This window comes from Cryptomeria japonica, chromosome 4 (genome assembly GCF_030272615.1).
Source record: "Cryptomeria japonica chromosome 4, Sugi_1.0, whole genome shotgun sequence".
NCBI classification, from domain to species: Eukaryota; Viridiplantae; Streptophyta; class Pinopsida; order Cupressales; family Cupressaceae; genus Cryptomeria; species Cryptomeria japonica.
The window spans coordinates 374474202-374618380 of NC_081408.1; positions in this window are offsets into that span (position 1 = coordinate 374474202).

Below are 144179 nucleotides of genomic sequence, written 5' to 3' on the forward strand. Positions count from 1 at the left end.
TCCAAAATCTCCAAAGATGGAGAGTGGGTGATTAGCTCACTAAGCTTCAATCTCTAGCCTAAGAAGGCTTCTCTCACTCCTTCCAACCCCTTGGATAGAGTGAGGGACTCCCATTGGTTGGTCTTCCCTAGGTCTTACACACTCCCTAACCAAGGCACCTCAAGAAGAGGAATGAAATGGGGAAGAGGAATTACACATATCAAGAAATTTATCTAACCAAGGATGGCACTCCTATAGATGGATTTCGTCCATCTTGGGAAAACCACTTTTTTGGGTGGTTAAACAAGCCCTAGGGGAAGGACACATGGCCAAATTTGGCCTTCACCCATAGGTACCCCCATGAGGCCTAATAAAAATGCTCTAAAACTAACTCTAGGAGTTGATTTAACCCTTAGAAAGTCCACCTAAAGTTAACCTACGGGTCAACTCTGAGTTGACCGTCCTTGTGGCTCACTATCCTAGATTTCTTGGTTCCTTCAAGGATAATAAGGTAATATAACAATTAAATAAAAATAAATCTCTCCAAAAAGGTGACATGACAATTGCCAACACCACATACAACATAGGTGTCAAGTGACACTACAAAATAATTCCACATCACAAATACACACATGGCAATTGTCCCATGAATGATTTAAACAATTTAATAAATACAATTTATACTCATGCAAACATTTTACGTTTGCGAATAAAATACAATACATACGGGGTGTTCTCTCTCCAAATAGACAACCCCTAGTTTTACAAACGTACATAGGCCTAGGCTTGATTCTCCATAATATTTCCATGGTCATATGGATAATTTCCTACGCATCTCAATTTAAACATTAGTACTTTCTAATATCCTCATATAATATTAAAACACGTAATCAAAAATACAATTCAATCACTCTGCATAGAATTGACATTATACAATACAATTTGCCACATATCAAAGCAATTCACATAAGCAATTCATCATAATCCTCATAATTTAATCCATTTATAAGATATGAAAACTGTAGACGTCTAAAAATGATCAACGCTTGTGGAGTCATACTTTAACATTTGCACATTGCCTTATTTTAGGGTTTTTGCGTCGCATTAATGTTTCTTCTATGTTGCACACTTGGTCTTTATCATTTGTGAGCATCGAGTCCTTCTTCTGCATTCTTCATTTGTCTCACTTTCGAATTTGGTCTTGTTGATAACAATCTTTAGTCATGATTTTGGTCGATCTTATCCTGTCGCATCAATGTGCGTGCTCATTTGGCATATTTTGACATCGTCAATTCGATTTCATTTTGGACATCATCAATCCTAATTGATGATAGAATTAGGGTTTTGTCCTCTTTTCAATCTTGTCAATTTTGTGATCGATTTGTCATTGATCGTTGTCCTCTTTCCAATCTCGTCGATTTTGCAATCAATCTCTCATTGATCGTTGTCATTTTCAATCTTGTCATTTTGCAATCGATTTGTCATCGATCGTTGTCATTTTCAATCTTGTCATTTTGTGATTGATTTGTCATTGATCATCATCCTTCTCAATCATGTCAATTTGGATCAATTTGTCATTGTTCCTCGTCAATTGAAGCATTTATCAATCAAATCATTTATCAGCATTGGTCCTTTGTTAATCAGAATCATGATCAAATCAACATCAATTATCTTTTGTCAAGATCTAATTGTCATCCTTGCATTTCTAATTCATCTTCTAAGGTTTTATGATTTATTCATTTAATCTTGTTTGTCATTTTCCCTTTAGGTTAAATAATTTATTTATTTATCCTAAGTCTTCTTGTCACAATTAAATATTTATTTAATTGGTTAACTAATTCCTCCCTCCTTTTATGAATTAATTAATGAATGAAAAATTATTAATTAATTTACCTAATTTTCCAATTTCCTAATTTCCAATTCATCTAATTTTCTATTTTCTCCTATTTTTCTAATATTCCTCCTAATTTCATGGGAATGACATAGCAATTTTGTCATAATTTGTCATAATTTGTCATAATTTGTCATAATTTGTCAATCAATCAATTTTGCATAGCAATTTTGTCATAATTTGTCATATTTGTCATTGATTTGAAATTTCCTTTCAAATCTCTTCATGCTAATCTTGTCTTTTCTCCAATTTATCTATAAATTGGATGAATTTCTTCAATCAGGCCCCCCCCCGACCGATCAATCAATCACGCTTCTAGTATCCTTATGCTGTCTTGTCAATCTTCCTTTCATCTCATGCTTATGCACTTGTAGGTGAGATCCACAAACAAAACAATTTGAAGGAGAAAGAAGGACAATGGAGAATTATGGAGGAGATATCTACATTTGGTTTGCTTTAATTTCATTTTGAATATCTTGTCTTCATGTTTTCTATTGAATTTTTTTTGGATTGTTATCATTGCAATCTGGTTTTGTGATTGAGCTAGGCTAATGTTTATATTGCTTTGATGATTTCCAAATTCCCATCTACATTAATTGGTAGAACTAAAAAAATTACTAGATGTGGGCTTTATCAGACCCATTGATTATGCAGACTGGATTTCAAATTTGGTACCAGTTAGCAAGGTAACTAGGGGCATCAGAATCTATACGAACTTTAGGGATCTCAATAAAGCATGCCCTAAAGATGACTTTCCACTGCCAAATATTAACATCATAGTTGACATGACTGTTGGATATGAGATGCTATCATTGATGGATGGTTTCTCCGGATATAACCAAATTCACATTGCTCCTAAAGATCAACATAAGACTACATTCACATGTGATTGGGGTACTTACTGCTGGAATGTGATGCCCTTTGCTCTTAAAAATATTGGAGCAACATATCAAAGAGCTATGATGACAATTTTCCATGATTTTATGCATACTTTGATGGAAGACTATGTTGATGACCTATTATGCAAATCTGTCACAAGAGATAGTCATTTAGCCATCCTTGACCCAATCTTTGACCGAATGGAAACCTACAAGCTCAGACTCAATCCAAAGAAGTTAGTCTTTGGTGTCACAGCTGGCAAATTATTAGGGTACATTGTTTCTCACAGAGGTATTGAAGTCGACCCTGCCAAGGTTAAAGCAATAATGGATATGCCTCCTCCTTCCAATCTTCATCAACTAAGAAGTCTGCAAGGAAAACTATAGTCAATCCGCCGGTTTATAGCTCAATTATTAGACAAATGTCATCCCTTCCAGCATTTATTGCATAAAGGAGTCACTTTTAAATGGACTGAGCAATGTCAATCAGCATTTCAAACTCTTAAGGATTATTTGTTGTCGCCACCTATTCTAATGCCTCCTATAGAAGGGAAGCCATTCATATCATATATTTCTACAACTAAAATGGCACTAGGAGTCCTCTTGGCCCAACAAGATGAGAAAGGCAAAGAGCGAGCTATTTATTATATCAGTTAGACACTAGTGGGCTATGAGCTGAATTATTCAACTATTGAACGGGCATGTTTAGCAGTGGTCTTTGCAACACAGAAGCTTCGACACTATATGTTAAATCATCAGACATTGTTAGTTGCAAAAATTGATCCCTTGAAATACTTGCTTAGTAGGGCAGCTTTGATAGGTCACCTAGCAAAGTGGGTTATGATCCTCAGTGAGTTTGATATTGAGTACATGGAGCGAAAGGCAATAAAAGGACAAATCATAGTGGATCAACTTGTCGAGGCTCCTATTTATGATGATCATCCCATCTTGACCAATTTTCCAGATGAATCAGTCTTTTCTCTCACGTCTTCTAATGAATGGAAGTTATATTTCGATGGATCCCATACCAAATTCAAGTCCGGAGCAGGTATATTGTTTGTCACCCCTCAAGGTGATACTATTCCCAAATCCTACAGAATAACTTTCCATTGTTACATTGCAGAATATGAAGCTCTGGTCACAGGACTCCGAGTAGCGATCCACTAGAATATCACACATTTGTAGGTCTATGTAGATTCTCAGTTAGTCATCTGTCAGGTGAATGATGACTACAAAACAAAAGATGAAAAGCTTATTCCCTACAAGCATATGGTAGATTTCTTCAAGACAAAATTTATGGCTATCTATTTCAGTCAAGTTCCAAGAATTCAAAACAAATCAGCAGATGCTATGGCAATGATTTCTTCCATGTTAAATATGCCCCACAATATGGACAGATGTGAATTTTTGGTCGAACAGTTGCTTGTCCCTTCTTTTGAAATTCCAACAACAGATGTGATGTGTGTTCTTGTTGGTCCTAATTCCCCGTGGTACAATGACATCTATCAATATTTAAAATTCCAAACCTTACCACCTAATCTTTCCTCTAACCAATGCTGAGCCTTCATCCGATAGGTAGCCAAATATGTCATCATTGCCGACACCCTTTACCGTCATTCCTTTGACCATACCCTCCTCAGGTGTTTGGATTCTGACGAAGCACAAATGACTTTACACGAGGTTCATGATGGTATATGTGGGGGCCATTTCAATGGTTTGAGCTTAGCCAAAAAGTTGGTTCATGCTGGGTATTATTGGCCCACTCTGGAAAAGGATGTTCATGATTTTGTCAAGAAGTGCTACAAATGCCAAATCCATGGAAATTACCTTCATGCGCCAGCCCAAGAACTTCATTCTATCATATCTTCGTGGCCCTTTTCTCAATGGGGATTGGATCTTATTGGCAAGATTCACCCGACATTGGAAAATGGACACAAGTTTATCATTACAGCCACAAAGTACTTTACAAAATGGATCGAGGCTATTCCTATGACCTATATCACTGGTGTGCAAATTTCAAAATTCCTATTGAATTATATCATCTGCAAATATGGAGTTCCCCTTGCAATTGTCATAGATAATGGCCATCCATTCAAGAACAAAGATGTCAAGGAACTTTGTGAAAAGTTTCACATCCAACATCGTTTCTCCAGTCCATACTATCCACAGGGTAATGGTCAAGCCAAAGCATCAAATAAAACCATTATCAAGATCCTGAAAAAGGTTGTCAATGACACTGGTCGAGATTGGCATGTATAGTTGAATCCAACACTATGGGCTTATCGCACTTCTATCCACACACCTACTAGCGCAACACCTTATTCCTTGGTGTATGGTGCGAAAGCCATTTTACCCTTGGAAGTGGAGATTCCTTCTTTGCATGTTTCCTTGCAACATTTGATTGATGATGAAATGCATAGTCTCTCGGTTAAATTAGCTTGAGATGTTAGATGAGAAACGTCAAACAGCCCTGACACATTTGCAAGGATATCAAAACCGTCTTCATTGCTCTTATAATAAGAAGGTCAAAGGGTGACACTTCGAAGTGGGAGATCTGGTCCTAAAAGCAAACCCCAAGAATGCACAATCTACTGACATCATCAAAGGAAAGTTTGAACCTAATTGGGTTGGGCCTTTCATAGTTATTGCAGCCTATGGCTTGGGGGCATATCAGCTTGCCACCCCAGAAGGTGAACCTTGTTAAGACCCAGTCAATAGTATGCACCTTCGCAAGTACTGGGCATAGTTTTCTATCAACAGTTCTTCAAATATGATCCTGAAAAAATACAAAAAAATTGAAAAGACAAACAAAAGTAAAGAAAAATTCGCCCTCTAGTGAAAACCTAGCAAACAGGTGCTTTGGGCAAGTACCATGGTGAAAACTTGGCAAACAGGCACCATGTGTAAAATATTATTGCTCTATCATCTATCATGACCCCTAGCTATATTTTTCCCTCGCAAGTTTATCATGCTTGCTCTGACCCAATGTTTTGTTTTAGGCCTGTGATTGGTCAACATCATTGTCTTGCATACTCAGGTTTCCAGTCCTTGTGCATATGTTTCGGTCCTGGTCGCTGTATGTCTTTCAAAATTTCATTGGGTGCATGCCCCTTATCATGATCATTTATTGGAGCTTTCAAAATTGAAATAATGTCCTGAAAAAAAATCATAAAAATTGAAATAATGTCCTGAAAAAATCCCTAAAAATCAAATAATGTCCTGAAAAAAAATCATAAAAATTGAAATAATGTCCTAAAAAAATCCAAAAAAATCAAATAAAGTCCTGAAAAAATCCCTTAAATTGCAAAATGTCCTAAAAAAAATCCAAAAAAATCAAATAAGGTCCTGAAAAAATCCCTAAAAAGTCAAATAAAGTCCTGAAAAAATGAACAAAAAAATTGTAAAAACTCGAAAAAACAAATACAAAAAAATTTCAAAACATCAAAATCCAAAAACTATTCCTTTGGCATTTTGCATTTTGTTAATAAATGGTACACTCTGTGCATAGATAGATCATTGAGCATACATCCAATGACAAATCGATCAAACATTTGTGTAGACAACAAACAAATAACATGTTACAACATTGTGCTTTAACTGAAATCGCGCATTAATAGATGAACTGTTCGACCAAGAAAGCATTCAACCTGATCATAGTTTTCACATCAATCCAAATAGCATCAACATTACCATTGGTCCTTGCCAGTACTATCATGGGTCTTATACAGGGTGTGGTATGCTCGAAACCAGACTGTGTCCTGTCTTAGACGGGGTACCGCATTCCCTGAAACCAGACAGCATGATCATCCCATCAACACTTTCAACTTTTGACAATGAAGATCAAGATGTTTGTTTGACTTGTTGGAATTAGTGAGTCTTATTATTTATTGATTTATCTTCGATCATGTTCCTATGTTGCTCGATGATGTCACTGAGTGATTTAGAGTGACCGGGATGGTTCATGGTCCCTTTTTTTGTGGTGTTTGCTATTTGTGGAATGTTTGTCACAAACTAGGGTAACTATATCATTGGGTGTCTGTGATAAGTACATTCGCTTTGTGAATGCCGCACATACCTCGACCCTTGATGTATGCACCCTAGGATGTTTCCCTCATTCCTTGTGTGCGATGTGTCTGTCTTTTGCAAAAAGGGTTGTGTTTCAGCTCTGGCCTTCAATGCCATGATGCTCTGCATCCGCTTTGCTACAATAAATAAAGGTTCTCACCTACTTATGTATAATTTGTGAAAGCAAGTTTTCCTTCATCTCTAACTGTCCTCTGTCTAATTTCTTCTTACTAACATTTCTTCCTTCAGTCTTGGTAGTCTGTTCGAACCTATCATCTTCTGTCATTCTTATCGATCACTTGGCCTCTTTTTTGGATTTTTCCAACCAATTCCTCAAGGGGGCATGCATATGTTATTGTTATCGTCTGGGGCATTTTCATCATTGATCTTTGAAACAATGCTTAGAATCGCATTGTCTCAAAGAGGGGCAAAATGTAGATGTCTAAAAATGGTCAACGCTTGTGGAGTCATACTTTAACATTGGTGCATTGCCTTATTTTAGGGTTCTTGCGTCGCATTAACATTTCTTCTATGTTGCGCACTTGGTCTTTATCATTTGCGAGCATCTAGTCCTTCTTCTGCATTCTTCATTTGTCTCATTTTCAAATTTGGTCTTGTCAATAACAATATTCAGTCATGATTTTGGTCGATCTTATCCTGTTGCATCAATGTGCGTGCTCATTTGGCATATTTTGACATCATGAATTTGATTTCATTTTGGACATCGTCAATCCTAATTGATGATAGAATTAGGGTTTTGTCCTCTTTTTAATCTCGCCAATTTTGTGATTGATTTGTCATCGATCGTTGTCCTCTTTCCAATCTCGTCGATTTTGCGATCAATCTCTCATCGATCGTTGTCATTTTCAATCTTGTCATTTTGCGATCGATTTGTCATCGATCATTGTCATTTTCAATCTTTTCATTTTGTGATCAATTTGTCATCAATCATCATCCTTCTCAATCATGTCAATTTGGATCAATTAGTCATTTTTCCTCGTCAATTGGCGCATTTATCAATCAAATCATTTATCAGCATTGGTCCTTTGTTAATTAGAATCATGATCGAATCGACATCAATTATCTTTTGTTAAGACCTAATTGTCATCCTTGCATTTCTAATTCATCTTCTAAGGTTTTATGATTTATTCATTTAATCTTGTTTGTCATTTTCCCTTTAGGTTAAATAATTTATTTATTTATCCTAAGTCTTCTTGTCACAATTAAATATTTATTTAATTGGCTAACTAATTCCTCCCTCTTTTTGTGAATTAATTAATGAATGAAAAATTATTAATTAATTTACCTAATTTTCCAATTTCCTAATTTCTAATTCATCTAATTTTCTATTTTCTCCTATTTTTCTAATATTTCTCCTAATTTCATGGGAATGACATAGCAATTTTGTCATAATTTGTCAATCAATCAATTTTGCATAGCAATTTTGTCATAATTTGTCAATCAATCAATCTTGCATAGAAAGTGTCAATTTTGTCATAATTTGTCATATTTGTCATTCTTGATTTGAAATTTGCTTTCAAATCTCTTCATGCTAATCTTGTCTTTTCTCCAATTTATCTATAAATTGGATGAATTTCTTCAATCAGGCCCCCCCCGCCCCCCCCCCCCCGACCGATCAATCAATCATGCTTCTAGTATCCTTATGCTGTCTTGTCAATCTTGCTTTCATCTCATGCTTATGCACTTGTAGGTGAGATCCACAAACAAAACAATTTTAAGGAGAAAGAAGGACAATGGAGAATTATGGAGGAGATATCTACATTTGGTTTTCTTTAATTTCATTTTGAATATCTTGTCTTCATGTTTTCTATTGAATGTTTTTTAGGATTGTTATCATTGCAATCTGGTTTTGTGATTGAGCTAGGCTAATGTTTATATTGCTTTGATGATTTCCAAATTCCTATCTACACAAATATATTTCTAGGATCATAATAAAGTCCTACAAATCAAATAATGGCACACATTAGTCTCAATGTTACCCTATTCTAGGATCATATAAAATTCTATATCCACAAAGCATAGAAATGAATCATCCATATATCAATGTTATCAAATTCATGGGATCATATAAAGTTCTATATCCATAATGCATAAAATAAAGCATCCATGATAGTTCCAACATGAAAATCACTGAAAAGCTACGATGGGTCAGGGTAGGGCCTCACACCCTCCCCCTCTAGGCATGAATGTCGTCCTAGAGTTCATCAAAAAGATGAGGGTATTGTGATCTCATACATGCTGCATCCTCCCATGAAGCTATAACCTCATCATAGCAATCCCACTGGACCCTAACCTGGTCTAGCTCTTGACCTCGAAGGGCCAACATCCGATGAGCCAAAATGTGAATGGGCTCCAAAGCTAGCTGCCTGTCCGACTCCACCTGTAAGGCATCCCAATCTAAAATATGAGACTCATCATAGATATACTTCCTCAAAACTGATACATGAAACACATCGTGAATACATGACAGGCTAGGTGGCAAAGCTAGGCGATAAACAACTGGTCTTATACTCTCAAGGATCTCAAATGGTCCGACAAAGCGAGGTGCGAGCATAATGAATCAGACTCTTATGCGGCCACACTCTCAGGAAAAATTTGTCCCCAACCATGTAACTCTGCTCTATCCTCTTTGCATCTGCATACTTCTTTTGCCTATCCTATGCCTCTCTAAGGCACTATCTGTGTGTGTGAAAAGTGGACTTGTATCTGTAAGCACAACACAACACTTCAATCAAGTCATTACATGCATAGTTAGATAGATATAAACATGAATATGAAAACCATAACAAATCGACCCATTGCCTTCTAAAAGATGCAAATATAAGATTGCTCTTAGATTTGTATAAGCAATCTAGTGACTAGACAACACCAAGACGAAGGATTTTAATCTATATGAGCATGATATTAATGCTAGATGGATGCAAGATTAATCTAACAAGATTTAAGCAATAAATGAGATAAATGATCTAAATATGTATGCAATATTCTCAATGAACCTAGAGCAAAAACAGTATAATAACAATATATTCTCCAACCTCTAGGATTTTTTTTGAATGAGAGATGAGCCTGAATTTATAGAAAATTCAGAAAGAAACCAATAGCTAAGATCAAATGATGATGAGCGGTCAAGATTTTCCAAGAGGAAGCACAATCCAGACGAATTGATGTGATTGGATGCTTTTCTCAGTTTGAAAGGAAATTGAACTAAAATTAAGATTAAATCAAGAAAAAACTGATTTATTCTCTATTTCATTCAATTTTAATATTTAATTGTTTTAATTTCTTTCTTTGAGATCATCCATCAATTTTTAATTTGTTTTTTTCAAGATTATCTCCAATTGATTTATTAAATTAAATTAATTCCTCTTTCTTGATTTGATGGCAAATTGATTTATTTAATTAAATATGCTAGGATTTTTAATAAAATAAATAAGATAATTGTTTAAAATGATTTTGTTGGAATGATCAATTAATTAAATATAAATATTTAATTAATATTGATTGATTAATTTTCCATGTGACATTTAATGTTTAAAGAATTAATTGTGTGCTCAAGATTTATTTAATTGGCTTTGGTTAGTACCTTGGTGATGTTGTCGAGATTAGGGGCCCATGGTTTAGATGACCATTTTTAGGGTATTACATTTGCCCCTCTTTGAATTAATGTGCGAGCAACGCGTTGGTTCAAAGAAAATTTGATGTCTAGGAGATGCTAGTTCTGAACTTGATTGATCATGAACTAGATGAAAAGTGAGGTGTTAAGCTTGATTCGAAGTGACAAAGCTGAATGAAGTCTGATTAAAGCGATACCATTCCCAAACTTGATTGAACTTAGGAATGATAGAAAACAAAAGATACCAAAGTTGAACTTGATTGATCAAGAAGTGGATCTTACTGATCTAGACACAGCAAGTGATGATAAAAATCAATCTTGAACTTGATTGATCAAGATACGATAAAGATAAACTGTTCAGCTTGATCAAGAAATGAATATTGAGCACCTGCTTAGATTTAGTGTGATTAAAGAAACTCCTTAACGTTAAGAGATTGATTCAGATAAAAGACAAATATCATCTTGATTTGAAGCATTGAAACTGATATGCCCCTAGAGATTGATTTGATTCAGAAATCTCAACTTGATATAAAGTGATGAAGTTGAGATACCCCTAGCGATGAGGTCTTATTTGATTGATTTTAGTTGAAAAAGATTTTTGCTCAACTTTTGATAAAGATTTGAAAATTTTCTTGACATTGAAGATGTGAGGTCATAAGGTCACGAGTATACCCCCTCAGGAGTGAAATCGGAAGATAGCGAGGGTACATGATGATAGGTAATTTCTTTAGCAATGATAAGTTGTTTGAGCACAAATTGAATCAGAGGAATTTAAAAAAAAAAATTAGCGAGAAATTGAGTGCAAAGTTGATTTGTAGAAATTAAATTGAGATTCAGTGTTGATTAACGAGAAATTGAGCGCATTTAGAAGAGAGAATGAGCTTTTGATGAAAAGCGCTAAGTGGTCCAAATTTTGTGAAATTTCGATGAGAGAGTTGACATCAGATTTCGATTTTGATCCCCAAAATGGACTCAGGACAGCCAATTTACAAGCTCTTAATTTGATTTCATCATACTTGTATTGATTGATTATGAGATGTTGTTCTATATGCTTTATTCTATATGTATGCATTTTTGATTTAGCATGAATGTATGTAAGGCAAATGAATATGAATGTCTTTTTGTTTCTTTTCATATGCAAGCAAATGATAATGCAAATGAGTAATGCAAATTTTTCATTTTTTATATGCAATAAGATGAATGCAAATAAGTGATAATGAATGTATGAATCTATAGAAGATGCTCATGTATGCAACTAACATCTCAATACACAAGCACTCGATCGGAGAAATGATGAAAAGAAACCACTTAGCTTAGAAATGATGACGCTCCAACTCTCATTCAGAAAATAAAGAAAGCATTGTTACCATATCAAAATCACTCTAAATGTATGAGATGTAGAATAAAATGCAAAATGAGATGCAACCTAAACCTAGTCACTAGATTTAGAAAAGCTTAATTTTCATCATTGAGTGCTTTACAACCAAAACAGGTAGATTAGAGTTCCTTTCTTTTCATATGCAATATTAATTATCTTGTCCACAATGACCCTTTTTTCTCATTCATATCCTTGGACAGATTACGCATGGACGCGAATTGCACAATGAAGAAATTCCCTCAAAATAGACAAAGAAATGATATGTAGCCTCCCTATAGCATTCAAATAAGTGAAGTCGAGGTATGTGAGGTGATTTCACCTTGATGTGAAGGCTCTTATCACAGACACCCAGCTAATTTAGATGTTTCCAGATCATTGGAATCATTCCTACAAGCACAAAACAAAGAACATATTATGCCCCCAATCCTTGCTCCTCTTAGTCAAGATAGACTTCCTCAAGTTACTCAGAGGGATAATAATCGAAACCAATATATAAGACAGCACACAAAGAAAATTTTCATGCATAGCTCAAACTATTCAGTGATTTGTTTTCATTTTTGTTGTTTTGCTTGTTTACTTAGTGATAAAAACTTTTCAGTAGTTAGGAGATAGGTAACTGACTCGAAGTGGATGACCAGGTTTCACTAACGTAAGGTTGACTTGGTTGATACTTCTTAAGACATGTAAATTGATCAGTTGATTACCCTAAGACTAGGACATTGATCGGTTTCAAGCCATGAGGGTTCCAATAAACCAGGATGTCACCAAAGTGACTGAAAGATATGTACAAGAGAAAGCAAAGATGCATGAAAGCGGGAATGCCAATGTTGCATTGATAGATGTAGTGCTTGAGTACAAGAGGTGCTTGTTTGCCAGGTTTTCACCTGCTTGGCAGAGATGCATATATATTTTTTTTACCAAGGTGCCTGTTTACCAGGTTTTCACCAGGGCATTTTCCCTCTCTTTTTTTCTTTTTTTTTTTTTCTTTTTTTGAATTTCTTCAGGACATTTTCTGATTTTTATGATTTCTTCAGGACATTTTCCACTGTAAAAGCTGTTGGAGTAGAGAATATTTAGGTGAAGAATTTCTTTAGATGGATGGTGTTAATCGGTTCGTGGAGCTGTTCTCCTTCCGATGTTGAAAGTTGATAAGCACCAGAGCCAAAAGTTGCAGTAACGATATAGGGACCCAGCCAGTTGGGTTCAAACTTCCCTTTGTTATCTCAAAACTGTTAATTTTTAGGATTCTCTCTTAGAACTAAGTCACCAACTTGAAATTCTTGGTGTCGAACTTTCTTGTTATATCCTCTAGACATTCTCTTTTGATACACTCTAAGATGATCAAATCCCACTTGCCAATGCTCATCCAACAATTCGAGCTCTTGCAATCTAGATATTTTATAGTTTTCATTAGTAACAAGACCTTGCAAGGAAACTCTTAGAGATGGTATTTCTACTTCAATGGGTAATACTGCTTCAGACCAATACACCAAAGAAAAAGGTGTAGCCCTAGTAGGTGTTCTGATACTTGTTCTATAAGCCCACAGTGCAGGATTGAGTTGTAGATGCCAATCCTTCCCAAATTTGTTCACTATTTTGTGCAAGATAGTCAATAGGTTTTTGTTAGATGCCTCTGCTTGTCCATTACCTTGAGGGTAATATACTGAAGGCTAGTGTTGTTTGATTTTAAATTTCTCACAGAGGTCATCCAGATCTTTGTTCTTGAATTGTCCTCCATTGTCTGTTATAAATGATGAAGGTATACCATATCTATAGATGATATAGTTAAGAATAAACAAAGCTACTTTTTTTCTGGTTGCTTTGATGAGCAGAATCTCTTCTACCCACTTAGTGAAGTATTCAGTGGCATTGATAATGAATTTGTGGCCATTAGATGATGCAGGATATATTTGACCAATTAGATCAAACGCTCACTGCTGAAAGGGCCAATGTGTCACAAAGGGTATGAGATCCCTTGCTAGAGCATGAATAAGGTGCCCATGTAGTTGGCACTTTTCATAGGTTTTAGCAAATTTTATAGCATTTTTCTCCATATCTGGCCAGTAGTAGCCAACCTTTAGTAGTTTGCGTGCTAAATTCAGACCGTTCGAATGAGATCCGCAAACACCTTCATGAACTTCAGATAATGCGCGTTGAGACTCCTCAATTTCTAGACATCTAAGCAAAGTATTATCTAAACCTTGCCTAAATAGGTCATTAGAAATGATGATGTACCGTGATGCATTTCTGATTAGGTTCCTTTTTTCATTTCAGGAAAGATTAGCAGGGACAACTTGGTCATGCAGGTAAGAGAAAATGTGGCTATAACGAGATGAGTCATGTCCAATAATAGAATAGACTACCTGGGACTTGAGAGAATCATAGGCAGGGTAATGTAACACTTCCACCATGAATTCAAAGCAAAAATTAGACTCCTGTAGTTGTGGTATAGATGCCAGAGTGGCCATTGCATCCATTGCTCTATTTGTTGTTCTGGGGATCTACTGAAATGATACAGAAGTAAAGTATTTCTTGAGATCATTCACCATCCTCTTGTAAGGCATCAGTTTCTCATCTTTCATCTGATATAGGTGATTAATCTGGTTGATAATGAGTTGAGAATCTCCATAGATGTGTAATTCCATGATCTTCCACTCGATGGCCAGCTTGATCCCATTTACCAAAGCTTCATATTCGGCAATGCTATTTGTGCAAGGGAAGAGAAGTTTGTAAGCTTTTGGAATTGAGTATTTCTGGGGAATAATGAATAGTATCCCGACACCAGAACCATGCTGAGAGAAATACCCATCAAAGAACATCTTCCATGATTGTTCAATAAGGTGCATGATTGATTCATTTGGGAATTCTATATGCAGAGGTTGATCATCTTCAAGTGGAGCTTTAGCAAGTTGGTCTACAATAACCTATCCTTTAATGGCTGTACGTTCCACATATTCAATGTCAAATTCTGTAAGGACCATGACCCATTTGGCCAGTCTTCATGTAAGCATTGCTTTACTAAGAAGATACTTGAGTGGATCAATCTTGGCTACTAGCTTAATAGAGTGTGCCAACATATAATGCCTTAATTTTTGTGTTGTAAAGACCAAAGCTAAGCATGCTTTCTCTATTATAGTATAATTCATTTCATATGACACCAATGTTCTATTGATGTAATAGATAGCTCATTCCTTTTTGTCGTCATCCTGTTGTGCCAGAAGCGCCCCCAATGAAGTATCTGTAGCTAATATGTACAGGATCAGTGGCTTACCTTGAATCGGTGGCATTAATATGGGTGGACTAGAGAGATATTATTTGATCTATTGTAAGTGTCATTCACAATCTTTATCCCAATTGTATTGAATCCCTTTCCTTAATACCTTCGTGAATGGTTGAGCCTTGTCAACTAGCTGAGATATAAAATGCCTTATGGACTGAAGATGGCCTTGTAGACTTCTCATCTAGTTGATATTCTTGGGTGGAGGCATTTCCATTATAGCTTGGACCTTTTCAGGGTCAACCTCAATTCCTTTTTTGGATATTATGTACCCAAGCAATTTTCCTGATGTTACCCCAAATGCACATTTCTTTGGATTTAAGCGGAGCTTGAATCTTTCCATTCGATCTAATATGAGGTCTAGCTCTTGAATGTGTGTAGATCTCTTCATAGTATTTACCAAGGTGTCATCAACATAATCTTCCATGTTTTTATGCATCATATCATGGAAAATAGTGATTACCGCTCTTTGGTAAGTTGATCCTATGTTCTTTAGACCAAACGGCATAACATTCTAGCAGAAGGTTCCCCATGCACATGTGAAAGTTGTCTTCTCTTGATCTTCAGGTGCTATATTGATCTAATTGTAACTAGAGAATCCATCCATTAATGAATACATCTCATATCTAGTAGTCATATCTACTATCATGTCAATGTTGGGCAATGGAAAATCATCTTTTCAACATGCCTTGTTGAGATCCCTGAAATCTGTGCAAACTCTAATAGATTTGTCTTCTTTTGATACATGTACTATGTTGGATATCCATTCTGCATAGTCCATAGCTTTGATAAATCCAGCTTTTAGCAATTTCTGTAGTTCAGCCTTGACTAGCAGTGCCACATGGGGATGCATCTTTTGGAGTTTTTTCTTGACTGGTTTAACTCCCATTGTGATAGAGAGATGATACATGATGAGATCAGGATCGAGTCCTAGCATATCTGAGTATGTCCATGCAAAGTTGATCTTCTTTTATAAAAAAAGGTTGCTGAAATATTTTAATTCTTCTGCCGAGAGTGATTGGGCCAAATGAATGATATGTGGTGTCTCTTGACTCTCAATGTTCACTGGCTAAGTTGGTTCGATCAATATGGAAGATCTCTCCTAGAAGTGAATTGGTAGTATATCAAGTATCTCACCTTCAAGTGCCTCAGAGAGGTTTTCACCTTTAGGTACATCCTTCATTTTCTCATTTTTAGAGTCTGACACCGCCACAATGTGGTTTTTGCCATCAAATCTTTTATTCTTATTTTTCTTGTTTTTGCGACTAAGATACTTGATATCCACTTCAGTCATGTTCTCATTCTGTTCGCTGGTAGAAGAGCACATGGGTTCAACTCCATTGAGATAGTAGGCTAATGTATAGTCATTGGCAAAGGTAGGGACATTCAAGAGTTGGTTATAAAGAGTACAATCAATCAGTTCCGAATGTATTAAAGATAAGGTTGGAACAGGCTCAAGGGAGTGCATGGTACTATCATCATGACTTCGGACTGACTAGTCGAGTTCTAGAAGACTACTTTGCGTATGTGTCTCGAGACCAGGAAGAGTTACGACATGATTATCAAAATTCCTGTTAGTATTTATTGGACCTAACCCAACCAACCTACTTCTAGCATTGTCATCTACTTCAGACTGGACTACATATCATGGTTTGACAGTAGACAGTATCTCATCATTCATGACAGAGTATTCATAATGCGTTGTTGAATAGTTGTTGTTATAAATATAGCTCTTGTCTGAGTCATTAGAGTCATAGGATGAAGTTGCTGACTCATCTTCAATTGACTTAGTAAAGGTATATATAGTATCAACACCCACATATTTGATGTTGCAAGTCCCTTCGTGATTTGGTTCGTTGATTGCTTGTATTTGACACACTTCTGAACATAGCTTTGATGGTTCTATTAATCCCTGTCGTTTATTCCATTTAGCTTCTTTTAGACTGATGACTGGTTCTATTGCTGTAGCCTCTAGTTCTTCTTGTGTAGTTCCATACCTGACCTGTCTTATTTCATTAGAAGGGTTGGTAGGTGAAGGAATTGCTTGTGTCTGATCTTTCTCTAGCTATCGCTTATAGTCTTCTTGTCTCTTTAGTCTGATTTCTTCTATCTCCTTTTGCATTCTTAGGCATATCAGCTCTTGTGCATCATCTGTGATATCATTAGATTATTCAAGGGTTTCTGTAGTAGATGTATCTGAAATATGATTTGGACCCCACTCATAGTCATTTGAATTAGTTTCTAAATCCTCTGTTAGTTGTCTACCAGTATATGTGACTGGAACTTTTAGTGGTGCAAACAAATCTCTGATCCTATATACTTCATCTCTCATATCCTCTGGGATTTCTACCTCTTGTGGTATTATAGCCGATACAAGTGGATCTTGACTATCATTTGTTTCCTCTTTCTGAGTGGGCAATCCTCTCTATTCATCGTCACACTCTTCCTGAGTTTGTTGAGTATTGATCTCTTGTATTATTAAAGGTAGTACATTTTTCTTCCACTTACGCTGATGGTGAGGTGTGTGCTTCTGATCTGATTGCCTTCTTGGATCATATCCCAGTCCAACTTTATCATTGAGAGACTTAGTTTGTAACTTACGGGTTTAACAATACCTTGTTGATGCTTGCCTAGAGGACCAGTACCTGAATATCCCATGCATTGAAGCATCTTGTATCCTGGACCATATTGTGTCGGAGAAATCTCACAATGTCGTATTTCTTTGCTTGCACTGTCTTCTTTGAAGAGTGATTTGAGAACATCATCCTCTTCTATTTCACCTACAAGAGAAGTAGAGGACTATATAAAGGTGCCATCATAAATGAATTTTGGAGCTGAATTTTGTGGCTTCATAACCTCTGATGGTTTTCCCGACTGTCTTGGTGATGGAGGAAGAGACGCTAGTGAGAGTATAGGCTCTATCTTGTAGCCATCCATGCCAGTGTTTGTGATTTTTAACTTCTTTTCTAAATCTCTCAGCAAAGATTCTGAACTTTCAGCTGCAGAAGCTGCTCTATTGTTAGGAACAAAAGCATCAGCACCCTGCGTTGACACATTGTAGGTATAGCTTGCATCGGCCAAAATACTGACTTCAACTCCATTATGAGGAAATTTTAGGCATTGATGATACGTAGATGGTACTGCTTTCATGTCATGAATCCATGGCCTACCTAGTAAGATGTTGTATGAAAGAGGAAGATCTAAGACCTAAAAAATGACATCTCTTTCCACAGGTCCTACTTTGATTGGTAATAGTACCAGACCCTTAGAAGTTCTTTCTTCTTCATCATAAGCCTTGATTGTTATCTTCTTTGTTGGATCAATAACATTTTTAGAGAATCCTAGTTGTGTCAATAGATTGTAGGTACAAATATTCAACCTAGCGCCTCCATCTATCAAAACATGTTTAACGCGGTGCTTATGGATCATGGCTTCAATGTGTAATGGCTGGTTATGTGAATGACTCAGTGAGTTATCATCTTCTTCAGAGAATGTGAGATAATGGGGTGAGGTCAGGTGACCCACAATAGATTGAAACTGATCTACGTCTAAATCTTTGGGGACACTGGTGGTAAGTAGAGCCTTCTCCAGGACCTCTTTATGAGCAGAAGAGATCTTAAGCAGTTCTAAAATAGAGGTTTGAGCATTGGTTCTCTTCAATTATTTGACAATACTATAACCAAGGAAGACGATGAAGCTGTTTGTGTCGATTCAGCCATGATTGTGTCTGTTTATCTATTTGGCAGTTTTGATGTTGTTTGATCGAACATTGAGGAATTAGCTCTTGGGAGAGAAATCTTCCTTTGAGCGCGAGTCATAGTATTAGCGGTTTGTGCTTGATTTTGGTGATCTGGGACTATGATCACATTGCAATATTTAGTGTGAACAGATTCAATCATGTTGATCACGTTATCGTTGCTATTGTAGGTGTAATTGACTCTAGCTCCTCCTTTGGATTTTGAGGAATCTCCTTGCTCATACATTGGTAAGGGATCTTTAAAGGCCTTATGATCAGCATTTGTCATGTGATTTCCAACAACAATCTTGCCTGCATCAATGAGATCTTGGATTTCACGTTGGAGTTTCATGCATTGGTTTATGTTATGTCCCTTATTCCGATGGTAGTCACAGTATTCGTTTTCTCTCTGCCATTTGGGTCTAATTTCTGGGTCATATGGTCTAGAATTATTTGGTAGTGTTATCAAATTATTTGCCAATAAAGTTTTAAAAGCCGATTCATATGACTCATCTAGAGGATTAAACTCACACTTAGGCTTTGAGACCCAAGGTTTGTCTTTAAACCACTCTCTTGTTTTCATTGGGAGATTCTCTATTGTAGTTTCAGCTGCCTTGAGTGCTTGTGTGCCACTGACCAAGTTAAATATTGTGGATTTTGTTTTTGCTTGGACAATATCTACCACTCCATCACTAACGATGTTCTTGTTGTTGTCTTTGCCATATTTCCAATATTTACTCTTTTCTTTAGAGCTAGAACCTTGCGATGTTTCTTTCCAAAGTGAGATATCTCCCTTTTTGATAAGAACGTCTTCCATTCTGAGGGCGTTATCTACCATTTTGTTGAATGAGGGGTGTACTTGCATCTGGACACTGTACTTTAGTTTAGGGACTAAGTTGTTGACAAAGATATCCATTTTCTCAAGATCTGGGATAGTCCGTGAATATCTAGAGAACATCTTTCTCCATCGTTGGAGGAAAGTGAGAAAGGGTTCTCCTGTCTTTTGTCTGGTATTGCAAAGCTCTATCATAGTGACTGGCTGATGAATTTTGTACGATTATTGTTGTAAAAATAGTTGGATTAGCTCTTCAAATGTTTTTATTCCTTTGTGTAGGCTTGTGAACCATTCCATTGCTTGACCCCCTAAACTTCTTGGGAAAAGACTCATGAGATAAGTTTGATCATGCATGAACTCCATACAGGTGGCACAAAACTCTCTGACATGATCTTGAGGGTCTGAGGTACCATCATATTTGTCAAATTTTGGGATCTTGACATGTGAAGGAAATGGAGACATGTAAAGGTTTTTGTCAGATGGGAATGGGCATATTGTGTCCAAAGAATATTGTTTTGGTGCTTTGTCTTTGTTTTCTATTCTTGTGACTGTAGTTTGTAATGCTTGCATTTGTTTGCTCATTTTTCCCCATGGTGTCTCTTCCTCTTTAGCAATGAGGACCTCCACATTATAGCTAGTAGGGAGTTTGGCACCTTGTTTTGCTAATTCTAGGAAATAGTCTTCTTTTTCCCTAGCCATGATGACCTTCATCATTTTCCGGAATTCTTTATTATTCTGACATCTATGTACTTCATCTTCAGGAGGTTCAGGAAGCTCAGATTTGGTTGATGAATCATTGTCAGTGGCATGATTGCTAAATTTGTCATGAGTATTTTGTTTATTAGCTTCTCTTTCTTGTCTTTCCCCAGACATGGTGGGAGATAGGGGCTGACCAGAGATTGGTATGTCATAAACTGGTATCTGTGATGAGGACGGTTTATTGTAAAAGAGGTTTTCCACAAAGAATGGATTGTCTTTTGACACAAAGGGTGTTTCTTTTTCTTTGTCCTTTTTATTGCAAGAACTTTTGGTTTGAATAGGCATTTCTAACCGACAGGACCGAGAGCGAGATGTGTTGCAGAAGTCAAGATCAAATTGTAGCTAGAATTTCGTTTAACGTAGTAATTAAGAGAAGTAACTTAAGATCTGGTCTGGTTTCAAGAATGATCTATCCTGTGTAAGACGTTATCCAAGTTGACTTAGGTTTGATAAGATATTTGTTTGAACTAGCTTAAAGATGATCGACAAAATCATGCAACGCAATGACAGAGGTACACTATCAAGGTTGTTTTATGCTTAGGAAGATGATAATCAGTTTTGGGTTCACTGTAAAAACTGTTTTGGATAGGTTTTGACTATTCTTGACTGACAGAATCAGAGACTTGTACGACTATATTTTTGGAACCGTACAATAGTATAATAGGTTCAGGATGACAACAGTTTTGTTTCATACGAGTTGCTGCCTAGTACCATACAACAAATGGGTAGGTCCCAGACGACAAATGATTTTGTTCAGTTCTATCTCATATGACACAGGATATGGCTCCGGACGATAGACTACTGGGTCTCATACGATAGAGGATTGGGCTCAGGATGACAATATAGTATACTCATACGACACAGGATTTGGTGCAGGATGACAATTTAGTAGACTTGTATGACTGTTCACAGATCAAGGACTAGAAATTTTGGGTTTTTCAATGACTAGATAAGGCAACTGAAGATGACCAATTCTGAGGTGGATTGATTTCTAACTAGGATAGACTAGTTTGTGACATGAACAAAGTTTTGCTCACTGAGTTTGTTGATTTGTGTTCTCTAGTTTTAGTATTCTAGTTTCAGTTTGGGGGATGAAAACACAGAAAACATGCAGTATGAATAGTAACTCCAATCACAACATACAAACCCTATGGAAGTTGGCTTAGAGAAGAAAACCTTTGCTTGTTGACTTAGGTACACACCCAATAGCTAATCAAAATACAACTGCTAAGTCTCATGCAATGGATTCTCAACACGGTATTAGCCGACTCCAAACGCTAATGGGGGCACGATATGGCAAGTGTCTTGGGAGAGTTACTATCTCTCTTGCACAAATATTATCAACCTTTCGGGGGTGAATCGGGTAGCTTCTAATTTTTATCGGATCTAGTAAGGGTTCCATTCAGTGCGTCAAGGTATAAACTCAATTAAGAGGTCTCCCAGCCTTGAAAACCAAGGTTTAATATACCTGAAGGTACTGAGGAGAGCTATTCCTGAGCACTACCGTTGACTTGATTTTTATCAAATCACATTTATTTTATAGTGGGTTGGAGTACTTGGCATTTAGCCATTCCCACTTAGGTCGTTCCCCTCTCACCAACCATAAAGGCTATAGAGTTATTAGCTCCTTGAGAGGGAAAGCCTCCTAAAGATGTACAAATCTCAAACAAAGAAAAAGCCTCAAGGGTCTAGATTTTTTATTGTCTTAGAAAGACAAGAGCATACTCTCCTACCTCTCAGAATTTTCCAAAAAGACACAAAAGATAGATTTGTTCATTTACCCAGATAGTAAGTTAAGTGCCTAGAAAAATTAAGAAATACACAATGTTTGATTGATTTTTCCCTTCTGCAACTTGCAAAAACAACGCATCGGTAGTCATGTTGATTTTTTTTCTTTTTTCTTTTTTCTTTGACAGGCGTATGTTTGGTTGATAAATTCTTTGGCAAATGTCCTACAAGAAACTGGTTAGGCTATGAAAATATCAGGCAGACAAAAATTAGTTCAGGGTTAGCATTAGCATAATAAAAATTTAATTAAAAAAAATCCTAAAAGGTAGTCTGTTTTTAATCTGTTAGAAAAATCATATGAAAATCTTCATAAAGCAGAATGACAGAAATCTTTTATCATACGATTTATAAATCAGCATAGAACAACAAAAGATAAAATGAGCAGTATGTCGTACGAGTTAGGAATTAGCACAGAATGACAGAGTATAAAAGAGTCAGTATGTCGTACGAATGACAATCCTAATTTGTATGATAATTTAAAGGATATGATCTTGTTTCATACGATAAACTGCAGGGACCAATATAATGCCATACGATGCAGTGAAATTGCTCGTACGATATTTTGCAGAGGTTGTACGGATGAAACCTGCAAGATAAAAAAAAATGATGATTTTGAGGCTGAAAAAGTAGTTTTCTACCCCACGGTGGGCGCTAGAAATGTGTGTGTGAAAAGTGGACTTATAACTGTAAGCACAACACAACACTTCAATAAAGTCATTACATGCATGGTTAGACAGATATAAACATGAATATGAAAACCATAACAAATCAACCCATCACCTTCTAAAAGATGCGAGTATAAGATTGCTCTTAGATTTGTATAAGCAATCCAGTGACTAGACAACACCAAGATGAAGGATTTTAATCTATATGAGCATGATATTAATGCTAGATGGATGCAAGATTAATCTAACAAGATTTAAGAAATAAATGAGATAAATGATCTAAATATGTATGCAATATTCTCAATGAACCTAGAGCAAAAACAGTATAATAACAATATATTCTCCAGCCTCTAGGATTTTTTTGAGTGAGAGATGAGCCTTAATTTATAGAAAATTTAGAAAGAAACCAACAGCTAAGATCAAATGATGATGAGCAGTCAAGAATTTCCAAGAGGAAGCACAATCTAGATGAATTGATGTGATTGGATGCTTTTCTCAGTTTGAAAGGAAATTGAACTAAAATTAAGATTAAATCAAGAAAAAACTGATTTACTCTCTATTTCATTCAATTTTAATATTTAATTGTTTTAATTTCTTTCTTTGAGATCATCCATCAATTTTTAATTTGTTTTTTTCAAGATTATCTCCAATTGATTTCTTTTCTCAAATTTTTAATTCTTTCTTGGTCAATTAATTCCTTTTCTAATTTATTTCCATTTTTGAAGATTTGTGATAATTGATTTATTAAATTAAAATAATTCCTCTTTCTTGATTTGTTGGCAAATTGATTTATTTAATTAAATATGCTAGGATATTTAATAAAATAAATAAGATAATTGTTTAAAATGATTTTATTGGAATGATCAATAAATTAAATATAAATATTTAATTAATTGATTGATTAATTTGCCATGTGACATTTAATGTTTAAAGAATTAATTGTGTGCTCAAGATTTATTTAATTGTCTTTGGTTAGGACCTTGGTGATGTTGTCGAGATTAGAGGCCCATGGTTTAGATGACCATTTTTAGGGTATTACACTATCTAATCAAAATTACCTACTACTCCATATCACGAACCATCTCAAGACCTATGGCCACTCTATCCTCAATACGGTCCCAACTCAAAGGTGTCCTGCAAGGTCTGCCATACAAAGCTTGAAACAGTGGCATCCAAAGAAGTGTGATGCCCATTATTATAGAAAAAATCTACTAAAGGAAGGTACTCCTCCCATTTGGTCTCATGATCCATGACGTACATGTGGAGCATATCCTCTAACACTTAGTTAATCCTCTCTATATGTCCATCCATTTCCGGATGATAGGTTGTGCTGAAATTGAGCCTGGTGCCCATTGTTGCCTATAATGCCTTCCAAAAGGAAGAAGTGAAGAGGGAATCCTTGTCATAAATAATCTTGCGTGGAATTCCATGAAGCCTGACAATGTCTCACAAGAACACCTGTGCCATTGTTGGTGCTGTGAAGGTAGTCCGAATTGGTGAGAAGTGGGCCACTTTGGTCAACTTGTCAACTATCACCAAGATAGCATCATGGCAATGAAATGACATGGGAAGACCAATGATGAAATCCATGGATATAGTATCCCACTTCCACTCTGGTATAGCATGAGACTAGAGCAACCCACCTGGATGGCGGTGCTCCACCTTGACTCTCTGACACTCAAGGCATCGGGTTACTAACTCAGTAATAAGCTACCGCATACCTGGCCAATGATATAATTGTCTCAATTCTGCATGCATCTTCTTAACCCCGAGGAGCACTGCATAAGAAGCTCTGTGAGCCTCCATGACAATGAACTCTCATAATCCCTTGGGAGAAGGTATATAGATGCACCCTCTATGGCATAATAGTCCATCAAAATCTAAGGAATAATTCACATACTTCCCCTCCAAGGTCTCCTGTGATTGAATCGCCTGATAAACCTCTAGATACCATCCATCCTCTGGTAACTACTACAATATATGATCTCTCAAATCTATGCTCATAGATGTGGAGTATACCTTATGACATCTCCTACTCAAGGCATCTAAAACTACATTCTCTTTCCCCTTGATGTAGTGGACATCAAAATCATACTTGCATAGAAACTCCATCCATCTCCTCTGATGGGTATTAATATTAGGCTGGGTGAAGATGTACTGCAAACTTTGATGGTTTGAATGAAGCTCAAAATGATGACCCAAAATGAAGTGTCTCCACCTCAAAAGTGCATGTACTACTGTTGCAAACTCTAGGTCATGCGTAGGGTAGTTAAGCTTGTGAGTCTTAAGCTTCCTAGACTCATAAGCTATAACTCGACCCTCCTGCATAAGGACTGCTCCTAATCCATCCAAAGAAGCATCTGTGCATACCATGAACTTAGCCATGGGGTCTAGCACAATGAGGATAGGTGCACTAGTGAGTGCCCTTTTCAAGTCTTGAAAAGCCCTCTCACACCTCTTTGTCTACTCAAATTTCTTTCCCTTTCACTGAAGGGATGTAATGGGATGCGCAACACTCGAAAATACCTCAATGAAGAATCTGTAGTACCTTGCTAGACCCATGAAGCTCTTGACCTCTGTCACACTGGTTGGCACTAGCCAATCCATAATAGCTTTGATCTTTGATGGGTCAACTGATATCCCATCATCGAATATAACATGCCCAGGGTACTTGACCTCTGATCTAAAGAAAGCACACTTCGACAAACTGTCGTACAACTAATTGTCCCTCAAACACTACAAAACCTGCCTTAAATGCTCCTCATGCTCCTTCTCATTCCGAGAGTATATCAATATGTCATTGAGGAACACAATCACAAATTGGTCAAGGAAAGTGCGGAATACCCCATTCATGAGACTCATGAATACAACTGGAGCATTCGTAAGACCGAATGGGACCATGGTGAACTCTTAGTGGCCATATCTAGTACAAAACATGGTCTTGTGGATATCACTCTCCACAATCCTCAACTGATGATACGCTGACTTTAGATCTATTTTGGAAAACACTTCAGCACCTTGAGGCTGATCAAAAAAATCATCGATCCTAGGCAAGGGATAATGGTTCTTGATGGTTACTTTGTCCGGCTACATGTAATCCATGCATAACCGAAGGGACCTGTCCTTCTTCTTCACGAAGATGACTGGGGCACCCCAAGGGGAGATGGTAGGACAAATGTGACCCTTCTCTGAGAGTTCCTCAAGTTGCATCTTGAGCTCATTAAGCTAATTTGTAGTCATCCTATAAGGTGCTCTTGAAATTGGCTTGGCTCCTGGTACAAGATCTATGTGGAAGTCAATCTCTCTGCTAGGTGGCATACCAGGTAGCTCGGCTAGAAACACATCTACAAACTCCTCAAGGATGGGATGATCATCTAGGAAAGGCTCCTTCTCATTTTCTTCCTCTCTATCACTTATGGTGATAGCAAACAACAGGCATCCCTTTCACATGCTCCGCTTAAGCTGTATATCAGAAATCATATGAAGAGACACGGGCCTCTGAATCCTAGTGATTACTATGGGAGCACCATGATCATCCTCACACTCAATATTTTTCAAGCAAAAATCCATGCCAAGTACAATGCCATAAGATCTGAGTGGTGTAATTCTAAGGTCTACTAAGGTGGTGGTATTACCAATCTCGAGCAAACATCCCCTAACCTCTGAATCCACTGACACTCTAGCCCTTGAAGCTAACTCCACTTCTCAATTGACACCTTGCCTAACTGCCACTAGCCCGCAACACTCCATAACCAATGGAGATATAAAAGAGTTAGTAGCTCCTGAGTCAAATAATATAGAAATACAGATACCTTTGATCATACCTGCAGCCTCAATAACTGTGGCCTAGTGCTCTGCCTGGCGGTTGTCAACCACTGTGAAGACCCTTTGGGACTTGCCCATATCTCCAACTATAGGCTATGATCCTTCCATCCTCTGACTACCTGCCATCTAACCCTGAGGACACTCTCTTGCCATGTGCTTCATGGCTCCACATGTGAGACAAGAACCGCATGCCTGAAACTGTGTGCCTTGAGGCCTAGAGAAAGGTTGTCCACCTATCCTGCTTGAACCACTGTACCCACCCCTGGAGGACTGTTGAGTTCATGCTAGAGGCGTGTAAGTACCTTGTGCTCTCAGGTTGTGCCTATGACCCTGTGAATGCCACTGCTTGGGCTTGGAGGCTTATTGTCCCTAAGGGAGCCTCTTCCTCTGATTCTGCTGTGACTTTTGTGGAGGAGGGGGTTTAAAGAACCCCGATGAATTTCTGTTGTTGCCTTTCCAATGGGCTTTCTGAAACCCGAAAGACTAGGGTGCGAGGTTTCGATTCTAAAATTGATCCCTAATGTCCTGAGGCCTGACCCGAATTTCCTCTACTATCAAGGCCTTCTCCATGGTAGCTTGAATGCTTCCTGGAGTGGCCATCCTCATCGGTCCTGCTATCCCATCATTCAGTCCCCTAATAAAATGATTGACGAGAAGGTTCTCATCCTTCAAGTAATCCACATATGGTAGGAGCCCAATGATCTTACTCTCATATTGGGTCACTGAGAGACCCTTCTGTTGGAGGTCATGGAACTCATCTATCCTACACTGCCTAGAGTGCTCCTATAGGTATCTCTCCCTGAACCTCTCTGCAAAGATCTCCCATGTGAGGGTGTCTGCAACTAGGCCACACTTGTATTCCTCCTGTCTCCACCATGTGGAGGTCATCGATCTTAGAAGGTGGACTAAAACTCATGCCTTCAAATTTCTTTCATAAGAATACAATGTGAAGCACCGATCTAGGCTCAAAAGCCAAGCCTTGGCTTCTACCTCATCGGTAGATCCCCCAAAAGATGGTGGCTGGAGGCACAAAACCTCTCTGATCAGATCCCCTGGTTCTCGATGTGTCCTCTCAATATAAATAGGTGTGGCTATCGGAGGTGGTCTAGGGAGAGGAGCAGACTTAGGCTCATGCTCACCCTGGCCCTCTAAGGAATTAGGAGGTGGAATCCTACTTCGTTCCCTATTTGCTGATCCAAGGCTCCCTGAGTTCTGGTTTTTTGCATGGCGGTCTATTGTTGGAAGCCTATCCTGCACTATCCTAATCAAATTCTGAAGTGCTAATAAGATGTCTCGGTTTGGGTCAACTGGTGGTTTGGGAGGGGCCTCTAGGTTCCCTTCTGGAACTGGTTCCTCCCTATCAACATCCTTGCATGCCATACATGTATGCTTAGGACCCCTTCCGCACTTGCGAGCTTGTCACATAGTCGAAGGCATCCTTATGAGACAATAAAATAAAAATTAAATAAATAAATAATTTTTGGGGATAATTTTAATTAATTAAATAATTAAAGCAAAACGTAATGGAGAAAGGTTCCTAGTGTTGGAAACCTTGCTCTGATACCAAAATGTTGTGCCCAAACTTTTGGGCTAAAAACGGAACAATATTTTTTTTTTTTTAAAACACCTAAACTCTCAAACAAACTACATTTAAAATGGAATCAAATAAGTCTTGTCTTAACTAGGATGTAAATAGAATTGTTTTCTAAAGTTGGTTTAATTATCCAACTCAAATAAGCGGCCTTAATTAATGGAGATTGATTAATCCCAAGAGGGTTGTCGCAATTATTTAGTTAATTTAATTATCTTAATTAAGTTACCGCTACTTAAAACCGAGGGATAATTAGATATCTGCAATGCATTTAAATCATTCCCGACCAAACAATGATAATGCTAAATTAAATATAAAATTAATTAAATAAAATGTACGCAAATTCATTATTTAAATCTAACCGATAAGGGTTCAAAATTTCACAATGTCATTTGTCAAATAAATCCAATTCTATGCTATAGTCAATTTTAATTTCCCCTAAACCTTTAAATTTGACGATATAATTAATCTGGCCAACATTGGCCTCAAAGGCTAAAAATTCATAAAAATAATTAATAATTTTCAATTATGAATTTTCCCAAAATTTAAATATAACTTAACGTCCATATTTAATCGAATATATCAAATAACTATATAGTTTCCTACCTGAATAAATTAAATCAACTATGCAATTAATGTATCCATATAACATTAATCGTCCATTTTAAATTATATAAAATAAACCATATTTAAAATTAATTTTCTCCCAGATCAAATAAGGAGTTTTAAATTAATAACACATAAGGCTAAAATTATATGGGGGAGAATCATTTCCAAAATTTGGAAAGTATTTCCCCCTCTTCTTATTTTAATTTTAATTTTTTTTTTAAATCTCAAACCCTAACTAGGGTTGAGTAATTTTTCTTATATTTTATTTAAATCCACTTAATAATCTTTTTCTTTTATTGTTATATTATTAGCTAACCCTAATATTCTTTTGCCTTTTATTTGTATGCAAACCCTAATCCGGATTTGGATTAGGGTTGCATATTTTACCCAAAAACAAATCCTAAACTTAATGTATTCCCTTTACCCTAACCCGAACTGGGTTAGGGTTTATCTTTTTTTTTTGTGTTGTGTGTGTGTGTTTTGCAGGGTTCGATCGTGAGGCGGCGGCCATGAAGGCACGACGCCATCCGAAAGGGAGCCACAGAGGAGTGGGGTCGAAGTGGGTGGAGGCATTCATGGGGAAACCACTGTGGATGCCCACACTGGCAGCCTCGTACCGCTCACTGTGGTTATCCATAGTGGCAGCCCCGACGTCGCCCACTATGGACACCCACAGTGGTGGTGCCAACGCTGCCCACTGTGGTTGCCCATAGTGGCGGACTCGGCTCTGCCCACAGTGGCGATGGCAATGCCACCCACTACAGATGCCCGCAGTAGTGGCATGACCCATAGCGTCTCCCATAAGGAGGGGTAGGGTTTCGGCCCCCCCAACAATCATTTTTATTTTTATTTTTTATTTTTATAATATATATATATATTTATATATACACAATTTACACAAATAGGTTTTAAAAATATATCTGTATTTATATTTATATTTGTATTTATAAATATATATATATATATATAGATATCAGTCTCTAAGGGTTAAAAGCTCTCTTGTTTTTTTTGATAGAACATGCAGGAATAATTTAAAATATAGATAGCATAGAAGATCTATATATTTCATTTCTTGCTAAATTAATGTAGAGTTAGATTTTAATTTTCACATAAATACCAATATTCTTTTAGCTAGGTTATCTAGGTTCTAAATATACAGCATTAAATTTATTAGAACTATCAGATTTAACAGTTAAATATATCAAAAAAAGCTTTGTTTCTTTGATTTTCTAGATCTGTGAATGCTCCTATATCCCTTTTTTTTCTACAGCAATGCATTTTTTTTTTTGACAATAATACTAGTAGCGAGCTAAAGACAATAATTAGCTTTTATTTTCATTTCTTTTGTTCATAGATTAATTTTCTGCTATGTATAAATAGAAGTAAAAATGACAGAAATAACAACATTTAAATATTTGCAGGAAAATGCTTAAAAACACATTGCAATTCTTTTTCTGCATCTTTCATTTCTTTACAAAAATTGTAGAAAAAAACAACAATAGTTTTCAGTTTAAGACATAATTAAATAAAGATAACAGCAACAATATTTTACAGAATTTAAATAAAATGCTTTTCATATATGGATGGTTTGAACACAAGTTGTCAATCTTTACAAATGGGTAAAATACCCAAATAGTCTTTCATTCCTAATGAATGAGGACTTAACTAAATAACACATCTCTTTCCTTCCAAATATTTACAATAATTACATTTTTATTTCTTACTTTTTGCAACTAAATAAAACCTGCATCTCCTAGCTTTCCTTTCCAAGCAGCCTGCATTTAAAAATTTAAGGTTGTGACCATGGGATGCTCACCTCCCAGCCTAGGCTTACTAAAAACCACCCCCGAGCTTGGAGAACCAAGTCCTAGACGAGTTACATTCAAGCAAACACAAACAAGCAAAGGGAAAACAAAACACAACAAACACATTTCCTTCCCAAGCTGAAACTTCATCACATAATGTGATGTCTTACTAGGGTGGAAGTGGACCAAGTACCCTAGAGGAGATCTGCTAGATAGTAACTCATAGCCAACTCATGGCATCCAAAAAAACACAACAAAATGCATCTTAACCCCCAAAAGGCATACATGTCATATTTGCTCCCCTTATGAACCCCGAATGCATAAACAGAACTATGTAGCAAGGGTCACATGGACAAACCCTTGAGATCACTCTCATGATGAGAGACTCTCACTCTAAGGCTGTCAAACTTCTACCTCCCCCAAGACCATTTTGCCCTCCCAAGGGTAAGATAGTCTTGGATACTCCCAAGCACAACAAAATGCATAAACAAAAATAGAAAAAGAATCACATAGAACTTTCACAAATACAATGCAAGATACAACATATACATTCAAGCATCCTACATACAAATTTCAATTAACAAGTAAGAAAACACCAACCTTGAATCTACAAAGGGCATTCTAGGGAAAGCTTGAAGAAGAGAAGCCCAATCGACAAGACTTTTCTTTAACACTTAGCCAAATTTTCCTATTCTCAAACTGGTTTTCCTCCAAAAATTGTCCAAATCTCCAAAGATGGAGAGTGGGTGATTATCTCACTAAGCTTCAATCTCTAGCCTAAGAAGGCTTCTCTCACTCCTTCCAAACCCTTGGATAGAGTGAGGGACTCTCATTGGTTGGTCTTCCCTAGGTCTTACACACTCCCTAACCAAGGCACCTCAAGAAGAGGAATGAAATGGGGAAGAGGAATTACACCTATCAAGAAAGTTATCTAGCCAAGGATGGCACTCCTATAGATGGAATTCGTTCATCTTGGGAAAACCACTTTTTGGGGTTGTTAAACAAGCCCTAGGGGAAGGACACATTGCTAAATTTGGCCTTCACCCATAGGTACCCCATGAGGCCTAATAAAAATGCTCTAAAATTGATTCTAAGAATTGATTTAACCCTTGGAAAGTCCACCTAAAGTTAACCTACGGGTCAACTCCGAGTTGACTATCCTTGTGGCTCACTATCCTAGATTTTTTGGTTTCTTCAAGGATAATATGGTAATGTAACAATTAAACAAAAATAAATCTCTCCAAAAAGGTGACATGACAATTGCCAACACCACATACAACATAGGTGTCAAGTGACACTACAAAATAATTCCACATCACAAATACACACATGGCAATTGTCCCTTGAATGATTTAAACAATTTAATAAATACAATTTATACTCATGCAAACATTTTACGTTTACGAATAAAATACAATTCATATGGGGTGTTGTCTCTCGAAATAGACAACCCCTGGTTTTACGAACGTACATAGGCATAGGCTTGATTCTCCTTAATATTTCCATGGTCACATGGATAATTTCCTGCACATCTCAATTTAAACAATAGTACTTTCCAATATCCTCATATAATATTAAAACACATAATCAAGAATACAATTCAATCACTCTGCATAGAATTGACATTATACAATACAATTTGCCACATATCAAAGCAATTCACATAAGAAATTCATCATAATCCTCATAATTTAATCCATTTATAAGATATGCAAACATATTTTTAGCATCATAATAAAGTCCTACAAATCAAATAATGACATACATCATCTCAATGTTACCCTATTCTAGGATCATATAAAATTCTATATCCATAAAGCATAGAAATGAAGCATCAATATATCAATGTTATCAAATTCGTGGGATCATATAAAGTTCTATATCCATAATGGATAAAATAAAGCATCCATGATAGTTCCAACATGAAAATCACTGAAAATCTAGGATGGGTCAAGGTTGGGCCTCACACCCTCCCCCTCTAGGCATGAATGTCCTCCTAGAGTTCATCAAAAAGATGAGGGTACTATGATCTCATATGTGTTGCATCCTCCCATGAAGTTGTAACCTCATCATAGAAATCCCCCTGGATCCTAACCTGGTCCATCTCTTGACCTTGAAGGGCCAACGTCTGGCGAGCCAAAATGTGAATGGGCTCCAAAGCTAGCTGCCCGTCTGACTCCACCTGCAAGGCATCCCAATCTAAAATATGAGACTCATCATAGATATACTTCCTCAAAATTGATACGTGAAACACATCGTGGATACGTTACAGGCTAGCTGGCAAAGCTAGGCGATAAGCAACTGGTCCTATCCTCTCAAGGATCTCAAATGGTCCAACAAAGTGAGGTGCAAGCTTAGAACCCTTTCCACAACGAATTGAACTCTTATGCGACCGCACTCTCAGGAAAAATCTATCCCCGACCTTGTAACTCCGTTCTATCCTCCATATCACGAACCATCTCAGGACCTATGGCCACTCTATCCTCAATACGGTCCCAACTCAAAGGTGTCCTGCAAGGTCTGCCATACAAAGCCTGAAACGGTGGCATCCCCAAAGAAGTGTGATGCCCATTATTATAGGAAAACTCTACTAAAGGAAGGTACTCCTCCCATCTGGTTTGATGATCCTCTCTTTCTGTCCATCCATTTCTAGATGATAGGCTTTGCTGAAATTGAGCTTGGTGCCCATTGCTACCTGTAATGCCTTCCAAAAGGAAGAAGTGAAGAGGGAATCCCTGTCAGGAAGAATCTTGCATGGAATGCTATGAAGCCTGACAATGTCTCACAAGAACACTTGTGCCACTGCTGGTGTTGTGAAGGTAGTCTGAACTGGTGAGAAGTGGGCCACTTTGGTCAACTTTTCAACTGTCACCAAGATAGCATCATGGCGACAAGATGACATGGGAAGACCAATGATGAAATCTATAGATATAGTATCCCACTTCCACTTTGGTATAGCATGAGACCGAAGCAACACACCTAGATGGTGGTGCTCCACCTTGACTCTTTGACACTCAAGGCATCGGGCTACTAACTCAGCAATAAGCTGCCACATACTTGGCCAATGATATAAATGTCTCAATTCTACATGCATCTTCTTAACCCCAGGATGCACTGCATAAGGAGCTCTATGAGCCTATATGACAATGAACTCTCACAATCCCCCAGGAGAAGGTACATAGATGCACCCTTTATGGCATAATAGTCCATCAGAATCTAAGGAATAATTCACATACTTCCACTCCAGGGTCTCCTGTGATCAAATCACCTGACAAACCTCTAGATACCATCCATCCTCTGGTAACTGCTGCAATATACAATCTCTCAAATTTGTGCTCATAGATATGGAGTATACCTTATTACATATCCTACTCAAGGCATCTGCAACTATGTTCTCTTTCCCCTTGATGTAGTAGACATCAAAATCATACTTGCATAGAAACTCCATCCATCTCCTTTGACGAGCATTAAGACTAGGCTGGGTGAAAATGTACTGCAAACTTTGATGGTTTGAATGAAGCTTGAAATGATGGCCCAAAAGGAAGTGTCTCCACCTCACAAGTGCATGTACTACTGCTGCAAGCTCTAGGTCATGCATAGCATAATTAAGCTCATGAATCTTAAGCTTCCTAGACACATAAGCTATAACTCGACCCTCCTGCATAAGGACTACTCCTAATCCATCCAAAGAAGCATCTGTGCATACCATGAACTCAATCATGGGGTTTGGCACAATGAAGATAGGTGCACTAGTGAGTGCCCTTTTCAAGTCCTGAAAAGCCCTCTCACACCTCTCTGTCTACTCAAATTTCTTTCCCTTTCACTGAAGTGATGTAATGGGATGTGCAACTCTGGAAAATCCCTCAATGAAGCATCTGTAGTACCCTGCTAGACCCATGAAGCTCCTGACCTCTGTCACACTAGTTGGCGCTAGCAAATCCATAATAGCTCTGATCTTTGATGGGTCAACTGAGATCCCATCACCGGATATAACATGCCCAAGGTACTTGACCTCTGATATAAAGGAAGAACACTTCGACAAACTGCTGTAGAACTGATTGTCCCTCAAACATTACAAAACCTGCCTCAAATGCTCCTCATGATCCTTCTCATTCCGAGAGTATATCAATATGTCATTGAGGAACACAATCACAAATTGGTCGAGGAAAGTGTGGAATACCCCATTCATGAGACTCATGAATACAGCTGGAGCATTCGTAAGACTGAATGGGACCACGGTGAACTCATAGTGGCCATATCTGGTATGAAATGTGGTCTTGTGGATATCACTCTCCACAATCCTCAACTGATGATACCCTGACTTTAGATCTATTTTGGAAAACACTTTAGCACCCTAAAGTTGATCAAACAAATCATCGATCCTGGGTAAGGGATAATGGTTCTTGATGGTTACTTTGTTCAGCTGCATGTAATCCATGCATAACCGAAGGGACCCATCCTTCTTCTTCACAAAGATGACTGGGATGCCCCAAGGGGAGATGCTAGGACAAATGTGACCCTTCTCTAAGAGTTCCTCAAGCTACATGTTGAGCTCATTAAGTTAATTTGTAGTCATCCTATAAGGTGCTCTTGAAACTAGCTTGGCTCCTGGTACAAGATCTATGTGGAAGTCAATCTCTCTGCTAGGTGGCATACCAAGTAGCTTGGCTAGAAACACATCTACAAACTCCTCAAGGATGGGATGATCATCTAGGGAAGGCTCCTTCTCATTTTCTTCCTCTATATCATTGATGGTGATAGCAAACAATTGGCATTCCTTTCGCATGATCCACTTACGCTGCATAGTGGAAATCATACGAAGAGACACGGGCCTCTAAATCCTAGTGATTACTATGGGAGCACCATGATCATCCTCACACTCAATATTTTTCGGGCAACAATCCATCTTGGCTCTATGGGCGTAAAGCCAATCCATGCCAAGTAGGATACCATAAGATCCGAGTGGTGTAATTCTAAGGTCTACTAAGGTGGTGGTATTACCAATCTGGAGTGGACATCCCCTAACCTCTGAATCCAGTGACACTCTAGCCCCTGAAGCTAACTCCACTTCCCAATGGACACCTTGCCTAACTGCCACTAGCCCACAATGCTCCACAACCAATGGAGATATAAAGGAGTTAGTAGCTCCTAAGTCAAACAATATAGAAATACAGATACTCTAATCATACCTGCAGCCTCAATAATTGTGGCTTGGTGCTCTGCCTGGTAGTTGTCAACCGTTGTAAAGACACTATGGGACTTGCCCATATCTCCAACCGTAGGCTCTAATGTTGCCATCCTCTAACTACCTACCATCTGACACTGCGGACACTCTCTGGCCATGTGCCCCATGGCTCCACATTGGAAACAAGAACCACGTGCCTAAAACTGTGTGCCCTGAGGCCTAGAGAAAGGTTGTCAACCTGTCCTACTTGAGCCACTATACCCACCCCTGGAGGAGTGTCGAGTCCATGTCGGAGGCATGTAAGTACCTTGTGCTCTCTAGTCACGCCTAGGACCCTATGAATGCCACTGCTTGGGCTTGGAGCCCTATTGTCCCTGAGGAGGCCTCTACCTCTGATTCTGTTATGACTAGTGTGGAGGAGGGGGTTTAAAGGACCCTGATGCATTTTTGTGGTTTCCTTTCTAGTGGGGCTTATTAAACCCAAAAGACTGGGGTATGGGGTTTCGATTCTGAAACTGATCCCTCGTGTCCTGAGGCCTGACCTAAATTTCCTCTTTTATCATGCCTTCTCCATGGAAACCTGAAGGCTTCCTGGAGCAGCCATTCTCACCGGTCCTGCTATTAGGCTTAGACACTAGAGGACCTTAAATGCTCTGATATCAATTGATGATATGATTAATCAATAATGATCCAGTCAACTCCTGAGAGGAGGGGTGAATCAGTGTTGGCATTACTGATATTGACAAAATCGGTTAATCCAGTGAACCAATATATTAGCTAAGATTTATCATTGATGACTAACACTGACCGTTGGAGTGATGTATCTCAGTAGAAAAGGTGATGGCTTGCAAACAACATGGAAGCAGTATCAGCGATAGATGATCAAGGTTCAATTGGTTCAAGGGAAGATAGAATAAGCCAACTAGTCTGTCATTCAAGAAGATTGGTGTTAAGGTCAGATCTTCAAGTTGGCTATTCTAATGATGATGTAGTCACAAAAGGTGAGTTAGACAAGAAGGTTTTAGGTCCTATGCAAACAGGAACCTCATTGCAAAATAAAAAAAGAGGCTTGGTGGAAGTACTACAAACCGGTAGCAAAGGATGAACCGGTAGTGAAGAGCGCAGTGGTATACTAGTAGGTCGGTGAAGCAAAAGGAAGATAGGTGGTCATCGTAAATCTAGTAGTGGTGATTGGTAACAAAGTTGTGATGGCAAAAGGTGAGTTGGTTAGTTTGTGATAATGCCAAACTAAAGGTTAGTGAAGTCAACCTCAGTCATCTTGCAGTTAAGCCATGATTTTTATGGATTTTATGGTTCACATTTAAAAGATTGAACTTGACCCAGAAGATGGTATTTTTGGGTGATGCAGTTGCAGATTTGGATGAACAGTTGGCGAGATTGTTGCAGGGCACACAGAGAAAGAGCGAGAAGATTTGAATTTGAAATATACCAAGATTTGTGATTGCATTGATTAAGGAAACATTTGAAGGTGACAATAGAGGGAGTATAAAGTGCTTTGAGTTCATGCAAAACATTTTGATCGAAAAAATTGGTAAAGTGCAAATCCTATAAGAGATGATGCAATGTGTAGAGTGAAGAGTGAGGAAATGCTAAGTGATTTAGCAGAGCAGAGTGTGTGTGAAGTAGACCGGAAGAGTGCAGAGCTGAGGATATGAGCAAAGAAATAGTGTAGTGTAGAGCAGACACAACCAGTGCAAACAGAGTGTGAGATTCATTGTGATCCAGTCAAGCTATCAGTAGCTATTCCATTAGATCAAATTATTGTTTCTTTCTAACCATTGCAACTAAAAATCCTTTAACTAGGTGGACTCTTATAGGTCATGTTGTTTAAATCCCTTAATCGGGTGTCATCTTGATTGATGATTTAAGTCCTTTAATCAAGCTACCTTTAATAGGGTAAAGGCTTTAAAAGGCCTAGATTCAAATCCCTTAACTGAGTGGCACTTAACAATGTCTCTATAAATCTCCTAATAGGGATGGATCCTTATAGGGCGTGCTCCCAAAGAGTACAAATTTTGTGAGCATCAACTCACACTGTGGTTTTCTCCCATTTGGGTTTCCATGAGATAATTCTTGGTGTTATTGTGTATCTTTTCATGCATGTATGTTCTCCTATAATAACTATTTGTATTAATGAATATTAAGTTAGTTCAAACTTGAGTAAAAGAGTTTTAATTCTATAAAACCGATAGGTGACTGATTCACCACCCCCCCCCCCTCTCTCAGTCTTTGGTAGGACCAACAATTGGTAGCAATCTCAGAACTGATGGAAAAGAACAAGAAGTTGATTGAAGAAATCACATATCTAAAAATAGAGCATGAAATTAAAGCCCTGAGAATGACTGAAATACTAGAAGCTAGCATGATAGAAGATGAAAGAAAAAGAGATCTAGAATAAGTTTTGTCAAAAGCTGAAAAAGACAAACGGCTTGTTGAAGAAACCCTAAAGGAAAATTATGCAATTATCACTAAAAAAGATGAAGGAATATGAACTCTCACTCAAGAGAATGAAGCCATGCATGAGCATCTACATGACAAAGAAGAGGAAAAGGATAAGATGATGAAAGAGATTGAACAAATCAAAAATGAGTTGAAAGCTACAAATGAGAGAAATGAAAAGATGAGAAAATTTAATGAAAGCTCTGAGAAGATAGATGAATAATTAAAAGCTTAGAGGAGAACAAAGGAGACAATCGGTCTTGGTTACTCTGGTACATGTTCTATGGAAACTAGAGAGTCATCTAAATCTAAAAGGATGAAGAATGATAAAAGGAACAATTTAGGAATGAAAGGTATGAAGTTTTCTAAATCTTCTTGCAATCATTGTGGTAAACCAGGTCATAAGTCTGATGTTTTTAGAAATTAACCGGTCATTCAAAAGAAGTATTTCACCTTTGATGGTTATTGCTATAATTGTCAAAAGTATGGTCACACTACTAATGAGTGTAGATCTTGATCTAGCAGCATGTCTAATAGAAGAAGCTTTAATGGATATTGCTTTACATGCAATAAATATGGACACAAATTTGAAGAATGCATGTTCAAGACAAATGCATCAAGATCTCCATCCAAACCGGTTAGCCCTAGTAGAAAGAGTAATCAATTCAATGTCACCTATTCCACTTGTGGCAATTTTGGTCATGGTACTGCAAATTGCAGATTGAGAATGGGTCTGAGAAATAATGCAGAGCCATGGAAGACAACTGGTATGGCATGTTTCAATTGTCATAAGATAAGCCACTTAGCTAGAGAATGCAGGAAACAGTTTGGTAAGAAGAAAGGGCCAAATGATTTGAAAGGAAAGAAGACAGTTGAAGAGGTGAGGAATTAAATGAAAAAGACATGGACTAAGAAGAAAGAAAGCAAATAAGGAGAGAATCATTCTGAAACTAATTCATCACCCATCGGTGATGACAGTTCCTCTTCAAACTAAGAATACTGATGCTCAGGGGGAGCACATATGGTAAGATCATTATTGAATCCCCTCAACTGATATGATGTTATGTCTATCTACATACTTTAGATGCATAAAAGTTTGTTTAAAGCTCTTATTTGGTAAATTTTTTGAGGGTTAGTGTAAATGTTGTTCGTGTACTGGTATCGGTAACAAGCAACTGGTAAGAAGTAAATTGGTGTACCTTAAGTTGTTCAAAGTCTTCAAGGATCGAGTGGAGAGAAGAACCGGTAAGAGTCTGAAATGTCTGAGATCAGATAGAGGAGGAGAGTTCACCTCTAAAGAGTTCATAAATTACTATGAAGAACAGGGGATTATGAGATAGATGTCTGCACCCAGAACACCTCAGCAAAATGGGGTTGCTGAAAGAAGGAACAAAACTCTGATTGATTTTGTGAGGACTCTGATGATATAGAAGGATGTTCCACATATCTTCTGGAGAGAAGCAGTAAGCATTGTTGTGTATACCTTGATCTAGATACAAGTGAAGAAAGGGACAAATAAAACTCCATATGAATTATGGTGTGGATACTCACCCAATGTGAGCTATTTCAAAGTATTTGGAAGCGGGTGCTATATCAAGAGGGATGAGTACTCTAGAAAGTTTGATCCCAAGAGTGATGAAGGAACCTTCTAGGGTTACTCCACAAAGACTAAAGCATATCAGTTTTTGAACAAAAGGACCGGTAAGATTGTGGAGAGTGCCAATGTTAGAGTAGAGGAGTTCTCTGAGAAAAATGAACAGGATAGCAAGAGTGAACCAGATGATTATCAAGGACTCAAGTACACTGTACTAGTCAAACCTATTGAAGAGAATCCTATTGTAGTGGCAAATGAGGAAGCATGTGAAGTAGAATGTGCACAACCAGTAGAAGAATCTCCAAGAAACAAACTGGTACTAGAAAGGTATGTTAGAAACAATCACTCTGCTGACAATATCATTGGTGACAAAGATGTTGGAGTATTGACTAGAAGAAGAGAAAGAGACAATACTTGTCTGCTCCCCAAAATTGACCCCAAAATAGAAAAGGAGGCTCTAAAAGATGAAGACTGGATCAAATCCATGGAGAAGGAATTGGAGAAGATTGAGAAAAATGAAACTCGGACTCTTGTGCCCAGACCAGAGAACAAAAATGTGATAGGCACCAAATGGGTGCTTAGAAACAAAATGGATGAAATTAGTCAAGTAGTAAGAAACAAAGCAAGGTTAGTTTGCAAAGGGTAGGCTCAGAAGAATATTTGGATTATGGAGAAACCTTTGCATCAGTGGCCAGGCTGGAAGGGGTTAGAATCTTGCTTGCTTATGCTTCTTACAAGAAGTTCAAAGTTTACCAAATGGATTTCAAATCGGCATTCTTGAATGGTGTTTTAGAGAAGTGTACATATAGCAACCAGAAGGGTTTGTATTAGAAGATGGAATAGATATGATATGTAAGATGAAGAAGGCTATGTATGCACTAAAACAAGTACCAAGAGCTTGGTATGAGAGGCTACACTCATATCTGTTAAGAATAGGGTTCATAAGAACCAGTGACAACTGTAACTTGTACCTAAAAACTGGAGAAGAAGGAAAACATCTGATTGCAGAAATTTTAGTAGATGACATCATCTTTGGAGGAGATGATGAGATGAGTAGAGATTTTGTAGGATAAATGAAGCAAGAGTTTGAAATGGCCATGATCAAAGAAATAAAATTCTTCATCGGTCTGCAAGTATCTCAACTAAAGAATGGTATTTTCATTGGCTAAACCAAGTATATAAGAGAAATATTGAAGACCTTTGGAATGGAAGATTCCAAACCTGATTGGAACTCTAATGGTTATAGGTTGCAAGTTCTCCAAAGATGATAAGGCTAATGAAGTAAATGAAACACTATACCGATCCATGATCGGTAAGTTGTAGTATGTAGTACATAGTAGACCAAGTATAGCACAAGCAGTTGGCTTGGTTGCTAGATTTGTTGAAAATACAAAGGAGACACATATGGTGGCAATCAAGAGGATATTTAGATATCTTCAGGGGACTAATGAGTATGATCTCTGGTATCCACATAAGGGAGGCTTTAACTTAAGTGTCTTCCCTGATGCAGATTGGGCAAGGAATATTGATGACAAAAAGAGCACTAGTGGAGGTGCATTATATCTTGGTGACAAGTTAGTGTCATGGACAAGCAAGAAACATAATTGTATATCTTAGTCCACAATAAAGGCAGAATATGTAGTTGCATCTATCAATTGCACACAAGTGGTCTGGATTAAACAAATTATGGAAGGAATATAGGAAAGAGTATCTGAACTAGTGGTAATTCACTATGACAACACCAATGCTATCAACATATCCAAAAATCCGGTGATGTATTCCAAGACAAAGAATATAGCTATCAAATACCACTACCTTAGGGAACAGGTTCAAGACAAGGAAGTAAGATTGGAGTATATACCAAAAAAAGAACAGGTGGTTGATATCTTCACCAAGCCACTACCAAAGGACACCTTTGAATATCTCAGAGGTAAGCTAGAGGTGATACCCCTACCTGCATCAAATTAAGCAAAGAAGGGCTCTACATCAATATGCTATGCTTTCTTTATGAAGAATTTCTAAGACTAGATTGATAAGTGTGGACTACTCCGGTTAGGGGGAGCAATCTTGTCACTATATTGAAATACATCTTTGGCATTGTTGTCAAAGGGGGAGATTATTATAGTGTTTGAGTATTGTTGAAGAAGAGGGTTGCTAGAAGTGGTTAGAGTGGTCTGATGGAAACAAAGTATTGCTAGTGTTAGGGAGAGATACTCATTACTCAGAGCAGAAGTAATGACTAGTACAGAAATAAAGAAAGAAAAATAAATCAAGAAAGTACATGTAGGAGCAACTGATAAGATAGAGTCTGAAGTGTTGCCATCAATGCAAAAGGGGGAGATTGTTGGCATTACTGATATTGATAAAACCGATTAATCTACTGAACTAGTATATTAGCTGAGATTTATCATTGATGACTAACACTGACCGATGGAGTGATGTATCTCAGTAGAAAAGGTGATGGCTTGCAAACAACATGGAAGCAGTAGTAGAGATAGATGATCAAGGTTCAATTGGTTCAAGAGAAGATAGAATAAGCCAACCGGTCTGTCATTCAAGAAGATTGGTGTTAAGGTCGGATCTTCAAGTTGGCTATTCTGATGATGATGTAGTCACAAAAGGTGACTTAGGCAAGAAGGTTTGAGGTCCTATGCAAACTAGAACCTCATTGGCAAATAGAAAAAAAGGCTTGATGGAAGTACTGCAAACTGGTAGAAAAGGATGAACTGGTAGTGAAGAGTGCAGTGGTATAGTGGTAGGCCGATGAAGCAGAAGAAAGATACGTGGTCACCGTAAATCTAGGAGCAATGATTGGTAACAAAGTTGTGATGACAAGAGTTGAGCTGGTTAGTGAAGTCAACCTCAGTAATCTTGTAGTTAAGCCATGATTTTTGTGGATTTTCTAGTTCACATTTAAAAGAATGAACTCGACCCAGAAGTTATTATTTTTGGGTGATACGGTGGCATATTTGGATGAACAGTTGGTGGAATTATCGCAGGGCACGCAGAGAAAGAGTGGGAAGATTTGAATATGAAATCTACCAAGATTTTTGATTGCATTGATTAAGGAAACATCTGAAGGTGACGACGGAGGGAGTATAAAGTTCTTTGAGTTCATGCAAAATATTTTGATAAAAAAAATTGGCAAATTGCAAATCTTATCAGAGGCAATCCAATGTGCAGAGTAAAGAGTGAGGAAGTGCTAAGTGATTTAGCAGAGCAGAGTGTGTGTGAAGTAGACCGATAGAGTGGAGAGCCGAGGGTATGAGTAGAGAACCGATGTAGTGCAGAGCAAACACAACCGGTGCAGAAAAAGTATGAGATTCATTATGATCTGATCAATCTATCAGTAGCTATTCCAATAGATCAACTTCATGTTTCTTTCTAACCATTGCAACTCAAAATTCCTTAATCGGGTGGACTCTAATAGGTCATGTTGTTTAAATCCCTCAATCGGGTGTCATCTTGATTGATGATTTAAGTCCTATAATCAGGCTACCTTTAATAGGGTAAAGGATTTAAAAGGCCTAGATTCAAATCCGTTAACCGGATGGAACTTAATAGTGTCTCTATAAATCTCCTAATAGGGATGGCTCCTTACAGAGTGTGCTCTAGAAGAGTACAAATTTTGTGAACACCAAATCACACTATGGTTTTCTTGCATTTGGGTTTCCACAAGATAATTATTCGTGTTATTGTGTATCTTTTCATGCATGCATGTTCTCTTTCAATAACTATTTGTATTGATGAATATTAACTTAGTTTAGAATTGAGTAAAAGGATTTTAATTCTGTAAAACCGGTAGGTGACTAATTCACCCCCCCTCTTAGTCTTCGGAAGAGACCAACAACTAGTAGATAGAAACTAAAATAAACTTTCACCAAACTCAAACTTAACTCACAAATCAATCACTGAACTAACCGGTTCAAACACTGAATTATAAACTAGAACTGCACTATCAAGTTTACCAGTTGACTAGCATAACAAAATAATAGTGAAACAAATCTGAAACTCTCAAACCATTTAACCAAAACATCAAACCACTTTACTAACATTAGTAAAATCACTTTTCAGATCACTTCCAGTCATCTTAGCACATCTAAGTGGCTTTACCAGTTAAACAAATTAACCATATCAAAACATAACCACAAAAACCATTCACCACTTGACACAATGATTTTTGACGTGGAAACCCAAATGGGAAAAACTATGGTGGGGATGAATACCCACAAGTATTCTGAAGTCTTCTGAAGTTTTCCCTGTTAGGGGCCAAGTCTTGTTAGAAGCTTTACAAAAATTTCATGTTAGGAACAAATCTGGTTAAGGACCACTCGGTTAAGGGATTGACTACAATACCCTATTAAAGGCAATACCATGTTAGGAGTAACCTCGATAGAGGATTTGAAATCTAGGATAATGGATCACTTGGTTAGAGGATTTAGAAAATACAAAGCCTGTTAAAGCTCACCCAGTTAGGGGATTTAACTATTGGAATTATTAGAGAACAATAGGGTTTTTTTTTATCTGGTAATAGTACTATTCTTCTTGATTGGATCATTTTCATGCTCCTACTCCTTCAAAACATTCTGTAGATACTCCTTCTAGTTCGGTAATTAGTCACACTGACACTTAATCAAAATTGCCAACACTACTACAAAACAACTCATCGACCTTATAAGAAAAGCAATAGGTCGGTAACACATCACAAAACCTAAGATCTCATAGAGATTACAAACAAATTGGTTCAAACATGACCATTGGATTACATAGAAATCATCAACACATTTTTCAAGACAACCTCAACCTCTCCTTGATCACCGCTCATTGAATCCTATAACTCATCACACGATTTCCACTTCATACAATGTACTCACTCATTCCCAAGATAAAACAGTTATCTCTACGTGCCAAAAACCACTTGAAACTCATCACGTGCATCATGCATACATGGCATAATCATCTCTGATCACCATTTGATCATAGATCAACACAACTGATTCACCAAGCTCCATTAGTTAGGGTTTGGCATAGTAATAGGTAGGGTTACCGCTTGATCTCTCAGCTACAATAGTAATATCGGTTTCCTTCACTCCTCAACTACTGATTCCATTACTACATCACTACCAGTTGCAATATAACTCCATTACTGGTTACAATTGACATCAATGACAATACTTATACTACATTAATATAATCTTCATGCAAATGCTAACAAAATAATGAAGGTTCGAAGATCAATAGGGAAAACTACAAAATCTGGAGTGATAGGATGAAGATCTATATCAAGAGCTTAGGAAGTCAATATTGGGAACATGTTGCCACTAAATATAACTTTCCTAGTGGGATTTTATTAGATGATCAAAAGAAAGAGCAATAGGAGAACAATCAAGCATTGGAGGCCATTATCAGTTCCTTGTCTAATTCAGAGTATGTTGATGTCCATAGATTGGAGACTTCTTATGAAGTGTGAAAGAAACTGGAAGATATCTATAACGGTGATGAACATGTTAAGATTGCCAAAGAAGATAGTCTAAGAGGTAAATTTGATGATATATGGATGGCTGAAGGAGAAAACATTCAATAGTATGGTGAGAGGATCAAGGAGGTAGTCAAAGAGATCAAAAGTGTTGTTGGTACATTGGAGGATACCACAGTGGTTAGCAAGGTGCTGAGAACCCTTCTACTGGTCTACGATATCCAAGTTGCAGCCATTCAGGATCTCAAGTCTATTGATAAAACAAAGGTAAGTCTTGACTCCATCATTGGTAAATTAACTACATTTGAATTAAATGGTATTGATGGAAGTGTTCAGAGATTGGAATCTACATTTAGAGCCTCAATTTCAACCCCACTGGTAAGGAAAAATAGAGAAGTGAATCACATTCATGAGTCTAGATCCAGCAGAGAGGTTGATGATGAAGATAGTCTGATTGAGCTTGAAACATTGTTGGCCGAGCGGTTACCCAGAGGTACCGGTAAGTACAGAGGTAAATTACCTTTTAAGTGTTTAACATGTAACCGGATTGGACATATTGCTGCTAATTGTCTTAATGAGCATAATGAGAAAAAGCCTGCAAAGTATAAGAAGTATAAAGGAAAAGGTAAAAGAGATTGTCTCATTCTAGTGGAGGGAGGAACTATAGATGAGGAATTTGAGGAAGATGCAAATGAGGACATTGTCTTTGTTGCTATTAAAGAAGAGACATCAGATCAGAAGGCATTAGTCTCTCGCATGGATAGTTCTGATGACTGGATTATAGACAGAGGTTGTTCACACCACATGACTGGTGATCGGAGTAAGTTTCTTACTTTGAGAGAGTTTAATGGAGGTGTTGTGATATTTGGGAATGACTCACCTTGCATGGTGAAAGGAAAAGGATCCATATCTTTGAATGGAATAAGGAGTGCAGATGATGACTACTGGGTTGAAGGACTGAAACACAATATTTTGAGTGTTACTCAACTCAATGGCAAAGGTTACCCACTAGAATTCAAGAATGGAGTCTACAAGATTTATGGAAGCAAAGGTGAACTGATTGCAATTGGCAAACAGACTGGAGGTAACTTGTTTCATTTAAGTTCTAAAGTCAACAATTGTTCAATTACAAAAGTAGAAGATAGTTGGCTTTGGTATCAGAGATTGTGTCATGTAAATTCTGATAACATTATAAAAGTCAGTAAGTGCAAATCAGTAAGAGGTTTGCCATAGTTGGACAAGCTAGTGAATGCCTTATGCAAGGAATGTCAGTTAGGGAAGATGACATCCTCAACCTTCAAGAGCAACTCTTTTTCATTAGAACATTTGCTAGATTTGGTTCATACTGACCTTTGTGGACCAAGGAGGACTAGGAATATTCAAGGTGATCGGTATTTCATGATTTTTACTGATGATTTATCAAGGATGATGTGGGTCACATTCTTGAAAGGCAAGACATGATCTTTTAGAAAGTTTAAGGCATTCAGAGCCTTAGTTGAAAATGAAAGTGGAGAGAATATAAAGTGCTTAAGAACTGATCAAGGTGGTGAATTTACTTTAGAGGAATTCACTAGATACTGTGAAGACAATGGAATTAAGAGGCCGATTTCTACACCTAGGAAACCACAACAAAATGGTATTGCCGAAAGGAAAAACTGGTCACTTGTTGAAGCTGATAGGACTATGCTAATTCAAGGAGGTTTACCTAAGACATTCTGGAGAGAAGTTGTTAGCACAGCTGTTTACACAATGAATCGAATACTAGTTAAAAGAGGTAGGGATAAAACTCCCTATGAGTACTGGTATGGTAGATCACCTAATGTCAATTACTTTAAGATTTTTGGTAGTAGATGTTTTATCAAGAGAGGTGATTATGTTGGTAAGTTTGATGCCAAGAGTGATGAAGGCATATTTATTGGTTACTCCACCAAGAGCAAAGCTTACAAGTTCTACAAAAACTGGACCAAGAAGATCATTGAAAGTGTTAATGTCTGAGTTGATGAGTGTCCTAAGAAATCAGGAGAAACCAGTAAAAAGAAGGAAGAAGAAGAACCTTACACACTTTTTTTGGAACCAGAACTGGTGAAGCCAGTATTTGAAGAACAGAACAGAGTAGGCCTAGTTCAACCGGAATAGGGAGGTCTAGCAAAAGAAGAAGAAAGTGAAGAAGAAGAACCTGGTAATTAAAATCATGTCATTCCAAGGTATGTTAGACTCAATCATAGCCCCAATCAGATTATTTGAGATATGAATGCAGGTGTGCTAACAAGAACAAGGCTTAGAGAGAACTCTTGTATGATTTCCACCATTGATCCTAGAACTAAAAAGGAAGCATTTACAAATGAAGAATCGATCAAGGCAATGGAAGAAGAATTTGACTGGATAGAGAAGAACAATACATGGTCATTGGTACCCAGATCGGAGAACAAGAATGTAATAGGTACAAAATGGGTATTTAGAAATAAACTGAATGAAGATGGAGTAGTGGTAAAAAATAAAGCCAGACTGGTATGCAAAGGATATGCACAAGAAGAAGGTGAAGACTATGGTGTGACATTTGCACCAGTTGCAAGATTGGAAGGAGTAAGGAATCTACTTGCATTTGTAGCATACAGAGGATTCAAAGTATATTAGATGGATGTTAGGTCAGCATTCCTAAATGGAATATTGGAAGAGGAAATCTACATAGAACAACCAGATGGTTATGCTTTAACTATAGAAAAGGACATGGTGAGCATGGCATGCAAGATTGCACTCTCCCTTAGTGAAGATAGGTTTTCAGAGAACCAGTGAAGACAGTAACATATATCACAAGTCAGAAGGAGATAAAATATTGGTAAGTGAGGTATTTGTGGATGATGTCATTTTTGGAGGAAATGATAATATGTGCCATGACTTTGTTGATGAGATGAAGAATGTGTTTGAGATGTAACTGGTAGGTGAGATAAAAAATTTCATAGGTCTGCAAATCCAACAAATGAAGGAAGGTATTTTCATCACATAGTCCAAGTATGTGAAAGAAGTATTGAAGACTTTTGGAATGGGAGACTATAAACTAGTTGGAACACCAATGGTTACATGTTGTAAATTGTCTAAGGAGGATGATTCTGCATCAGTGGATGAAAATGAGTATAGGTCAATGATAGGTAAACTACATTATGTTGTCCACAATAGACCAAATATTACTCATGCAGTAGGATTGGTTGCCAGATTTCAAAAGAGTCCAAAGGAGACACACATGGTAGCGACCAAAAGAATTTTCAGATATCTGAAAGGCACAATTGATTATGGATTATGGTATCCATATGTAGGAGATTTATTTAAAAGTCTATATAGATGTAGACTGGGTAGGCAATATTGATGATAGGAAGAGTACAACCGGAGGAGAATTCTTTCTTGGAGGAAGACTAGTGTCTTAGAGCAACAAGAAACAAAGTTGTATCTCACAATCAACTGCAGAAGCTGAATATGTTGCAACATATATGAATTGTACCCAAGCAATTTGGATGAAACACATTTTGGGAGGTTTCAAGTTGAAGCTATCAGAACCGGTAAGGATTTTCTATGATAACACCAGTGCAATTAATATTTCTAAGAACTTGGTGTTGCATGCTAGGATAAAGAATATTGAGATGAAGTATCATTTCTTGAGACAGAAAGTGCAAAGTAAAGATGTGTCACTAGAGAATTTATCTACTAAAGAACATCTAGCAGATATCTTTACTAAACCTCTACCTAAGGCTACATTTGAGTATCTTAGAGGTAAGTTAGGGGTTGTACCCCTACATGAAGTCAATTAAGCAGATGTGGAAGCCATCAGTCTCAGAGCATATTGAAAATATTGAAGCAGGATTGGTGTAGAGTGGAGCTACTCCATAGGGGGAGCAACTTGTTGCAGATCGGTGTAGCATGGAATGGGTAACCTTCACTTTGGCATTGTTGTCAAAGGGGGAGAAGAACTGTATATGATTGATAGCCATTTACCAGCTGAAGACATGGAGATACAGTTGAATGAGAGTATTTGGAAAAATGTAAACCAGGATTCCTATACCTTAGTATGTGCATTACTCTCAATCATCACAATCAAAGGGTATTTATATTTGTATTGCCATCAATGCCAAAGGGGGAGATTGTTAGTATTGCATGAAGATTGCATTGATGAAGTATAGTGTTGTCATTGATGTAAATAGTAACCGGTAATGGATTTGTATTGTAACTGGTAGTGATGCAGTAATGCAACTGGTCATAAAGCAGTCGAGACAACGAATATTGGTATTGTTATTGAAGTAGAGTGATCAATCGGTAACCCTAACCAGTTTGGTATGCCAAACCCTAACCGATGGAACTTGGTGAATTGGATGTGATGATCTATGATCAAATGATGATCGGAGATGAAGATGCCACATAAGCATGATGCACTTGATGAGGTTCAAAGTGGATTTTGCATGTGAAGATAACTGCTTTTCTTGGGAATGATCAAATGCATAGCATGAAGTGGAAAATGTGTGATGAGCTACAAGATCCTATGTGTGGTGATCTAGGAGAAGTTGATATTGTCTAGAACAATGTGTAGTTGATTTCTATGTATTCTAACGGTCATGATTGAACCGATATGTTTGTAATCTCTATGAGATTTGTAGGTTTGTGATGTGTTACCAACCTATTATATTTGTATTTAAGGTCGATGAGTTGTTTTGTAATTGTGTTGGCAATTTGGTTAAGTGTGGTAGTGAGACTGTTGCCGAACCAAAGGGAGTGTTAGCAGAATGTTGTGAAGGTAGATAGAAGTAGAAAAGGATATAACTAAGCAAGATAGTTCTATTACCAGATCATCAAAGACCCTGTTGTTCTCTAACCATTACAATAGTTAAATCCCTTAAGCGGGTAAGATTTAACAGACTTGGTGTTGTATAAATCCTCTAACTAGGTGATCCATTAGATTGGATTTGAAATCCTCTACCGAGGTTACTCCTAATAGGGTATTGCCTTTAATAGGGTATTGTAGTCAATCCCTTAACTGGGTGGTCCCTAACCAAATATTTTCTTAACAGGACATTATTGTATAAGCTTCTAACAAGGCTTAGCTCTTAACAGGGCGAACTTCAGAAGAGTTCAAAATACTTGTGGGTATTCATCTCCATCGTGTTTTTTTCCATTTGGGTTTCCATGTGAAAAATCATTGTGTCAAGTGATGAATGATTTTGTGGATATGTTTTGATATGGTTGATTTGATTAACTGGTAAAGCCACTTAGATATGTTTAGATGACTGGAAGTGATCTGAAATGAGCTATTACTAATGATAGTAAAGTGGTTTAATGTTTTGGTTAAATGGTATGTGAGTTTCAAATCTGTTGCATTGTATCATTGTTGTTTTGGTCAACCGATAAAGTTTGATAGTGCAGTTGCAGTTTTTGATACAGTGACTAAACCAGTTAGTTTAGCAAGTTGTTTCTGAGTTGGGATTAAGTTTGGTGAAATTTTAGTTTGTTTTCTATCTACTGATTCACCCCCCCCCCCTCTCAGTAGTTGACCAGATCCTTATTGTTTCATCATATTATTAGTACGACCCACACTTTTTGACACAAATAAAAAAAAAATTTCAAACCGTCTTGGGAAATGATTTGTAACACATTCAAGATTGATGAGCATTTTTTTAGTTTATTTTTAAGTATTTTATTTTTTATTTATTTTTTATTGGCCCTAATTATTGTTTTAAAAACTCATTGTGTACTATCCACATAATTTGACCTAAACTTATCATTTATCTATTTATTTTTAAATAGAAACAAATTTTGTGTAGATTGATGAAATATAATTTTTTTTCAAAAAACATTAAAACAAAAGTTATTAAATAAACAAAATCAATTAATATTTCAAGTTTATGGACTAGATTCAATATAAATTAATTCAAAAATAGAGAAAATAATCAAAATTTAAAAAAAAATTACATATTCAGAATCTACACAGTATAATTTGAAATGGGTTTTAATTTCATGAAAAAATTCTCTTATAATAGACATGAAAAATATTGTAGAAGTTCGTATTTGAGGATGTCATTGATACAAGTTTGAATTTGCAGGTCCAAGCCAAAGGTCTGGGCATTCCATGCCTATCTTGAACCTAAATCTAAGGCACAAGGAAGGTTGTGGGGTCAAAATTTTAAAAAATAAGGCCCCGTTATGTTTTTGTACCATTAATTTACATAACGGGGATCCATTATATGAATAACGGGTTCCTGTTTTGAAAATGGGGCCCCATTATTAAAATAGTTGTCACTGTCACATAAAAAGGGCAGAATGTAATAATTACAGGCCTTGTCATTGGGATCCATACTGACAGAGAAAAATTACACAATTTGGCTCACTTTTTTACTATCATTTACTCAGAATTCACAAGAAGTCAGCAATTTTGAACTTTTGTTGTAAAGGAATCAATTTTTTATTCAAGAGGACTTTGTAAAGATGGGTTCAAAGCAACATCAAAAGAAACAAAGGAAGAAAATGACAGTGGAGGAAATCTAGGCACAAAGAGAGAAGGAGGCAAAATGCCAAAGAGATAGAAGATCACAACTATGACAATTGAAGAACACTGAAGCATCAAGTTTAGTGCTTGTTGTAGATGAAACCATTGAAGAGACCATGATGGACACAAGCAATGTAGAACCAAATACGAGGCCATCTTTAGATGAAACTTTGACTAGTGATGAAATTTTTCATGTGGATGCGAATCCTAGTATGTTTTTAAATCCCCAAGAGTATGATGCAAATCAAATTGAAAATTTAAAGGAAGTTGGATATGCATTTAATACACCTAAATGGAAAGAATTGAAAATTGAAAATAATACACCACCCTCTTTGAATGAAAATCAATGTAATTTGTTTAATATTGATAGCAATGTGCTATATAATATTAATGGGTTATTTTCTTGGAGACAAATTAGAACACATGCTAATAGATTATATAAAGAATTTTTCTATAATAAAAAGCTAGGATTTCAAAGTCAACTAATGCTACAATTAATAAAAATGTGTAAAGTCATGAAAAAATTAAGAATTTATACAAAACCAAAAAGGAAAGATGAATCATATAATCAAGTTGTATCTACTGTTGCCAGTGTCATTGATTCTATCAAAAAAACAAGTCGATCTAAAGATAAGAATGCAACACGACAAGTTATAACAATTTCTATAGTTAACAAAACAACTTCCAATAAAAGAATGTTAAGTGATATAGGTGGCTATTTAAACATACATCGTAGAACCTTGTCAATAGCGGCCAAAAGGAGAGACACCATTGAAAGTGATCCCCTAAACCATTGTTGGAGTTTTAGTGGTAGACTTCGAAGGTCGGACATGAAAATAAATGATGAAACTAAATCATTAATTGAATATTTTTGGCATGATAATACAAGAGTTTGTTGATGATTCAATCACTATGGTGGAAGCTACCATTAGGGAAGCTAAAAATATGCAGAAAATTTTGAATATTTATGAACCTGCCTCTAGTCAAAAAATTAATTGGGATAAGAGCTCTTTGTTCTTCATCAATACCCCTGTTCAAAGATAATTAAAGATTGAAAGAATTCTTGGTTGTAAAATTGGTGAGCTTCCCTCTACTTATCTGGGACTTCCCCTTTGTATCAAGCTTGTGGATAATTTTTGGATTAAGTTGGTAGACAAATTCAACTCCAAACTAGCTAGTTGGAAAGGGGCAATCCTTAGCCAAGTGGGCAAAGTTACTCTGCTCAAAGCTTCTCTCCAAAACCTCCCTGTTTATGCCCTCGGTTTGTTTAAAATTCCTAGAAAGTTTGCAAAAGCAATTGAAAGAATCCAAAAAAAATTCTTTGGTCGGGAGTTGAAGTCAAGAACAGAATTCCCCTTATTGCCTGGAATAAAATTTGTTCTCCTAAGGCCTATGGAGGGCTAGGTTTAAGGAATATTAGTTCTATGAACAATGCCTTATTAGCTAAACAAATTTGGAGAATGAAAGGGGAGGAAAGAGAGTGAAATTTAATCTGGAGAAATAAATATCTTCACATGCAACCCTCTGAGGAATAATTTTTTGATAAATCTTTTATTGTTGAAGGTTCTCCAATATGGAATGCAGTTCAATCAGCAAAAAGTTGGGTTGCAGCTGGTAGAATGTGGAATCTGGGAAATGGTAGAAGTATAAGATTTTGGGAAGATAGATGGATAATGGATAAACCTCTGGAGGAAATTCCAATCCTTTATGATTGGAAAGATTGGTTCAAAAGAAGGTTTGGGGGCCTGGTCAGAGATTACTAGAGAAATGGGAAATGGATTGATTTTAGCCAGCAGAGTCCGAAGTTGAAGTTTCTTGAGGTTGTGATTTCTTCTAAAATTCTTAGAGACAACAAAGAGGATAGTTTGATATGGAGGGAAACCCCAGATGGGAAGTATTATGTGTCTTCGGCCATGGCTATCCAAAATAAAGTTGTGGAAGAAACTCCTATTTGGGCTAAAGTTTGGAACAAAAATTTAGTTCCTAAAGTTAATATCTTTTTTTGGATCTTTATCCAAAACAAGGTATTAACTTTGGACAACCTTCAAAAGCATGGATTTGTTTTTCCTAACAAGTGTTCTCTTTGTTACAGGGAAGAAGAGTCTGCTTGCCATATCCTCCATCACTGTACCTTCAACGAGGAAAATTGGAAAATAATTTTAAGTAGGTGGAAGCTAAGTTGGGTCATTCTGAACTCTCTAGGGGAATCCTGGCAGCAATGGCAATGCCCTAATTCCAACCCAAAGATAGTGGAGCTTTTGAAACTTACCTTCCCGAATGTTATCTGGAATATCTGGAAAGAGTGTAATAATAAGATCTTTAGGGATAAAAGTGCCATCCCTAAAGTGGTGGTGGATAAAATTTACAAGAGTATCTTCGAATGCTTCAATGGTATTGATGATGGACCAGTTGCTAAAGAAGACTTCAATGACAGGTGGAACCTTTCCACTACCAAACCTAGTAAGGAGAAGGGCAGAGAAGGTCTTGTTTGGTGTTTTCCACCTTAGGGATGGCTAAAGGTCAACTTTGATGGGGCTTCTAAGGGGAATCCGGGTAAAGCTGGTTATGGGGGCATTGTCAGGAATTTTGCTGGAAGTTGCCTAGTGGCGGTTGTTGATCCTTTGGGGAGTCAAACCAGTCATTTTGCTAAAGCCTCAGCTGCATTGAACACTCTTATTATAGCTAAGAAATTAAATCATGATAAATTATGGCTAGAGGGAGACTCACTTAAAATCATTAAGTGCTTGAAGGGGGAAACCAAGCCATCATGGTCCATTGAAAACATTATTTTTAAAGCTAGGGAAATCATTGCTAGTTTTAAAGCAATTATCATTGAACATGCCTTTAGAGAGAAAAATATGGTGGCAGAGTGTCTGGCGAACCTAGGCATTAACTCCGATTCTCAAATAATTTGGCACAGGGAAGATATTAATATGAGTATTAAAGAGCTCCTCAAAAAGGATATATTTATGGGGAAAGAAGGACTGCATAATCATGATAGCTTATATGAGTAATTTATGCTTTGATGGAAAGGTTATGATTACCTCACAAAGTGGCAAAATCCCAATCAAATATAATATCACTCTGCACACTTTATGGGTCATCTTTTTCAAAATCTTGAGAGACAACGGGAAGAAAGTTTTGAGTTTGCAGAAGAACAGAGGTGAAAGTCTGAAATTGAATATGAGAGGAGATTTAAGGAGGAAGGAACTAGACAACACATCTAGATGGAAGGACATGCAGAAAGTTTGGGCAAAGATGAAAAAAGGATCCCTTATGAGTTTCATGGAGAAGCTGGTTGATTACGACAAAGGTAGGGTTAATCTCGTTGTCTCCAAAATCTCTGAAAATTGGTGTAATGGGTCCTTTAAAATCTATGGTGTTAGGTTCAAATTGGACGTGGGCCTCATCATGACTATGACAGGTATGCCCCACTTAGGGCTTAATTTCTTTAGAGATCTCAAGGTTTCCAATAACGTGGTAAATTTTTTCCCACGTAAGGAAAAGGAGAGTGCTAAAATTGGAAAAGCCATAGGGAGTTACTACGAAGCTTCCAACATCAAGAAAATCTGGGGCTGGGTTTTGAATGCCATAATGGAATACATAACTATTGAGGCCACTTTTCTAGGGCCCACACTTATCACTTTGTGTTATTAAACCACTTTAGACATGAGAAACGGGTATCCATGCCCTACTATCTCTTTAGGTCCCTTTCTAGGTCTCTTAATAAACACAACAAGAATCCCTTGAATCTGGTGCTCCATTGTGGGCTTTTGCTGCTCATTTATGAGCACTGTAAAACCCTTGCCATTCTAGAAAACAAGAGGTTATCCACTTCTATAGGGAAAGGCAAGAGAATGCTAGAGGAAGGGAAACCTAGCAAGGAGGAGGCTACCTCTAGGAAAAAAAGCAAGAGTGCCATTGGGATGAAAGCCCATGAAGATAAGAATGACACAGAGGAAACTGGAAAAGAGGGTAGTGAAATGGAAATGAATGAGTCAGAGGGTGAGGACAGCTAGAAAGATGAGGATGTGGGTGCAGAGCATGAAGAAGGTGAGAACAAGTCTGACAATGATAGCCTAATTCACAGTGCTAGCCCTGGCAATGACAACAGGCAACCTATGGTGGATGCGGATGACAAGGATAATGAGGAAAAATAATTGAATTCTAAGAGGGAGAAGAACAAGGAACCTAAGAAGGATATGGAAAAGGATAGTTTGAGTGAGGAAAAGGAAAGTGCTGGAGAAGGGTTATTCTTGGATAACCTTAAAAAACTCACTGAGGCTAGATTGGGTTATGATAGATGGACATATGAACTATTGAAGAACCTGGAGAAAAATGGGAAATAGATGGATGAAAAAAGGAAGGAAGATGATAGGGATCAAAAGAAATGGAAGAAGGAAATGGAGGAGAAAGTTAATAAAATGGTTGCTCAGATTAACTTGCTAGAAGAAGGGAAAGTGGCAATGAAAAACCTACTGGGTATTATCCCGAATATCTTGTCTACTGTCACAAAAAACCTTGAGGATATTTCGAAGGTCCTCGATAATTCCAGCTCTCCCAAACTAGTGGTGGACCTCGACATGGATGAAGATGCTATCGAGATTGGAAGTGGTGAAGCTACAGCAGGTGGAGCTAGAAAGAGAACCAAAGTGAGTGTTAAGAAAGTTGTTTTTGCATCTGCTAAGGAGATCCCTAATCTTAGGGAAAATATCAATTACCTATATGGGATTAGAAAAAACTTGGATAATGCCCTGAAAAATATTAATTAGTTCCTTTTGTCGGGTCTGGCCGGATTTTGCTAGTTTTTTGGGGGGCTTTAGCTAGTTTTCTCTAGTTCTTTTGTTGGCTTTTCTTGGGTTTGTTCCTCCTAGTTGCTTAATGCTTTTATCTTGTAAGGTCCTTTTGTAAAGGGTTTCGAGGTCCCTTTAAAACCTATTTTTACCTTAATAAAAAATACAAGAGTTTCATCTAATATTAGAGATGTTTTGAAGTTAAGGGTGGGATCAAAAATTAGTGATCCTCATCCAAAACATCTTCTAGACATGACTCAAACTAGTTTTTTAAAAGCTTTTTTAGATGAATCTATGTTAATTAATTTACGTATTAGTCAAAGATCATTTGAAAAATGCAAACCCTTATATGTTAAAATCAATAAACAAAGAATCTCTTGTTGTTGTTGATGCTATGATGAAAGAATAAGTATCTAGTAGAATACTGAGAGGGGGTGGGGGGTGAATTGGTATATTGAAAAACTGATACATAGTTCCCAAACTCAAACTCAGTCAAACAAAGTAAACATATCTCAGTCAAGATCAATATTCATAGGAAATCTTGACATTAACCGATTTAACTGTTATGACAACTTTAACAGTAAACACCTTTAATCTTGTAAACATCAACAATGCTTAATCATAACTCAACATATTCATCTCTCAATGCTTATACTTAACATGCCTTATTAGAAGTTAAACAAATCAACAAATAAGATCACAACCACAAAAGCATTCACCACTTGAAACAAATGTTTATACGTGGAAAACCCAAATAGGTAAAAACCTTGGTGAGATGGGACTCACAAGGATAACTATCTGAACTCTTTTGAAGTTTGACCTATTAGGAGCCAAAGCTTGTAAGAGCTTTACAATAAGTCTTGTTAAGAACTAATTTTGGTCAGGAATCACCCAGTTAAGGGATTAACAAATATGCCTTGTTAGAAGCACAATATCCTGTTAGGAGCAACCTCACTGGAGGATTTAAGAATCCAGGATAATGGACCACCTTGTTAGAGGATTTAACGAGTAACCAAGCTTGTTAGAGCTTACCCAGTTAAGGGATTTTACTTCTGCTGTAATTGTTAGAAAACAATAGGTTTTCTTGATCTGTCTAAGTAGCACTATCTTTGCTTGATCAGATCCTTCTAAGCTTCAATCTGCCTTCACTCAAAGTGCAAATCCATTTACTGGTTGGGAAACCATAGACTCAATAGGTTTTATATCAACCTTGCTAAGAACCTTTACAAACAACTTCATCGACCTTAAATACAAATCAATTAGGTCGGTAACACAACAAAAATCTAATTCTCATTATTGAGATTACAAATAAGTCGATTCAATCTTGACCGTTAGAAATCATAACAATCTCTTCACATTCTTCAAGACAATTCCAACTGCTACATGATCACCGCTCCATTGGATTTTGTAACTCATCACATGTTGTGCGTTAAATGCAATCCACTTTGCTCCTTCCCTAGACAATAAACAAACATGCCAAACCAATTTGAATTTATCTTCATGCAGTGATCACATGTGTCTCCATCATTACCGCTCATCAGATAAAAAACCAACAAACTTGATCAGTTAGGGTTTAACAGCTGATAGGGTTTACCGGTTACATACATAGAAAGGTTTAACCCTTCACACCGGTTCACTGGTTCAACTCACAAACTTTACATACACCGGTTACAACATCTTGTACAACTCTCTTCTTATTGGTTACTAGCCAATATCAAAAACAACAATATCAACAATAACATGAATACCTTTTACCAGTTCAATTGACTTCAATGACAATATATCATTAATGCAATCTCTATGCAAAATGCCAACAATCTTCCCCTTTGGCATTCATGGCAATACAAATATCAATGACTCTGATTGCTGTTGAGATTGGTGAATAGGAATCTTAGTTTACCTTACCAAGTATTCACCTTGCTCTATGTGTCTTCAACCTACCGCTAGTGAATAGGAATCTTGGTTTACATTACCAAGTATTCACCTCGCCAAACACATAATTCTTCTCCTTAATCACATAATTCTTCTCCCCCTTTGACAACAATGCCAAAGTAAAAGTAAAACATGTAATTTTTCTCTCACTGTATATCAACATCATTTTGCAACTTGATGCTCCCCCTGTGGAATACATCCACTCCTTCATCAATCCATATAAGATTCTACAAGTAATTTAGGGACTGATGCAATCAGCATCATGTTCAACAGACTTCATGAAGAGGGACAACCCCCAATTGCCTTCTAAGATACTCAAAAGTGGTCTTAGGCAGAGGTTTGGTAAAGATATCTGCAAGCTGCTCCTTGGTAGAAACATGCTCCAAGATAACATCTTTACTTTGATCTTTTTCCCTCAAGAAGTGATATTTCAATTCAATGTGCTTAGTCCTTGCGTGCAAAACAAGATTTTTAGAAATGTTTATTGCACTTGTATTATCACACATCTTTATAGGTTCTAAGATTTTCATCTTCAAACCTTCCAAAATGTGCCTCATCCACATAGCTTAAGTGCAATTCATATAAGCTACTACATATTCACCTTCAGCAGTAGATTGTGAAGTGCAACTCTACTTTTTACCACTCCATGAGACTAGTCGTCCTCCTAGAAAGAATGCTCCACCGGTAGTACTCTTTTGGTCATCAATATTTCCTGCCCAATCAACATCTGTGTATGCCTCCAAGTCAAAATCTCCACCATATGGATACCATAATCCATAATCAATAGTACCTTTTAGATATCTAAAGATTCTCTTAGTTTCCATCAGATGTGCCTCCTTTGGATTCTTTTGAAATCTAGCCACAATACCAACTGCATGGGCAATATCTAGTCGACTATGAACGGCATAGTGTAGTTTGCCAATCATTGACCTAAATTCCTTTTCATCTACAAACTTAGATGCAACTTCCTTGGACAATTTACAACCTGTAACCATTGGTGTTCTAACTAGTTTGCAATCACTCATACAAAAAGTCTTCAAAACCTCCTTCACATAGTTGGATTGAGTAATGAAAATACCATTCTTCATCTAATGTATATGTAAGCCTATGAAATTTTTTATTTCCCCTACTAATGACATCTCAAATTCATTCTTCATTTTATCTGCAAAATAATTACTCATGTCATCATTTCCTCCAAATATAATGTCATCTACAAGTACTTCACTAACCAGTATATCATCTCCTTCAGAATTGATATAAATGTTGTGTCATCACTGGTTCTAGTAAAGCCTATCTTCATCAGATGAGTATGAAGTTGTTCATACCATGCTCTCAGGTGCCTACTTTAGTCCATACAAAGCTTTATGCAGTTTGCATACCATGTCTTCCTTATTTGTCAATGCATAACCATCAGGCTGCTCTATATAAACCTCTTCTTCTAGTATCCCATTCAAGAATGTAGACTTGACATCCATCTGGTATACTTTGACCTTCTTATGAGCTACAAATGCAAGTAGTGTTATGGCACCTTCCAGTCTTGCTACTAGTGTAAAAGTTTCTCCATAGTCTTATCCTTCTTCTTGTGCATAACCTTTACATACTAATCTTTCCTTATTGAGAACTACAACACCATCTTCATTTAACTTGTTTCTGAATACCCATGTAGTACCTATAACATTCTTGTTTACCAGTCGGGGTACCAGGGTCCAAGTGTTGTTCTTCTCAATTTGTTCTAACTCCTCCTCCATAGATTTCACCCAATGGTCATCACCAAATGCCTGTTTAGCATTTATGGGTTCAAAGTTGGATATCATGCAAGAGTTCTCTCTTATTCTCCTTCTAGTTGGTACTCCAACATCCTTATCCCCAATTATAGGTTCAGGACTATGATTAAGTCTCACATACCTAGGAATAACATGATCATTCTCTTCAGGTTCAACATCTTCATTGTCATCTTCCTCTGAATTTATTTATTCCGATTGAACAAGTACATCAAGATTTTCTTTACTGGTTTCTGATTCAACAGTTTCTTGTTCTAAAATAAAAATGCAAGGATCTTCATCCTTCTTCTCAGAACTAGTTCCTTCTGAAATTTCAGGACATTCATCTACATGAACATCAACACTCTCAACAATTTTTTGTGTCCAGTTGTTGAAGCATTTTATAGGCCTCACTCCTAGTGGAATAGCCAAAAAATATGCCTTCATCACTCTTAGCTTCAAACTTCCTTATGTAATCACCTCTTTAAATAAAACATTTTCTACCAAATATTTTTAAAATAGCTAACATCAGATGATCTCCCATACCAGTACTCATATGGGGTTTTCTCCTTACCTATTTTTACCAAAACTCGGTTCATTGTGTAGACAGTTGTACTTACAACTTCTTTCCAAAAGGTTTTTGATACACCTCCTTGTATCAACATAGTTCTAGTAGCTTCAACCATTGACCGGTTGTTTCTCTCTACTATACCATTATGTTGTGGTGTCCTTGGTGCAAAAAGTTGCTACTTGATACCATTATCATCACAATATTTAGTGAACTCCATAGAAGTGAATTCACTACATTGATATGTTCTTAGACATTTTATATTTTTTCCACTCTCTTTCTCAGCTAAGCCTCTGAATACCTTGAATTTTCCAAAAGCTTCATTCTTATCCTTCAGGAATGTGACCCACATCATCCTTGAACAATCATTAGTGAAGATCATGAAGTATCTATCACCTTGAATGCTTCTTGTTCTTATTGGTCCACATAGGTCTGTATGAACCAAATCTAACAAGTGCTCTGCTAAGAAGGACTTGCTCTTGAAAGTTGAAGAAGTCATATTTCCTAGTTGACATTCTTTACAAAGAGCATTAACCGCTTTGTCTAGCTAAGGCAGACCTCTTACTGTCTTAGACTTGCTTACTTTAATAATATTGTCAAAATTTATATGACAAAATCTCCTATGCCAAAGCCAACTATCATCTATTTTTGCAATCAAACAATTGCTTACTTTAGGATAGAGATGAAATAGATTACCTTTGGTTTGTTTTCTAGTTGCAATCAATTCACCTTTGTTGTCAAAGATTTTGCATATACCATTTCTAAACTCCAGTGGGTAACCTCTGTCATTAAGTTGTGCCACACTTAATAGATTGTGCTTTAGGCCTTCAACCCAATAGACATCATCAGCATTGCTCTTCCCATTAAGAGAAATAACTCCCTTACCTTTTACCATACAGGGTCAGTCATTGCCAAATTTGACAACACCACCATCAAATTCCTTCAGGGAAATAAATTTTCTCTGATCACCAGTCATGTGATGTGAACAACCACTATCAATGATCCAATAATTAGAGTTATCCATTCTGGATACTAGTGCCTTCTGAACTAATACTTCTTCCTTAATTGCTACAAGTACAATATCTTCACTAGCATCATCATTAGATTCATCATCAGTAATACTACTGTCAATAGCTAAAAGACAATCCCTCTTGCCTTTACCCTTGTACTTCTTAAATTTGTCTCTCTTGTAATTATTTTCACCATTAGGGCAGTCTGCTACTATATGACCAATCTTGTTACATGTAAAACATTTTAAAGGTAGCTTACCTCTATATTTACCAGTGCCTCTAGGCAGACGTTTTGCCAACAATGCTTCAAGTTCCACTAAGTTGTCTTCATCATCAACATCTCTATTGGATCTAGATTCATAACTATGGTTATTATCTCTACATCTTCTCACATATGGGTTAGAGACAGAAGCTCTAAATGGAGATTTTGATTTTTGTACACTACCATAATAGCCATTTAGTTCAAAAGCAGTAAGTTTGCCAATAATAGAGTCAAGAGTTGCCTTTGTCTTGTCAATAGATTTCAGCTCTTGAATAGCTATAACTTAGATAGCATAGATCGGTAGTAGGGTTCTCAGTACCTTATTGATTATTGTGGCATCTTCCACTTTCCCTCCTGCACTCTTTATCTCTCCAACTATCTCTTTGATCCTTTGACCATACTGTTGGATGTTCTCACCTTCAGACATTCTCATGTCATCAAACTTGCCTCTTAAGCTCTCTTCTTTAGCAATCTTGACATGCTCATCACTGCTATAGATATCTTCAAGTTTCTTCCATACTTCATATCCAGTTTCAAGACCATGAACATCTACATATTCAACATCAGATAGAGAACTGATAATAGTTCTAATGCCTGGTGATTTTCTTATTGTTATTTATTTTGATCATCAGTCAGGGGTCCAATAGGTGTAGTATACTTATGTTCTATATGATCCCAATACTAACTACCAAGACTCTTAATGTAAATCTTCATTCTATCACTCCATATTCTATAGTTATCTTTGTTAAACTACGGACCTTCTTTCTTCATCATAATCTACAAGATATTTTCCTCAAGATGTTAGGCTTTTAGATTAAGAGGACCTGAGAAGCTCTGATACCAATTGATGGTATGATGAAAGAATAAGTATCTGGTAGAATACTGCGAGGGGGGGGGTGAATCAGTATATTGAAAAACTGATACAAAGTTCCCAAACTCAAACTCAGCCAAACAAAGTAAACATATCTCAGTCAAAATCAATATTCATAGGAATACTTGACATTAACCAGTTTAACTATTATGACAAATTTAATAGTAAACACCTTCAATCTTGTAAATATCAACAATGCTTAATCATAACTCAACATATTCATCTCTCAATGCTTATACTTAACATGCCTTATCAGAAATTAATCAAATCAACAAATAAGATCATAGCCACAAAAGCATTCACCACTTCACACAAATGTTTATACGTGGAAAACCCAAATAGGTAAAAACCACAGTGAGATGGGACTCACAAGGATAGCTATCTAAACTCTTTCAAAGTTCACCCTATTAGGAGCCAAATCCTATTAGAGCTTTAAGTCCTATTAAGAACTAATTTCAGTTAGGAATCACCCAGTTAAGGGATTTACAAATATGCCTGGTTAGAAGCACAATACCTTGTTAGGAGTAACCTCGCTGGAGGATTTAAGAATCCAAGCTAATGGACCACCTTGTTAGAGGATTTAATGAGTAATCAAGCTTGTTAGAGCTTACCCGGTTAAGGGATTTTACTTCTTCTATAATTGTTACAAAACAACAGGTTTTCTTGATCTGTCTGAGTAGCACTATCTTTGCTTGATCAAATCCTTCTAAGCTTCAATCTGCCTTCACTCAAAGTGTAGATCCATTCACTAGTTGGGCAACCACACACTCAATAGGTTTTCTATCAACCTTGCCAACAACCTTTACAAACAACTTCATCAACCTTAAATACAAATAAATTAGGTCGGTAACACAACAAAAACCTAATTCTCATCATTGAGATTACAAACAAGTTGGTTCAATCTTGACCGTTAGAAATAATAACAATCTCTTCACATTCTTCAAGACAATTCCAACCGCTACATGATCGCCGCTCCATTGGATTTTGTAACTCATCACACATTGTGCATTAAATGCAATCCACTTTACTCCTTCCCTAGACAATAAGCAAATGTGCCAAACCAATTTGAATTTATCCTCATACAATGATCACACATGTGTCCATCTTTATCGCTCATCAGATAATAAACCAACAAACTTGATCGATTAGGGTTTAACAGATGATAGGGTTTACCGGTTACCTTACATAGAAAGGTTTAACCCTTCACACAGGTTCACCAGTTCAACTCACAAAGTTTACATACACCAGTTACAACATCTTGTACAACTCTCTTCTTACTGGTTACTAGCCAATATCAAAAACAACAATATCAGTAATAACATGAATACCTTTTACCGGTTCAATTGACATCAATGACAACATATCATTTATGCAATCTCTATGCAAAATGCCAAACAAACTCAAAATGCCAGCAATTACAAAACTCATGTTCAATTTCGTTATTATTATGATGTTTTTTGATATATACATTGTGCATTGCATGCTAATGATCTTGTGTAGGATTGTAGTGTTTACATGCCACCTGAAACTATCAAAGATTTTATTGCAAGTTTATTTGGTAAACCACCTAATGAGCAATTATTTCTTTCAAGTGCATGTATTTCTAGTCTTTGCAATGTATGTGGGAACTATTTATTTATAGGTGAATGTTTGCATGAACATGTTTCAAATGAGTTTGGACAAAAAGTTGATGTTAGAATATTTAAAAATATAGAATACTCTTTGAAGGATAGAAAGGTTGGGAAATGTTTAGATCTGATTATAAAACAAAATAGTGTGAATGCATTTATCAATGAGTTTAAGAGTCACATTGTTCCAAAATATGTGAAACACTCTCAACATGACCGATGGCTTGATGGATAGTTTCACATATGCAGGAACACATTTCCAGTTGGAACAATAGTATCAGTTGTGGATTCTATAGAAAACTACACTCTAAAACCACAAGAGGAAACTCAATCATAGTATTATAATTTAGTGCAAATGTGCATATTATATATAGACATGCACATGATAGCACAAAAGACAACATAATTTTTTTGAGGGAGTATCATTTCTATGTTAGCGATAATTGATTACACTCATCAGAGTTTGTTCAGTATCGATTCAAGGTCTTTAATGAAAATCTTATGGAAAGAGAAATTCAGATGACACAACATATGATATGGTCAAATAACTGCATAGGACAATTAAAAAATTCAATAATGTTTTAATGGCTAAGAAGAGCTCAAAAGGAAACCAATTTCCAACATATATGGAGTTTTTTTGAAGCAAGACATGGTAAAGGAGAACATGATGGAGCTGGTGCCTATGTAAAAAGAGCTCTTGCTAGAGAACAACTGAAATTTAAGGATGCAGTGAAATTTAGAGATGCTCATGCAGTTGTGGATTGGTGCAATTCAAATTTGTCTACAAGATCAACTGAGAACTCCGCAATTTGATGTTTCTTCTGGTTAATTGAGGAAGACAATATTCCTATTCAACATGATTGTGATACCATTAGTGGATCAACTAAATGGCATTTGTTTAAGAGTTCTAATTCAAACACAAGGACTATATTCACAAGGGATATTGCTTGTTTTTGTCATTTTTGTGTTTCTGGTGATTGGGAATTTTGTGAGAATATAGAATGGGTCGAAGAATGGCAGCAAAGATCATTGACAACCACAGAAACAAATGATCCACATGAAAGAACAAATGAATACATGGATCATATGTTTGTATCAGATGACTATGATCACATTACAAATCTTATACAAGAAGGTAAAATTCAATTTAAAATTTGTTTTGGTTTATTAAATAGTATATATATGAAATCTTACAATGTATATATTTTTATTTTTTATATCTCACTAAATATTAAAATTAAATTGGTTTGCAAGACATGTCTATGCTATTGTTGCACCAGGGGACAATGAAGAGGGGATAGAGTATTGGTTGGCTCGATGTGTAGAGCCAAAACATAAGTTAACAACTCCTTGAGTAGATGATGATGGTTATGACTATCCAACATGATTTGTGGTTGTTGTTGGCACCTAGCTACGAAAATATCTAACAAGAAAGAATGGATTTGCCACGTTTGAAGATTATGAATCAGAGAAGAAGATTACTCACATTTGGTAGTGGCAACTAATATTAAATTGGATAGATATCATGGCATACCTTCTAATAAACAATTATGGACACTCTCTATGGAAGAACATGAGACAATTATAGATGCATTGCAAAAGAGAGAGGAGACAATTATAATTTTGTAGCCTTAAGCGATCCCCCTTTTAAAATTCATGATGTATACTTTATGTTGCATTTTAAATCGCGCATCCTAATTATAAAATCTAATCAAATAATTTTGTTTTAGGTCTCCCACAAGTAGAAGGCATCAACTACTACCACTATTTGTGCATACTTTATGTTTCATTTTAAATCATGCATCCTAATTATAAAAGCTAATCATATAATTTTTTTCAAGTTTCCCACAAGTAGAAGGCATCAGTGACTACTACTATTTGTGCATACTTTATGTTGCATTTTGAGAGATATATCCTAATTATTATAAAATAAGCTGATCAATTTTTTATTTAATTTCAGGTCTTCCACATGTAGATGGCATCAATGAATACTACTATTTGTTTATTTAAGGATATATAATAAAGAATTATCTTTGTAAGATGTAAGGTTCAATTGTCTAACTTTACTTGAATAAATGTAATTTTCTTGCACAAATATAGAATTATGATAATGTATTTTATAAAAAAATGTATTTTTTTGCAGGTCCCTTAGTAGATGAACTCAAATATTTTAGATAGGATTGATACACTTTATGTAATATGTAATTGATAGACTTTTGGTCAATTTTATGTACGAGTTGATAGACTTTCGGTCATGAGGACCACTAAATCTATCATTTTTTGTTCATTATGTTCTAGAATAAGTTTAATTAAGTTAACTATATTTAATATGATTCAATTAAGTTCAATCAAGTTCAATTCAGTATATTGTGTTTGAATCAAGTTCAATTAAGTTCAACGAGTTCAATTATTTTGGTGTTTTTTGAATCAATTTCAATTCAATATATTTTTTGCACATTATCTTCTAGATTAAGTTCAATTCAGTATATTACATGTTTTATAAAATGCAATTGATAGACTTTTGGTCATGAGGACCACTATATCTCTCATTTTTTGTTCATTATGTTGTAGAATAAATTCAATTAAGTTAACTATATTCATTATGATTCAATTAAGTTCAATCAAGTTCAATTAAGGATATTATGTTTGAATTAAGTTCAATTAAGTTTAATTAAGTTCAACTAGTTCAATTCAATATATTATGTTTTATAAAATGGATCAATCAACTTCTTAGATCAAAATTTATGACATCCTATATGAGAAAAGTAAGAACATCTATGACATAAGAGAGCTATAAGAGAGAATAGTAAGAACATCTCAAGACAAAATCAAACTTTGGTAAAATACATAAGTATGCCATAAGGACATTAGTTCTTGAAACATGCTACAATTGACATGCCAAAGTTTTTCAAGAATTGTAATCAAGAATCAAAATAAATATATTATCATCCCAAACAAGGGCACATTAATATATTAATAAAAATAAATTATGTCATTAATTTTAAATTACAAGTAGCCCAATTCAAATAGCATAGTTTCAATGTTAAAAATTTAAAGTTGTTACACTTCATACATGGTAGATAGTTAGATTTATTTAAGGTAAATTAGATGGTTACATGATCAACTCCACATAATATCTAATCCATATATATATATATATATATATATATATATATATATATATATATATATATATATATATATATATATATATATATATATATATATATATATATATATATATATATATATATATATATATATATATATATATATATATATATATATATATATATATATATATATATAGTCCAAAAAAGACAAATGATCTACTCCACATAATGCAACTATGCATATATATAATGTACGTATCCAAGAAAATATATATAATGTACGTGTCCATATATAATATTCTAACACATGTCTACAGTCCATAAATAAGTACAAAACATAGTTCAATACATTTAAAATAAGAGCTAGATCACTAGTAAAATATAAGTCCTGTCATCAATAAGATCTCATGTTCTCTTCACTCCACATGGACTAGATTGACTTGTCTCATGCTGTACAAGAAAAAATTTATATTGAAAACAAATTAACTATTAAAAGATAATTATTTGTCAAATAAAGTTGGAATGCATAAATTAAGTAAACTTACCATATGCAAGTGCTCATCACCTCCATCAACTTGTTGTGCATGTACTATCTGCTCAGGAGTTGTGTCATCCTATACAAGATAAGAAACATGAGCACACACACATGTTTATTTTTTTATTAAATTAAAATTCATTTATAATTTGATTAAATAATCAACATTTAAAATATCGTACATGAGGCTTCTCATATCCTCTACCAATATATTATGCACCTTGAGGTCTAGGCACATTGAAATCAACACCAAAATTCACAGTGGCTAAGTCCTGTACAAGGTCAAATTAAGTTTTTTATGAAAAAAATAGGTTAAGAGATTACATTGAAGTATGAACTTTGTTAATCCCTATATATATTGTATTTAGACCTCAAAGGATTTCGATGGCCTTTCATTTTGGATCTAATAAATGTGATGAGGATAGCCTATCCTTATAGTAGTGTCCACCTACAAACATTCATATAATAAAATCATATTTATTGAACAAATGTGTATAGAATTGAGATAACTTACAAAGTCGTAAGTACATATTTAATCTTTAGTTTTTAAGATACATACAGTATATGGATAATGCTCAATGCTCGATGATGTGGGTGTCACACTTGTGACACCCTCTGCTCGATATGACATAGAGGCCTCATGATCTGCACCTTGGAGAAACAAACATTCAATCTATCAACATGAAAACTTAAATAGTCTAGAATGATAACATGATAACTTAAATAGTACAATGTCTAGATATTGTATGCGGGAAAAGCGGGTCGATAGACCTTAATATGTGAAAAATGTTCCAAAATACCTGTCCACACACACACAGAGGACTTCTTGGTGCAAGCTATGGAGTAATGAGGTATTACTCAGCTCCCCAAGGTGGGTCCTATGGTTCTCTATCTTGCAATGTCCCTCAAACCAATGTTTTTGCTCTCAAATCACTGAGCAAAATGGTTTAGGGATGGCAAATGCAAGAACGATGGATGCTTTGATAGATTTTAGTATAAGATGCATCCTAAGCTATGCATGATCTTAAAATGCAATAAACTAGATTATAAGATGACAAGGTTAGTATAAATACTATCCTAACATGATATATTAGTCTATGATTGAGCTAAATGATAAAGAAAGTATTCTAAACATGCATATTTAGACTAAATTCTAGTTAAAAGAGAGGCTAAAATGATGAGCATAAAAATGATATGAAAGCTTGAATGTATTTGAGCATAAGTATGATACTACAAATTTGAAGGATGATTTAAAATGGAGGAATGAGAGCTCTATTTATAGCAAAAATAGAGCAATGGATGGTCAGGATTGAAAGAGTTGATCAAGGATTGAGTTTGAAAGTTGGGGATCCATGTTTGCAATTTGCACCAATGAAATGGTGACAAGTGTCAACATAGGGTTGGGTTGAGAGAAGGGGTTGGAGGCATTAAATTCCTAAGAAGACCTTATGGTTATCTAGAGGCTAAGGGTCAAGTCTAAGTTAAGATTACCCATTGGATTAAGAGTTAATCCAAGGATGAACCTTTGTGCAAATGATTAAGAGATAATCATGGTCAAAGCATTAAAGGCCTGATGAGACCCTTGGGTTGGATAAAGGTTGAGTTAAAAGAAATAATTTAACCATGTAAGAGGGTTTGAGTTAACCATTAATGGTTATGAAGACTTTGGGGATTTAAGTGGTTGAAGGTTTGAAGCCTTTAATGGTTATCAAAGACTTTGAGGAATTAAGTGGTTGAAGGTTGGAAGCCTTTAATGGTTATCAAAGACTTTGAGGAATTTGAGAAGTGACCTCTTCTTGCTTAGGGATGTGACAAAGTTTAGAAGATGGGTTAGGCTAATTAGAAGCGATTAGAAGAGTCTAGAAGGGATTAGAAAGGGGTTTAGGAAGGCAAGTGGGAGATGTAGGATTTTGCAAGTGGATGGAGGGATAATAGGATTTAATTGAAATAAAGTTAATTTAATTCAATTTGGTTGTAATTTGGGGAAATTAAATAAATTAGATTTATTCAATTTAGGATAACTATTTAATTAAATTTGTATTTAATTAAAAGTGGATAGGGGGAATTTAATTGAATAAAATGATTTATTCATTAAATGGGTATAGTAAATTTAATTGAGTAGTTTACTTAATTAAATAGTGGAATGTGGATAATTTAATTAAATGGGATTTAATTAAATAGAGAAATGAACATAAAATATTCATTTAGGAATATGGTCATTTTTATACGTCTACATTTTGCCCCTCTTTGAAGTGACGTATGTGCACATGTTATTTCAAAGAAAATGATGCCTTATCATGATTTACGATCAAATGCAATTTTTGTGTCGCTCTTTTGATTTACAAGTTGTGCCCCAGATTTGATTTGATGCGTGATGCCCCAGATTCGATATTTTGATGGTGATGCCCCCTCAGGAGATGAATCAATTTTTTTGAAAATTTTTTATTTGATTTGATGAGTTGCGTGTGATGTGTAGGATTTCGTCGATGTAAAATGTGTGTAAATTGATTCATCTCCTGATAATGTATAGCGTGTAGGGTATAGGGGAGACCGCGACCATAGTACATGTCCATTTGGCTAACCCTAATTTCATTTTCCTCCTATAAAAGGGGAAAATAGCTTTGATTTGATTCATTTGTGCCTTGTTGACTTTGGAGAAAGAGAATTTGGTCTACAGAGAAAATGCCTATTCCATATTCCAGACACCGTTTCGAGCACGTTCGAAGGTACCGGAGACCTGCAGCGTATGGACCACCAATAAGTCAACATTTTTGACCCTCTTTTGATTTCGGATTTGGTTGATTTTAGACTTTTTTTTATTTTTAAAACTCGGGTTTAGCATTTTAGCGCATCTAAAGCATAGATTAGCACATACGAACTTTTAAGTAGCGCATCAAGTCTATTTTAGGGGTGCATCCGAAATTAAATAGGGTAGCGCATAGGAAATATAGGTTAGCGCATAGACGCAGAATAGCGCATGGTGATAGTCGGGTAGCACGTCAGGTCAGCAGGTTAGCGTGTAGGGCTAACCTAGCACATAGGGGTCACAGGGGTTCGCATGGGTAAGGGGGTTTAGTGCCTAGGGCTAACCTAGTGCATAGGGTGAAACAGGTAGTGCCTAGGAGGGATAGATTAGCACGTAGAGTCAGTCTAGCGCATAGGGTGGGTTAGGTGGCGCATGGAGGGAAAGATTTAGTGCGTAGAGTCAGTCTAGCACATAGGGTGAATAGATTAGCGCATAGGAAAAATAGCCTAGCGCGTGGGTAAAGTTTAGCGCAGCGGGAGTCTGTTTTAGCGCATCTGGAAAATTTTTGCAAGATGAGCCGATTTGTAAATTTGTTGTGTCTGTCTGTCATGATTTTATGGATTTGTCCAATATGAGTGTCGGTATAACTTGTTTTGATTTGCAATTTTTTAAGTTATGTATAGATATCAATGTGGTGTTTTGATCAAAATATGATTTGTTTGCGTACCGTGTTGCAAGTTCAATGTGTGAAGCCTGATTTGTGTTACAAGCTGATATGGGTTGGAAACTTGAGTTGTGTTACAAGCTGATATGGGTGGGAAACTTGAGTTGTTTTACAAGTTTATGTGATTGTGGAGACTTGAGTTGTGTTACAAGTTTTGATATGGTTTTTGATAACTTGAGTTGTGTTACAAGTTGATATGAAATGATAGGATTTTGAACTTGATGTAGATGAGCAAATTGTTTCATGTTGTTGATGTGAGTTTGATTTTGATATATTTGTTTTGATGTGGAAACTGATATTGGATTTGTTTTGCTTGTTGATAGGAGCGATTGGGTGTGGTGCAGTCGCGAGAGAGATTTCCTAGACCATGGACATTGATACCGCGGTTGTCTCAGGCTGATCTGGACATTATTGAGAGATGTGGGTTGACCTCTCTTTTGGATATGCCTCGGTTCACTATGAACCGAGGGCTACTGACAGCACTGACAGAGAGGTGGCATAGCGACACCAACACCTTTCATTTTTCTACTGGAGAGATGACAGTCACGCCAGAGGACTGTTACAGGATCCTACGGATTCCTATAGTAGGTGCGTTACTACCATATGAGCAGTCAGAGGAGGGTGGGACAGAGGCACTGCGCCGTATCTTCCATGACGAGATAGTCTGTGGCTACAAGATCCCATGGTAGGAGTTTTTGGACCTGGATTACGCACCACTGCCATCTGTACTAGCAGGGTTCATTAGTGGATTCCTTTGTCCTGAATGTAGGTCAAAGGGATTCTCGGTGGAATGGGGGCTGGTATTGGAGGAGATGGTGACACAGGGCCGGCATTTTTCATGGGGATCAGCTATGCTGGCCCATCTATACAGGGGTCTACATGAGGTGGTATACCTTGGTTACGGCAGTTTGTTAGCTGGCATGACACTATTATAGGTATGGTGCTGGGAGCATATTCCAGTGGCGAGGCCACTAGCAGACAGGGATAGGCCTGTGGGATGCGCATATGCGTATGGATACAGGGGTCTAGTTGTCCAGCGTAAGCTAGGCAAACTAGAGCATTGGAGGAGAGTGCTTGATGATATAGATATGGTCACCAGGTGAATGTATACAGGATGCGAGGTGTGGGCAGAGGATGGGCTGGAGATGCCCTTTGTTTTCATGACCAGATACTTGATCAGGAGGACCCCGTTTATGATTGAGAGGTTTGTGGTGACCCAAGTTTTGAGGTAGTTTGGGCGCCAGTAGGGTATTCCATAGGGAGCATGCCTATATGCACGACGACAGCAGGATGTAGTGGATTGGGGGCTGACCATTGATAGTGCAGTGGCAGTGGAGGAGTTTGTCGGGTTGGCCGGGTAGATATGGGATTATGCCCCTGAGATTCAGGATGCGGGCATGACTGATGAGTTTGCCTGATTGTTTCCTGCACGGGCGATGGCCAGGATATCTGATCCTGATGAGATGAGGCCAGCTTTTGATTCTGACGAGGAGGAGGGAGAGGATGATGATGATGATGATGATGATGGAGAGGATGGAGGAGATGGACGAGGGCGAGGAGCCAGAGGGAGGCAGAAAGGTAGAGCTAGGAGAGGAGATAGGGGTGTGGAGAGAGCGGTGAGATAGGGGATGATAGATAGGGGGAGAGGTGGATTAGCTATTGGAGCCAGTGGAGAGGGGAGAGAGGGAGAGGTGCTAGCTGCAGTGGGGGGTGCTGATGAGGTGAGGCAACCAGTACAGAGGAGGAGGACAGATGTGCTCCCACCTCCAACACCGAGGATAGGCTGAGTAGGAGGAGTTGCCCCTACACAGGTACCGCTACGAGTTCAGATCCCTACACATGTTGAGGATGCACAGATCTGGACCCTACAGGTGACTGTACAGCAGCTGCAGGCATAGATTTTGACATATCAGCGACAGATTTCTCAGTTGACCACTGAGCGGGACACTGAGATAGAGTGGAGGGGGTGAGTGGAGGAGGTGGTGTCTAGTATGTAGAGAGCAGCGACAGGTGGTCCTATGAGAGACACCCTGAGAGAGCTAGCATTGAGAGCTTAGGAGGCGGAGTACTATCGGTGGCACTATGAGGCTGTGGTACCTAGGGACCGGCGAGTATAGAGCTTTACATAGTCGAGATCCAGTCGATCTTGAGATACTAGGTCGCGGTCTGAGAGCCGAGGTGTTTCAGGGCCACTAAGACAGGACCCTCTTGGGGATCCAGGGGCGGGTGCATCTGGAGCGAGACCATCTCCGTCAGGGGATAGTCATACTTGAGAGACGTGGTCTTTGTTGTATTTTTTATCATTGGTATTCTTTGTACTGGACATAGTGTTTGACATATTTTGTACATTTTGATCATTTTTGAGATATATATATATATATATACAGCACCATTTTCTTTGATCATGTGGTGTGTTTATATGGATGCATGTGATGTGGGTTATTTCTTCATGATGATGCAATGCTTAAATAGATGATATAATGTATGATGCAGGATGTATGCTTTTATATGTTGTGAGATGTATCTTGAAAATGAGATGTATGATTTGATATGCTGTGTGATGTATCTTAAAAATGAGATGTATGATTTGATATGCAACTAAATGTAAAATGATATGCAATGATGTTAAAATGATATGCAAACTAATTGTAAAATGATATGCAAACATGTTAAATGATATGCAACTATGTTAAAATGATATGCAACTAATTGTAAAATGATATGCAACTATTTTTTTTGGTAGCATCCTCATTCTGTATTTGCCATCCGATATAGCCATTTGTTTGCTTTCTTTGTAGATATCATCATTGAGCATTGATTTGTTTAGGATATGTTGAAAATTTATACAAGCATAATGGTATAATTGAACCATAATGACCTGAGAAAAATTTACATGATATTTGATTTTGCAAGATAGCACAAGTGTCAAGGTATAATTGAACCAGGACGAACTAAGTGCGTATTGCGTAAATATACAAGATTAGATCATTTGTATGTGTGAAGTGGAATTAGGCCTTCAGTGATATTCGATGTATCACATCTCGAGGCAAGTATTCACATAGTACAAGTGATCGCCTCCCCGACAGAAGACTAAGGAAATATTGGAAGTTCCTCATGATCTCTAGCTGTGATGCATTTAGTGAGACAAGGAAGAGAATCCAATAATTCAAAAAGTTCAAAATGCAAAACTAGTCAAGATTTTATGCTACAATGCAACATCCAGTACTTCAAAAAATCATCCATCATTGGTATATTTTGTGAATTGTTTTGTTTTGCGATGAAGCGTCGTTTTTGGTTTGTTGGAGGTCATGCTGTTGAGTTTTGCAAATAGCCTTGATGTCTTGAATGTTTACCATATTTAGACAATTGGAATGCCCCTAGCTGAGTGTGCCTCTTGATGTGAATATGTATAGTGATTTCCAAGCCATGGTGGATTAGTGGTAAGAGGATATATATGGATAAGCCAGGATAGTGACTACGCTAAGTATGTCCTGAATGGATATTTGCTAAGTGTCGGGTGATGGTTGATAGTGTTTGTATGGATAAAATGGTATGGATATAGATAGAGGAGCCATTCTTTCACAAGAGCACCTATTTACCTGGTTTTCACCATTTGTTTTTATTGTACTTTATGTTTTTGCTTTTTCTAGATTTTTTTATTTTTATTTTTTGCTTATTTTTTGCTTTTGCCATGCACTAGGCTACTTAAGTGTAGTACCTCTTTAGATGGATGTTGTTAGTTGGTTCGTCGAGCACATCTCCTTCTGAAGTCATTAGCTGATAGGCACCTGATCCATAGACTGATATAATAACATAGGGACCCAACCAGTTAGGTTCAAATTTCCCTTTCTTTTCCTGATCTTGCTGATTTCTTGGATTTTCTTTGAGGACTAGGTCACCAGCTTTGAAATTATGGGGAAGGACCTTGTGATTGTAGCTCCTGCACATGCGCTGCTGATATGCTTTGAGATGAGTATAAACATGCTGACGTCTTTCATCTAATAGTTCAAGTTCTTGTAGTCGGTTAACTCGATACTCTTCATCTGGGATTAAGCCTTTCAAAGAGACTCTAAGATGGGATTTCTACTTCCAGGGGTAAAATGGCTTCTGATCCATATACCAATGAGTATGGTGTTGCTCCTGTAGGTGTGCGGATGCTGGTTCTGTATGCCCAAAGTGCTGGATTGAGTTGTACATGCCAATCTTTGCCTACAGCATTCACCGTTTTCTTGAGGATTTTCAGTATTGTCTTGTTAGACGCTTTCGCTTGACCATTTCCCTGTGGGTAGTATGGTGTAGAGAATCTATGTTGGATTTTGAATTTTTCACATAGTTCTTGGACATCTTGATTTTTGAAAGGCCGTCCATTATCTGTGATGATTGAACTTGGAATACCATATCTGTAGATCAGATAATTGAGGATAAAAGAGGCAATTTGTTTCCCAGTCACTGTGGTCATGGGAACTGCTTCTATCCATTTGGTAAAGTATTCTATTGCTGTTATAATGAACTTGTGTCCATTTGAAGATGAAGGATGAATTTTGCCTACTAAGTCCAGTCCCCACTGACAAAAGGGCCAGGATGTTGTAAATGGCTGTAGTTCCTGTGCTGGTGCATGTATCAGATTACCATGGATCTGGCATTTTGGACATTTCTTAGCAAAGTGATATGAGTCTTTCTCCACTATAGGCTAGTAGTATCCCATCCTTAGAAGCTTTTTAGAAAGAGTAGTACCACTTGAATGTGTGCCACAAATACCTTCGTGAAGCTCGTGTAAAGAAGAAGCAGAATCATTATGATCAAGGCAACGAAGAAGAGTACCATCTAGACCTCGACCATACAAAGTATCGGCGGTAAGGGTATAATGGGTAGCTTGTCAGATAAAGTTATGTTTTTGGTTACGGGATTGGCCAATTGGTAAGATATTGTGCTTGAGGTAGTCGTATATCGGTCCATATAATGGAGAATCTAAACTAGTCAAGGCATAGATAACTTGGGATTCAGAGTGGTCATAGGCGGGGGAGAACAGTTGCTCTACCAGGAACTCGTAATGACTCTGTTGCTCTAGAATTTGTAATAGTGAAGCGATAGTAGCCATTGCATCGGCTGCTTTGTTGTTTAATCTTGGTATTTGCTCGAAGGTGATGTGCACAAAATACTGTTTGAAGTCATCCACCATTTGCTTGTAGGGTAGTAGCTTGTCATCCTTTGTCTGATAGTTGTTGTTGATTTGATGGATGACTAGTTGCGAGTCCCCATAGACTTTTAACTCTGTGATTTTCCATTCTACAGCCATTTTGATGCCTATAACTAGTGCCTCATATTCAGCCACATTATTTGTGCATGGAAACATAAGCCTATATGATCTTGGTATAGTGTGTCCTTCAGGAGTGATGAACAGAATGCTAGCACCAGAACCATGTTGTGTATAGGATCCATCAAAATATAGGGTCCATTATCTGGTAGAAAGAGCAAGAACATCCCTATCTAGAAATTCAATCTCCATGGTGTGTTTGCCTGGTAGTGGTGCTTCAGTCAGCTGATCTGCAATTGCTTATCCTTTGATTGCTTGTCTTTCCATGTATTGGATGTCAAATTCACTGAGAATCATGACCCATTTAGCCAATCGGCCTGTAAGAGCTGCCTTGCTGAGTAGATATTTGAGAGGATCAATTTTTGTGACTAGCTTGATGGTGTGTGCTAGCATATAATGTCGAAACTTCTAAGATGCGAAAACCACTGTTAGGCAAGCCTTTTCAATGAATGTATAGTTGAGTTCATAGCCATTCAATGTCCTACTGATGTAATATATGGCGTGTTCCTTCCCTTGTTGATCTTCTTGTGCCAATAGTGCCCCCAGTGATATATCTATTGTTGAGATATATAAGATAAGAGGCTTTCCTGCGACTGGTGGTACCAAAACTGGTGGATTCATCAGGTACTGTTTGATTTGGTAAAAAGATTCTACACACTTGGTCTCCCATTTGAAGGGTACATTTTTGTGTAGTAAATGGTTAAATGGTAGACTTTTATCTGCTAGCTGAGCAATGAATCGCCTGATTGATTGAAGTCATCCTTGTAGAGATGTAAGTTGATTGATATTCTTTGGTGGTGGCATGTCCATAATGGCTTGTACCTTTGCTGGATCTACTTCAATACCTTTAGCTGAGATAATGTAGCCTAGTAACTTGCCTGATGTAACCCCAAAGACACACTTCTTAGGGTTGAACCTGACTTGGAATTTCTCCAATCGATCAAAGATCTTTGTTAGGATGCTGAGATGTTCTGCTCTGGTGAAGGATTTAGCGAGTAAATCATCCACATAGTCTTCCATAAATGTGTGCATCATGTCATGGAATATTGTTGTCATTGCTCTTTGATAGGTGGCCCCTGCATTCTTTAAGCCAAAAGGCATAACATTCCAACAGTACGTTCCCCAAGGACAGGTGAACGCGGTTTTATCTTGATCTTCTGGGGCTATTTTGATTTGATTATAGCTTGAGAAATCGTCCATTAGTGAGAGCATTGCATGGCCTACTGTGAGATCTACAATTATGTCGATACTGGGCAGAGGAAAGTCATATTTTGGACAAGCTTTGTTGACGTCTCTGAAGTCAGTGCATATTCTGATGCTACCATCTGGTTTTGATACTGGAATGATGTTGGAAATCCATTCTGCATAGTCAATGGGTCGGATGAATCCGACGTCTAATAATTTCTTTAGTTCAGTTTTGACCATGAGTGCCACCTATGGATTCATCTTTCGTAGCTTTTGCTTGACTGGTTTAACTCCTGAAGAGATGGACAAGTGATGCATGATTAAGTGTGGATCCACTCCAGGCATATCAGCATATGACCAAGCAAAGTTAATTTGTTGTTCTTTAAAAAAAATGATGAATGTTGATCTTTCTTCCTCTGTCAGAGATTCTACAAGGTGTAGGTTTCTGACTGCTTCCGTGGTACCAATGTTGTTTGATTGAGTGGGCTCAATCAATATGGGTGATTGCTCATGAAAGTGCTCAGGAAGAGTGTCAAGTCTCCCATCATTAGGTGCCTTAAAAAGGTTTTCACCCTCAGATGCGTCCTTTATTTTTACTTTTTTGTGATCTAGAGCTGCCATTGACTGGTTTTTAGCATCAGATCCTTTACTTGGTTCATTTTTACGACTAAGAGACTTGGCACTCCCTAGTTTGTAGATATCATTATTTTGTTCACTGGTAGAGCCTGTTTCTGGATTTACGGCACATAGGTAATGGATAATAGATTCATCATCTGGGAAAGTTGGTATATCATGGATTTCAGGTTCATCCCAGTTGATGAGGTCAAGAAAGACAAGCAGTAAGGAATCATTAGGCGGATCAAGTTCGGCTACTGTGAGTGTTAGGATAGAGTTTTCATCGTGTTTGTTCTAGGTTTTAAAGAAGTTCAAGATTTCATCGAGGTCTTCGATGGTATTATCTTCTACATAGACTTGTTCATAATGTTTTTGTTCGCTTTTCGTGGTGTCATAGATATTCTGCGGTCCAAATTCAAGAGGTCTATCTCTTGCATTATGTTCTTCTTGAGAAAGAGATATAGAATCAGTATCATTAGGGATATCTATAGTAGCATTGGAGCAGGTACCCCATTCATATTCATTGGAATCAGTCTCTGAGGCATCATCCCAGATTCTATTAGTGTTGTAAACTGATATGTTGTATGGTGAAAACAAATCTTTGACGATAGATACCATTTTGATAGTTTTTGTTGATTCTGTGTCAGATCCATCTTCTATTTTTTGTATTTGTTCATAGACTGTGCTTCTTCAGGGAGAAACAAAGGTATCTAGAGATGATTTTATTTGTTCTTGAGATATTGGTGTCTGAATATGAGCTACTGCTGTAGATATGGCCCTTTTGTGTTTTAGAAGCTTTTCCTGATGTAACTTCTGATCCTGACGTTCCCATGCCTTTTTGATTGTTTCTGCTGATTCAAAGAGTGCTTCCTGCCAGGACTCTTCTTTGTACTTCATCTTTACTTTCCATTGAGGTTTTGTAGTTATGTGGGGTGGCCTTTTTAATAGGAAGGTGAGCTCACGACCCAATCCTGCTTTGTTTCTATTGGGTTGGGAAGGAAGATTTATAGGTTCAGTGACTCCTTCCTTGCGTTTCCCAATAGGTCCTTTACCGTCATATCCCATTTGCTGCATGATTAAGTATCCTTTTCCATATAGGTGTGTAGGTAGAACAATATCCAGAGTGGCTTCTCTATTATCTTCTTTCTCATCTTTGTATAACCAGCTAAGAATATCCTTGTCTTCTGATTCATGTGCCAGAGTGCCCAATTGGAGGAAGGTACCATCAAATTTGGTGATGGGCTGAGTGACCAGATGTGTTGATGCAGTAGGCAATCCATGAGATCTAGGTGATGTTGGCAATTTGGCCAAACATAAAGGCTCCAAAGAGTATTCTCCGATACCTTGGTCTTTGATTTGCATTTTCTGTTTGAAGTCTCCCCATAAGGAGTTGGATTTTGCTGTTTGTTGATTTGATGTTGAAGATCGCTTCTTTTCTCTATTATGAGGAACCAAACTATCTTGGGCTGCCCCCATTGCATTGAAATGTTGAAATGGATTGTGATCAGTAGATATGGAGACCTCTTGTCCGTCATAAGGAAATTTGACACACTGGTGATATGTGGAAGGTACTGCTTGCATTTCATGTATCTAGGGTCGCCCTAATAAAATATTGTAAGTAAGGTCTATGTCCAAGACCTGACATATAGTATCCTTTTGTATTGGTCTTATTTGAATAGGTAATATCACAGTTCCTTTAGAGGACCTTTCCTCATCATCATATGCCTTTATGGTAATCTTCTAGCAAGGATCAATAGATTCTTCTGAGAAGCCTAATGCACGGATAAGCTTTAAAGTACATATATTAAGTCCGGCTCCTCCATCTATTAGGACTCTTTTTACTTGGTGCTTGCAAACAATGACATTGATATGGAGAGGAGTATTATGTGGATGGATTAATGAAGCATCGTCATGTTCTGAGAAGGTAAGGTTATGAGGTCTAGTCATATGGGCGACCATGGCTTGAAATCTATCCGTATCCAAATTTTGAGGTACATTGGTTTCCAATAGCACTTGTTCTAATATGTCTTTGTGCTTTGATGATAGTTTCAACAATTCTAGTATAGATATCTGTGCTAGAGTTTTACGTAGTTGGCTAACCAAGTCATATTGGATTTTTGGTGTGGTAGTTGTAGGTGCAGTATGTCCTTTCAAGACATATTTCTGAGTTCGGGTTGTTACATTGACAGATTCATGATCATGCTTATCTCGGATGGTGATGACATTTACTTGATGATCTTCAGCTGATATGTGATTTATGGTGTTCTTGTAGATATGGTTGATACGAGCTCCACGTGTATTGTTCGAGGTTGAAGCTCCATCTTTGTTGTAATTTGGAAGAGGATTTTTAAAGGCTCCATGATCACTATTTGTTTTGAGACCATCTATTGTTAAATCACCTCGATCAATCATATCTTGCACTACGTGTTTTAACCTCATGCAATCATTCATCTAATGACCCTTGTTACGATGGTAATCACAATAGTGTGAATCATTCCACCAAGGTGGTTTGATTTGAGGTTCATAGTTGTTGATTGGAGGCAAGAAAAGAATCTTGTGTGCCAAAAGTTCTCTGAATGCTGATTCTAGTGATTGCCCCAGTGGTGTGAAGATACACTTTTGGAAATTGTTTGTGTTGTTGCGTGAATTGTTGTTAGGTCCTGGATTCATGTTTTTGTTTTGAGTATCATTAGTGTTGTTTGTGTTGAGTTGTCCTTGATCGGTGTTTTGTGCATATGTGTTAGCATTTGGATTAGCATTTTTAGGATTTTTCATGTTTTGAGGATTTCCAGATAATGCGAGCACTAGTTGCTTAGATTTGGGATCATGTGTTTCATTGTTGCCTTCATTTTTGTTTCGAGTCCAAAATCGAGATTTGTCAAGGTTAGTGTTGTTCTGGTTATTGTAGTTTGATGAGTTTGTTCCTTGTAAAATTTGAGTGTTCCCTTTTTGACACATGCTTCCTCTACTTGAATGCCATTTTCAATCAATTTAGCAAAAGATGGTATGCATTGAAGTTTTAGTCTGTAACTCATTTCACTATTCAAGTTATCGATGAAGATTTCCATTTTCTCCTTCTCGGGAATATCTCAAGGATATCTAGATACCATACGTCGCCAACGTTGAAGGAATACCATGAATGTTTCATTGTTCTTTTGTTTGGTGTTGCAAACATCTAGCATGGTTATGGCATGTTGGATGTTATAGGAATATTGGGTTATGAATTTGTTAACCAATTCATCAAATGATCTGACAAGTGGTGTAATTTTGGATAACCATTCCATGGTTTGCCCTCCCAAGCTTCTTGGGAATAACCTCATCAAATAGGTGTCATCATGAGAAAATTCAAGTCTCATTGTGCAAAATTCTTGAACATGATCTCGGGGATCACTTTTCCCATCATATTTATCAAATTTGGGAACGTCTGAGTTGGGAGGAAAAGGCACCATGTTTAATCTTCTATCAAATGGATAAGGACAGATTTTGTTTAAAGAGTACCGCACTATTGTCCCTTGTTGTATATCCTGTATTTGCCTTTGCAACATTTGCATTTGTTGAGTAAGGGCAGCCAAAGGTATATTGTCTTGACAAGGGAAAAGTTCTTCCCTTGTATTTGTTCTCAGCAAAAAAGGTGTGGTAAAGGGTATATTTTGCTCTTGTGTTTCTAGTTCGGGTATACGCATTTCAGGTATGCATTGTTTTGGAATGTGTTGCTCAGGTATGTGTTGTTCAAAGTTATGAGTTTCTTCTTCTCTTTGTTGTTCTTGATATGCATATTGTCGAGATCCAGTTTTAAAGATGTTTGAGTCTAAATCTTCGGAAAGTTTAACGCCTTTACTTGTAAGCATGAGCAGATATTTTTCTTTGTCATTTTCCATGAGCTTTTCTACAAGCTTTTGGAATGAGGGGTTTTCCTAACATTCCCAAAGAAGTGCTTCAGTAATTTTAGGTTCTTCTAAGGGTGGAACTTCAAAAGGATTTGACAATCTTCAATTCATACTAGACTTAGCGTGTGTCTCGCTTTGTTTGTTTCCTTGAGAGCGAGTAACAGGCATTTTAGTAGAAACTCTCAGTGATGAAAGGGACAAAAGCCTCATTGATATGTTGTTTGGGGGTGGGTGGTTCTGGTCGAGATATGTTATAAGTGATACACTCGTTGGGCAAGAATGCTGGATTGATTTTTCCACTGCAGTTTATGGTTTGATTAAAAGCAGACTTTTGACAGTAGGCTCTTGTTTTCAAGGGTTCCTTGTCAAATTCGTTGGATTTGTTTTGGATATAACATTTGACGTGATGTAGGAATACCTGATGAGATTTGAATAGTTGATGATTGATGTATAAGAACTTTCTTCTCTTGATGAATTTGGAAAAACTAGGTTGTTGTTTCTTCAACGTGATGTTACAATAAAGGTTCTTTCTTCTCAGAATATGAGGATTAGTCATGCATGAGTAATCAATTGTTTCCTTTGATTTGTTTGGATTTGGTTCATCTTGTTTGAAAAATTTCAAATTTCACTTTATCAGAGTGAAGGTTTAGATGCCCCTTCACGACAAAGTGCATCAAATGATATGGATAAAAGCCTCCCGATATGGAAACTTGATTTGACAACTTGAAAATTTTAAATAAGTGTTTTTGTGAGATTAAATCCGTAAGATAGTAAAGGATTCTGTTGATACAAATGATGAGGTTTCCAGATTATGATAAGATAGATATGTTTTATCGTGTGCTTCATTTAGGATTTTACAACATTTGTTTTGACACAAATTAGCTCAAGAAATAGTCTCAACGGTTCATTTTCGCTACTCTGTTTGATGAAAAATGATGTTTGATGGAGAAGGCTTTTTAAAATGGAGAAGGCTTCTGAAAATGTTTCTGAAAATTTTTAAAAATCCTCACTGTTTTGCCTTCTGTTTTCATGTTTTGGATCACGCGCTAAAATAGAGACTACATGCTGAGGCTAACCTGTAAACCTGATGCACTACTGTTTAGCCTCTACGCGCTAAGCTGATGTTTCCACGTGCTAGACTGTTTCTTTGATGCACTAAAGGATTTTACATTGTTTTGCCTTGAGATGAAACACTATTGTTTTGAACCGATGCGCTAATTTGAGGTTTGGATGCACTAACAAAAAGTCTGCACGCGCTAAGAAGTTTCTCTTATGCGCTAAACTGCCCTAATTTTTCCTTTGGTTGATTTTTTTTCAAATTTTGAACTTTTGTTGTGAAATTTTCAAGTTTGATGGATGATTTTCTGAAGTAGTAAATGCAAGCACGGCACAAAAAGTACAACCATTTTGCCTAATCTAACAAAGAGTGTATGTTCTGCGAGGATGTGTTCAAATCCCCAATGTGAAAAATGTTCAAAATACCTATCCACACACACACACACAGGACTTCTTGGTGCAAGCTATGGAGTAATGAGGTATTACTCAGCTTCCCAAGGTGGGTCCCATGGTTCTCTATCTTACAATGTCCCTCAAACCAATGTTTTTGCTCTCAAATCACTGAGCAAAATGGTTTAGGGATGGCAAATGCAAGAACGAGGGATGCTTTGATAGATTTTAGTATAAGATGCATCCTAAGCTATGCATGATCTTAAAATGCAATAAACTAGATTATAAGATGACAAGGTTAGTATAAATACTATCCTAACATGATATATTAGTCTATGATTGAGCTAAATGATAAAGAAAGTATTCTAAACATGCATATTTAGACTAAATTCTAGTTAAAAGAGAGGCTAAAATGATGAGCATAAAAATAATATGAAAGCTTGAATGTATTTGAGCATAAGTATGATACTACAAATTTAAAGGATGATTTAAAATGGAGGAATGAGAGCTCTATTTATAGCAAAAATAGGGCAATGGATGGTCAGGATTGAAAGAGTTGATCAAGGGTTGAGTTTGAAAGTTGGGGATCCATGTTTGCAATTTGCACCAATGAAATGGTGACAAGTGTCAACATAGGGTTGGGTTGAGAGAAGGGGTCGGAGGCATTAAATGCCTGAGAAGACCTTATGGTTATCTAGAGGCTAAGGGTCAAGTCTAAGTTAAGATTACCCATTGGATTAAGAGTTAATCCAAGGATAAACCTTTGTGCAAATGATTAAGAGATAATCATGGTCAAAGCATTAAAGGCCTGATGAGACCCTTGGGTTGGATAAAGGTTGAGTTAAAAGAAATAATTTAACCATGTAAGAGGGTTTGAGTTAACCATTAATGGTTATGAAGACTTTGGGGGTTTAAGTGGTTGAAGGTTTGAAGCCTTTAATGGTTATCAAAGACTTTGAGGAATTAAGTGGTTGAAAGTTGGAAGCCTTTAATGGTTATCAAAGACTTTGAGGAATTTGAGAAGTGACCTCTTCTTGCTTAGGGATGTGACAAAGTTTAGAAGATGGGTTAGGCTAATTAGAAGCGATTAGAAGAGTCTAGAAGGGATTAGAAAGGGGTTTAGGAAGGCAAGTGGGAGATGTAGGATTTTGCAAGTGGATGGAGGGATAATAGGATTTAATTGAAATAAAGTTAATTTAATTCAATTTGGTTGTAATTTGGGGAAATTAAATAAATTAGATTTATTCAATTTAGGATAACTATTTAATTAAATTTGTATTTAATTAAAAGTGGATAGGGGGAATTTAATTGAATAAAATGATTTATTCATTAAATGGGTATAGTGAATTTAATTGAGTAGTTTACTTAATTAAATAGTGGAATGTGGATAATTTAATTAAATGGGATTTAATTAAATAGAGAAATGAACATAAAATATTCATTTAGGAATATGGTCATTTTTATACGTCTACAGATATAAATTGTTATTATACCCCCAAAAGGTGTGCCAAGTTGTGTAGGTGTAGATGAAATATTGACTCGAACATTAGGTATACTCCTCATCTACATACACCAAACAAATTTAATCAAGCATTAGATTATATAAAAAAATAGTGCACTTAATTTATATTTCACACACACATACATATATGTATACCTGATCGAGTTGATCATTCAAGCAAAGAAAATCCACATATGATGTGATATGATCATCTGATGCAGTAGGAGATACATCTGAAGTGGATCTAGGATTCAGAGTGGGACTTACACAAATGTGGCATCGATTGTGGAGAAGATTCCATATGGGAAGCTTTCTCACTGAGGTTACCTGAGAGGGGGCTCAAAGTACCTAATGTGGAAATCAATGTTGTATATTTCACATCTGTAGGAATAGCTAGAGCAACAGGAGGAACCATGGGTGTGTTACTACTTATCAAGTTGCCATTAGTTTTATGTTCAAAGTTATTCTATATACTCTAGTCGGTTATCTCTACCAAAATATTCAGTCAGTATGCACAGTCCAATCAGTTATAGAAGAAATTAGTCTCAGAGCGTAGTATGCACCGAGTTGTCTACCGAGTATCATTCCATGTCTACCGAGCAGCAAAGATGACACACTGAGTTGATATACACTGAGTGAAATGTGTTACTAGATTCATTGAACCTGGACATACATATGAAAACGTGTTACAAGATCAAGAACATCTAACTGTTATCACATTGGAAATTGTACTAAAAATTGTGTATGATTTTGAGGTCATCTAACCAATGAAATATTTTTCATGGTTATTCATTCAATAAAACATGTTTGTAAGATCGAAGTAATGAATGGATCACCGACATAAGAGATCTATTTATACAACATGGATTAAGATCAGAAATATACATGTAGCATGATAGAAAGGAAGATATAGAAATATATGAAGCAAGACATGTGAAAGCACTAAGTGTTATGACTGTTACAGAGACATAGAGGTCACCGAGAAGGATTTCAGAGAACAGTCAATGAACAGAGTAAATAGAAGGGTTTACCAAGTTACTATATGGGTTGTCGAGGTATGCTATAAGCAAGGTAATCTTATTCTGAGCACATAGAATTTGCTATAACATACCAGATGTAAAGTTGAAGATATTTGTAATGATTTTATTGTAATATTTTTGAAGTTGTAAGAGAAACCTTTAAAAGGGTAAAAGACTCTAATCAAGTCTATAAAGTGTAAAGCCTCTAACCAGGTGTAGCATTTAGTTTAAGTGTTGTAAAATCCTTTAGCAAGGTAGATCTAAAAGATCTTGATACTCCTAATAGGGTAAGCTATAAAAAATACCTAAACATGTAGCTCTAACCAAGCAACCTTTATTATTGCAGTAGTGAAGTTGTGGGTGCCATCCCCACCATAGTTTTTCTCTCTAACCAAGAGTTTCTGTATAACCAAAATATATGTGTTATGGAGTGAATCATGTATGATTGTTATCTATTTATTTTAGCTTTATATTATGTTACTGGACTATTCAGATTATGCTTAACAGTAAAGTTATTGTTGAACAAAAGTTTTGGAGTACTGATTCACCCCTCCCCTCTCAGTACATTAGCTTTCCATATTGGACCTAACAATAGGTATCAGAGCTTCAATCTTGGAAAAGGGTTTAACTGCCTAAAGAGAAAGATCTTATCAATGGAAGGCTATAAACAATCTTGGAGGATTGTGTATCTGCAAGAAGAGCTGGACCATGCTAATCAAGTGATTGCAGACATGCAAAGGAAAATGCAAAAATCTCTGAAAGTGAGAAGAAAATTATCTGATGATTTGTAGGACTCTCAAGAGTTAGTGGAACAAATTGAGACATCATCTGAGAATAGTATATCCAAAGAGACTAAAGAAATGATTGGAGTATTGAAAGAAAAGAACAAAGCACTGGCTGATCAACTAAAAGCAATGAAAAGAGAACATGAATATTTCTGCACACAGATGACTGGAAATCTTGATGCATTGAGGACAGCCAAGGATAAAGTAGGAGATCTAGAAAGAGAGAAACAACAACTTGAAGTCTTAGTATCTGATAAGAATGATGAAATCATAAGGATGACTAGAATTCAACAAAACCTGTTAGAACAACTAGGTTATACACATCATGAAGCAAATCTGAAAGATGGTGAGAATCAAGCATTGAGACTTGAAGTATCAAGGTTGACCAATTGACTTGAAACCGATATGAAATCCAAAGAAACACTGAAGAATAGTTATGAAGCATCAAAGATGTTGGATGAGAAACTGAATACAAGAAGACCCAACAAAGATGCAGGACTCAGTTACAAAGGAAAAGACTATACCGAAAAGGGAATCCATACTACCGAGAGAGGAGAATCATCAAAGCAAGTTGGAATCAAGAAGAACATCAAAAGAAAGAAGCCTATTTGCAACTACTATGGAAATCAAGGTCACACTGCCAACATGTGCCAAATCAGAAAAGGTAAGCAACCGAATGTCACTAAGTCCAAAGGTTATTGTTACAATTGCAATAAATATGGTCACACATCTAATCAATGTAGGACAAAGTCTATTAACAATTATCAAAAGGCAAAATTCAAAGGGTTTTGTAAAAACTGCAATAGATATGGACACAGTACCGAGAAGTGTTGGCTTAAGCAAAAGAACTATATGTGGTCTACACACCGAGCAAATGGTAGAGGTTATCGAGCTCACACAGATCCTTACCGATAGTATTCTGCTATACCATGGGATTACAATACAAGGATATGGTGTGAATTTTGTGGAAGATATGGACATATAAGTGCCAACTATTTTATAAGGTTTGGAATGAACAACCGAAGATCATGGAGAAATCCTGGTATGGCATGTTTTCATTATCACAAAGTTGGACACTTGGCTGGAGATTGCAGAGATCAACCTAGAAAAGACACTGAGGAAATAAAAGAAAAATTAAAGATGATTTGGAAAAAGAAGGAAATTGTGTCGAATACAGAAAGCACCTTACCTACCGAGTTAGGTGCACCTATTCCAAATTAATCGGTAAAGGTATGAAGGGACTGCATTCTCTCAAGGTTAATTCTTAACAGTTCCTATTCTATTATGTACTTAATTCAAAATCTGCATAGTTAAGATGTAGTAGTAAGTTTGAAATTCTATCAAGTCTTTTGGAGCACTATACAGGAAACCTGTCAAGTCGGTGAATACAGGAAACCTGTCAAGTCGATAAATAAAGGAAGTTTGGTTACTTGGTTAAAGCACAAAAAGGAAAGAAATTTTAGTGGAACCGAGTGCATTTAATGTTTTTGACCTAACCCGCATAGAGCCTGATAAGGTATATTGTGTACTTAAAGCATTTTTGTGGTCATTTTCACTTACCAAGTTTTTGAGAGAGCAGAGCAAAGAAAATCTAAGGTGATCAAAACTCCTACAAAGCAAAATTCAAGGTATTTACATCAATCTCAATGCATTGTTAAGCTGGTTTACTAATCTTATCAAGTTATTATTATCTACTAAGTGTGAAGCGTTTGCTATTTGAAAATCCTCAAATCCTAAGGATATTTTGTTAGTTTTTATCTCAAATCTTCAAATGGCACCTAAGATCCAAGATCCCATCATTGTTAAGACTGTAGAAAATCCCTCACTAAAATACTCTTTAACTCCCAAAGTTGCATCTAAACCAGATGACAAAACCGCATTTTCACTCATCCTGAATAGAGTGTTATTAGTTGAGGATGTGAGATTCTTCACCAAATGTCATGTTGAAGAACTCGGTCATGTTGAAATAAAAGACACTTATGATGAATTGTGCATAGATGGTAAATTGAATAGCAAGTATGAGCACATTAAGATCAAGGGATTAACTAAAGCCCTAACCTATCCCCGTGTGTTCAAACCCTAGTGGGTCAAGTTTGTTCTGAGTAGAGTTCACGATGATTTCATGTGGCTAGAAGAGCAACCATTTAAGATTACCAAGGAAATCATTCATCTGATTACCGGTTACCCTATTTATGATCATGCTCGAGCTCAAAAGATGATATCACGGAAGGAATTGATCAGTTTAACCGGAGTGGAATCAGATTGCAAAGGATTGAAACTGAATAATGTTACTGGTGTAGAACTAAAATTTGCCATTAGAGTAATAGGTTACTGTTTCTTCCAATCGGCAAGGGAAAATAGTGTACCTTGTGCAGCAGTAGACCTACCATACAAAATTGTGAAAAAGGGAATGAAAATTGATCTATGTGAGGTGTTTCTAAAAAACATGTTTGAGAATCTGAACACCATTAGGAAGCCAAAGAAGAACAACTTGGCTAATACACTAAAGTTTGGATCACTACTTGTATGTATATTTTTCTATTTTGAAAAATTATTTCCATCAGTCGGTAAAGTTGTTTGGGAATTACACCGACCAATCACCCATCAGATCAATGACTTCATTAAGAAGCTAGGAGATAATTTTAAAGATATTATGGATGATTACTTGAGTAAGTTTCAAGAGAAAATGCATAACAGGTACCAGATTCCACCCAAGCTAGTGGAGAAATACAAAGATGACATATGTTTTGAAGTAGACACTAATTACTATTATGTGAATGTTGTGGAACTGAGAACTCAATCTTTGTCACCTATGTGTTATGAGATTGATTTTGACATCACACAATAGCAAATTGATGCATTTATCACATTACGAAGGCATGCTACCGAGCTGAGGTATGGAACCTATGAAGAAGTGAAGGAAAAGGTAAAAATGAGCATTGTAGTACCCAAAGCTACAAGAAAGGCAACAAAGATGATAAAGGCATTATTGGAGAAATTCGGAGAAGTTTCTTCCTCCACTCTTGTCAAAGGCACTGTAGCCATTACCGAAGAGGAATCTGAAGCCCAAGAGGTAGCTATAACACTGAGCACCGAATTGCCTAAGGGAAAAGTGTTGAAAAGAAAGAAACAAGATTCATCAAAGGCCTCACCGACTCCTCCAGCAAAGTGACCTAACACAAGAGCATCTGTAACTTCACTGAGTAAGAAAACAAAGAGTGTTACTGTTCCCAAGGTAATAAAAACTTACAAGAAATCTACTCGGAGACTCATTTTGGCAAAAGAGTCTAGTGACACCGAATCTGAGGATGCAAGCAAATTTCAGATTGTCAAGAGCAAGAATGTAAATGTACATAGTGTTGAAAATTTTTGTGCTAATCTGAAAGAATATGGTGGATTTGGTGGATTCAGATATGTTAAGTATGAATCCAAAAATGAAGATGAAAAGAGACAAATTGAAGAAGCTGTCATCTGCACACTTCTGAAATTTTGATTAGTCCCATTAGAAGTCTCTAATTCTCTCCCAAAAGAATTATATGCACATATTGATAACAGGTGGTAATATGCCCTAGACTCGGAGAAATAGATCAGAGAAAGAAGTCTGGTACATCTCTTTCCTGACATGTCGATAGCCAAAATAAAAGAACATCTGACAACCTACCACACAAAGTTCCTCGTCAAACAAAAAGCTTTGAAACTAATGAATGGGTTGTATATTGAAGTGGAATGAGACAAAAGAGAAATGGTGGGAAATCTTTAGAAACAAGGATGCCATTGAGAAAGCTGAAATTCAAATAGTTGATGTCACCGAGCAAGATCCTGATGTTACCGAGCAAGATCCTGCTGACACCATTCAAATAGATGAAGATATTATGGATACAAAGGCACCAAAAAAAGAAATGATAGAAGGCAATGCATATGCAAAACTTGTATCTAGTGAATCAGTCTTGGAACAAGTTCAGCCCTATCCATCAGTCAATCAACTTGTCTCAACCGAAACCCCTCAGGATACGGATACAAGCACCGAAGGTCACAAGTCTACAACAGGAGAAGGAACTACTCACGAATAGATGTCTCAGGATCCTTCTAGCACTGAAAATGTTGCAACTAAGACACTGAGTACCGAGACACCAAAGGACTCTATAGAGGCTAAAGAAATCGACCAAAGTGTTGCCTCTACTGAGCAACCTACCGAGGGTCATCAAGCCTCACAAGCCCTTATCTTAGTTCAATCAGTGAAAGGAAAGAAGATGAAAAAGCATAGTTTCAAAGTAGATTTGTCAAAACCAATAGTATTACCCAATGGTGATATATCCAAATTAAAGGGGCAAGCACTCATTGATTTCGGTGAACTATGAACAGATATGCTACCTGAAGCTACAATAACCAAAGATACAGCCATCCACATTCAACTGGATGAACTCCTAACCAAAATAGAGACATCTGGAGTAGATGCATCCAAATATTTGAGCAAGCTAAAAGACAAGGAGCTCACTACAAAAATGATAGAAGAGGTACAGAAAGCTATAGCTATTAGCAAAGTCAAACTTGTAAAATTTATTATTGAGTTGACCCCTCAACTCAAGCACATTCTTTATTTATTTCAGAAACTCTATACATTTTCTTTATTCATTAAAGGCATCAAAAATAAAATAGAAGCAATTGAGAAAGAGATCACCAATCTCTCAAATAAGTTGACCACAGAGCCCAATTCAGTTCATAATTTTTATACAAAGTTAGAATAGCTCATGGCTCAACAATTGGACCTAAGAAATGAAGAACACGAGATCAGGATGGACATAATGACACTTCAGACATTATTCCTTCCTCATCTTTCATCTGTCCAAGAACAGATCAACCGAGCCACATACTTGTCTACTACACAAGAGGGAATCACTTTAGATGGCTTAATATCACTATTGGCTGATATTCAAGTGTGGAATTATTTAATGGACAGTGTGAAGGATGCCCTATTTGTCGATCTCACTGAAGCAAGGACAAAATATAAATCCATTTTTGACCAGTTGCATCCAGCAAATGGTAACTAAGTCTTGATGTTTGTCAAAAAGGGGGAGTGATATAGTATTCAAAGCATCAAAGTATAATATCAAACAAAAGGAGTGTAGTATACAGGGGGAGTATACCAAGCAAAGTGAGCAAAGTATCTAAGTGCAGTCTACTGAGCACTGAATAGAACAAGTGCAACACATAGAACATTGATCATCGAGCATGCAAAATCAGAGTTTTGTATAGTATATTAATAAGGGGAGTATATCTGGATATATTATTTTATTGACTATTATATGTACTATCAGTATAGTCAAATTTTGCAAGTATATAGATTATTGAGTTATAACTTTGAAAGTAGTTTTTGTCAAACATCTCAACTAATGTCAAAAGGGGAGATTGTTACTACTTATCAAGTTGCCATTAGTTTTATGTTCAAAGTTATTCTATATACTCTAGTCGGTTATCTCTACCGAAATATTCAGTCGATATGCACAGTCTAGTCGGTTATAGAAGAAAGTAGTCTCAGAGCGCAGTATGCACCGAGCTGTCTACCGAGTATCATTCCATGTCTACCGAGCAGCAAAGATGACACACCGAGTTGATATACACTGAGTGAAACATGTTACCAAATTCATTGAACCTGGACATACATATGAAAATGTGTTACAAGATCAAGGAACATCTAACCGTTATCACATTGGAAATTGCACTTAAAAATTGTGTATGATTTTGAGGTCATCTAACCAATGAAATATTTTTCATGGTTATTCATTCGATAAAACATGTTTGTAAGATCAAAGCAATGAATGGATCACTGACATAAGAGATCTATTTATACAACATGGATTAAGATTAGAAATATACATGTAGCATGACAAAAAGGAAGATATAGAAATATATGAAGCAAGACATGTGAAAGCACTAAGTGTTATGACTGTTACAGAAACACAGAGGTCACTGAGAAGGATTTTAGAGAATAGTCAACGAACAGAGTAAATAGAAGGGTTTACCGAGTTACTATATGGGTTATCAAGGTATGTTATAAGCAAGGTAATCTTATTTTGAGCACATAGAATCTACTATAATATTCCAGATGTAAAGTTGCAGATATTTGTAATGATTTTATTGTAATATTTTTGTTGTAAGAGAAACCTTTAACAGGGTAAAAGACTCTAATCAAGTCTATAAAGTGTAAAGCCTCTAACCAGGTGCAACATTTAGTTTAAGTGTTGTAAAATCCTTTATCAAGGTAGATCTAATAGATCTTGATACTCCTAACAGGGTAAGCTATCAGAAATAGATAAACATGTAGCTCTAACCAAGCAACCTTTATTATTGCAGTAGTGAAGTTGTGGGTGCCATCCCCACTGCAGTTTTTCTCTCTAACCAAGAGTTTCTGTGTAACCAAAATATATGTGTTATGGAGTGAATCATGTATGATTGTTATCTATTTGTTTTAGCTTTATATTATGTTACTGCACTATTCGGATTATGCTTAACAGTAAAGTTATTGTTGAACAAAAGTTTTGGAGTACTGATTCACCCCTCCCCTCTCAGTACATTAGCTTTCCATATTGGGCCTAACAGGGTGGATCTGGTAAGGGTGTAACAGTACGTGCCCCTAATCTGTGTTGTGGCATGCCACCACCAACACCCTGGAATGACCTAATGCCAAAATAATTGGGTTTTATACCCAACATAAACACAATATAATTTCTTTAAAAAATAGAAAGGGACCTCATAACTACAATGTGGTGGATGATAAAAAAACCACCCACCACCTATCTCAAAACTGTGTACTCATCCATGGATTCTCACACCACCTAATTGAAATTGTTTTTTGGGTAGGACACATTTGTTCTCATGTTATAAGGTTAATAAAATATGTGTGCTTCAATGATTTTGAGTTTATTTATTTGCTTATAAGTGTATCCATCAACATGAAACTGATGCAACTACTCTCTCCATCTGTGGAATCGATCTAAGTCTATATCAACAAATCGAATAGAGTCTATAACATCTTACATTGAAGTTGCAATCTATAGAAGATGAGGGGGGTGATAGGATCATTTTGGTTGCATTAATATTTTGTTGTATCATCTCAAGGTTTTCATTTATTCTTTCTCTCAATCGAGCCTCATCTAATCTAGGGGGTGGAGGTGGAGGTGGAGGTGGAGGGGGTTGAGGTGGGGGATTTTCACCTAACAAATCATCTATGTCAAAGATAGCACCTCCATATATATAAATATACATTAATTATATACAACTCTATGAACAAGAATCTATTTACATTAAAAAAATGCATTTATAAGTAAAAACGTACATATACTTATTGAACTCAACATGAAATATAATATACTTATTGAATTAAAACATACAAGTACTTATTGAATCTTTAAATCTAAAATTTGAGCACCAAACTTAATCAAAAATTTTCATTGAATCTCCATTTCTATTTTAAATTCAATAATAGATTCATTTATTGTAAAATGCATCAACTATTTTTTTCATTTATTTTGTAAAAATTTACCAATATCTTGTAGGAATGTATGAGAGTGACTCTACACAATTCCCAACACCTCCATCTTGTGCATTTAGGTCCACATTTATGTCACAAAGTTTTTCTATACATTCTATTTGTGTATCTTCTACTCTTTTTTTGTACTTCAATTGCATGTTTGATGCATTCAATTAAACTTGTTTAATTTAGTTTATTTCATTCCATGCATTCAACCAATCCCCAATCACACCCAACACAACATAAAATAGAAAATATGTGGATCTAGGACAACATGTCTTTCTCTCTTGTGTACTAAATTCAAGCTCATTCACACCTTCTTGTAAATGATGTGTATGTGAAAAGGAGATAGATTTTAGGTTAATGTACATATCAGTTAGGATCACTTTTGTTGCATACCATTTTGGTGAACCGAACTAAGCTTGCACTTGAAATCATTCTAATTTTTCTTATATATTGTGGTGTTTTGTTAGATAGTTAAAAAATTGTGTGCTTTGGTTAAGTATCTTAATTTGTATTTGTAAAATCTAATATGTTTAATTTAGATTAAAAAAAAAATTAAACTTATTTTAAATTTCATTTGCATATCTGTCTTGTCATCACTTTCTTCCACTTGATTTCTTTTTAGGAGGACATGTGCTTTCTAAAACTAACACTTTCCTATATGTATCATGACCTAATTATCATAATATAAAATTATTGCTAGAACAAGTTATCAACTAATGGCCTCCCATGCTTTTAGTAGCTCCAATGTTTAGCCTAAATTTATTAATACCTAAATGGTTTAGGAATTTCAAGAATTCAATCTTCCTTTTAAATTAATCCCACCTTTCTAACTTCATTGTTCCCTAGACATGGACCACTTTGTGCTAAACATTCTTGAAGCTACAATTCAAAAGCTAGATAAGTACTTTGCAAGATTCCAATTTATTTTTTATCTTACAACGGTAGATTGAGGGCTCCTCTTATACATAATCTAATGATATTTTTATCCAATGACTCACACAATTTAGAAATTACACCTAGCCTAGTTCACATGATGGATGCAAATTTTATGTCATCAACTAGTTCCACAACACTTGTCAACAATGTGTCTCTTCAAAACCAAAAAAGGACATACATGTATTATTCTACTAAAAATGACAGTCATAATTAAGATTCATTCTACAATTACAATCTAATTTTTACATGTCTATTTTTTTCCTTTCTATCAAGAATATGTTTAGAGACAATAGGTAACCATTATGATTATCATCATAAGTTTGTACTTCTTTAGGTTGTTGAGAAAAAATGTTAGTAGGAGAAATGGCCAAGGTAATCCATGTGAATTTGTCACTATGTAGCCAACTTAGAACTATTCTAGAATGATGTTGAGAAGAATATGAATATTGGTAAGAGGATTGGGACCCACCATGAGCACTATGACCATTACCTTTTCCCTAACAATTGTGGGAATCATCATACTTATGGGTAATATTACATCTATAATGTCAATTCCTTGAATTATGTGATTAGACCTTATTTGAAGGAGTAGGGGAAGTAAATGGAATTTTAAGTATCATATAAGGGCTATTGATTAAATGGTCAATAAGAACTTGCAAGAGGGTCACCTTAAATGCAATTTTATTAGCTTTCAATTGTATCTACATCAACACATTAGAATATATCATAGAATTAAAATACATAGAGAAATGAATAAATTAATAGTGCATCCAAATAAAGAATAAAAAATTTCTCTTTTTAAATATAAGCTAAGAACTACAAAAATATACAAGACTTAGATATATTAAATATAAATTTGGGACTAATCTCCTCCATGAAAAAAACAATGTTGAGATCCAAAAGACTTAAAAAATGAATCATGAATCTAATATATTAGGTTGTTGAGTCATAGGGAAAGGCCTAAAAGGTTGCTTATGAGTTTCTACATGCACTAGCTAATTAATTTTAATTTTTTTCACTGTTTCCATCCTCTTATGTTATCATACAGGTTAAAAACTCCTAGGGTTACTCATTGTGAACTCAAGGGTTTGTATCCCTCTTTTTCCCATGTATTTTGGTGTCAATAAAGTGAAGATGACTCCAATGGTGAGTGAAAAGTTAAGTAACACAAGGTTATTATCTAACATCAACATGAAGATCATTCGTGATCAGATAGTGTAGTTTAGAGCAAGAAAATTTGAATATATGTTTTTCACAAGTTTTGTTATCTAAAACGTTTTGATCATATTTTCACTTATACTATTATGACAATCGTTTCATAGTATAGTAATATTGCTCACACTAGTTTTATGGTTAAATGTGTGAATCCTATAAATCATTATAACAAATTTATCCCACTCTTGTCTAACCTTTTATTTAATTTTCAAAGTATCCATCCAAATTGAATCTATGATGAGTAAATACAAGAATGCATTCATTCTTTCCATGGTCAAATGGTGTTTAGTGCAAAAAAAATTAGAGGTTATTTCTGAGGAACCTCACATTTATTTGTAAGTTTACATGGAAAATTTCTAGGCTTCACATTTCTAGGTTATTTCGGAGGTTATTTGTATGTTTACATGGATTTTGTTTGAAATATATGTTTATGAATCCCATTTTATTATTTATTAAAATCCTAGAATGATCAAGTATCCTAGAGTATGTAGTAGCAACAAATATTTATGCAAAGTACATATTTAAAATGAAAGGATATCATGAATCTTTATATGAATGTAAAATTATTATGTTATACATATGTGAATGTAAACCCTAAATTATAAAAAAAACTTAAATAATACAAAAAACAGAATACAAAATACAAGAAAATGAAAAAATGTCGAGTAGGTGATTAATGCGTACCTGGGATAGCGGTGGGAGGTTGAAAATCAGTGCAAAAAATGGGGCTCCATTCTTGTTCTTCCTTCCTCACTACAACTGTGAAGGATGAGAAATAAAATGGGGAAAAATAAAATGAGGAAAATGCTTTTAAGAAACGGGTCCTTGTTTTTAGAGTCAGGGCCCTATTATGGAATGGGTCGCGGTCATAATAGGGCCCCATTTTTTTTGCCTTGGGGACCCATTTATTTTTGCTTCAGGGCCTCGAAGAAAAATGAGAACCCGTTTTGAATAAAATGGGGCCTTGTTAATGGTAATGTGTTTCCCAATGCATGCACTCCCCCTAAGTGCAACTCATCTTCTTAAACTAACTGATAAGGAACTCCAAAAGAAGAGACTCTCACAAGTAGCTTATGATAAGGTCAGTGAATATGGTTATGTTTTTCTTCAATTCTGAACTTTCACATATATCCGTGTTGGTTTCTACTCTGGTGCTCCTTTTATTTTTCCAAGGTACCCATCAGATAAGATTATTTTGATGGAGCTCAACAGACAATTGATTCATGTGCATGAGAAACAATCTACTTCCCGCAAAGCCAGTCTCAAGTTCCCTTAGGAAATAGGAAGGTATTCAATGCTAACTTCTCCTAAGGCTAAGAATGTGGAAGATGAAATGCAATGTGATAGGGAGGACCCTAGATTGCTTGAGTCATCTTGACTCACTCCAAGGCCTTTTCCTAGCCTAACCTAGGAATGCTCCTCTCTATTCCCCTATTCCACTCTAGTTCCTCACTATCAAGGGTTGTTACTCTTCTCTTTGGGAATTCACTTTTGTAAATCCACCAACTCACTAATCCATTGAATCTAACTAGACACCTTGCAGGGTTTGCTCTACCATTAGCTATACCTTCAACTTCTCCAAATTCATTTCCCTCTCATACTTGGATCTGTAGATAGGAATTTGGAAACCATCAAAGCAAAATAAACATTAGCCTAGCTCAATCACAAAAGCTAGATTGCAATGACAAATCCTAATAAAATTCAATAGAGATACTAAAAACAAGACATTCAAATCAAATGCAAACCATTACAAACGCGAATGTCTCCTCCATAATTCTCCATTATCCTTATTTCTCCTTCAAATTAGTGTGTTTGTGGATCTCACCTACAAGTGCATAAGCATAATATGAAAGCAAGATTGACAAGAGAGCATAAGGATACTAGAAGCGTGATTGATTCAGCTCTCTGATTGAAGAAATTCATCCAATTTATAGATAAATTGGAGAAAAGACAAGATTAGCATGAAGAGATTTGAAAGGAAATTCAAATCAAGAATAGAAAAATTATGACAAGTGTATGACAAATTTCTATGCAAGGTGTTATGACAATTTATGACAAATTGCTATGCAAGAAGTTATGACAAGAATTTGAAAAAGAAATAGAAATTTAGGAATTTAGGAGAAATTAGAAAATTAGGTGAATTAATTAATACTTTTTCATTCATTAATTAATTAGCCAATTAAATAAAAATTTAATTGTGACAAGAAGACTTAGGATAAATAAATAAATTATTTAACCTAGAGGGAAAATGACAAACAAGATTAAATGAATAAATCATAAAACCCTAGAAGATGAATTACAAATGCAAGGACAACAATTAGGTCTTGACAAAAGATAATTGATGTTGATTCAATCATGATTTTAATTGATAGAGGATCAATGTTGATAAACGATTGAGATTGGTTGACGAATTGACCAAGATTGATAAAGAGACCAACGATTGAGATTGGTTGACGAATTGACCAAGATAGATAAAGAGACCAATGACTAAGATTGGTTGACGAATTGACCAAGATTGATAAAGAGACCAAATTGAAAGGTGCCAATTGACAAGGAACAATAATTGATCCAAATTGACATGATTAAAAAGAACAATGATCAACGATAAATTGATCACAAAATTGACAAGATTGACAAGTTGATAAGGATCGATGACAAATCGATCACAAAATGACAAGATTGAAAAGGACAATGATCGATGACAAATCGATCACAAAATGACAAGATTGACAAGAGGACAAGGATCGATGATGAATCGATCGCAAGATGACAAGGCTGACAAGAGGACAAAACCCTAATTCCATCATTGATTAGGATTGACGATGTCTAAAATGATGATAAATGAGCATGCACATTGATGCAATAGGATAAGATCGACCAAAATCATGACTGAAGATTGCTATCGACAAGACCTAATTCAAAAGTGAGAAAAATGAGGAATGCAGAAGGACTCAATGCTCGCAAATGATAAAGACCAAGTGCACAACATAGAAGAAATGTTAATGCAACGCAAGAACCCTAAAATAAGGCAATGCGCAAATGTTAAAGTATGACTCCACAAGCGTTGACCATTTTTAGATGTCTACAGGATCCTTCCTCCTATTGATCCCATCTTCCCTTGGTTTGAGGCTAATAGCCTAGACTCCAGTCTACCCTGCAAGTGATTCCTCTTGGTCACTGATACCTAGTTGGGCTATCATCAAGCTCGCCTAAGACCAGTCTACTGAAACGGCCGACACCATTCCCTGGTCTGCTACATATAGAACTCTACTGTACATGGATGGCTCTTCTTGACAACCTCCAATGGTCATGTGGATCCCATGATGGAGAATCAAGACAGAGCCATGTTTATGACTGCTTGTCACCAACAAAAAACAAGAAATAGAAAGACATCTTTATTTATAGAGCCAAACTTGGCATGAATTCAAAACTGGAACTCACAAAAACACAGAAAAGTAACATCTACTCTATCTACACTGGCATTTAAAGATTTAAGCCATTATTTACAGTTTACAAACAAAATTGAACTTTGAGAAAAGAAACCAAAAAATGATCTTCACATTACTATTCAAAAGATTTGGCATTTGTAGCATTTTTTGACAAAATCATGAGCATCCTTTTCCATACTGGGGCAATAATACCCAACACGAATCAAATTTTTAGCTAGACTCAGACCATTGAAGTGGCCCCCACATATACCATCATGAACCTCGTGTAAAGCCATTTGTGCCTCGTCAGAATCCAAACACCTGAGGAGGGCATGTTTAAAAGAACAACGGTAAAGGGTGTCTGCGATGATGACATATTTGGCTGTTTGGCGTATGAAGGCTCGGGATTGGTTAGAGGAAAGGTTAGGTGGTAAGGTTTGGGATTTCAAATATTGATAGATGTCATTGTACCACGGGGAATTAGGACCAACAAGAACACACATCACATCTGCTGTCAGAATTTCAAAAGAAGGGACAAGCAACTGTTTGACCAAAAATTCACATCTATCCATATTGTGGCGCATATTTAACATGGAAGCAATAGTTGCCATAGCATCTACCGATTTGTTTTGAATTCTTGGAACTTGACTAAAATGGATAGCTGTAAATTTTGTCTTGAAGAAATCCACCATATGCTGGTAGGGAATAAGTTTTTCATCTTTTGTTTCATAGTCATCATTCACTTGATGGATGACTAACTGGGAGTCTCCATAGACTTGCAAATGTGTGATGTTCCAGTGGATCGCTACTCGGAGTCCTGTGACCAGAGCTTCATATTCTACAATGTTATTGGTGCAATGGAAAGTTATTTTGTAGGATTTGGGAATAGCATCACCTTGAGGGGTGACAAACAATATACCTTCTCTGGACCCAAATTTGGTATGGGATCCATCAAAATATAATTTCCATTCATTAGAAGATGTGACAGTAAAGACTGATTCATCTAGAAAATCTGTCAACATTGGATGATCATCATGAATAGGTGCCTCTGCAAGTTGATCCGCTATGATTTGTCCTTTTATTGCCTTTCTCTCAATGTACTCAATATCAAACTCACTGAGGATCATAACCCACTTTGCTAGGTGACCTGTCAAAGCTGCTCTGCTAAGCAAGTATTTCAAGGGATCAATTTTTGCAACTAACAATGTCTGATGATTTAACATATAGTGTCAAATCTTCTATGTTGCAAATACCACTACTAAGCATGCCCGTTCAATAGTTGAATAATTCAGCTCATAGCCTACTAGTGTCCGACTGATATAATAAATAGCCTGTTCTTTGCCTTTCTCATCTTGTTGGGCTAAAAGAACTCCCAATGCCATTTTAGTTGTAGAAATATACAATATGAATGGCTTGCCTTCTATAGGAGGCATCAGAATAGGTGGCGACAACAGATAATCCTTGAGAGTTTGAAATGTTGATTGACATTGCTCAGTCCATTTAAAAATGACACCTTTATGCAATAAATGCTGGAAGGGATGACATTTGTCTGCCAATTGAGCTATAAACTGGTGGATTGACTGTAGCTTTCCTTGCAAACATCTTCGTTGATAGAGATTTGAAGGAGGAGGCATATCCATTATTGCTTTAACCTTTTCAGGGTCTACTTTGATGCCTCTGTGAGAAAAAATGTACCCTAATAATTTGTCGATTGTGACACCAAAGACACATTTCTTTGGGTTGAGTCTGAGCTTGTAGGTTTCCATTCAATCAAAAATTGGGCCAAGGATGGCTAGATGACTATCTCTTGTGACTGATTTGCATAATAGGTCATCAACATAGTCTTCATCAAAGTATGCATAAAATCATGGAAAATTGTCGTCATAGCTCTTTGATATGTTGCGCCAACATTTTTAAGACCAAAGGGCATCACATTCCAATAGTAAGTACCCCAAGCACATGTGAATGTAGTCTTATGTTGATCTTCAGGAGCAATGTGAATTTGATTATATCCAGAAAAACTATCCATCAATGATAGCATCTCATATCCGACAGTCATGTCAACTATGATGTCGATATTTGGTAGTGGAAAGTCATCTTTAGGGCATGCTTTATTGAGATCCCTAAAATCTGTATAGATTCTGATGCCCCCAGTTACTTTGCTAACCGGTACCAAATTTGAAATCTAGTCTATATAATCAATAGGTCTGATAAATCCCACATCTAATAATTTTTTTAGTTCTACCTTGACCAAGAGAGCCACCTGGGGATGCATCTTTCTGACTTTCTATTTGATGGGCTTAGCATCTGATTTTAATGGCAAGTGATGCAGGACTAATTCTGGATCAAGGCCGGGCATATCTACATAGGACTATGCAAAACTAATCTTCTTCTCAAGAAAGAAATTGACAAAATCTATTCTTTCTTGTTTTGATAGAGAAGCAGCAAAATGAATGACCTTAGGGTTGTCAGGTGTACCCAAATTTATCTCTTCGGTCATTTCCACAAGCAATGTTGATTTATCCTGACTTGATAGGGGTATGTCCAATCTTCCACCTTTGGGCACCTCAGAGAAGTTTTCACCCGTAGGTACATCTTTTATTTTTACTTTTTCATGGTCAGAGAGCACCTTACAGTTTTCACTCAAAGACCTATTCTTTTGATTTTTTACTTTTTCTTTTTGATTTTTATGACTAGAATATGAAGTTGACTCCCCAAAATATGTTGTGGAATCTAGATCAATAGTAAATCCTGCCTTATGATCGCCTTGTGGTATGCCTTCTCGTAGTCCAAGAAATTCGGCAATTGCTTCATCATTTTGAAAACAATCTAATGTGAGTGGTTCTTGTTGGTCATGTTGGATAAGCTAGGGATAGACAAGGGGCATGTCATCATCGGTTTTAAAGAGAGAGAGGGCCGAGATGGTAAAAATGTAAACATTTGTGGTATCACTGTCTGAACTGCTAGTATCTGATTCAGAGCTTGGGTCCCAGAATGACTCTATCCAAGCATTAGGACATGTTTTAGGAGGGGGAGTTATTTCATGTTTTTCTTCCATGGGCAAATCATCAGGGTCAAGGAAAACATTGTCAAGGGCATAGGAGCTAGAAGAAAAGGAACTCCACTCCCATTCATTGGAATTAGTTTCAGGTCGGGTATCCTCGAGTGTTGTTTCATCATCAGAGTCATGCCCCTTTCTACACGTGGTCACTTTGGTAGACAAAGGTCCAATTCGCAATGGTACAAAACCTAACCCTAAAGTTGGAGGCCGCATCTTGGGTATAATAGGTTTGAGTCTTCCTTTCTTGTCAGGGCCCAAGCCACTGCAGCTGTCACATCCCTTTTTCTGCAGCATAGTAAACCCTTTGCCGTACCGCTCCACCGGCAACTTGACAGGTGGTGTCTCAGTTGGATCCTTATAAATCCAATCTATGACATCATCATCCAAAGTTTCTTTGTCAAGTTCACCCCATCTTGTAAATGTAGTGGGGGCCTGATGTTGAATGACTATCTTAGGTTCCTTTTGCAACAAATGTGGTTTGCCATGTGATTTTGGAGATATTGGTAAATTCCCAATGAGGAATGTTTGAGCCATTGAATACTCTCCGCATCCTTGGTCCTGTATCTTCAATTTTCCTTTGACAACCTCTAACAATTCATTAGGATCCACATAATTATGTGAGTGGGCCTCCCTATTGACTAGGACTTGTTGCTTCGGGGAATCTTTTAGATTAGCACAAAATTGAAATGGATTATGATCTCCTGGAATTGTTATCTCAGTCCCATTGTAAGGATATTTTAAACACTGATGATAAGAAGATGGAACTGCTTTCATGGCGTGGATCCATGGACGGCCAAGAATCATATTGTAAGGGAGATCAAGGTCTAGGACCTGCAAGAAAGTGTTTTCTGTCACTGGACCGACTCTGATAGGCAATGAAATTACCCCTTTAGATGGACGCTCAGCATCATCATATGCTTTGATTGTTATTCTTCTAGAAGAATCAATGTCATTTTCTGTATAACTAAGACCAATGACCACTCTCAAGGTATAGATGTTAAGACCTGCTTCGCCATCTATCAAGACTCATCAGATTTTGCAATTATGGACAAATACTTCAAGATGTAATGGATCATTATGAGGGAGCTTATCAGGTGAAATATCACCATCAAAAAAGGTGACATGTTGGGAGATGGCTAAATGTCCAATTCAGGCTTGAAACTGGTCAACATCAATGTCTGTTAGGACAGTGGACTTAGTTAAAGCTTTATCTAGGACTGCGTGATGCATAGGGAACATTTTCAACAACTCAAGAATTGATATTTGTGCAGGTGTCTTCCCTAGATGATCTAGGAGATTGTACTGACTCGTAGAAGTTGATTTGGGAGGAATTATAGGAGCACCTTGCAGGACTATTTTGGATCGACGAGTGGTGACTGCTCAAGAAGGATCTTGTCCCTTTATTCTTATGGTGGAAACATACTCATTTGATGCTCGAAAATAATTGATGACATCGTTATAACCATTATTTGCATAATTAAGATTTGTTGTTTGGATAGAGTTTGAAGAAGATGCTTTACCCTTATCATGATCAAGCAGAGGAGTTTTAAAAATTGTATGATCAGTGTTAGAGGTCACATTGGGCGGGTCTACCTCAATTACTCCTTGATCTAACAAGTCTTGAATCATATGTTTCAATTGAAAACATGATGCGGTTTTATGTCCTTTTGACTGATGGTATTCACAATATGCATTATCATTCCACCAATGCAGCTTTACCAATGGTTCTGCCTTGATATCTAGTAACTTGATAAACTTTTCTTGTATTAATTGTTTCATTACTGACTCAATAGGCTCTCCCAATGGTGTAAACTATCAAGGAGGCCCATCCCTTGATCAGAAAGGTTTGCGTTGCTGATTTTGTTGCTGACCTGGTTGTTGATTATATTGTTGAGTGTATTGTTGATATGGCGGCTATTGAGTAACATTGCTCGTTGGTGTTTGATTTTGTTCCATAGTTGACATATTAGGAGCACTCAATTTCTTTATTGTGAATGGGGGTTGATTTGCAATCACCGCTCTTGCGTCAACAACTCCATCATTAGTGACATTCTTGTTTTTGTACCAAAATCTATTTTTGTCCCCTGAATTGTTTGTGTTGTCACTATCTTTGTTAAGCTTAATGATTCCCTTAGCTACAAGAGTAGTTTCAATGTTCATCCCTTTCTTAATGAGTTTCTCAATGGTACTGGGACTTTTCAATTTGAGTTCATCCATCATTTCTGGGACCAAATTTTGAATAAATAAGTTCACTTGTTGTTCTTCAGGTATATCTAGGGAAGAACGACTATACAAGCTTCGCCATCATTGCAAGAAAGTCACTAATGGTTCACCTTTCTTTTGCTTGGTGTTGCATAAATCTGACATGGTCACGTCACTGTCAATGTTGAATGTGAAGTGGGATATAAAATTTTGAGCCAATTCCGACCATGTCTTTATGTTCCCTGGCAAATGCGAATACCAATCCATGGCTTGTCCTTTGAGACTTCATGCGAATAAACACATCAAATATGTTTCCTCATTACTTACTTCAGTACATGTTGCAAAAAGTGCTTGAATATGGTCTTTTGGATTGCCATTCCCTTTATATTTCTCAAAATTAGGTCCCTCAAAATGCTTAGGGAAGGGATGCATGTACAAGCTTTTGTCAAATGGATTAGGACATAAATCTTGATCTGTGTATAGTTTCTTTGTCCCTTTGGTTTCCAATGCGTCTACTTGTTGCTGCAACTTCTCAAGCTGTTGTGCAAATGTGTTAGGTATCGAAGATTTTGGAAGTTCATCATTCACTCTTGGGTGTATTCTTTGTCGATACATCCTGCTCTCCATTGGTTGTTGATGCTCAGAAATTGTTGTCTTTGGTGTCTCTGGTATATAAAGGTCTTGATACAGCTCTTGTTGCTGTGGTTGTGTTGTGCCTTGACATTGACCTTGTTGTTGCACTTCTTGTGGTGGGATCATCATTGGTAACCTTGGTTGATATTGCAATTGAGGGTGTTGTTGATAGTGCATAGACATCAATTGTGGTTGTCAAGTATGATAACTTGTTTGTCTTGGCATATATTGAGGCACATGTTGTTGTTGATGCTGACAAACTAGAATTTGCTGACTTTGTGCCAATTGTTGTTGTCACGATGTAAATCCCATCATTTGCAAAAAACTTTGTTTGGGAGGTTTTTGTTGTTTCTCCTTGAGATGGGGTATGGCACTTGCATTGACTTGCTATGTTGTTTGTCCAATCCACGATGGTGGTTGCAAGTTTGAATTAACTTGTAATGGTGCAGAAGATGCTGCAACATGTTGTTGAATGCGATATTGTTGTTGTTGTGCATTGCTTGTTTGTACATTTGATTGTGCCTTTTGTGTATTACTCAATTGTTGCAACATTTGTTGTTGGTGCAAACCACTTTGTAGCTCTTTGTGTTTCCATTATCGAAGGATCTGTCACAATATTTTGCATAACAGGTACTTGAGTATTTGGCAAATATATTGAGCTTAATGGGACATAGGAACTTTGTTGCATTGTTGAATTGTTTTGGACATTGGTGAGATTAGGCATTCTAGTCATAAAGCTTTCTTGTATCTTAGATTTTGATCCACTTGTAATTATTCAAGGAATCATTTCTTGTTGAGGGCCAGCTATCAATATTTGTGTGGCCCTCATTTGATCTTGTGTTACAGGTGTTGTATTAAATAACAGATTATTTATTGTTTCAAATGGTGACTTTTGGGGAATAGTCACTGTCAACATTTTTGAAGCACGTTTACTCATCAACGTGTGTTGAGGTTCTTGTTGCACATTTTATTCATTTGGATGTGGAGAGAAACTTAACAACTCACCGCCTAGTTGTTTTTGCACATTAATTTGCTTACTTGAGGAGGTCATATTACTCATCATGTCAAGATATTTTTGTGGGAACATCTTAAAGACCTTGTTCAAGAATTTATCCATCTTTTTTGTCAACTTAGGATCTTTAAGGAACATATCAACATCATCGGAAGCATCAAAATCTGATGAAGAATATGGTAAAACATGTGGATTTGTTTCTTGCTGAATACCTTGATCTGAACCAAATCCTTGTGAAAGAGTTTGTTCCTCATGTAATGTTTGAATTTCATGTTGCAGGTTCGGTTGATTCTAGTCGAAAGGTGCATTTTCTCTTGGTGTTGGTAGAACACTCCCATATCCTGGTTTCATGGGTACAAACACTGGCTCATATAATGGAGGTGGTCCAAGTTGAACCATTCCATATGGTGGTAATGATGTGTTTGACGAACCTTCAATTTGTAATGATTGACTAGGTTGCAACTATGAGTTTGATATGTCGTCAATGGGTTGATATGTTGGTTCACCCATCTTCTTAGATTTTGACCTTGTTTCAACAGGCATGTCACTATGCAAATGCAATATTTTTGGAATTTTTCAAGGATGATGTATGATATGCAACTAAATGTAAACTAAATAGATGAAAATGCAATCTATGGCAAGAATGCAACCTATGTTTTTGGTTGTTTTTCAAGATTTTGACAAACTTTTTGGAATGAAAATCTAAAAAGAGACCCTTAGGAAATTGAAATGATGTCTAGACCTCAAAGGACAAAAGGACCAATTGACAAAAGGACAAAATGAAAATGTCTCCCCTATATGCTTGGATACTAAGCTAGGTTTGACCAAATGACATTGATGACAAAAAGACAAAAGTTTGATAAGGTCTGGACTTCCTAGCAATGACTTAGGGTTTATTCAAAGATTTGGATTACTCAAGTATGACAAAACCTAGTTTTTGAGACTACATGCAAGAAAGCAATGATTATGACAATGACTTAGGATATGATATGAAAATGATCTAAGGATATGATATGACAATGCAATGATAAGGAAATGTGAAGACCAATGACTTGGAATATGTGAAATGCAACCTATGCAACCTAAATGGAAATTTGTCTTGGATATGACAATGAAATGCAAACTTAGGGAAAATGATCTTGGACCTAAGTGCAAAATGAGGATGCTTGTAATGAAAAAGACTAAAATTAAAGGAGATGACAATATGCCTTAGGACCTAAGTGAGACTATGCACAACCTAACCTAAAGTGACATGAATTATGAAACAAAGACATTTAATGTGTTGACAACCATGTTCAAATGTTGGATGAATACTTGGACAAACTTGGACCTTTGTTTGGATTGTGTTTTGAGTTGAATGTTGTTGATTTCAAAAATCCAAGTTGATTATGAGCACTTTTGAAAGCTTGTTTTTAATTTAACCTTTGACAATCACGGAAAACAAAATGTTTGTTTGACTTTGACTCAAGACAATCAAACACATTTACAACAAATCCTATGGATGGCAAGGGAAATATTTGTTGAATCCTCTAAACATAAAATACAACACTTAGCCGGATAGCTAGACGCTTGGTAGCACTGGCTCCCCCTTATAGTGCACTCACTTCTTAGGCATACCAAGCTTCAAGTTCAAGGGGCATCACTTCCTAAGAACTTGCTATCTCTAACTAAGGAGTACATGAGAGGTGTCTTCGGCATGCGCGTATCACAACGCCTAAGCCAACAAATAGAAGGTTTCTGGCATCTAAATAAGAGCTTCTAGTAAGGGCATCCGTTCGGGTGGGTATTGATCCGATGAATAAATCATTGCAATACCATTCTAGCACCCATTGTCTACAACTTTTGTTGCATCCACAGTTATTTAGAGTGGTTTGTAAGAGCTTGGTTTTAGCCCGTCACCACTTAGGGTCGTTCCCTCTCACCAATGCCTGTGTGAAGTGCCAAGCAAATCAGGAGGCAGGCCCAATTCTAAGGGTTAAAACATGCAATCAAACTAAAAGCAATCAAAGCATGCACGGTATTCATTAACCTTTAGGAAACTAAATGTGCAACTACTTTAAAAAAATCACATGCAAGATGTCTTAATAGAAGTCTTTGATCGCGTCCTGCATAAGATTTGTTAGTAGTTTCATTCTTAGTCTTCATCACATGTAATGCCAAGGTGCTGCATAAAGAATCAGTACCAAAAAAACTAGAATATAAGAACAGAATGAAAAACAAAGTAATTTGCAAGTAAAAACACTGGTTTCACCTCTGTTTCTGGCCTTACACAGGTGCAAAATGTCTCAACACAGGCACAAAATTCCTTGAAATAGGCGCAGAATGCCTTGACAAAGGCGCAAATCCTTTGACATAGGTGTAGAATGCTTTGACACAGGCGCAGATCCCTCCTACACAGGCGCAGAAGTGCCCAAAAAGCCTTGAGTTAACCTATTTCTTGGGTTTTCACCTGCAAATCAGCTCAAAAGCACTCAAAAAAACACAGTTAGGGGGTTAGATTTCACGTCGAGTTCACCAATTAATGTAGATAGGAATTTGGAAACCATCAAAGCAATATAAACATTAGCCTAGCTCAATCACAAAAGCTAGATTGCAATGACAAATCCTAATAACATTCAATAGAGATACTAAAAACAAGACATTCAAATCAAATGCAAACCATTACAAACGTGAATGTCTCCTCCATAATTCTCCATTGTCCTTCTTTCTCCTTCAAATTAGTGTGTTTGTGGATCTCACCTACAAGTGCATAAGCATAATATGAAAGCAAGATTGACAAGAGAGCATAAGGATACTAGAAGCGTGATTGATTCAGCTCTCTGATTGAAGAAATTCATCCAATTTATAGATAAATTGGAGAAAAGACAAGATTAGCATGAAGAGATTTGAAAGGAAATTCAAATCAAGACTAGAAAAATTATGACAAGTGTATGACAAATTGCTATGCAAGGTGTTATGACAATTTATGACAAATTGCTATGCAAGAAGTTATGACAAGAATTTGAAATAGAAATAGAAATTTAGGAATTTAGGAGAAATTAGAAAATTAGGTGAATTAATTAATACTTTTTCATTCATTAATTAATTAGCCAATTAAATAAAAATTTAATTGTGACAAGAAGACTTAGGATAAATAAATAAATTATTTAACCTAGAGGGAAAATGACAAACAAGATTAAATGAATAAATCATAAAACCCTAGAAGATGAATTAGAAATGTAAGGACAACAATTAGGTCTTGACAAAAGATAATTGATGTCGATTCAATCATGATTTTAATTGATAGAGGATCAATGCTGATAAATAATTGAGATTGGTTGACGAATTGACCAAGATTGATAAAGAGACCAACTATTGAGATTGGTTGACGAATTGACCAAGATTGATAATGAGACCAAATTGAAAGGTGCCAATTGATGAGGAACAATAATTGATCCAAATTGACATGATTAAAAAGAACAACGATCAACGATAAATTGATCGCAAAATTGACGAGATTGACAAGTTGATAAGGATCGATGACGAATCAATCACAAAATGACAAGATTGAAAAGGACAACGATCGATGACAAATTGATCACAAAATGACAAGATTGACAAGAGGACAAGGATCGATGATGAATCGATCTCAAGATGACAAGGCTGACAAGAGGACAAAACCCTAATTCCATCATTGATTAGGATTGACGATGTCTAAAATGATGATAAATGAGCATGCACATTGATGCGACAGGATAAGATCGACCAAAATCATGACTGAAGATTGCTATCGACAAGACCTAATTCAAAAGTGAGAAAAATGAGGAATGCAGAAGGACTCGATGCTCGCAAATGATAAAGACCAAGTGTGCAACATAGAAGAAATGTTAATGCAACGCAAGAACCCTAAAATAAGGCAATGCACAAATGTTAAAGTATGACTCCGCAAGCATTGACCATTTTTAGATGTCTACAGGATCCTTCCTCCTATTGATCCCATCTTCCCTTGGTTTGAGGCTAATAGCCTAGACTCCAGTCTACCCTGCAAGTGATTCCTCTTGGTCACTGATACCTAGTTGGGCTATCAGCAAGCTCGCCTAAGACCAGTCTACTGAAATGACCGACACCATTCCCTGGTCTGCTACATATAGAACTCTACTATACATGGATGGCTCTTCTTGACAACCTCCAATGGTTATGTGGATCCCACGATGGAGAATCAAGATAGAGCCATGTTTATGACTGCTTGTCACCAACAAAAAACAAAAAATAGAAAGACATCTTTATTTACAGAGCCAAACTTGGCATGAATTCAAAATTGGAACTCACAAAACATAGAAAAGTAACATCTACTCTATCTACACTGGCATTTAAAGATTTAAGCCATTATTTATAGTTTACAAACAAAATTGAACTTTGAGAAAAGAAACCAGAAAATGATCTTCACATTGCTATTCAAAAGATTTTTTTTCCTATGGAATCCACAGATTCAACAATCCCAATCCAACCTCGTTATAGAATAATCATTAGGTCTTTTATAGCCTCCTAGACATGTCTTGAAGCATCCCTAACAGACAAGATTCAACTCGACACAATTCAATTTCTGACTGTAACTAACTTTTTATTTCCATCGGGTCATCAGGATAGTGTCAAAACATTCACTCCGATGACCGATGATAGTTTACAAAGTATGCACTTCCTCATTGGGTTATCGGCATAGAATTAAACACCTCTTGCCGATGGCCGATGGTGTGCTCCCAATAGAATCATTCCTTATCAGGTTATCCATGTAGCTCTAAACATGTTATGTCGATAGCCAAACATGTGCTCCAAACGGTATGCTTTTCCATTGGGTTATCGGGGTAGGTAGAAAACACTCCCACCGATATCCAGTTGCTCCACTTTGACTTACTGCGACTTGCTCCAACCACTGGTGACTTCATTGGGTTATCGAGGTAGGTAGAAAATACTTCCGTCGATATCCAATGGTTCCACTTTGGTCTTATGCATACTCATTGGGCATCAGGGTAGGGTAAAAACCGGTTGGTCCGATACCCAATAGTTGCGCTCCACATGCTAGCAGTGTCATCAAGGCAAGTCTTGCCGAAACACAAAATTTCAAAATGAAGTAAAAAATGAACTACAAGCTCCCTATAGACAACCTAATGGACTTGAACTAGTCCTTATGCCAAAATTGAAAAGGATATTTGCTCACCCTTAGGTGCTTCTGTACCACAATGGGTGACTATGAGGAGTTTCAAGGCTCGCGATAATTTTGATTATCGTGGAATGAAGAACAAAATCCAGAGGAGCTATGTACATGTACATAGATTGGAAGATGTTTGGGCTAATTGTGCAGATGAAGATGTAAGAAGATCAGATTTCAGTCATCTTACATTGGAGTAAATTGAAAATATAGATTTGGCTAGGATTCTAGAGATAATGGAAGATACTGATGATATTGTAGATCCTAGGTATTATGAAAATAATATTACCAACACTCCTTTTCCTATAATTCAATGGTCGTAGAAAGAAAACAAATCAGTTTCAGCAAGGTTTGCTCCCATTATGGAAAATACGAATGCATGGCTATTAAAGAAAGGAATCGAGATGAAAATTTTTTTGGTAAGTTCTAGAGATGAAGAGGATGAAGAATGTCCTGTGGGAAAAAGGTCAAAATCAATGACAAAGAATAGACAAGATACACAAGAATTAGTGCCAATCTCTCCTCTTAAGTCAAAAGGAAAGGCTCCAAAGTATAAAATCACAATAAAGGGTCCTATAGGAGGGGAATCTTCTTCTAAACAACCTACTATTGAGAAATCTATTGCAGATGAATCAAAAAAGGATCAGGATGAAGGAGAAATTCTGCAAGAGGAAGAAATGCCAGATATGGAGGAATCAATGCCACCCTTAGTATGTACTCTTTCTTCCACACCAAAAGTTTCCACTCTTGATTCTCAAAATCTAGAATCATCTACATATGTGACCATTCATTCCATAGATTCTAATTCCGATAATGATGATGAGCAGTTAGCACATGCAGTCTCCATGGGAGAGGGTGAAACTAAATTTTTCTCCTTATTGAAAGTCTACCAAGATTTGATGATGTTTCGACATCAATGATTGAATCTTTTATCTTATATTTCCATGAGGTAATGGATCAAATCCCTCAGGGTGCACAATCAATTTGAATTCCTACCATTGCCATCACTACCGAGCTACCATCTCTTGTTGCTACTACTGTTGTTACTACTACTTCTATTTAGATGTCACAAGTTGAAGTGTTTGCATCAAGTGGTCAGGACATATCACAAATAGTTGCTTCTAATCAAGCAAGAATCACAACTCTGCCACTATAACCAAATCTTCCACCATGGTTGGATATTGTAGCTCCAAAGAGAAAGAAGCGGGTAATTTCCCTAGATGAATTTGATTTTGGTCTGCTAGTTCCAATTAAGTCAAATACATCCAAGAAAGGTAAGATTGTATCTAGAATATTAGTTGATCCAACTAGTAAAAGGAAATATCCTGAGGTTTTACCACCACCTCCTGATAAGGATAAAGATGAAATTAAACCTTCAAATTATGTTATGCAAACTCTTGAATTGGGAACAAAGACACATGAAAGTGTTAAGCAAGATACTCAAACCTCGTTGAATTCTCTTATGCGAAGGTTTTATGAAGAAAAGGTTGAGAAAATCATATGGAAACAAAAGTGTGAGCATCTTACTAATGTTCTCCTTAAGGTAACTCAATTATTAAAGGAAGTAGAACCTTTGAATTCCTCTGTAGATGAAGCAACCCTCAAGAAGGTTGAGGATGTGGGCATCAAAGATAGAGTTGTGGATGAATGGATTGATCTCTTAATGTAAGAAGGTACTCATCTTTTGAGCTCCACAGTTAAACTCATGCTTGATTTTGAAACTGTACGGACTTAGGTACAAGATCTACACTCATTGTTGTCCCCAAAAATAGATTAACTTGAAAAGGATTTTGAACTATGAGATAAAATGAAATAATACAAGGTTGATATCCTTGTAGAAAATAATGTTGTGTTGACTTGAGGTGAATACATCCAGACTCAGGAATTGTTAAAGCACAAGAAAGAATTGTTGAAACAATTGGTGGATAATTTAGATGAAGACAAAGAAGCATGTGATGATGGAGTTTCCAATATCTCATCAAGGATAATTGAATTTTCATTCCATTTATATGATGATGAACAAAATATTCTACCCCTTGATACCATTATTCAGGAATTCTATTTAATGATAATTCAGCTAGTGGATAAACTCTCTTTAGCTTCACTTGACAAGTTGATCTAAATTCAAGCCAAATTGGATGATCTTGCATGTGTGATAAAGATGGCCAAGAAAGTGTATGTGAACTTCAGAGACTTTATTTCTCATGTTCATGCAATTGCCAACTTGACATCAGCTCCAGACAAGTCTGAGCTACAGGCTACACTAGCTAAATTTAAAGAAATTCATAAGACAAATGATGAGGAAAATGAAGAATATAGTGTCTTCATGACACTAGTTAGGTTAGGTTCATGTAGTTGCATTTTCTCTTACTGAAATTTTTATGTAGATGCACTTTTATTTTATGCACAAGTTCTAGACATTTTGGACTCTACAGTTGAATTAGTCAACTATGCCCACATTTTTCTCAACTCTTTTTTCGTATAAAAGGAGGAGCCTCATTTGTAATATTAGGATCTTTTGCAAGCTAAACAAAACTTTGCCAAATTATATCTCAAGTGAAACTTTGTGTTCTCTTGTGTTGAAATTAATAAAGTGAATAAAGAAACAATTTTATGCTCCACACTTTGCGTTGGACAAGGATTGTAGCTTATGAGTGGATGTTCTTATGCCATTTACTTATATGTGCTTCTAGTTTACTTGATGGTATTTGTATGTGTTGTGTAAGTGAAGGAATTTTCTAAGTGTGGATATAAAATTTGTGTTATATATCATATTTAGAGCTTTGTTGTAATACATTGATTATGTGGGAGACTTTGGGCTACTACTGGTTACTTTTCAAGTTTGTAATAATTTATCTTGAAGACTTTGAGCTGTGAGATATATTTAATTCTTAAGTTAGGAAAAGTATCTCTATTTATGTAAGACTTTGTGCTTATGTATGTTAATATTGATTGAAGTGAATTGTTGTATGCAATTTTAGTTGGTTATTGTAAGAAAATTGTATAAATTGTATCAAGTAAAGGGATTTATGTCAATTCTTAAAAAAGAGAATTATACACCCTAAGCTTACCCCTAGGATTTAATTTTTTTAGTTGTTGAAGTATCAAGTTCTATCAAGGAACCTCCCCTTGCTGAGAGGAGAGACTTTTGCCTCATCATTGTTGTGCGTGAAACATATATTTTGTCTTCATTACACTGGTGAAAAAATATTCACCCAACAAGAATGAAGAAAGGATGAAATCAATTACCGAAAAGGGGGAGATCTCATTTGAATGTGAACAACAAATTGTCTAGGCACTGCAAGATACAAACTATTGGAGATACAGAGGAGAGAATCTTGAAAAGAAGATTAAGGAGAAGATTCAACAAGAAAATAAAACTGTATACAATATGGTGATAGAGTTGATGTTTTATTCTAATGATTATTGGAGTACATATGTAGGTTCTTTCAGAGCTCAAAAAGAACACATTGGGTTTGCAGACAAAACAAAACAAAACGTCGATGAACTTAAGCTCAAAGATCTTGCATCTTCTAAAGATTCAAAAGGAATTAAGAGGTTGTTTTCCAAACATCAGGGATACCAAGAGGAACTTGTGGAAGATATGGACCATCTAGACAAAGAACCCATAGAGAGCCTTCCTGCTATCCTCCATGGTGATGATGGTTCACTCATTCCACATGAACAATGGAAAGAGATATTGGCAAAATAACTTCCCAAGGAATTAGAATATATCAATGATAAAGTACACATGCTTGATAACATGAAGATCATTATGAACTGGTTATACATGAAGGAATACATCATGAGGCACTTTGTTTCCAATATTGAAACTTACAAGGAACATGAATACATTAAGCATTTAGGAGTTGTTAACTTATTTTTATTAAAATATTAAAAGACTTGTAAGGATAATTAAGCCATGTAGTTAAGTTGTGTTATTTCATCAAAAGACATGTTGTAAAAGGGAGATCGTTTGTTTTTAATTATCATTATTGGAAAAAAATTTGAATACCAGCAATCTATAAAATGTATTGTCTTCCTTTTATATTGTGCAATAAATCTTATTGAGTTCCTTTGATTTCAGTTGCTTATTGTTTTGGTTACAGTAACCGAAGACTGCTTAGATATTTTCTATACATTGTGGTTATCTTATCATTTCAATCTATTATATCAAGAATGTTTTAGATTCATCAAGGAATTATTAATCTTTGGATGATTGTTGTGTTTGGTTCTTTCAAGGAAAGATTAAATACATGAAGAATGGTTATTGTGATATAGATAAATCATTAAATATAAGAAAAAAGTAGTTGATAAACTTAAACTAGGTGTGAGGTTAAAAAATGTCTAATCAAGAAACATAAGAGATATCATAGAGAACCAATTTGACTCCACACCTAATAATAATAAGGCACTGATATTTTTCAATATTTTTATTTTTGTATATATTATTTATTTTACTTTAGAGGTGAAAATTGTACATAGTTTAAACTCATAAATTTTCTATAATTCATTTAAGATAAACCTACCTAGGAACTAGAAGATCCTAAAGTGTAGGGGTTAGTAACTATACTTTGTTCAATCCATTAGTTAGCCAATACTGATTGTTGAACTTGATCATAGAATCTAGCCCATTCTTAGAGTTTAACAAAACCTATAGTTTTGAAATCCAATAGGGCACTCAACAAAATCCTCATCCCAAGGTTTCTAAAGGGGTTCATTAGGAGGATAAACAACCTAATGATTAGGAAGAGGAAGTTCAGGGTGAGAACCAACAGGGAAATTATAGAATCCCTCAGTTGATTAATGTTCTTCCAGAGATTCTTGCATGGTTAGAACCGAGGAAGGAAAAAAATCAACAGGTTGAATCCCACCATTCAGTTCACTAGGAGAGAGTTTAGCATCGAGATAGGGAAAGAGAGAGATCACCTTGCAAGAGAGAAATAACTATTCCAGATCAGGATACTTCTCTAGCAAGACATATGAGAGATCTTCTGGGGTCTAAAATCCCTACATTTGATGGATCTGGTTGTGACATAGAGGCAAAAACATGGTTGTTGGATCTGGGTAGGTGTTTTTCTATTCTCCCATATAGTAGTAATACCAAAGATAGGTGCACCATCATGCATCTTCATGGGTTTGTATCCACTTGGTGGCATCTTGAGGAGAAAAAGCTTCATTTGGGTATTGCATCAATCTTGCAGGAGATGTTCTTGGAGAGGTTTTGAGCTTGTTTCCATCTAGGACACTAGAGACAAACAAAGGTGGATCATAGCCGATAGCGCATTAGGAACTTCCATACTACTCAGCCAACATAGAGTTTCTATTAGAGTACTAGCATAGGTAGTTTCAAGTAGTTCAGTACACCGTCCATAGGCAAAGTTTTTAGTAGAGGTGGTTGCTATACATGCGGTCAGTAGGGTCACATTTTAATACACTATCCTCAAAAGTTAGCATAGATGTTTGGTCAGAGGCCTACAACTTCAAATCCTAGTGGGAGATGCAAGGAGATCACATCGAGTCTTCACGATAGTTGATAACCGTCAAGCTGAGTACCAAGGCACAGCTATGGAAACTTTAGCTGTGATAGGAGGTAATTCATTTTCTATAATGTTTGATTCAGGGTCTTCTGATTCTTTTATTTCCCCCTCTTTAGTGGAGCAATGCAGGCTCATAGTTGCAAGCAAGATGTTAGGTGGTAGGTTGAGTTTGCAACTGGTTCTAAGTTGGTTGTAGACTCCCCAGTTTGTGACTATGAGATGGAAATATGAATCCTCACCACCATAGATAATCTTCATGTCCTTTTATTGGGTTCTTATGGTGTTGTATTAGGTATGGATTAGCTTGAGGCACATTAGGCTAGTATAGATTTCTAATGGAAGACAGTTGAGTGTGTTGGAATGCTGGAGAGGGAGTGGAGATTATGGATATTCAACAACCCATTTCTCCTACTTGATCTCTGCTATGTAATTGAAGTGATGTGTACAAGGGTGTCAATTGTTTGCAGTGATAGTGAATGAGCTAGATGAGGGAGAGAAGCAAGAATACCCTCTCCTTAAGCACCCTATTCTTTAGGAGTTTTCAGATGTTTCTCCCAGTGAGATTCCACTAGGTATGCCACCTCAGTGTGACGTTGACTTTTCGATTGACTTGGTTCTTAGAGAAGAGCTGATTTTTAAGGCACCTTATTAGATGACTACATAGGAGTTGAATGAGTTGTGGCTACAATTGGAGGACTTATAGCTAAGGGTTTAATTTTCCCTAGTGTTTCACCATGGGGAGCACTAGTTTTATTTGTAAAGAAGCAGCATGGATCCCTTTACTTTTGTATAGACATAAGAAATATGTAGATGCTCACCATGTGGATTGATAGTTTTATATAGGAGATAAAGTATTTTTGAGAGTACACCCACATAAGAGTCCTATCCATTAAGGAGGAGACTTTAAGATGGCACCTCATTTTGTTGGTCCATTTGAGGTTTTGGAGAGGATCGATCATGTAGCTTACCATTTAGCATTGTCGCCCAGCTTGTCTCGCATCTATGATGTATTTCATGTATCAGTTTTGAAGCCTTATTTCCCTAATGTGATACATACATTATATTTTTATGCTTTGCAGGTAGAGGACAAGAAGTTTTCTTTGGAACCCATGTGCATTCTACAACATTGGGGACTAGCCCTCAGGGGTTGAGACATAGAGAAACTAAGAGTCCAATGGGACCTGAATGATAAGTCTTCGACACCATGGGAGGATGTAGCATGGATGAGAGAGATATTTCCCTATTTGTTCTGAGGCTTCCAGGAGTAAGCCAAGACCTAGGGTGGAGGATGTAGTGCCCCTCCTTGACATACTTTTCTTTTATGCATGGATAGACATTTGTGGACTTGTTTAGATACATTTATGAAAATCTTGGTAGATGCTTATGGTTTTGATCATGTTTCTTGTGATAGACATTACATGTTGATAGATGATATATTATGCCTTATATGGATGATGATACATTATGTACTATGCTGATGTTGAGATTTATGCATATTCAGTGACTTATATTTACTTATGATATTATCATGATATGTGCTAACTTTACTTCATGATTATATTTGACATGATGATGTTATTGATGATGATGTGTCTTTATTATGATGTATTGTATTTGTGGATGTGGAAGAGATGATGTCATACCACTCATTGTGAGTGGGGTGTGACGTTGTGATTCCCTTTCCACCAATGTGTCTACTTCGTGACTATATATATATGTTGTGCATAGATGTTTGATGTTATACAGGATTACAGGTACTAGACATCGACTCCACTTGGCTGCATAGGTTTGAGCATGTTTCTAATCCCAATGGTAAGTTGAAATGGAGAATAATATAATGTCATATCACATTGTAGGCCTAGTTGATACCTTGTCAGTTCTAGTATCTTGATTATGTTGTCATGTGATGTTTATTTAATTATTATGTGGGTTGGTTTTATTGTGGTAATTAATTAATTAATAATGTTATGATTTCTAATGTGTAATTAATAAATAATATTTATTATGAGTTTAATATTATTATTATTTTTTTAAATTTAATGCCTACTAAACTTTTTAACGTGACCGACACTGTTGGCATGACATGCCCTCTGACTCCATGTGAAACACTTTTGACCCAGAGCTATGAATCGATGAGGCCACAAACAGGGGATCTCACCCCACACTTCACTTGTTCAAACTCGTGAGAAAAATGACCCAACAATGACACAAGGCCTACAAGCATAGTGGCCTAACAGGGGTTTGAACCTTGGCGGCCGCTTCACTAATGAAGTGTTTTGACCATGACACTTTATGCTCGAAGACAAGTGAGTTTAATATTATTAAATAAATTATTTTATTGGAATTATTTTATTGAAGATTTTATATTAAATTGGGAATTTAATTGATTATTTTATTTGTAGCTTTTATATTTAATTGTTAATTAATTATTTATTCTTTTATTTTATTTAGCTTTATTGGTTATTTGGGAGTTTTATTTAGTATTTATTATTTTTAATTTTTTTTCCTGTGTTTTCGAAGGTGGAAGTGGAGTGAGCTTTATGCTTTGCATTGAAATTTGCATTTGGGTTTTATGCATGAAGATTATTATTATTATTATTTTATTTTTTTTAGGATTTTTGCTTTAAGTTTTTTTTTAAGGGCTTTTTAGGAAAATTTGTGGGGAGTTTTGCATTATTATTGCATTGGCTGAAAATTGGAGAAAGTTTACAATATTTTTTTGGATTATTTTTTGTATTTTCATGAAAAGGATTACTTTTGGATCTCAAAGAAGTTTAATGTGGAACTGTTCATTGTGGATTGCGTATTTGGGAATTTTTGGCACTTCATCTTTTCTTTAGATTTAGACCATTCTTGTAATTTTCAGGTTGGAGATTCTATTAATTTGAATTTCATTTTATGTATCTTTTATTAAAAAGAAAAGGATTGTCTACTTCATGTCTAGAAATTGTCTTCTGGGGTTATTGGAAAGAAAATTGTATATTAATGTTATTGATATTATTGTTATTATTATTGTCGGAATTACCATTTTCTATACATATGAGTACTTTGGGTTCTTACTGTGTTTAATCTTTTGGGTGTAAAACTCCCATGTTTGTGTTAAGAATTTTATATCATGTATGGTAGATTTATAATGTTACTCCAATGTTCTAGATGTGGTCATGTCAAAAGTTGTTTCCCATCGAGAATTATTTTTGTGGATCCATTTCTACCTTGTGATTGTTTGATTTTATTTTCTAAGTATTCTATACTTCTTTTGATTCATTTTGTGTCTGCGCAAAAATATTCAATGTTCAAAAATATTATGTGTCTATACAAAAATATTTCGCATTTAAAAACATTATCTGTCTACATGAAAACTTTCCGCATTTGAAAATATTCTATGTACTATGATGGTTCAGTTTGTTATATGAGAACCAATTAGTTATGCATATCATGGAATTATGGGATATATTGGTGATTTATGATTTGTACCTTATCACTAGACTTTAGGAGCATGTTAGGAGAAGTGGCTTCCAAGTGGATGTTGGGGTCTAGAGAGAGGACTTTCACGAGATCTCATTGGGATTTGTTTTGTAAACAAGTGATAATCTTAAATAATTAATCTAAATGGGTTGGGTAGTGTTAGATCCCGGAGACAACTGAGAGGGGGGGTGAATCAGTTGTCCAATAAATTCAACCAAAATGAACTTAACCAAAACTTAATGCTTAATATCGGTAAACCAAACTTTAAGCCGGTAGACAGTTTTATCAGTTAATTACAATACCGATAAAGATTAATGCATGAAACAAAAAGACAACAACATCCACAACACATAACATTAATATTTGTACATGGAAACCTTGTAAGGGGAAAAACCAAGGTGGGAAGCCTTACCCATAATCAAATGATACTACTGCAGATAGTATGTGTGTACAATATGGATTCTGCACATGCAGAAAGGCCAGCTTCCTAGAGCTCACTGCTCAATCACAAAATGAGAGTCACACAAACTACAATTGGATGGTTAAATCCAATGATAATGTACTGCATAAAATAGCATCTTCATATGCTAGATTCAGTACCGGTTTAGTTCTGATTGCCTTCACAAAAATCTTCCTTCAACCTTCAAATGATGTTTGCATGTATAGTTTTTCTTATTTTTGCATATACCTCATTAAAATTCTTTTTCCAATTGCATATCAATCTCACAAATGAGATCTTACATTTATACCATAACCTAAGACCCATTGAATAGGTCGGCTCACTAAAAGATATTACAATAAAATAAATTACAAATAAATCAATATCTGATGCATGATGTCGGCTCAATGCATTTACAATAATAATAAATCATCTCCATAATGTGTCGTGCTGATCTGGAATAGATATGCCTGTCGCTGCATAACCTGGACCTATTTGCCGGTAACAACAAATATGCAAATCCGAATAAACAAATAACCAAATCACCAAAACCAAGTGATCGAATAATGTCTTTGACATAACCAAGTAGTCTCCAAGTCATTCCAAGTGTCGGTGAACAATATAATCTGCCAGTGAACCAAATACCAGCGACTGTGCATAAGTCTTTGACTTGTCGATGAACATAATCAAAGATCTCCAAGTGCTGATAAGTGTTGACAAGTGATGACAGGTGTTGACATCAATGACAAAACCATATCAACATATCCAAAATACCAACAATATCCCCCTTTGGCATTGATGGCAACACAAGATGGAAAAACCATAAACGTGGCAAAACAGAAATGCCAAAAACCAAAAACCAACAATCTCCCAAAGAGATCATTAACTAGAAATCAAAATACATAATATCTCTCCTCTAGGAGTAATTTCTCCCAAAAGATATCTCTCCCCAAAAAAAATTTCAAATGTTTTTCCATAATATCTCTCCCCCTTTGACATCAAATGCCAGAGCATTGCAAAAACTAGTTTCAAATACAAAATACCAACTTATTATGCCAACTACTCCCCCTGAGAAGTAGCTCTCCTCATCAAAGTCAAAATAAAAGATTTTTTTGTTAATTCTGTCGGTTGATGACAAACATAAACTATCTAAGTCTCTACCAGTGGGGGTAGGACTCCAAGTTGCTCTCTGAGATATTCAAAAGTTTCCTTAGGCAAAGCCTTTGTAAAAATATCTGTAATCTGCTCTTTATTATTCACATAAACCAATTTCACTTCTTTTGCTTCAACATTCTCTTTTAGAAAATTGAATTTGATAGAAACATGTTTAGTCTTAGAGTGAAATACCGGGTTCTTTGATATATCAATTGCTACCATATTATCACATTAAATAGTTATAGGTTCCTTGCATTTTACCTTTATGTCCTTCAACATCTATTTAATCCATAATACCTGTGTACAGTTTGTTGCTGCTGTAACATATTCTGATTCTGCTGTTGATAGACTTGTACAACTCTGTTTCTTGCTCAACCATGAAATTAGTTTGCTACCAAGAAAAAATGCTTCGCCGGCGGTGCTTTTTCTATCATCCACATCTCCTACCCAATTAGCATTTGTGTATGCACATAAGTTAAAATTTTCATCTCTAGGATACCATAAACCAAGATTTGTAGTGCCTTGTAGGTACTGAAAAGTCCTTTTCACTGCTGATTCATGATTTTCTTTAGGATTACTCTAAAATCTTGAAACAATACATACTGCATTCATAATATCAGGTCTTTTTTGTGTCAAATATAGTAAACCTCCTATCATAGACTTGTATCTAGTCGTATTAACAGGTGTTGATTCATCCTTCAAAGATAATTTATCAGTTGTAGTCATAGGTGTGCTTACTGGTTTATAGTTTTCCATGCCAAATTTCTTTAGTAATTCCTTCAAGTACTTAGATTGACATAGGAATATACCTTTATCAGTTTGTGAAATATGCAATCCTAAAAAGAATTTTATCTCTCCAATCATAAACATTTCAAATTCTTGTTGCATTTTGTTAGAAAAGTGTTTACACGATCCATCTTCTCCTCCAAAGATTATATCATCAACAAAAACTTCAATAACCAAGATGTCATCATTAGTCACTTTGTAGTATAGATTGTTGTCAGCATTACCTTTAGTGTATCCAAGCTTCAAAAGATATTTGTCCAATCTAGCATACCAAGCTCTAGGAGCTTGTTTTAATCCATATAAAGCTTTCCTTAACCTACAAACCATGTCTTTGTTATTTGTCAAAGAAAATCCATCAAGTTGTTCAATATAAACTTCTTCTTCAATATATCCATTCAAAAATGCACATTTTACATCCATTTGATATACTTTATAATTTTTGTGTGCTGCAAAAGCCAATAAAAGTCCGACTGCCTCAATTCTAGCTACCGGTGCAAAGGTTTCATTGTAATCAATTCCTTCTTTCTGTGAATATCCCTTATGCACTAATCTTTCTTTGTTTCTGATTACCTTACCATCTTCATTAAGTTTATTTCTGAAAACCCATTTAGTTCCAATTACATTTTTGTCTTTAGGCTGGGGAACTAATGACCAAGTGTTATTCCTTTCAATTTGTTGCAATTCATCCTCCATAGCTTTAATCCAATATTTATCTTCACATGCCTCATTAATTGATGTAGGTTCAATTTCAAAAATGAGATATGCCTCTTCATTTTCCAATCTTCCTCTAGTCATAACTCCTTGAAATTTGTTTCCAATTATCTGATCTTCAGAATGATTCAATCTTACATACCGGGGTATTTTTACTTGTTGTTATTCTTTAGTGACTGTTGAATCTCCAGATGATGCTGGTGTAACTGGATCACCATTCTATACCGGTGTATTCATAGCAGGTTGATTTGTGATTATATCTATTGCTGGTTAAGAGTCTGTGTACCTTGAATTTCCTCTAAACTGTTCATCAATCTTCACATTTGCACTCTCAACAATTTTCTGCAATCTCTTTTTAAAACATCTATATGCCTTGCTCTTAGATGAATAACCAAGAAATATTCCTTCATCACTTCTAGGATCAAATTTGCCAATATACTCATCCCTTCTAATATAGCATTTACTTCCAAATATTCTGAAATAATTAAGAGTAGGAGTATTACCGAACCATAGTTCATGAGGGGTCTTACCAGTTTCACCTCTAATGTGAACTCTATTGAATGTATAAAATGTTGTATTGACAGCTTCTCTCTAGTATATATGAGGTAGATTTGCTTCTGATATCATACTTTTAGCTGCATCCAAGATAGTTATGTTTTTCCTTTCCACAACTCCATTCTGCTGGGGTGTCTGGGGTGTTGATAACTGTCTTCTGATCCCATTCACTTCATTGAATGTATTAAATTCCTTAGATGTGAATTCACCTCCTTGATCTGATCTCAAACATTTGATTTTCTTGTCGGTTTCATTTTCTACCATCACCTTGAATAGTTTGAATTTCCCAAATGCTTCATATTTTTCCCTAAGAAAAGTAACCCAACACATTCTAGAATAGTCATCAATGATTAGCATAAAATACCTATCTCCTTGTATACTTCTAGTTCTTGCTGGACCACATAAATCAGTATGAATTAAATCAAGAACATTGTTAGACTTCTCTAGAATACTCTTGAAAGTTGCTCTAACTTGCTTTCCAAATTGACATTCCTTACATACCAGATTGTGAGGTTTAACAATCTTAGGTAAATCTCTTACTGCCTTAGTAGTACTGATTTTCACAATGAAATCAAAATTTACATGACAAAGTCTCTTATGCCATAACCAACTTTCATCAATATGTGGAATCAAACATGCTTTCTTGTTGTTGTTCAAATGAAAGATATTACCTCTATTCTGATTACCGGTTGCAATTTCTAAACTATTTCTATTTAAGATTTTGCATTTACCATTCTTGAATTGTAACTAAGATCCTTTCTCCACTAATTGACCAACACTCAAAAGATTATGCTTCAAACCTTCAACATAGTAAACATTATCAGTATTTTGCTTACCATCAAAAGATATAGTGTCTTTTCCTTTGATCAAACCAGCTTTATCATCTCCAAATCTTACTAGACCTCCATTGTATTCATGAAAGGTTAAGAATTTACTCTTATCACCAGTCATGTGATGTGAGCATCCTAAATCAATAATCCATTCATCCTTATCTTCAAATTTAGCTGCTAGGGCCTGCTCTACCAGTTGAATAGTAGGTGTCGGTTGATCTTTTGTTATAGCAACAAAATCCCATCCATTGTCTTCTAGATCCTCATCAAAATCATCAGTAACTCCATCAACATAATAACAAGATTTGTCTCTATTCTTCTTAAACTTGTATTTCTGATAATCAAGGTTAGGCTTATATGTTCTTTTAGCTTCTTCTCTTAATCTTGCATGTTTATCAGGACATCTAGAGGCCATATGACCAATCTTATTATAGTTAAAACATTTAAAGGGTGCTTTACCTTCATACTTACTTCTAATTGGACCTTTAGGCATTTTCCTTGCAAATAGTGCTTCAAGTTCTTCAAGTTCTTCCAGTTCTTCATTTTCTCTCCTGCTTTCTTCAAGTTCTCTTGCATAGAAGGCTTTCCAATCAGATTTATTAGATGATGATGATGTTGCAGTTGATGATGATGCCTTGAAAGCTAGATCTATCTTAATAGTAGTAACATGACCAAATTCCTCAAGTTCCAAAGCTAAAAGTTTTCCAACCAAGGTGTCTCTAGATACCGATGCATTAGGCATTGTTCTCAATTTAGTTATAGCAGTAACTTTCATTTTATATGACAATGGCAAAGCTCTTAAAACTTTAGAAATAATCTCATCTTCACTTAAGGTTCCTCCACAATATTGTATACCCAAAACAATTTCATTTACTCTTTCCATAAAAGCAGAAATTCTTTCATCTTCTTCCATTTTCAGACTTTCATACCTGACTCGGAAGCATTCAAGTTTTGCAATTTTGACTTTGGAATCTCCTTCATTCAATGTTTCCAGTTTGTCTCAAATAGATTTAGCAGTAGATATATCTGATAATCCCTTGACTTGTTGATTTGATAATGCACTCAAAAGTGCTTCTCTTGCTTTGCAATCATTTTCCTCATCTTTAGCCAAGTTAGGTGGATTAGGTTGACCTTGAGTAGGAGTAGTATAGCCATTCTTTGTAACATCCCATATTTCCTTTCCAATGCAATTCAAATGTGTCTCCATCCTGATCTTCCATATGCCATAGTTAGTTCCATCAAGTTTCAAACTGTCCTTCCTAAAATAGTTAGAAGACATTGGATCTCCTCAAGCTGTTTAATTTCTGCAAAAAGAGGACTATGCTCTGATACCAATTGTTAGGTCCCAGAGACAACTAAGAGGGGGGGTGAATCAGTTGTCCAATAAATTCAACCAAAATTAACTTAATCAAAACTTAATGCTTAATGCTGGTAAGCCAAACTTTATCTTGGTAGACAGTTTTATCAATTAATTGCAGTATCGGTAAACATTAATGCATGAAACATAAAGACAACAACATCCACAATACATAACACAAATATTTGTATGTGGAAACCCTATAAGGGGAAAAACCATGGTGGGAAGCCTTACCCACAATCAAATGATACTACTGCATATAGTATGTGTGTACAATATGGATTCTGCACATGCAGAAAGGCCAGCTACCTAGAGCTCATTGCTCAATCAAAAAATGAGAGTCACACTGACTATAGTTCGAAGGTTAAATCCAATGATAATGTACTACATAAAATAGAATCTTCATATGCTAGATTCAGTACCAGTTTAGTTATGATTGCCTTCACAAAAACCTTCCTTCAACCTTCAAATGACGTCTATGTGTATAAATCTACTTATTTTCGTATATACCTTATTACAATTCTTTTTCCAATCGCATATCAATCTCACAAATGAGATCTTACATTTATACCATAACCTAAGACCAATTGAATAGGTCAGCTCACTAAAAGATATTACAATAACATCATTTAAAAATAAATCCATATCCGATGCATGATGTTGGCTCAATGCATTTACAATAATAATAAATCATCTCCATAACATGTCATGTTGATCTGGAATAGATATGCATGTTGGTGCATAACCTGGACCTATTTGCTAGTAACAACAAATATGCAAAGCTGAATAAACAAATAACCAAATCACCAAAACCAAGTGATTGAATAATGTCTTCAACATAACCAAGTAGTCTCCAAGTCATTCCAAGTGCCGGTGAACAATACAATCTATCGGTGAACCAAATATTGGTGACTGTGCATAAGTCTCTGACTTGCCGGTGAACATAATCAAAGATCTCCAAGTGCTAATAAGTGTTGACAAGTGATGATAGTGTTGACATCAATAAAAAAACCATATCAACATATCAAAAATACCAACAGGTAGTAGGTTTCCACATTAATAAGATAATGAAATGTTTTGGTGCCCCACTCATGGCCTAGAGTGCTAATACAAAATAAAAATGAGATTTAGGAAGGCCTTAGAGAGGTGAACCAAACTCCCTTGATTCTCTCAAAGGTTGAGATGATTACACACGGGTATCATGGGTGCTAGGGAAAGTCCCCAGGATCTTCCTTTTTTGTTGTGTTAGCATGCATTGACATTTTCCCCTACTTGCATCCTTGGTCTTAGCCTTTGTTTTATGGAAGTATCTGGTTAGTCTTTGTTTTATATTTGATCCCGGTTCTTATGTTGATAATATTTTGTATATGTTGTCTAGTTGTTCTCTTGTTAGTATTTGTTTTATGGTTAAGCCTATGTCTTATGTTGATAGTCACCGTTTATGATATTTTGTTGTGTTCCTTTGGGAGATAGGTGTCAGTCTAATCTTTGTGTGTGTGGGGCCTTATATCATTCTCTAGAGCATGGAGGGTGGTTGATACCTTCTTCCATTAGAATATTTTCTCTTCGTTGGAAGTTTGTGAGTGTGATGGATGCTTCTTCTATTCTTCAGTTCTTGTGCTATGTTCTTGGAGCAGTTGTATATCATGATTTCCTATTTGCAGTAGATGATGTATATATGCAATGATCTCTTGTACATAATGTAATATGTAACATAATGGTGACTTATGTAATGTTTATAAGAAAATATGTCGATATTAGTATTGTTAGTTTAGGATCATTTGATGAACTAGTATTAAATGGACTCTTTGTGAAGAAGTGTCTAATGGAATGTATACGATTACTTTTCTATGTTGTTTATGGTGAAATGAGTATTTGTGTTAGTAGAAAAAGAATAGATATTTTTTAGTTGTTGTATATTATCTTATTGATGTTGTAGTTGGGTAATGACATTATAATACCCTAGGGAAGACTATAATGAAGTTAAGAATGTTGAGAATGTATATTTGTTTAATTGATTATTCCTTTTGTACAATTTAGTTTCCTATGTTCATGTTAAATTATTTATGAGATTTATAATGAAAATGTAATAATATAGATGTTATGTGTTGTTGTAATCTTTTTTAAAAAATTACCTTTTCTTTTACTATATTATGTGTTAGTTTCTCTAGGGTTTTCATGGCATGCATTACAAGCCACCTTTGTAAAAATCACCTTAATTGGTGCCACCCTAACAGGTGCTATATATTGAGAACTAACATTCTCCATGGTTTTTTCCTTCTTGGGTTTTCCACATCATTTATGGTGTTCATTATGTATTTATGTGTGTGCTTTCATGATTACATCTATTCAGATTAAAATAATTAATAAGTTGGTTATTCTAGATGTGTGAAAGAATTAAAAAGTTTAATTGACAATTGATTCACCCCCCTCTCAATTTTCCAATCATTCAACACACTAAAAATCAAATTTTAGACATGGAAACATTAAACTCCCCACTCATAGCCTACACTTTGGCATTTTCCTCCTTCCAAATTAAAATTTTAACTTTCAAACTTGAGGTTGTTAGAAACACAGTTGTTATTGTACCAAAAGATCAACTTGTTAATGCCTAATACAACCACGAGACTTAATAAATCCATGGGAGGTAGTTAAGCCTTGTCACAAACTAAAGAGTCATCTTGCACAATACAAGGAGATCAAGGGTGCACACCTTGCGAAAAACCCCCTAGCACAAGTGAGGGGTTCAAACCTATGATATAGGCTTTGATACCACTTGTTAGAAACATGATTGTCATTCCACCAAACTATCAACCTATTAAAGCCCGATACAACCACAAGACTTGATGAATCCACATGAGGCAATTAATCCATGTTATGAACCCAAGCACTGCACTACATAACACAAGGAGACCAAGGGCACACAGCTTGCAACAAGAGCCACTAAAGACATGAATATTGAGATAAAGGTGACATCTTTCAAAATAAATTTCATTAAATTTTTAATAACCTAGATATTTATGGAGAGGTCCTTCAAAACATTCTTGAAGATAATAAAGAATAACAAAATCTAAATAAAAGAAACAAAGAAACTATTTTTGGCTCTACAGGATTATCCATGCACAAAAATTATCCAACACCAAACACCTCAAGTAAAAGGATATGTTTCATGAGTGGAGACCATGAACATGTGAAAACCATGTGCTTATTTTAGATCCACCATTCTTCCATATCTTCTTGAAATTTCTTCTTCACCTTACTTTGCACCTTCTCAACACTCCTCTCTTTCTCCCTCTTATGGAGTTCAATCCAAGAATACCTAACTCCCACCAATATGATTCTTCCCACTCCAGCTCATTACCTTCAAAGCCTATATACAAATCACCATAATCTCATTCAATGAAGTTATATATATCCATTTTCTCTTCCTTATTTGTTACTCACTCACTCTCTTCTTCTTGCATTTCAACAAAATTGATAATACCTTACTTCAACTCAAATAATAGCTTCTTTTTTCTACACTCGTCCAATTTTATTTCTTCACATTCACTTATGATTTCACTCAAAGAAAAATTAGCCTTGACAATATTTGTAAAAGTTAAAATTACCTTTTCATTCTCCTCTTTCTCTACTTCTTCAATATGAATTAATATGTCATCTCCCATTTTTCTACCTCTTCATTCTTTTCATGAGTCATCCTTTCCATATACTCTTCTTGGAACAATTATTCTAAATTTATCACTATTTCAATGTCCTCTATAGAACCATACTTTGTTGTGGCTTCACTTTTCTTCATCTCTACAACTTCACTCTCTTCTTTTACAACAATAATATTCTTTTCACTAGCCTAGATGGGTAGTAGAGTTGGCTTGGACCATGGGTTTTCTCCCCATTGGTCGCGGGTTTGACTCTGAGGCTCAGAATCACCTGATCGATCTGGCTTACAAGCGACTTGGTCCATCCCCAGGGACTAGTCTCACCTCAAGCTTGCCCCTTTCTTAACCCCAACTTGGCAATAAGTAAGACCAAGGTAAGGCAGGTTGGGTGTTAGGCTTGGGTTGCAAGGATACCCTAAGTTAACAAAAAAATAAAAATAAAAATATTCTTTGCACTCATTTCCACATCCACAAATTCATCAAATTATTTTGCAATGAAATTAAAATAAAGTCATTTATACAAATTATAATGGGTGGAAATAGGGTTCAAACGCTTATACATGCAAACTAGGAACTAATCCTATATCACAATTATTACATTAGAAGGATAACGATCTCAGTAGTATCAACCTCAAAATTATTAGAAAAGGGTTGAGAACAAGGTGAATTTAGTACACCTCAATTGAGTTAAAAATGAGCATCTGAAAGGATGTGAATTGGTTGAAAATTGATTGTAGAGAAATAGGGTATAAGGTGCAAAATTAGAAATGGGTAGTATAAACATGTAAATGCATAACTATAACAACATGAACAACCTAAAATTGGAAGGGGATGTAGAGAGAAACCCATGTCTAAAATCTGAGTTGAAATGTAGTGGACAATGTGCATAGGTTCCCTTATCCAATAGGTGAATTTTTTAGCACTGAACTAGATCAGGGTCTCTAAAACACTACAATGGATCCTAGTTGAACTTCAAATAGAAATGAGGGAAAAATGGAGCTTCAAGTTCCCTTGTCTAGAGGATTCTTAATGAATTTTGAAGAGGTCCTTTGTTTCTCAATCTTAAGCACTTTTTCATCTTCTGTCTCTTCTCAAAATATTTAAATAAACTTGAATATGCATACAAGAGGATAAAAATGGTGTTTGGGGTTGTATAGGGGTTTTCCTTAGTCAAACCCCAAGTTAGGACTCAACACTACAATGATGATGAATTTGAAGTAGAAAAATTAATTCAAGTGTTTGAATTGAAATACTTAGTTGAGATGATTATACCTTCAATTGATGATGCAATGCTCTTAAGATGAGTCATCCACGTGTTGATAAAATAACATGATAAATCACATAGAGTCCATCATGAAATAATAATTGGAAACATAATTAAATATGCCTTGATTTATCTTGATTCCCTTTAAACTCAAATCTTCTCTTGAATTATAATGATAACATAATAATGAGATGTTAATGAGATATGATGAAATGAATTAGGAGGGATGTCTTATATAGGGATCTCAAAGTAAAATCATCTTTTGTTTGACTTAGAATTATCATAGTTTTGCATTGGAGATATTTTTGGAAATGGTAAGACCAACATATTCTCCTCTCAAAATTCTAGCCAAAAAGCGTAAGACAATGTCACCCCAATCAAAATTGTTTAGACACTTTAGGCCTCAATTTTTAGAATCATGGGATAATAGGGCCCTGGTACCAAAAATATAAGGGGTAAAAGGTGCATTGAACATTTAAATGACCTAGGACCTATATAAGCATGAAATGAAATAAGATAAAGGGCACACTTAAAATAAGGGCCCAAATGATAAAGTATTGATGTATTAAAGTGAAATAGGACTCATAATTGAATTAGATACTAATTTAATACAATAAAGCTCTAGAATGAGAAATAATAAATGTGCTAGGAGATTTTGAAACTGTACACCCCTAATTAAAAGTATATAATTTACAATGTTACACAAATATCATAAAAATGACATTTTACTTGTGTATTTTCTATCTTTTTCATTGCTTCCCCAACTTCCCTTCATAAATAATTGCTTCTACATTATTAATATCTTTATCTTCCACCTTTTATATATCCTCTCTAGATCCTAAAATTATGACATGATTTGCTAAATCAAGATTTTCACATTCACCATAGTTTATTGAGACCATTTTCTCCTCTTTTTTCTCCATTCTTTCTTTTTGATTCTTTGATTTTATTTCTTTCTTTCTACTATAATCATGTGGGATTTTACCACATGTTTTTCTTTCCATAACCTTTTAATAATTGGTTTTCATTTTTTCATCCTTTTGCTCACTCCCCTCATTACCCAATCTGTTTATATCATGGGATATATAGCTCTTTTCCTTCTTCTAGATAACATCACACACTCATCATTTTTACACCCTTTTTGAATAATCTTTGTTCATTCTTTCTTTTAGCCTCTACAATTTCATTTTTTCTTAATCATCTCTATCACATTCAATCTAGTCTCAACCTTTATTAACTCTTAGATGAGAAACTTTTTAAGCCTCTTCTCTTGCAATTCCTTCCAAGGTAAAATATTCATAGGTCTTTTGATGGCCTATCTCATTCTCTTCTTAGAAGACAGATTTAGAGACTCACAAATCCCTTTGCAATCAAAATTCCTCTTTGCAAAAACCTCTCTCACTTTATAGTATCAACCCTATGTAGCTATAGGTCCTCCTTGCAAAAAAATATATCATATCATACTACTCTATACTAATAAAAGACTCTAGAAGATGCAAATCTCATAATACCCTCTTCCCAATCTCTTTTAGTGGAGGGAGTTGTACACCTTCTGCCTAGCTTTATCTTTGTTGGAGGATAGTAGCGATGCACACTCTCTCATACCTATAACAATAAGCTCTCTCATTCTTGTGACAAATAAATTATCCCATGACTCTCTCTTTTTCAACTCTCTCATACCTCAATTCTCACGCATACTTCTCACCATTCCAATGATCTTCCCACTTTGATACAATTCAATGATTGATAACCCTTAACAAGTGTCAACTATTGCAGCTAAGAATAAATTCCACCAAATAAAATAGACTTGTCATAAAACAATAAACAAATAAAACAATTTAAAAAGTAAAATTTGTAATATTTTTGCAAGCAAGGTTTCCCCTTCACATTCTATTACCCTAGTAGTTTTTGTTCATCATAGTTGTTGTTCTCGGTTGGGCTATTCTATTGGTAGGGGTAGGGTTAGAGGGAGGCAGGTTGATGCCATTAAGGCTCAATGGTTTATTAGGGGCCCCTACTTATCTCCTCCTTTGAGATGCTAACTTTATCTTTTGAGTGGTCTTATCCCTAAACTTGTACTCAAAGTTGCATCATTTCTAAGATTTTGAACCCAATCTCCATGGTACCTAAGTTCGATTAAATACTGCTGGTCTGATTTCCCTCATTAATGATTTGTCAGCTTATTGGTAAAACCTTGATCACTTGATTGATCAATTTTGGAACATTGATATCCCCTTAATACTCAGTTTTCAAGTTCCTCAATTTGTCAATAACCCAATCACCTTGTACAAATTACATATCATCAAGGGTTAAAAACATCGATCAATGTCGATGGTGTATCGGGTGTTCTCTGAATTCTTATCTGATATGCTTCTTAGTTTATAAGCCTATCAATTTTTTTTCCCAAAATATAATCTTCAAGAAAATTTGGAAAGTACAGCTCATTTATGGCAGATTGGATGGAGAAATCCATACAAAGGTGACAGTGTTGTTTTTGAAAGTAGAGGATATTGTTTCCCACGAGACAACATTAAAAGATTTTAAAACCTAATTCATAACTAAGGGTAGTAATACTTATAATCTCAATATTGTTTGCCAAGTTGGTTGAGGTAACATATCAATAACTCCTAAAATATAGAGAATTGTCAGTCCCTCTATTCTCGTTAATTGAGTTTTCAGCTGTAGCATTGCAAATTGTATACCCTTTTTTAGTGTGCCCAATTTCACACTCTCCTAGCACCTATTTTAGCATTTCTCTTTCATCTATGCATTATATGACCTTTATTGTAATTAATTAATATTTAATTCAATATTACGGATCTTATTTAACTATTACATCATCACACTCTTATTTGGGCCCTTTATCATTTTATCCTGATTTTTCCTTAATCCTGCCCTAATTTCAACTCCCAAAGCACATTTTTCATATCTAAGCACCTTGAATTTTCACACCAAGATAGGATTGACTTTGTAATCACAACACCTTTCATCCCTAAAAAATTGGAAAAAAGTTGGCCAGACCATGGTGTGACACCATGGTCTCGACTTTTTCTCCTCGAATTTCAAGATCATGTTTTGGCAGTATTATAATATTTAAATCTTTCTTTGTGAAAAATTATATCAATTCTAGGTCGGCTTAAAGGTGATTTTAATAATGAAATCCCTATATAAGGCATCCTTCTCAACTCAGTTTTATCTAAGTAAATCTAAGACTCTAAGAATCATAATTATTCAACCTAAAGCATTCAAGTGTTCAAGCATTCATCAACAAGCATTTCTAGAGATCTTGAAGGCTGCATATTCTTCATTCAACCATTGTGGAGAAAATTACATCATTCATATGCAAGCATGTGTGTATGATCAGGGTTTTTCCATGTTCATGCCATTTAATACAACATATGTGATTACATTCAAGAAGCAAAAAATCATTATCCAAAATTTCAGATCTAAGGTATATCTTTCCATTATTTATTTCAACATTTATAACATTCCATTCAAGGTTAATTCCTAAACCAGGGTTACTTTGGCAAACCATTATTCCCAATCTATTTCCCCTTCTTTCTATGTGTAGGAAATAGGTACAGACTTGTGATATTCAGGATAAGCATTATTTATAATGAAGAATCAATCCCCCTTCAAAGTGTGAAATGTTTAGAGGACCACGGTAACTGACACCATGGTCCTGACATTTTGGGAGCTCTTTCAGGGATAAGGTACAAATCTACTTACATTGCTCTGATCTAGGTTCATGGCTCAATCTGACAACTGTAGCTTACGATTTCTGTATTTTTACCTTCATTTCAACACATTTACCCTAATTTTAGTGTCTTCAATAATTCAATTAAACTTAAGAAAAAGAAGAGGTGCATTCAAGACCCTGGGGAATCAAATCAAAATCTAGATCTATTAGGTTTAGATCTATCTAATTCCTATCTTTCCGTAATGTAATGGTCCTTAAGTAAAATTATTGTTTTTACTGCATTCAATGGTGGAAACCCTAATTTTCACCATTACATTTTGGTGAACCCGACTCCTTACACCTTTATTTCTAATTTATGTTCTCAAATCTAAGTGTTTATGCAATTTAAAATTAAAATTTACATTTACAAGTTTAATTTTCAATTGAATTTCAAAACAAAAATTACAGGTTAAATTCATAAAAAACCTGTTTTTTTAATTCAAAAATAGAGCTAGTGAGTTGTCTAATTTGGATTAATTGTTTTAGATCTAATTTGTGAACATTCAAAATTTCAATATTACACTCATAGATCTTATTTTAATCAAATTACATAAATTTAAAGGTTTAAATCACATAAACCCTAATTTATTTTGGTTAATTTTTTGTGGGTTTCATAATTTTTCAATAATGATTGTTATAAAAACATCATAAAAACTGCACATTTTGCATATGTTACCATTTTAAAAAGTCAAATTATGTTCATGATGTATTTATTTCATAGATGTGATAATGGATTGGCCTCCCTTGTTTCACTCTATCCCTCCCCTAAGGACTCTCCTACTCATGAGGATATTTTAGAGCAAAAAGGAATGATTAACACTTCTTTTAAACCTCTCCCTTCTAAGGATGAAGATTTGAAGAATATTGTTGATATTTCTCCTAAAATGTTCCTCTCCCATAAGAGCATCTTAGAGGAAGAGGAGGATATCATAAACACCTCCCTTAATGCTACCTTACCTTACATACATGGTACCTCTCCTAGAGTGTTCATAGACATTGATTTATCCCTGCCAAATTTGGTCTTACCAATGAGGGCACAATGGTGCAAGAAGAGGTTATGAACCCTTGTTTCAAAGATATCCTTCCTAAACATGAATCTTTGAAGAATGATGTTCATCTTCCTCCTAAAATATACCTCCCCCATAAAGACCATTTGGTTCAAGTGGATGATATTGTCATTACCTTTCTGATTGATAGCATACCCTCTTATCAAATCAATGAATTTCCCACTAGAGATGAAGCATTAATGAGTTATGCTTGTCCTTATCCTAAAGCTTGCATTACTCATAAAGATGCCTTAGAGAAACGAGGTGAAATTATTAGCACTTTACTTGATGCTTTCCCTTCTCAAGATGTATCTTTAGAGAGAAAAGAATCCAATCAAGTCAGTACCATTCATGCTTTTGCTTATGAGAATCCTAGACCTAAAAAACCTCCCGATATCCTACAAGTTGTAAAATACATATGTGAAATAATTAATATAGAAAGGAAACTTGAACAAAAATATGGTTTTGAAATACATCACTCATTTAATACTTGTGCCAAAAAGAAAGATCCCAATGTTCTTTTCACCTACCTTCCTCCCCCCTCATTATCAACAATTGCAAATCTGAGGTATATCTTTCTATTATTTATTTTAGTATTTGCAACATTCCATTCAAGGTTAATTACTAAATCAAGGTTTAACTTAGGCAAACCACTATTCCCAACCTATTTCCCCTTCTTTCTATGTGTAGGAAACAGGTACAGAGCTGCGATCTTCAGGATAAACACTATTTATAGTGAATAATCAATCCCCTTCAAAGTGCAGAAAGTTTGGAGGACTAGGGTGACTAGAACCATGGTCGCAACATTTTGGGAGCTCTTTCATGGAGTGGGTTTGAATCTTCTTACATTGCTCAGATCCAAGTTTGTGGCTCAATCTGATGACTATAGCTCACTATTTTCACATTTTTACCTTCATTTCAACACATTTACCCTAATTTCAACATCTCCAATAATTCAATTGAACTTAAGGGAAAGAAGAGGCACATTCAAGACCCCCTGGAATTTTATCAAAATATAGATATACTAGGTTTAGATCTATCAAATTCCTATATTTCCCTAATGTAGTGGTCCCTAAGCAAAAATAGAGGTTTTACCACATTCGATGGTGGAAACCCTAATTTTCACTATTACATCAACATGGATTATTATTCCCCAAATTTGAATGGTGTGTCCTTAGGAAGACTAATTCCCAGTAACTCAACCTGACTAAAATTTGCCACAAAGTGAACAAAGGTGATATCATTTCCAGATTGTAAGCATTAGCTTGGAAGGAAAGATTTTTTTTTTGAAATATAGTAGAACAGTTGATGCTTTAAGAGAAGAGGAAAGATGAGTAGAAGATCATTACCAATGCCTACAAGAGGAAATTATTGTAGTAAGGAACCTATCCCGAGACAATTCATTTTGAAAGAGAATCATTTTCCCCAGAAGGGGAATCTAAGAGGCGTTGTCAAGAGATGGTATTTCTCTTGTACTTAAACTTGACATGGAATTCATGGAAGACTCACAGGAGGACATTCTTTGTGGGTTGACAACTCTTGCATGGAAATGCAAAGCTAGTTTTGTTGAATACATGAGAGTAACCCTAGTGTTAGCAGAAGAATAAGAAAATGTAGAAATACTCATGTTCAACTTCAATTGGTACTTGCAGCTGAGAGGAACTTGAATCCCCTTTAATAATTGAGGCTATTAATTCTAAGTTAGAGTAAGTAGCATAGACTAAGGGGTCTTTGGCATTTTTAATTGTGATTTTAGTGGGACACGTGTGATGTGCTGGGTTATGTTTTATATTCTTTATAAAGTGGTATTTTCAAGAAACCATTACTTCTAAAAAATAGTTGTGATCTAGTAGCTATATAGGTTAAAACATTGGTAATAAGGGCATATCTTAGCAAACTTTGTGTTATTAGAAGTAAATGTTTTTGTTCTATTTTTCAGTTGCTTAAATATTCTTCAATGAAAACTATTCTGATGGTTTCCTATAATCAAAGACTTTGTGTTATGGTATATGGATGTCATTCTTCTTAAGTTGAATGCATAACTTTTGGTATATTTGTTGTTGTGTATCTAAGTGATTGGAACCTATTCATTTATCCCATTGTTGTGAAATATCTAGCTTTGTATGGATGTTGATAGTAGTGGTTATTTTAATTATCAACATGTTTAATTTGTTCTTCTAATCCCCATCATCCTTTGATATGAGAGTGAGTATCGATTGAAAGATTCGGTTTTCTTTATTATTATTTAAATTTTTGAAGTATTAGTGACCCTTTAAAACTTTCTAGTTAAAATTTACACCTTTCAACTACTTTCTAGTTAAAAGAACACTTAGATTTAATTCATTGTATATCAATAGAAGGTATTTGTGCCTTGTAAAATAAGTAGAGAGTGGGTATATAATGTCATCATACCTATCTCAACTATTTGTTCAGATTATATTTTATTACTGTAAAAATAGGTTTTGAAGGGACTCGAAACCCTTTAATAGCAAGGTAAGCATTAAATAGTATAATGAAATATCAAAAAGATTCACTAAAGATAACCATGAAAGTGGTAGCCAAAAGTCAACAAAAAACCAAAAGACAATAAAAAGCCCAGAAAACAATAGAGTTTAAGATAAATTCTTTAGAATATTGATGACCTCCACCTCAAGTTGATTCATATTTAGCACAACCTTCTTAAGATCTTGAAGGTCTTCGGGAGGCCTTTCAGTGTTTCTCTTTAGATTTTCTCTTGTTCTCTTTCTTGGACCAGACGAATCATCTTGTCCTTTATCTTTTTCCTCCTCCAACTCCATAACCTAATTACCTTGAATCTCCCTCTCCAAGTTGAGAACCATAGTGCTCATGCTTTCAATAGTTGATTTCACAACTTTGTAGCTAATCTTCATAATGGTTTGGAGGGAAGCCTTAATATTGTTCAACTTTTCCTCAAAAATAAAAACTTTCCTTTCATAGTCCTTCGAATTTTCAATTGCCTCAATAGTGTTCTCCAAACAATCAGCCATCAAGTTTTTCTCTTCTCCTCTCTAGCTTGTCATCACACCAGGGTCCTTATTAATGCCTAAGCCAAAAGCCTCCATCACCTCTAATTTGCTTCTAGTAGCCCTCTGTTTAACATGTAAATCTTTGATTTTGTGGAAGATCCATTTGAATAGACTAAAAAAATCAATAGCATTGTTTTTCGCCATACCCATAACATCAAGTAACTGCTCATGATTAGGTTTCAAGTGTTGGGAATCAACATTCAACTCTAAAGGTGACTAGGATCTATCTTGACCATGAGAGGTCGAGTGAGGCAAAAGAGAGACACTCAAAATAGGGGAACCAACATTAATCTTATTCAACCCATAGAGAGGGTCACCCAACTCCTCATCTTTTCCTTTACCTACCCCAAAATATCCTCCCTTCCCACAACTTTTCTCTTATCCTCATTAGGGGAAGGGTCAAAGAAAATCCTAGTTTTCTTTATTTTTCTGGGCTCAACATTAGTGGGAGCAGTCACCTTCCCCTTCCCCTTACCTCTCCCCCCAAATATAGATTTTTTTTTTACTTTGGGAGAATTTTTTATCTTCTAAGGGGGCACATAATCATCCTCCTCCAACTCAGTATCCCAATATTCCTGCTCAAAATCATTAGAATTTGTCTCATCCTCCTTTGAGACAAAAGTAACATTGGAGGGATTGGGTAGAGCCTTAACATGGTCATGAATTAAAAGATGAAGACCTTCATGAAGAACCATATTTTTGATGGGGTTATTCCTATGATCCTTAATGCTGGAACTTAGGGAAGACAACCAGAAGAACAAGATGGAAACCCTTGTTCATTGCCTGAAATGATTGAGAAACACAAAATCATGGCTAAAGGCTCTGGTAAACAACCCATCTAAAGTGATGTATTCCATGAGAACTTTCAGAAGGTCCCTCAAGATTGACTTAATCTATGACGTATCATAGCTTCCCTAGGGAGACCTAACCAATTTCTCCCTTTCTTTTTCAGATTTAGGAAATTTGTTCACATCCATCTCAGAGTATTTTCTATTTCTATAGAATTTCATGCCCTCCATAGACAAACCCATAACTTTCAAAATAATCTTCTCATCAACCACCACATTTCTACCACACAGAGAAATGATACCATTTTTATAACCCTTAGCAAAGAGCTTAGTTATACTTGTATCCCACCCATGAAGCTTTTTGACGTATGGAGTGAGCCCACCCCTGACCAAAAGTTGCCACAAAGTCATATTCTTGCTCAAACCATCATAGTCAACTAGCTCTTCATGGTGCCTATCACCCCCCATTCTGATATTAATACTGTATAAATACTTGAAACTATAGCAAAGAAAAGAAGACCAACCAATCCACCAAAATACCTAGAAAGTGTGTAGATTAAAGACTTGATCCAGCAATAACTCCACTCACACAAACGAAACCATTAGGAATAATGCAATACCACATGAAGGAAATCATGACATGATATAAGAGAGATGACATTACATTATTGGAAAAGGTGAGATTTATTTTTTCTTCCATGAATCCCATCATACTTAAGAATGCGAGAACACCCTCTTCCATCTTGTCATTAAAGTTCCACATCATCCTTTCTCTAGCGACAACCCCTTTTTTGGCAAAAAAATCCACCACCATAATAGTTTCCTAGTAGCCATGGAAAATCACACATTTCTCAAAAGTTCCAATGATTTCCTTGGATAAATTAATCCATCCCTCTATAGTCCAAGAAGGCTTATAGATACCTCTGATGAATTGGATTATATTAATGGAGTCTCCTTCAAGCCAGACACATTTGTACTTAAGTTGATAAGCCAAATTTAAAACTCGGTAGGCTCCAATGGCTTCAACAAGTTGGTTGGTCTAGAATCTCAAGGGGAGTGCCACTTCTGCAATAAACTTGTCATTCTGATCTATAATCACTCCCCCACACCCATCTGACCCAAGATTACCTTTGGCCACCTTGTAAAAATTAATTTTCACCCACCCCAGCGGAGGGAAATTTAAAAAAAAACCATCTTTGTCCTTCTTAACAAGTTTTAAGGAATAGGTTAATCCATCTTAATAAACCAAGCATGGGCCACCCTATGGTCATAGTTCTAGCATATCAATTTATCTTTGAATGTAGGGTAGGAATTAAGACAATGCAAATTTTCCCCAATAGCCTTGAATTTTTTTCCAAAGATAATGTCTTTCAAAAGAGCCTGGTCTCTGAATATTTTGTTGTCACGTTCCTTCTATTAGATTCAATGATAGTCCCAAAGACACTGAGAGGTGGGGGTGAATCAGTGTCTAACTAGCTAGTAGAATATTTAAACTTATTTATAACTTTGCAACCCAAAATAATGTATCAATAATAAGATTTATTGCAGTAAATAAAAATAATAGAGACATCATGGATAAACACCATAACACAAGATATTTAACGAGGAAACCCAATGTGGGAAAAACCTCGATGGGATTTTTTACCCATAATATTTACTCACTAGCTAATGAATAAATACTACTTACAATGAGGGGCATGCACATGCAGGGAGGCCAATAGCCTAGAGCTCACTACTCAATGAGGAGTCACACTGACTACAAAATGGATTATCAAATCCAATATAATGTACTACTCAAAACAACATCTCTAATGCCAAGTTCAGTACCGGTTTAAACTCAGATAGATACCCTATACAAAAACCTTCGCTACCACTAAACAATTATTATCTACCATACATATCTCCTACTACACACCAAAATGACTTATAAGATCTCATACATATATGAGTCTTTTACAATATACCATGTTGGCTTTACAAAAGATAATTATATTACAATAAACAAAAGTTCATCCCATGTCGGCTAGAGTGTCAGTATGCTTTGTTGCCGATGTAAGTGCTTGTCAGTGCTAGTGTCTACCGGTGTATGAAGTTTGTGATGTCGAGCATGTAGAAACCAATTTTCAGTGAGTTTCCAGTTGGTTGCCATCAATGAAAACATCAACTATTCTCATAAGAGTGTAGAATGCCAACAATCTCCCCCTTTGGAATTGATGGAAACACTCATGAGAAAAATCAAAACTATTATCCAAAACTGAAATTCAAAAAAAGATGTGCTCCCCCTAAGCAAGTGATCTCCTCTGTACATGCATTTTTCTCACCACTACTCCCCCTTTGACATCAATGAAAAAGGATGTCATAAATAATCAAAAGAGTACAAAACTGTTACCTCAAAGTCTATAACCAATTGGTTACAATCTAAAATATGTTTGCCAAAATCATATTCAAGCTCTGCATAAACTTGTTACTATCAGTTAAAGTTGCCTCAGTTTGTTGGATCATACCAGTGAGATAGTGCATTTGTTGCTCCGATGATCATTCTCCTTGAACTGTGGCCTTAGATATTTCACCTCTCTGAGTAATAAGACTATCTAACCTTAGACCAAGTTTATCCTTTAATTCCCAGGCATTAGACCTTATTCTTGCCTTCTCTTTCTCAAGTTTTTCTAACTTTTCCTCAAAAACTGATATAAGTCTAGATGAACCTATTATATTATCCACAATGTCATCAATTTATTTTTGTGTCTTTTTTATCTCCTCATCAATGTCCTCTGTTAAACAGTGAGGTTTACATGCTTCCCTAGATAACTCCTTATACTCCAAAATTGTAGAGTTGAGTACCGATAAAAGTGTATCCAAATGATCGGTACATTTCTTTATGGTGTTTTCAAAGAATGTGTTTTTCTCTTTGTCAACTCTCTCCTTTATTGTATCCTCATTCACCTTAT